This window comes from Taudactylus pleione, unplaced genomic scaffold (assembly GCF_031769625.1).
Source record: "Taudactylus pleione unplaced genomic scaffold, aTauple2 ptg000230l, whole genome shotgun sequence".
NCBI classification, from domain to species: Eukaryota; Metazoa; Chordata; class Amphibia; order Anura; family Myobatrachidae; genus Taudactylus; species Taudactylus pleione.
Genome location: NW_028284632.1, coordinates 8230173 through 8374351, shown reverse-complemented (window position 1 = coordinate 8374351; position 144179 = coordinate 8230173). Strand labels below are relative to the sequence as shown.

Genomic DNA, 144179 nt, shown 5'->3' with positions numbered 1-144179 from the left:
GGTTTTTGAATCTACGTGGATTGTACAAATTCCTTGAGGAAATTAGATTCTTTTTTGTGTTGTATGGCTTTCACAAGCGAGGCTGGCCAGCTAACAAACAGACTCTGGCTCAATGGCTTTGCATGACAATCTCTCAGGCCTAGACACAAGCTGATCTTCCTGTTCCAAACAGGGTTACAGCTCAGTTTTACCCAGTCTGTGGGACACTCGTGGGCAGTTCAATGTGGTGCTTTTGCTGAACAATTGTGCAAGGCGGCCACGTGGTTTTCTATCCACCTTTCTCAGGTGCTACGCCTTTGATACCTTCGCCTCTCAGGATGCTTCCTTTCTGCTCAGGAGCGTCCCCACCCTTAGGGAAACTGCTATGGGACATCCCCATGGTATCCCTGTAGATCCCATATGGACTCTTAAGAAGAAACAAAGAGTTATGGTAGACTTACCTTTGTTAACTCTATTTAATTGGGGTCCATAGGGTCCACAGTGTGCCCACCCTGATGCACCTGCCTTCATTGGGTATTTTTCTCTCTTGATCATTGATTCCTTCTATTCTGGGAGAGTGTTTCTTGAGAGTATTCTTCATTCTCTTGTTTCCTGCTCCTGCTTTGAGCTTGTTTACAAAACTGTATGGCTGGGGGCGGGGTATTTGTGGAGGAGGACTGATGCATCCTGGGAGCTAAATTTTAACTGTTTGGTACCCGGACCTCTCCGACCATAAACACCCCCATGGTATCCCTGTGGATCCTATGGACTTTGAAGAAATAGAGTTAACAAAGGTAAGTCTACCATAACTCTTAATTTGTCCGCAAAGCATCAGTGATGAAAAGCATTTACAAATTCTGTATACCAGTCCAGTTGAAAGAAGTCTGGAAACCAGATCAACTTTTGCTCCAGCTGTAGAATCCAGTCAAGGACATGTTCCACCCAAACGCTCCTGCAAAGATGGGTCAAGGATGCCCTTGTGCAGGGCTATGAGTGGGATGTGTATGGAGTGCCATGAGTAATAATGAAGCACTGTACGAGGGCGGTGGTGACCTCCCTGGGTGTGGAGGGGTCATTCTTAAGCAGGCAATTTATGCAAGGTGGCAGAGTGGTCCTCTTCATGCCTTCACCAGGCATATTCTGAATGTGAGAGCCTCATGCACGGTTTGCTTGGGTACGTCTCATTTGTTATGGCTTTAAAATGAAATAGTCAAATTGTTACCGTTCATTTAATTTCCTTGAACTAATATAATGAAGCTGTGTATTACCAGCTATGTTGTCCGTTTTATGTTTTGTCTGGAAGGAGTTGGTGTCCTATTGTATAACTTCCGGATCTGTGTTTCCTGCCTCTACACAGAAGACACAAGAGTTAAACAATTGGCTATGGCTGTGACTGGGGTTTTGAAAGAAACGGTAAATTGGACTAAATCCTGCTCGCCCTCGCTTGCTCATCTGCAGAATGGCGCTATGTTAGGAGGGGAGGTGCTTCTTTAAGCAGGCATAGTGTGACAGATATATATATATATATATTTATATATTTATTGTTTACTACTTTTACTATTATCCTGTGCTTCAAATAAATGTTATAAATATGGCAGCTCCTCTCAGTGAGTCCCCTGGTGGTGAGACCCAAAATAACAAATTAGTCAATTAATGTATTTATAATTATAAATGTAAGCATCATACAATTAATTGGCAAACAGCTCCGCCCGGCTCCCTCCGTGGATAAAGCAGCTTCTATCTGACTCTCATTTGCTGCTAAAACAAACACATCGCCGGCGATGTGTTTGTTACTGATCGGCGGGCGGGGGGGGTTGTTTACTCAGAAACCCCCCCTGCGTGCGCGTCGGGTGCTCAGTCTGGTCGTGGCGGTCACACGCTACGTGACATCCGCGATCATAGAGCACTCCGGTAGCAGCAGGTCATGGAGGTTGAGCGCCAATCAGCGGCGCTCCTCCTCCATGCAGCTCCTCAGCAGTGCCCGGAACAGCCCAGTAACAATGGAGCCAGGTGCCCCCTTCAGGGCTGGCGCCAGGTGGCAAATTACTCCGGGAGTTCCGCCACTGGTTTGTATGTGACTTGTGCTAGCGCCAATCTCTATTTTGTATACTGTCAGTTTATACCTGTCCCTTTTTTCTACTATACCCTGACATACTATGGTATTGGGGGTTCATTGTACCTCACATCTGCTATTTAAGTGTGACGACTATCACACCGGAGCTGGGTTTGCAGTGACCTGGCTCTTCCGGCGTGGGAGTGGATGTTTGGAGATGACATCATCTCCAAGCGTCACTGAAGCCGGCATGCGGTGCACTCCAGGTCATCGTGCCCCCGGATCGCGCCGTCTGGAGCGCGCTGCATGCTGGCCTATGACGTCATCTCCAAGCGTCCACTTCCACGATGGAAGAGCCAGGTCACTGCAGTCCCGATTCCGGTGTGAATGGCGCCGACTCGGGAATATCCTGGGTCGGCGCCGGCTAAATTCTGGGTCTGCATCAGTTTGGAATCCAGGGCCTGATTCAGACCCGCTCGCTAGGATGCGTTTGCATGCGGCCTGCAGATGTTTGCAATGTGCGCATGCGTACGCATTGCAGTGCGCGAACAAGTCTGTGCGATCGCCCCTTGTGCATAGACGCCTTGCCAGCTTAAGTGACAGGACAAGGTGTTTGTGGGTGGTGACAGGGGTTGGTCGCTGGAAACGGGGGAGTGGTGGTGCGAACACAGGCGTGCCTGAGCGCCTTAACGCTGTTTCAGAGGCGTGCATAATTAACACGCAGCGTCATAGTACACGTCACTTGGCTGATCTTTACACCGAAGCACTCGCAGTGCTTGCAATAAGGTATGGTCTACCACAAGTGCTGCGTATGCATCCGATGACCTGGCATTTAGGTATAAAAGCGGTATTATATGCTTCTATTTATGTTATATGATATGCTTCTATTTACGCTACATGATTTAAATATTATTGTTTAAGGGGGGCTCTTTTTGTAACTTTTTGTACCAGAGCTTATTTATCCCTATTTTTTTTTTTTTTTAGGAAAAACATTAAATTAAAAGTTATATTTTAATATAAACCAATTTTTCACTTACATACAAAAAAAATAAATAAAAATAGTGCCCCTCAAAGGAATCTCTTGCTGATAATTGACGGAGCTAATTATTGTTCATTTTGAGGACTTCTCTGTTTTATCCATTTATACAGTTGCAAAATTAACCATATTTTATTGGTGACATAGCGGTGAATACTTGACTCAAACTGATTCAGGATTAGGAACATCCATTCTGGGAAATTTAGCACATGTTTGTAACATGGACTGTTAGATCTGACTAGTTCATTATCCTAGCACCCAGTTGTGTGCCATCAACAGGATTATTAGGTGGTTTAGTGAACAACTTCAGGATAAAACTCTTTTTTTTAATGGATCAAACAACTTTCATTCTAACCAATATGAACTTAAGCTGTGTTACATTTAAACATTAAGGGGCATATGTATCAAAGCTTGATGTGAGATAAAATTGTGAGAGATATATATCACTAACCAATCAGCTTCTAACTTTTTGCAGGCTGTGTTTAAGAAATGATAGTTTGGAGCTGATTGGTTGGTGATATATATTTCACAATTTTATCTCACATCAAGCTTTGATACATATGCCCCTAAATCGTTACTATGGTTGTGAAAGGAGCTCCGTTCTTATACACTTTTCATTTTGGTCTTTAATAATCTAATGTGTATTCTTATTATATATATTTTATTGTAGAAATAAATATTTTTATTCAATTACAGTTTTTATCATCCCTGCTTAGTGACAGCGCTCCATACTGTTGCAATCTGTTGTTATATTTTATGAGGGTCGGCCCCTCTTTGGCAGCAGCAGTCCTTTTAGAGGGGTGTATTAAATTATAACTTTGGGCCTGATTCAGAGCCGTTCGCTATTTGCGGTCGTTCGTTCAAAAACAAGGGGTGGCTATTCAAATGATCCGTTCGCAAATTGTAGTCTGTTCACGCCTCTAAGTCTGAACGAGCGAGCAAAACATACGCTCGTTTATTTGTTAAAAACGCCCCCTGGCCGCTCGCATCCTACGTCATGTCCGCTATTTATTAGATTAATCGAGTACATCGACCAGCGTATGAACTGCTCGCTATTCTTGTGGTTGGTGTTTGCTACCACAAATTTGCGAGCAGTTCTGGCTATAAAATAACCCAGTGACGTGGTCAATGACGCTGCTGAATTAATTATGCACACCCATAATACGCCCGTTTTGACCTTTAAGCACGCCTGCGTTCGGATCTCCACTCCCCATTTTCAAGCACCTTCCCCTGTTACCACCCACATACGCCTCATTCTGTCACTCAAAATAGCAGGCACTCGCTATATAGCGTACAAACGATTTTTGGCCGCACTGACTGGTTCGCGCATGCGTACTAAAAACCGTACGCATGCGCAGATGTGCAAACATCGCTCGGAACGAGCGTACTGCCGCTAACGAGCGGCTCTGAATGAGGGCCTTTGTTTGAAGTACCCACAAGGATTTTATATCCACTTTTGTATAGCGCCTCCTTGTGTTCTATTACCTGTTTTACATTTTTATACCTGTCCCTGACTACTATGAGATGTTGTTTGCATTATGAACCACACCTAAGTGGACACTTGCTTTCAGCAATATGCTTGGTGTACCTAGGTGTTTCCAGTTTTTGTCCATTAGCTGTATATGTAGCTAAATAAAAGATGGGGGAAAAGCAGCAATAAAAAGCATGTTGTAAAACATTTCTGCTCATTAATATTTCATGGCAGCCTATGGCTTGTGTGTGTATTGTACAAGCAAGACAGCTGCTTTATCTTGCATATAGAATGAAAGCTGGTCCGCTTGCAAATGTTAAAGTGACTTGACCAAAGAATGCTCACAACTGTATTCGGCTAGTTTTCCAAAATTACTGAGCACGAACAAAGATGGTCTTACGAGGTGGAACCATCCGCCTACATCTTGGCTTTGTAGAACTGGAACTGTTAAAATGACAATATTACCAAAGTTTCCCAACTGCATTCAAACTTTCCCTGTGCGAATACTTTAAATTGGTTGAGTAGATGTCCTACAGTCATACTTCATAGGCTGACTAGAGAGGGACACTTATGGTGCCTACACACTTGGCGATTTTTTACACGATTGCCCGATTCTGACAAATCGTGTAAAATGTGCCCAAATCGTGAGTTTCCACTCACGATCACAATGCCGATGCACGTACCCGCTGGTCGTACATCGCATCTTCAGATCTGCCGTGCTGTAGGGCAGATTTGCCAATCTCAGTCACGATGCACTGGAAGTTAGAAGGCATGATAGATCCATACGCGCACGCAGGGGGGGTTTCCGAGTACCTAGAAACCCCCCCTGCCCGCCGCTCCATTGCCGCGCAGCGTCCCTAAACAACATATATATTTTTTTTTTGTAGAGAAATGAGCCGGAGCTCAGGCTGTTCCTGGCTGGGCTGGCTGTAGGGGGAGCTGCAGCGGTAGCACGCAGCTCCTCCCTGGCAGTTCCCATGGGGGCACCAGCATTGTAGGGAGGCTGAGAGCTGCTGCTGAGTGAAAGAAAGTGCCCGTAATCCCGCCGCTCTCTCCCAGAGCCGCACCGCGCAGGTCTGTGTAATGTTCACATGTGGGGGGTGCCGGCAGGGGCAGGGTTTGTCGGTGAGGGGGATCTTTAATAACTGACGCCAGCACTTTATTTAACTGGCTGCATTCAGTGTGTATCTGTGTGTGTAGGCTTTGTCAGTGTGTGAGTCTGTGTCATTGTATGTGTATTTGTTTTGTCAGTGTGTATGCTTTGTCAGTGTGTGTGTCATTGTATGTGTGTATGTTTTGTCAGTGTGTATGCTTTGTCAGTGTGTGTGTCATTGTATGTGTGTATGTTTTGTCAGTGTGTATGCTTTGTCAGTGTGTGTGTCATTGTATGTGTGCAGGCTTTGTCAGTGTGTGTGTCATTGTATGTGTGTATGTTTTGTCAGTGTGTATGCTTTGTCAGTGTGTGTGTGTCATTGTATGTGTGTATGTTTTGTCAGTGTGTATGCTTTGTCAGTGTGTGTGTCATTGTATGTGTGTATGTTTTGTCAGTGTGTATGCTTTGTCAGTGTGTGTGTCATTGTATGTGTGTAGGCTTTGTCAGTGTGGGTGTCATTGTATGTGTGTATGTTTTGTCAGTGTGTATGCTTTGTCAGTGTGTGTGTCATTGTATGTGTGTATGTTTTGTCAGTGTGTATGCTTTGTCAGTGTGTGTGTCATTGTATGTGTGTAGGCTTTGTCAGTGTGTGTGTCATTGCATGTGTGTATGTTTTGTCAGTGTGTATGCTTTGTCAGTGTGTGTGTGTCATTGTATGTGTGTATGTTTTGTCAGTGTGTATGCTTTGTCAGTGTGTGTGTCATTGTATGTGTGTAGGCTTTGTCAGTGTGTGTGTCATTGTATGTGTGTAGGCTTTGTCAGTGTGTGTGTCATTGTATGTGTGTATGTTTTGTCAGTGTGTATGCTTTGTCAGTGTGTGTGTCATTGTATGTGTGTAGGCTTTGTCAGTGTGTGTGTCATTGTATGTGTGTAGGCTTTGTCAGTGTGTGTGTCATTGTATGTGTGTAGGCTTTGTCAGTGTGTGAGTCTGTGTCATTGTATGTGTGTAGGCTTTGTCAGTGTGCGTGTCTGTGTCAATGTATGTGTGTAGGCTTTGTCAGTGTGTGAGTCTGTGTCCCTGTATGTGTGTAGGCTTTGTCAGTGTGTGAGTCTGTGTCATTGTATGTGTGTAGGCTTTGTCAGTGTGTGAGTCTGTGTCATTGTATGTGTGTAGGCTTTGTCAGTGTGCGCGTCTGTGTCATTGTGTATGTTTGTAATGGAGGACTTAGTGCCGCCTTTTTAGTTATTGGAGGGGATGAACAGCTACACATGGTATATTCCATATAATAAAACTACGGGAGGGCACCCCTGAACTTTATTCAATTCAACCTGAGTGCCAGACTATACAACAGTCTATATACAGTATACATAAGAACTAAGCAGACCGCTCAGTCTTGAACATACAAGAAAACACAATCAGATACAGGCAGCGCTCTTCGGGTACTCAATAATCCAATCTTGTTAATCCATTATTGTGCAACGTTTCAGATGCATTGACGAAGATGTAATAAATGCATCTGGAACGTTGCACAGTAATGGATTAACAAGATTGGATTATCGAGTACCCGAGGAGTGCTGCCTGTATGTGGTTAGATTTTTTTGTCATTGGTTTAGTAACCAAGTATTGGAAACCCCCCTTTCAAAATCCTGCGTTTGCCACTGAGATCGTTTGTCACATTGGACAGTATTTTAACACCAAATCGTGCCCACGACTGCCGGGGAGCTGCTGGGGAGAGTTCAAGGGGAAATCGGACACATCGTCGGATCGTGCGCACATCGCCAAGTGTGTAGGCATCTTTTGGAGTGTTTGATTTAACATTGTAGTAACATGTAGTTTCCAAATTTGGACTTGAGAGAGACTTGATCGCCTTTCGTTCCATCTCCATCATACTCTGGATTAATATCCAGCAACAATCCACGATGGCTAAACAGCTTCCTACGTGCAGGTTGTCTCTTCCAATGTGTGTCTATCTCAACCAATTTATCTCCAAATATTTCCATTATGGAATAATACAATTTATGAACTGCCTCTTTACCTTGAACAATGCAAACACTGGATTTAGCGCAGTATTCAGTTCTTGTGGAATATTGCTGCCTTTCTCTAAATGCCAAGATCACTCCATGTTTTCTAACTCCAGCTTTCACCAATATCCAGGCTTCCCTGGAATTGCTATGCAGCAATAAGGTGTCTTCCGAGGTTTTCATATCTCCCACACATCATACATCATTTCCTTACTACAATCAAATTCCAAAAGACCCTCATGAACGGAAGTGGGAAATGAATGGGGCATAGTAATCAATCATTCCAGGTGTCCTTAAAACACATGCAGAAACTGATCTGGCATATATTTAACACCATAAAATATTTGAAATAGCGACAGCTTGTAAACAAAAAGAACTTCCCTCGCTTAGGTGAATCATTAATAAAGTGTGGCTAGAACTAATAAATAATCTGCAGTTTATTACTTCATAATGCACTGAGTAGCTTCATGATTACTAGGCTTCCATGGAGGTCGCACTTTGAGGCCACCCCTACCTCTCAACCTATGCAACTTATTAATATTCTCTTAGCTGGTATGTTTTTTGTATCCTACTCTTATCCACATCTCGCTCTCCCTTTTCTCGCTGGTTTCATAGAAATCAAATTCCTTCTGTCTCAAAAAATATATATAAAGTGTGACAATTAACTACATGGACAGTGGGTGCGTCCGCTGCAGGCCAGGAACCAGTGCCACCACCGAGTCATTGCTGTATTACTTAGGTGGTAATGGTCCATAGTGCATTCATTCGGCTACATGAATATTCGTCCAGCCCACAAAATGGCTGCCTCCAATGTATAAGCAACAGGGATGTTTATGTAAATTACTGTCATTTATTGCTAAAGTCTCTCACTGTAGAAAATTCCCTGTGCGAATACTTTAAATTGGTTGAGTAGATGTCCTACAGTCATACTTCATAGGCTGACTAGAGAGGGACACTTATGGTGCCTACACACTTGGCGATTTTTTACACGATTGCCCGATTCTGACAAATCGTGTAAAATGTGCCCAAATCGTGAGTTTCCACTCACGATCACAATGCCGATGCACGTACCCGCTGGTCGTACATCGCATCTTCAGATCTGCCGTGCTGTAGGGCAGATTTGCCAATCTCAGTCACGATGCACTGGAAGTTAGAAGGCATGATAGATCCATACGCGCACGCAGGGGGGGTTTCCGAGTACCTAGAAACCCCCCCTGCCCGCCGCTCCATTGCCGCGCAGCGTCCCTAAACAACATATATATTTTTTTTTTGTAGAGAAATGAGCCGGAGCTCAGGCTGTTCCTGGCTGGGCTGGCTGTAGGGGGAGCTGCAGCGGTAGCACGCAGCTCCTCCCTGGCAGTTCCCATGGGGGCACCAGCATTGTAGGGAGGCTGAGAGCTGCTGCTGAGTGAAAGAAAGTGCCCGTAATCCCGCCGCTCTCTCCCAGAGCCGCACCGCGCAGGTCTGTGTAATGTTCACATGTGGGGGGTGCCGGCAGGGGCAGGGTTTGTCGGTGAGGGGGATCTTTAATAACTGACGCCAGCACTTTATTTAACTGGCTGCATTCAGTGTGTATCTGTGTGTGTAGGCTTTGTCAGTGTGTGAGTCTGTGTCATTGTATGTGTATTTGTTTTGTCAGTGTGTATGCTTTGTCAGTGTGTGTGTCATTGTATGTGTGTATGTTTTGTCAGTGTGTATGCTTTGTCAGTGTGTGTGTCATTGTATGTGTGTATGTTTTGTCAGTGTGTATGCTTTGTCAGTGTGTGTGTCATTGTATGTGTGCAGGCTTTGTCAGTGTGTGTGTCATTGTATGTGTGTATGTTTTGTCAGTGTGTATGCTTTGTCAGTGTGTGTGTGTCATTGTATGTGTGTATGTTTTGTCAGTGTGTATGCTTTGTCAGTGTGTGTGTCATTGTATGTGTGTATGTTTTGTCAGTGTGTATGCTTTGTCAGTGTGTGTGTCATTGTATGTGTGTAGGCTTTGTCAGTGTGGGTGTCATTGTATGTGTGTATGTTTTGTCAGTGTGTATGCTTTGTCAGTGTGTGTGTCATTGTATGTGTGTATGTTTTGTCAGTGTGTATGCTTTGTCAGTGTGTGTGTCATTGTATGTGTGTAGGCTTTGTCAGTGTGTGTGTCATTGCATGTGTGTATGTTTTGTCAGTGTGTATGCTTTGTCAGTGTGTGTGTGTCATTGTATGTGTGTATGTTTTGTCAGTGTGTATGCTTTGTCAGTGTGTGTGTCATTGTATGTGTGTAGGCTTTGTCAGTGTGTGTGTCATTGTATGTGTGTAGGCTTTGTCAGTGTGTGTGTCATTGTATGTGTGTATGTTTTGTCAGTGTGTATGCTTTGTCAGTGTGTGTGTCATTGTATGTGTGTAGGCTTTGTCAGTGTGTGTGTCATTGTATGTGTGTAGGCTTTGTCAGTGTGTGTGTCATTGTATGTGTGTAGGCTTTGTCAGTGTGTGTGTCATTGTATGTGTGTAGGCTTTGTCAGTATGTGAGTCTGTGTCATTGTATGTGTGTAGGCTTTGTCAGTGTGCGTGTCTGTGTCAATGTATGTGTGTAGGCTTTGTCAGTGTGTGAGTCTGTGTCCCTGTATGTGTGTAGGCTTTGTCAGTGTGTGAGTCTGTGTCATTGTATGTGTGTAGGCTTTGTCAGTGTGTGAGTCTGTGTCATTGTATGTGTGTAGGCTTTGTCAGTGTGCGCGTCTGTGTCATTGTGTATGTTTGTAATGGAGGACTTAGTGCCGCCTTTTTAGTTATTGGAGGGGATGAACAGCTACACATGGTATATTCCATATAATAAAACTACGGGAGGGCACCCCTGAACTTTATTCAATTCAACCTGAGTGCCAGACTATACAACAGTCTATATACAGTATACATAAGAACTAAGCAGACCGCTCAGTCTTGAACATACAAGAAAACACAATCAGATACAGGCAGCGCTCTTCGGGTACTCAATAATCCAATCTTGTTAATCCATTATTGTGCAACGTTTCAGATGCATTGACGAAGATGTAATAAATGCATCTGGAACGTTGCACAGTAATGGATTAACAAGATTGGATTATCGAGTACCCGAGGAGTGCTGCCTGTATGTGGTTAGATTTTTTTGTCATTGGTTTAGTAACCAAGTATTGGAAACCCCCCTTTCAAAATCCTGCGTTTGCCACTGAGATCGTTTGTCACATTGGACAGTATTTTAACACCAAATCGTGCCCACGACTGCCGGGGAGCTGCTGGGGAGAGTTCAAGGGGAAATCGGACACATCGTCGGATCGTGCGCACATCGCCAAGTGTGTAGGCATCTTTTGGAGTGTTTGATTTAACATTGTAGTAACATGTAGTTTCCAAATTTGGACTTGAGAGAGACTTGATCGCCTTTCGTTCCATCTCCATCATACTCTGGATTAATATCCAGCAACAATCCACGATGGCTAAACAGCTTCCTACGTGCAGGTTGTCTCTTCCAATGTGTGTCTATCTCAACCAATTTATCTCCAAATATTTCCATTATGGAATAATACAATTTATGAACTGCCTCTTTACCTTGAACAATGCAAACACTGGATTTAGCGCAGTATTCAGTTCTTGTGGAATATTGCTGCCTTTCTCTAAATGCCAAGATCACTCCATGTTTTCTAACTCCAGCTTTCACCAATATCCAGGCTTCCCTGGAATTGCTATGCAGCAATAAGGTGTCTTCCGAGGTTTTCATATCTCCCACACATCATACATCATTTCCTTACTACAATCAAATTCCAAAAGACCCTCATGAACGGAAGTGGGAAATGAATGGGGCATAGTAATCAATCATTCCAGGTGTCCTTAAAACACATGCAGAAACTGATCTGGCATATATTTAACACCATAAAATATTTGAAATAGCGACAGCTTGTAAACAAAAAGAACTTCCCTCGCTTAGGTGAATCATTAATAAAGTGTGGCTAGAACTAATAAATAATCTGCAGTTTATTACTTCATAATGCACTGAGTAGCTTCATGATTACTAGGCTTCCATGGAGGTCGCACTTTGAGGCCACCCCTACCTCTCAACCTATGCAACTTATTAATATTCTCTTAGCTGGTATGTTTTTTGTATCCTACTCTTATCCACATCTCGCTCTCCCTTTTCTCGCTGGTTTCATAGAAATCAAATTCCTTCTGTCTCAAAAAATATATATAAAGTGTGACAATTAACTACATGGACAGTGGGTGCGTCCGCTGCAGGCCAGGAACCAGTGCCACCACCGAGTCATTGCTGTATTACTTAGGTGGTAATGGTCCATAGTGCATTCATTCGGCTACATGAATATTCGTCCAGCCCACAAAATGGCTGCCTCCAATGTATAAGCAACAGGGATGTTTATGTAAATTACTGTCATTTATTGCTAAAGTCTCTCACTGTAGAAAACTTAGAAAACTCAGCATGCTGAGCTGTCTCAGAAATGCTCTCACCCGTTGTTCATTGATAGAGAAGTCTCCATTTTCAGCCATTATGATTTTTGATAAACTAGCCACATCACATCACTCATGATATAAATTGCACCATTTGAACAACAGCACAATAAAATATTAAGACCACAAAATGGCTGCCATTCCAGCTGTTTTAGGGGTCTATTCATAAAAAAATGCAGTAAAGAGTTGATCTTTTTCTCTATAGATCGTAAAAGTTCTTTGCGACCTATACTTTATTTTAGTAGTAATTTATGTAGACCTACCAGTGATGCCATGCGAAGCGGTATATAGAGCAACAGCGATCCGGTGTTCTCCGTGGACACTTCGTTTTTTTTCGTTATATTTTATTTCTCTTTATAACCTCCGCGCATGCGGTGTAGTCATTTGTATTCTGATGTGTCTTGCTGCTAGACTGTTGTGAGTGCGTAGCAGGGGCTGATGGGAGGCCGGCGGGGGGCGAAACCATAATTCGGGACTTCTAGCAGCCATGGGCGAGTGCTTTTTCTCATCCATCGCATATTAGGGAAATTATTAAGTCGTTCTGAAACGACGAATCATTAATGCAACTGTAATCCTTTTTTTTATTTTATTTTTCTCCTGCTTCATGAATCGCGGTACAAGAATGAAGTTGAGGCAGCGCTGGAGAAACAACATCTTTCTCCATGTGTTACCGTCTCTATGGATAGCCGAAAGCAGAGAAATGCCCTGTTTACTGCTTTTCTCTGCTTTATGAATAGACCCCTTAGGGCCTAAATAAGAGATTTACGGAATTCCGTACATGATATGAGATCTGCGCGTGAGATGTGGATCGAAAGTCATGCATCTCCAAAAAAAAAATAATAATATTTTATATATATATATATATATATATATATTTATATATATGTGGTACCCACAAGTTTGTTCCCAAATAGGGGTCCCCCAATATTTTTTTTATGTATGTACACATAGATATACTGCAGCCCCATTCCATATAGTAGGCAGGTATAGTGAACTTTGACTAACCTTGCTCTCCCTGAACCCAACTGAGCATGTGCAGACAGGAAGGTAAAACGTGCCCCTTGGTCAGCGATCCATTTAGGAGGGAAAATCCTGCCCCATTGATTGGTAGCCTGGGTGTCCAGGCAGAGATCCCTGTAGGCGGCCTGTTGCTGGGTCCCCTCTGTCCACTCATAGATGCCGGACCGACAGGGAGGAGAGTGAGGGGAAGCTTATAAAAATACTTTCCTCAGGGCTGTCAGTGCTGAGTCTGGGGAAGAATTTCTGTAGAAAGAGTCTGGGAGGAATTTCTGTAGAAAGAGTCTGGGGAAGAATTTCTGTAGAAAGAGTCTGGGGAAGAATTTCTGTAGAAAGAGTCTGGGGAAGAATTTCTGTAGAAAGAGTCTGGGAAGAATTTTTGTAGAAAGAGTCTGGGAGGAATTTCTGAAAAAGGATTGTCTGTGAGGTGCTTCTGTGGAGTGTCCCTGGATCTGTACAAATAGGGGTGCAGTAACCCCTCTCATTTACCTAGGATTACAAATACTGCACCTGGTGCTGTCTGTAAGGACTTTCATTGGAGTGCCTTTGGAGCTGTAAAAATAAGGATGCTATAACTTTTATGTTTGCCCTGGATTACAATTACCAGACTTCACATTAGCCCGGAAAGCTACCTTTCCAATCTGCCAGGAGAGGTGCTCTGATGCTGGATGTGAGTCCCTGGAGGAAGCTTGCCTGGGGATTTGCATAGAGCACCCTGCTTTGGAAGAAGCCCCCTCTGAATAAAGGACTGCCTTCCAAAGTGCCTGTTATCAGGAGGAGCCACATTTGTAAATCTGCGCATGCTGGGAGAGAAGAGGAGCTGCCTGGGAAGGAGGTCTCATCACTCCATCGTCACGGATGAAGCCCCAGATGAGGAAAAGGTCCCGCCAGTGACGAAAACCCTGCTGGCACCCGCACGGGCAGAAGAAAAGACAGCCCCAGAGGAATAGTGCTTCAGGACCCCTCCTGCTCTTGTGTGTGTTTGCTGGACAGAGCCCCTGTGGAAAGGGATTCTGTACCAGTTGCGGTGCCTAGCATCCCGGAGTTTCCCTGGACATTGTGAGAGCCACTGCCAGGGGTGAGACTCTGTCCCTCCACAGCTCCTATCTTCCCTCCATTAAGGCCCTGCCCCTCTGTACACCTATCCTATCTGGGTCCCCCGGGTCTATTGCATTATCCTATGCTAACCATGATTAGGCTGGGAGACTAGGTTTTGTGTAAAAGCTGGGACCGGGGGTTAGAATCCCACACAAATGGGTGTAGAAAGGGGTCATCGTATCTTATATTAGGTAAAGTGTGTGTGTAGTGATGAAATAGGGGGGAAGTAAAAGATAGGTCACCCCCTCTTTTCCCCAAATATTGTATTGGTGGTCATTTTCTTTCCTGTGAACCTCTGGCTCATGTCCAGGAGGGGACGTGCCTTATGGGTGTCGGCTCATGTCCGATGCCACTGTGGGTGATGTACAAAGTATTTTATGTCTAGCTTAAAAGTAAATGTAATGCCATGTGATATGTATTTGGCTCTGTTTACTGTTTGTTTCATGTGTTAGCTAAAGGGTTAATAGTGGCCCTCCATGGCCCTTTATCTGTTATAATACTCTGTAAAGCTGTTCACTGCTCGCTGTGTTATTATTGTCAATGCTGATTAATATTTTGCTTGCATGAAATGTTTGAGTATTTACCCGTATTGGTGTTGATGTAAATTGTTTCTTATACACTATTTGGCCCGGTAACCATTTCAAAGACCATTCATGCTGATGTAATGTATATTGCTTGTTTATTTAGCCCTGAGTAACCCCGGCTGGCAATTCTGGTGATAGTAATTTGGGGCATAGGTTATTAGGAAGACTGTTGTCCCTATTTTCTCAAGGCTCAAGGACTGTGCTATTTGTTGTTACAGCTGGTGCACTACAAGAACCTATCCAACCTACATGTGCATAATTCCGCTTGGAGCTAATTATTTTGCATAGACTATTTGTTGTTACAGCTGGTGCACTACAAGAACCTATAAAAACCTACATGTGCATAATTCCGCTTGCAGCAAATTATTTTGCATAGACTATTTGTTGTTACAGCTGGTGCACTACAAGAACCTATCCAACCTGCACGTGCATAACCCTGCTTGCAGCTAATTATTTTGCATAGACTATTTGTTGTTACAGCTGGTGCACTACAAGAACCTATCCAACCTACATGTGCATAATCCTACTTGGAGCTAATTATTTTGCATAGACTATTTGTTGTTACAGCTGGTGCACTACAAGAACCTATCCAACCTACATGTGCATAACCCTGCTTGCAGCTAATTATTTTGCATAGACTATTTGTTGTTACAGCTGGTTCACTGCAAAAACCTATCCAACCTGCACGTGCATAACCCTGCTTGCAGCTAATTATTTTGCATAGACTATTTGTTGTTACAGCTGGTGCACTGCAAGAACCTATCCAACCTGCATGTGCATAACCCTGCTTGCAGCTAATTATTTTGCATAGACTATTTGTTGTTACAGCTGGCGCACTACAAGAACATATCCAACCTGCATGTGTTTTCCCACATTTTTCTCAGCAAAAAGGGAGCATTAACACAGACTGTATTTCACAGCTATAGACTGCCGGAGCACCATTGATTCAAGCTAGACCAGCAGGTTTCATATTTACGTCTCTCATTTGTTTTTTTGGTAAAGTTCTGCAGGAATTGTGGTTCTTGTTGGTTTCCACGTTGCTTGCCAGCTGGGGTCACCAGTAGATGACGGGGAGGTAATAAATAAATACCTTGTCATTGAATAGTGTAATTTCATTCCATCTGTAAATGGTAAATATCTCCTAATAAAATTGCGTTGCACCTTCCCTCCTGTCTGGTCATTGTGTCTGCAAAAGGGGAATACAGGCTAGCCTCTCTGTCACGGTGTGTCCTATCTGAACACGGGGAAATCGGCCACCGAAGCAATCCGAACACACCTTAACCTGGTGCTAGTGGTGCAGCACTGTACAAACTAGTCAGTACATCACAGAAATTTTTGGCGTCGACGAACAGGATACGGAGATTCCACGCAAGCCTACTCTTACAGATACAATGGAAACCAAACAGTCATCTCCAAGCAGCAGTTCCCAGGAGGGGACCAGCCTTACTCCTATCACTATGCCTTACTACTTTGGGGCCCCATGGCTGCCATGTTATTCCGGTGAAGTGGGAGATAAAGGAACAGGGAGTCTGAAAGACTTCAAAGCAAAACTAAGGTCCATGTTCAGATTATACTCGCTGGCTGAAGCACAGAAAGTGGAAGTCCTGATAGGACAATTAAAAGGGTCAGCTTTAAGAGAAGTCACCTCCTGGCCAAATCGTGAAAAGAACAGAGTCGAACAGATATTCGAGAGGCTAACAACAACCTTTGAAAAGAAAACTATGTCAGAGCTGAAGATGCGGTTCTATGCCAGGACACAGCAACATGGAGAATCACTCCGTGATTATGCCCTTAGTCTTCAGGAGGCGTTGAAGGCCATTCAGCAAGTGGATGAAGATATAGTGAGAGACGCTAATAAAACCTTAATTGATCAGTTCACGGAAGGTGTGAGGGGAGAACCCATGAAAATCTAGCTACGATTATTGCAACGGCAAGATCCAGAAGTGACTTTCTTGGACTTCAAAGAAACGGCCATCCTTGTGGTAGGTGAAAATACCGGATCAAGAAATGGGGAGTGGGTCCCAGTAACAGCCTCAGCGACCCAAAGCAGTCAGAAATTTAAAGTGGACCCGTTAGTATCCTTAAGCAAACAAGTAGCCGAACTTGCTAAAGACAGTCCTTAAAAGCCGACCAGCAGGAAGATTCGATCAGATGGAGAGCCGAGAGGAGGCCATACAGAGAAAACTGGAGAAACCCAGGATGAAGGCCCACGGATCAGTTCGACCAACAAGGGCGCCCTATCTGTTGGCGATGTTATCAAAGCGGACACATGGAACGTGAATGCTATGCGGAGGCATTAAACTCCGAAGTCCTGAGGCCAAGGACCAACCCTCAGGAATAACAGAGACAATAGGTCCACTCTTGGTAGAAGGACAATCCAGAACCATGAATCCAAGCAAGAATACCTCCATAGGCGCAAGAAGAATGCTGGGTCAGGTGGTGTGGTTTAACGTACAACGCGGATATGGTTTTATAAACTCACGTTGGATGTGTTTGTGCACTTCACGGGCATTAAGGAGAACAACCCCAGGAACTACCTGCGCAGTGTAGGAGATGGAGAGATGGTGGAGTTCGAAATTGCAATTGGAGAGAAAGGTGCTAAAGCCATAAATGTGACTGGTCCTGGAGGTGTTCCCGTACAAGGCAGCCGATATGCAGTTCGTCACAACAGGCGTCATTCTAATAACAGAGTGCATCACAAACGGCGGTCATACAGAAGAAACCACCATGTTCCAACTCAGTCACAGGAACATCCACCACAAGTCCCCAGTGTGTCCACTCCCATTGAAAATAAGGAAGTTAAGAAGATAGACAAAGGAGTAGGAACAGACAATGTGTGGTCAGGGATAGACGACTTGGTGAACAACCAAGATACAGAACTGTCTGCACATGAGATGGTATTTAACCCAGGAAAAAGGCAGCACCATGAGACAGATCGACTGCTTCCCTGTCAAGAGCCAATGCATGAGAGCCAACTGAGGGTGAACGACAGAGATGCTGGTATGGCCTCATGCAAACAACCAGAGTTGCTGATCACAAATCAAGGAGAAGGTCCAGATCAGGTAGCTGACTCATTTGTGACAGAGAGGTCAAGTGTCCCTGCAGACCCGACCATTAGCAATCCAATGGATGTGCTACTGCTCACAGACTTTCCAGTAACGTGGAAGAACGTCAACACTCCGGGCCCCAAGGAGACAACTCTTGAAACAGTTACAGGAGAAGAGGGACTCAGACGTTCTGAGATAAGCACAAAAGGGGTCTTACCTCTTAGATATAGAGACTGAATCTAGTATTACATGAATATAATTTGTTACGTAAAAAAATGCATTGTTACTTTGCAAAACAAACATCCTTACTGGATGTAATAGTGTGTAAGACACAAATTACTACTGAATATTGTTTGAAATTGTGAAGGTCAATACGTGAGGACACGTATAATTTTAGGGGGGAATTATGTGGTACCCCCAAGTTTGTTCCCAAATAGGGGTCCCGCAATATTTTTATTATGTATGTACACATAGATATACTGCAGCCCCATTCCATATAATAGGCAGGTATAGTGAACTTTGACTGACCTTGCTCTCCCTGAACCTTACTGAGCATGTGCAGACAGGGAGGTAGAAAGTGCCCCTTGGTCAGCGATCCATTTAGGAGGGAAAATTCTGCCCCATTGATTGGTATCCTGGGTGTCCAGGCAGAGATCCCTGTAGGCGGCCTGTTGCCGAGTCCCCTCTGTCCACTCATAGATGCCGGACCGACAGGGAGGAGAGTGAGGGAAAGCTTATAAAAATACCTTCCTCAGGGCTGTCAGTGCTGAGTCTGGGGAGAATTTCTGTAGAAAGAGTCTGGGAGGAATTTCTGTTGAGAGTCTGGGGAAGAATTTCTGTAAAAAGAGTCTGGGAAGATTTCTGTAGAAAGAGTCTGGGAGGAATTTCTGAAAAAGGATTGTCTGTGAGGTGCTTCTGTGGAGTGTCCCTGGATCTGTACAAATAGGGGTGCAGTAACCCCTCTCATTTACCTAGGATTACAAATACTGCACCTGGTGCTGTCTGTAAGGACTTTCATTGGAGTGCCTTTGGAGCTGTAAAAATAGGGATGCTATAACTTTTATGTTTGCCCTGGATTACAATTACCAGACTTCACATTAGCCCAGAAGGCTACCTTTCCAATCTGCCAGGAGAGGTGCTCTGATGCTGGATGTGAGTCCCTGGAAGAAGCTTGCCTGGGGATTTGCATAGAGCAGCATGCTTTGGAATAAGCCCCCTCTGAATAAGGACTGCCTTCCAAAGTGCCTGTTATCAGGAGGAGCCACATTTGTAAATCTGCGCATGCTGGGAGAGAAGAGGAGCTGCCTGGGAAGGAGGTCTCATCGCTCCATCGTCACGGATGAAGCCCCAGCTGAGGAAAAGGTCCCGCCAGTGACGAAAACCCTGCTGGCACCCGCACGGGCAGAAGAAAAGACAGCCCCAGAGGAAGAGTGCTTTAGGACCCCTCCTGCTGCTGTGTGTGTTTGCTGGACAGAGCCCCTGTGGAAAGGGATTTTGCACCTGTTGCTCCTTGTAAAATACCTGCCGGAGGTCTGCAGCTAGAAGCTCCGGTGCGGTGCCTAGCATCCCGGAGTTTCCCTGGACATCGTGAGAGGCTGAACAGCCACTGCCAGGGGTGAGATCATACCAGAACCTCCCTATACTCTGTCCCTCCACAGCTCCTATCTTCCCTCCATTAAGAGCCTGCCCCTCTGCACACCTATCCTATCTGGGTCCCCTGGGTCTATTGCATTATCCTTTACCTTGCGGCTAACCATGATTAGGCTGGGAGACTAGGTTTTGTGTAAAAGCTGGGACCGGGGGTTAGAATCCCACACAACTGGGTGTAGAAAGGGGTCATCGTATCTTAAATTAGGTAAAGTGTGTGTGTAGTGATGAAATAGGGGGGGAAGTAAAGGATAGGTCACCCCCTCTTTTCCCCAAATATTGTATTGGTGGTCATTTTCATTCCTGTGAACCTCTGGCTCATGTCCAGGAGGGGACGTGCCTTATGGGTGTCAGCTCATGTCCGATGCCACTGTGGGTGATGTACAAAGTATTTTATGTCTAGCTTTAAAGTAAATGTAATGCCATGTGATATGTATTTGGCTCTGTTTACTGTTTGATTCGTGTGTTAGCTAAAGGGTTGATAGTGGCCCTCCGTGGCCCTTTATCCGTTATAATACTCTGTAAAGCTGTTCACTGCTCACTGTTATTATTGTCAATGCTGATTAATATTTTGCTTGCATGAAATGTTTGAGTATTTATCTGTATTGGTGTTGATGTAAATTGTTTCTTATACACTATTTGGCCCGGTAACCATTTCAAAGACCATTCATGCTGATGTAATGTATATTGCTTGTTTATTTAGCCCTGTGTAACCCCGGCTGGCAATTCTGGTGATAGTAATTTGGGACATAGGCTATTAGGAAGACTGTTGTCCCTATTTTCTCAAGGCTCAAGGACTGTGCTATTTGTTGTTACAGCTGGTGCACTACAAGAACCTATCCAACCTACATGTGCATAATTCCGCTTGGAGCTAATTATTTTGCATAGACTATTTGTTGTTACAGCTGGTGCACTACAAGAACCTATACAACCTACATGTGCATAATTCCACTTGCAGCAAATTATTTTGCATAGACTATTTGTTGTTACAGCTGGTGCACTACAAGAACCTATCCAACCTGCACGTGCATAACCCTGCTTGTAAATTATTTTGCATAGACTATTTGTTGTTACAGCTGGTGCACTACAAGAACCTATCCAACCTACATGTGCATAATTCCGCTTGGAGCAAATTATTTTGCATAGACTATTTGTTGTTACAGCTGGCGCACTACAAGAACCTATCCAACCTGCATGTGTTTTCCCACATTTTTCTCAGCAAAAAGGGAGCGTTAACACAGACTGTATTTCACAGCTATAGACTGCCGAAGCACCATTGATTCAAGCTAGACCAGCAGGTTTCATATTTCGGTCTCTCATTTGTTTTTTTTGGTAAAGTTCTGCAGGAATTGTGGTTCTTGTTGGTTTCACGTTGCTTGCCAGCTGGGGTCACCGGTAGATGACGGGGAGGTAATAAATAAATATCTTGTCATTGAATAGTGTAATTAATTTCATTCCATCTGTAAATGGTAAATATCTCCTGTCATTTGTTGTTAATTATTAATAAAACAAGAGATATGGTAAGAACTTACCTTTGTTATCTCTGTTTCTACGAAGTCCATAGGGTCCACAGGGTTGACCTTGGGGTATAGCTGGATCTGGATCCACGGCACCACGCAGTTAAAGCTTTGCTGCTCCCAGGATGCACTTGGGTCCGTCCTCCTCTATACCCCGCCCCCGGCCACAGGCACCTCAGTTGGTAAACAGCTAAGGCCGGAGGAGGAGACTAAACAGAGAGAAGGAAGACTGGAACACACAAGAAACCATACTCACAGAAATGGGAGACAGAAAACCGGTGACCAGCCACACAGCCCATTTGAAGCCAGGTGCGGCAGGGCGGGCGCCCTGTGGACCCTATGGACTTCGTAGAAACAGAGATAACAAAGGTAAGTTCTTACCATATCTCGTTTTCTACTTCAGGGTCCATAGGGGGTCCACAGGGTTGACCTTGGGGATGTCCCAAAGCAGTTCAACTAAGGGCGGGGACGCTCCTGTGCTGAAAGGAGTACCCGGCGCCCAAAGGATGCATCCTGAGAGGCAAAGGTGTCAAACGCATAGAACCTCAAAAACGTTTGAATTGAAGACCAAGTGGCCGACTTACACAGCTGAACAGCGGAGGAGCCACGTCTAGCAGCCCAAGAGGGACCCACAGAACGAGTGGAATGAGCCTTAACAGAGGCGGGCACAGGTAAACCCTCCTGTGCATAAGCCTCACAAATAACAGAACGAAGCCAACGGGCTAACGTTTGCTTGTTGGCAGGCCAACCCCTCTTATGAAAACCGAAGAGGACAAACAATGAATCCGACTTCCTAACCGAAGCAGTCCAGTCCACATAGATTCTAAGTGCCCGGACTACATCTAAGGAAGCCTCACCAGCTGAAAGATCAGGTGACTGAAAAGCTGGCACAACAAGTTCCTGATTAATGTGGAACTTTGAGACCACTTTGGGCAAAAACTCAGGACGAGTGCGGAGCACCGCTCTGTCCTGATGAAAAATCAGAAAAGGGGGGCGACAGGAAAGCGCCCCCAACTCTGACACCCTCCTCGCAGAAGCAATTGCTAGGAGAAAAACGGTCTTGAACGTCAGCCACTTGAGGTCCACCACCTCAAGAGGCTCAAAAGGAGGACCCTGCAAGACCCGTAGCACCATCGCCAAGTCCCAAGGAGCCACAGGAGGCACGAAGGGAGGCTGTATCCTGAGAACACCCTGGAAAAAGGTGTGAACATCCGGTAGTGTAGCAATCCGTCGCTGAAACCACACGGACAAAGCAGACACATGAACCTTCAGAGAGGCCAGGCGTAAGCCGAGGTCCAAACCTGATTGAAGGAACTCCAAGATTCTGGAAACCCGGAACACCTGAGGATCATAGTTTCTGGATTCACACCACTGAAAGTAAGTGCGCCACACCCTGTGGTAAATTCGTGCGGAGGCAGGCTTGCGTGCCCTAAGCATGGTACCAATGACCGAACTGGAGAAACCCCTAGACCTCAAGACGGCTGTCTCAAGTGCCACACCGTCAAAGACAGCCGACCCAGATCCGGGTAAAGGCAGGGTCCCGACGCTGAGGAAGAAGGTACGGAGCGTCGATGGAGAGACACCTCAGATCGGAGTACCAAGGACGTCTGGGCCATGCCGGAGCTACCAGCACGAGCGTGCCGCCGTCCTGCTTGAATTTCCGCAGAACCCGAGGAAGTAAGGATATCGGAGGAAACAGATACGCCAGGTGAAACGTCCATTTCACCGACAGCGCGTCTACCAGACTGGCGCCTGCGTCTCTTGTCCTTGACCCGTAAACGGGTAACTTGTGATTGTGACGGGAGGCCATCAAGTCCAGCTCCGGCAGCCCCCACCTGTCCACGAGTAGCTGAAACACCTCTGGGTGAAGCGACCATTCCCCGGGATGCACGTCGTGACGGCTGAGGAAGTCCGCCTCCCAATTGAGGACTCCGGGAATGAAGACTGCCGAGATCGATGGAATGTGACACTCCGCCCAAGCAAGGATGCGAGACACATCCGACATCGCTGCCCGACTTAGAGTTCCTCCTTGGTGGTTGATATACGCCACCGTGGTGGCGTTGTCGGACTGCACCTGAACCGCCCTTCCGTGAAGAGCGGGACCGGACGACTGCAGGGTCGGATAAACCGCCCGCAGTTCCAGAATGTTGATGGGAAGAAGAGCTTCTTCCGCAGACCAACGACCCTGAAGTGACAACGAGCCGGTCACTGCCCCCCAACCCCGAAGACTGGCATCCGTCGTGAGCAGGACCCAGTCCGGGATCCAAAAGGGGCGCCCCTTGACCAGATGAGCTGTCTGAAGCCACCAAGCCAAAGACTGCCGAACCTCCGGGGACAACACCAGCAACTGAGAGCGGATCCGGGGAGGTAACCCGTTCCATTCCGATAGAATCAGCCCCTGCAGGGGCCGGGAATGGAACTGGGCAAATTCCACCATGTCGAATGTTGACACCATGGAGCCCAAAACCCTCATAGCCAAATGGACCGACAGGCGGCAACTGCTCAGGCAACTGTGTATCCTCAGCTGCAGGGAGGAGACCTTCTCCGGGGTCAGGAAGATCCTTTGCTGACGAGAATCCAGCAGGGCTCCCAAATGAACCATCCGCTGAGATGGAAGGGAGGACTTTTTCCAATTTATCAGCCACCCGTGCGCTTGCAGGCAAGCGACCGTCAAGTGGAGATGATGAAGCTGTACCTCCGGGGAACTCGCCAGCAACAGGAGGTCGTCCAGATACGGTAGTAGCCGTACATTCTGGTTCCGAAGATGTGCGACCATGACCGCCATAATCTTCGTGAACACCCTCGGTGCCGTGGAGAGACCAAAGGGTAGCGCTCGGAACTGGTAATGGTGTTGAAGGATAGTGAACCTCAGATACCGCTGGTGCGAAGGTGCTATCGGAACATGGAGGTAGGCGTCCTGGATATCCAGGGACACCATGTAATCCCCCGGTTCCATCGACAGAATGATGGAACGTAACGTTTCCATCCTGAACTTGGGAACTCTGAGGAATTTGTTCAGAGACTTCAAGTTGAGGATAGGGCGATGAGAACCATTGGGTTTCCGCACCAGAAACAGAGAAGAATAGTACCCCGTCCCTCGTTGTAATTGAGGAACGGGGACAATGACCCCTGCTGTCAGCAAGGACTCTATAGCTTCCTGAATCTGTAAAGACTTGGTCGTATCCTGAGAAGGACTCGTGCAGAAAAACTGGTGGGGCGGTCTGTGCCGAAAAGACAGGGCGTACCCCTGGGAGACCACTTCTCGAACCCAGGCATCCGTGGTGGTATTGTGCCAGCACTGGGCAAATAGAAGAAGTCGGCCTCCCACTCTGGGGTCCCCCAGAGGGAGGCCCGTCCCATCAGGCAGAAGGTTTATCTTCCTGCTTGGAAGAAGGGCGCCTGGCACTCCAGGGCTGCTTCTTGGGCTTAGAAGCGGCCTTGGTCGTCGACTGCCTCGGGAAGGACTGACCTTTGGCCTTGCCCTGAACCCGAAAGGACCAAAAAGCAGAGCTCCGTACCTTGGTAGGAGCAGAAGCCGAAGGGAGGAAGGCTGATTTAGACTTAGCCAGAGTGTCCACAATTTTGTCCAAGTCTGGACCAAAAAGCAACTCCCCATTAAAAGGTAAGGCCTCCAGTCCCTTTTTGGAGTCAGCGTCAGCTCTCCAAGACCTCAGCCACAAGGACCGACGCGCTGACACAGCTGCAGCCGACACCCGAGAGGTTAGCAGGCTTGCGTCTAACGATGCTTCCCCAATGTAGGAAGCCGCATCCCTCATTTGACCTATCAATGCTCTCTGGATCTCCGGAGCATCTTCCGGAAAGGTATCCTCTAAAGCATTGGCCCAGCACTCGATGGCCTTAGCCACCCAAGAGATGGCCATGGACGGACGGGCCACCGCCCCCGAGAGAGAGTAGATAGACTTCAAACAAGTCTGCACCTTCCTGTCCGTGGGATATTTCAGGGAGGAGGTCGACGGCAAAGGCAGCGTAGCGCTTTTAATTAAGCGGGTAACGTGGGTATCCACCGCTGGAGGAGTTTCCCACTTCCTGCAATGAGCCTCCGGAAACGGATAGTTTGAAGCCAACCGCTTCTGCGGTTGGAACCTCTTGCTGGGGAACTGCCAGGCCCCTGCCATATGATCCGTCAATTGATCGGACAGGGGAAAAACCGTCGAAGCTACCTTGGCCTTTTTAAAATTTGGGTATTTTGACCTGGGGGCGGGTACATCCTCCTCAATGTGAAGGATGGCCCGCACCGCCCTAACCAATGCCGGCACATTAATGGAAGACTTAGCCTCCATCTCCTGGGCCCCGGCATCCGAGTCAGAGTCTTCATGGATCTCCCCGTCATCCGAAGACACGTCCGTGTCCGTCAACTGAGTCGCCAGTGAAGCCGGAACGGAACGCTTGGACGCCCGTGGGGGCAAATCACTGTGCAACATATTTTGAAAAGCCGATGACGAGGCCGCCAGACTCTGAACAGAGCTGGAGAGGACGTCCACCCAAGGCGGGGGTACTGCCTGAGGATACCCCTGAAAAGGTACCATCGACTGCTGCGGCACCGTGGGGGATTGCACGTATACCGGCAAACCCGCATAAGGACCCACAGTCTGAGACCCGGGAGGAGACTGCACCAGACGAGTCACACCCGGGGAACGGGGGATGGTAGGCTGGGCCAACGCCCTAGAAGGGGCCGCAGTCGGGACCACAAGTCGGTCCGCGATTGACGCCAGCACTTGCGTAAACATCGCCCACGGAGGATCCTGCGCCACCGGGGGATTAGAGGGTCCAGGTACCAACTGGCACCGCCCGCACAGACCGTCCCGAGACAAATCTGCCCCCTCAACCCCTGCCGAACAACGTCGGCAGGAAAACAACACAGGAGCCTCGGAGCGCTCATTCCCCTCATCAGACATGACACAAACTTTTTTGCAATAAAAGTGTCTCACCGAAACGAGGTAAGGCGTATAACACCCACGCACTCCCAGGTATGCAACACAAACAACCCACAATCTGGTACTGAGTAGCACACCACTGTATGTGACGGACCTCACAAATACGTAGATTTATATAAGTGAGGTACCCAGAAAGAACACCCCTCCCCCACGCACCTACGGGCCATAGGAGAAGGAAAGGGATAGGTAAAAGGCTGACAGTAAGTAGAAAATAAGCACAGACAGCAGCACTAGCAAAAGTCACATACCATGCAGAGAAGTTATACTCGCTGCACCTTCCGCTACAATCAACCTCCCAGATTCAGTGTCTGGGAGGGCTATAGCGCTGCGAACACCGTCCTGATCAGGGGAGAGGTACGCAGGGGGACTGGTCCACTGTAAGCCTGCCTGGGAGCTCTGCGATGCTGCCTGAGGAAGATGGCCGCCGGAGAGCTCTGAGGAGGAGTGGCCAGAAGATAACAGCCCAGCGACGCCAGCACACATGAGAGAAGGCGCGCTGGGCTGAGGGGAGGAGCGCTGAAGCAGGGAAGGCTGCCTCCCCTGCTAGTACTAAACCCCCGGGGAAGCCGGTTCCCCGCCGGTACTTACACCCCGGGGGCCAGCGGTCACGCGGGGTATTCCTGAAGAGGGGGAGCCCGCCGCCGCTACTAGCGCCGCCGGTCTGTCCCCAGAGACCGGCGGCATGAAGACTGCATTATCCCCGCGTGCAGCGCTGACAGCGCTGCACGCGGCTTACCTGGCCCCTTCAGTCCGGCAGCAGTCAGTGGGAGCTCCCGGAGCCACGCTAGTACTGACTCCGGGGTCCCGCTGCGATCCCCGGATCAGTACCGGCGTCGCAGCGCCATCAGGGCTGTTGGAGCGGCAGCGTAGACGTCCAGATGGACAGTCTGATGCTGCCGCTCTGAAGACAGTAAAAATAAAATAATAAAATCTTTGTTTTTAAAAACAAAAAATAAAAGCTTAGGGGCTGCTTATGCAGCCCCACTGCGCAGGGTGACCCGACTCCGGCCGGGCACCAACTAAAACTGAGGTGCCTGTGGCCGGGGGCGGGGTATAGAGGAGGACGGACCCAAGTGCATCCTGGGAGCAGCAAAGCTTTAACTGCGTGGTGCCCGTGGATCCAGATCCAGTTATACCCCAAGGTCAACCCTGTGGACCCGCTATGGACCCTGAAGTAGAAATAATAAAATTGCGTTGCACCTTCCCTCCTGTCTGGTCATTGTGTCTGCAAAAGGGGAATACAGGCTTGCCTCTCTGGCAAGCCTGTATTCCCCGAACACACCTGAACCTGGTGCTAGGCTAGTGGTGCAGCACTGTACAAACAAGTCAGCACATTATATATACACATACACACACATTATATATATATATATATATATATATATATATATATATATATATACACATACACACACACATACATACACACATACATTAATATAGCTGAGCTGACTGTTAATCTGTACATAGGCTCTATTAGGGGTTGGGTACAGGATCCTGGCAATCAGAATGCAGACGTCAGAATATCGTCAGCGACATCCCGACAGAATCTGCTAAGTATCCTAACCCTCTCCCTAGTGTCTAACCCCTAACCCTCTCCCTAGTGTCTAACCCCTAACCCTCTCCCTAGTGTCTAACCCCTAACCCTATTACTCACCGTCGGGATGTCAGCCATTTAGCTGACTAAGGGGTCTGTTTACCAAGCAGTGTTAGGAGATAAAGTGAATGGTGATAAGGTACCAGCCAATCAGCTAACTGACATTTTTCAAACACAGCCTGTGACATGCCAGTCAGGAGCTGATTGGCTGGTACCTTAGTAAATAGACCCCACAGACACTGGCTGGCTCCTCTCTCAGTTGCTCCGGCCGCACTGCCCTCACTTGGTCAATAGTTTAGAGATAGGGAGCTGGACTCTTCCCTGTGCCCAACTGCTGCTGTTTACAGCTCTGGCTATAGCTCGGCAGCAGTGGCGTGCGGCATCCACTCAGTTTCACACCACCACTGCTCTCTGCTTAGCAGAGCAGAGCTGCGGCGGCGTTGCCTGAGTGTCCCCAACCTCCCGATCGTCCGTGGGACACAACAACTCGCGGATGGGACAGAGGGACTGTCCCGATGGAATTGGGAGGTATGATATGTATTATCACAATGTATATAAATTAATGACATGTTAACATCAACTTCTCAAAACTCCAGTGTACATATAGAAGTTACAATCATATTTTAACTCACTAATAGATTTCTGAACAATTTATCCTATATATAACATATGTTTAACTCATCTTAGTAATCCCTACCAAGGGTTACACACTTGCAAACCTGTGACGTCGCTTGCAGTGCCCTGGATGCCACAGCCCGGTTGACAGGCTGCAGGCATTCTGGGGTGGAGCCAGGGACCGTTTCCCAAAAAGGAGGTATTTCCCAAAACGGAGGCATGTCGCCTCCATTTTGTGGGAGTCCTGAGGACAGTGACTGCGTCTTCTGATACAGATTTACTGGCCTCAGCAGCAGAAATGAGGCGGCCATTCTTAGAAGCCTTAGGCTCACTCAGATGGCCAATGGTCGCAATGTAGATCCAATGCTGCGAATTTGGACACAGCCCTCTGATCTGTGATGCCACAATAGTAGGCGTCTTTTTACACTAGACGCCTCCTGCGGCATTAGTATAATTTTGCACAGCTGCTGTGTACAAAGACGCAGCGGCTGTTGCAAGAGCGTCCATCTCTGAATCAGGCCCTGAGACTTGAAGCCAAGGGCATGCTGGGATGTGGTTTGCTTTATTATTACATAAATCATTTATAACACCAAGGTTTGCAAATCTGTAAACACATACTGCAAAACACAATCTTATATAAATAATTCTTCTTTATTCCATAAATGGTATATACACATATAAATTCAGATGGCTCCATTCAGGTACATTGCCCAAAACTTCACAAATGTTTCTGGCTTGAAACCAGCAAGTCCAGCAGGTACCTGATATTAGAAAAAACATAAAAACGGTGTTAAGATATATAATTACGTACAAACATAACACATAAAAACAGGAACTGTATTGGCTGTGGTTTATACAAGTGTGAAGGATATATCCACGTTCCGTTCTTTAAAGAATATATACACAAGTTAGACCCATTGTGCCCGCTTCCTAACGGCTACCCCCTGCCTAGCTTTAGTGAATTGAATCTGTTAGTAAATGCAAGATAACATTTTGGACCTGGTCGTAGGCAGCAGGCTATACAGTTCAGGCAACTCCACCCGCACTAACTTACCAAAACCACTTTCCTCTTAATTTTTGCTTTAGGTGCGATTGTATCATACAGTGGTTGGTCTCCATCCATCCAGACAATATTTTTAACACCATCGTTAGATTCTAAGTCCAAAGTATTGAGCTGCAGCACCATGAAATGGAACAGCTGCCCATCAGTCGAAACACTTTGTACCACGATTGGTTGCGGCAAGACTTTTGCATCCTCCTAAAAATGGAATAATTAAAGATAGAAAAAAAAAAAAAAAACACGCACATTTAGCCCCAGAACATGTGTGTAACAATAACAGACTTCGGCATCCAGGGACCCCATCAGCTTATGTGGGTGTTCAAGTCAGAGCAACAGATTTACAATTCCACGTCAGCTGAAGGACCCCAAAAGCTGGTACCAAGGCCGGGATGTACTAAAAGAAAAATGCGGTAAAAACACAGTTTTTGGGGTTCTTACTGCATTTCCATATGTACTAAGCCCCAGCCACCCTTTTTTCGGTGTGGAGGGTAACACCAGAAAACCTGGCGTTACCCTATGGCCTTCTTATCACACCCGACGCTTCGCCGCTGCCCAGCGCTGGCCCCCACTCGCCTTCTCGGCATGGATGCCGTTCCTTGCTTCTGCTGGGTCCTCCGCCTCCTCCTAATCTTCTTCCAGGTGCAGGGAGGAGGAGGAAGAGCCCGATGCACAGGTGACCAGCAGGAAGCTCCCGGGGCTCGGAGGGGGCGGGGTCCCACGGAGACCCCGTCACCCGGCGTCGGCAGCTTCGCAAAGGGCAGCTCTTATCGCAAGAGCTGTCCTTTGCAATACTAATCATATATGTGATTAGTAAGGTTGCGATGACTGGCGGAATGGTCACTGCAACCTTAGTACATCCCGGCACAATACTCAGGACAATAATTGTACACCAGCTGCAAAATGGTAATCTGATATAAAATATGCAGGACGAATGCTGACAGCACAATGAAGAACTTACTCCATAGAGGGTCTTTGCTTTAGCCAAAGCGCTACTGAAGGCCAACATAATCATTTTGGCCCTTAGCTGGTCTGGAAGGAATTTCGCTCTGGTGCTGCAGGGCTCCATGAGATATAAAGTGTGTGGGTGGGAGAATGGGAACTCAGCTTTAAAACCTGTAGAAACAAAACCAAATTATACATTAAAAAAAAAGAAAAAAATTAAAATTTTAAGAATAATCGTACTAATAAGTAACTTTTTTATTTGGATGGCGACATCAAAATTAAATTTTTAGAGATGCTGTGTAATATGAAATCTGAACTTAGCACATTGATACAATTATCACATTTCTGTATTGCCAAGTATGACTTTTTTTTTGGATGCTGTACCTTGTTTTAGCCTATAGAGGTCACTGGTACAACTACTGTCTATAGAAAGCACATGACCAGGTTTTCTCTCTATACAGCAGTGGAAATAATGTCAACCAGCCATAAAGCAAGACAAATAAAATTCACTAACAACATTTACAATGATAATACCGTTTGTAAACTAGAATGACAAGATTCCCCCGATGTGGAAGTTTTCCTTTATATGTGTGACAAAGGCGGTAAGATATTCATTCATTAATAGATACATGAAAAAAAACCACATACCTAGATCGTTCCGTTCCTCATATACATTCACTTCCTGTAAATCAATAGCAGGTGATAATGGATACAAGGACGCCAGGGTGTGCTGTTCTGTAGCCTGAATCTCACTGGCGGAGGCCAGTGGTTCTAACGGGGCTTTGGTACTCATCAGTAAACCGTTCGTTCCTCTCGTGTGATAAAGTGTAGAATCTGCAAAACAAATACAATATCTAGGCCTGTATTTCTGAAGCCCCATGTACCAAGTACCCCAAGTATGCCGACTCAGGGATAACAATAGACACATTTGGGCACCACGCCCCATGTTAGCAAGGCACTTCACAGGCAAAATGTACATTTCCTATTCTGAGGTTGTCCTAGGGACTAAAAGCCTCAACGCACTTTACACTGGACTAAAGCTGAAAGTCTCCGAGATGCAGGCCAATCAATTATGGAAAAGTTGTTTTTAGATTGGATTAAGGACTACGGGCTTGATTCATAGTTGTAAGCGGGTATACAACTACACTAATGCAGCAGTAGGCGTCTTGTGCAAATAGACGCCTCCTGCATGCTTGTGTGATCTGCTGCGTCCGAGGACGCCGCCATCAACCCTCTTGCGAGAACAGTAGTCTGTCTAAGTACTGTAGCCGAGGCCAATATAATCTGCAGCCTTCTGGCCCGCCCCCAAACAGACAGGCTGTGGCTTAGGGGACACTGCAAGCGATCTCGCAAGACCCGTTCTGCACAGGACCCCCACCATCATACTGGTAAGCAAACCATCAGGTTTCCATACAAGTCTGAATTCGGCACTTCATCTCTGGTTGCATCCAGGCTACAAATCCTGTGGTTCTGGATCATTGGTTGGCAAACAAGAAGCAATTTGCATATTATCCAGAATTCCTTGGAAGGATTTAACGCTTTATTCTTTTTTTTGGTTGTGTGGAATACTTGTGTAGACCTTGGGGGGTATATTTACTAAAGTGTAAGTTTTTATAGTAGTGGAGTTGTTGCCCATAGCAACCAATCAGATTCTACCTATTCTAGCACTAGAACCTAGAATAGTGGTGTCAAACTTGAGTCATCCAGCTGCAGTGGAACTACACATTCCAGTATGCACTAGAAGATAATAGATATAATCTGATTGGTTGCTATGGGCAACAACTCCACTTCTAAAACCCGCACTTTAGTAAAACCATCTAGTAAAAAAAATAAAAATAAAATATGAACATTCCATTACTTGAAGGTTTTTATTACTGTGAGATGTAGATTCGGGTTATAGGCGGTAACCCTCCTATCAAGGTGTGTTTGGCCTCTATGGACCGTTCAATGCTCATCATCATGGAAACACTTTCAGTGAAAGTTGATAGGTGCATATTCTTGAGTACATAAAAACTGAGACAGTTGGGGAGGCAATTCTTGCCACCAGGAAAACATAGTGTAAAACAAAAAATGATCTAATACTAATAAAGTAACTATAATGCTCGGCAGTACTGTAATATATTGTGGTGGAGTGTTAAAAGATGGAGCTTACCCTTTCGCCAAAAAGTTGCCAACCGCCAATTCTCTACAAAGCTTCTCTGGGAAAAGGCCGGATACTTAGGGCTCTGTACCCGGCACAAGTGCAGTAATCCATGCAGCAGCTTTGGACTTCCAGGTGAGAGAGAGACAAACATACTTTAAGTGATTTTCAACCTGAGGCACACTACACAAGATTTTCAAATTGCCAAGGCACACTATCCGGAGATACGGCGTGCGTGACCAAAGAAAAAAAAAACAGATTGGCTCCCACATTAAAAGATACACATACAATGGTCTCCACAGGAATAAAAAAAAAAAAAACAACTCACTGCATTGGCCTCCTCAGGACTAAAACACACTACAGTACAAGTGCGCTGAGCTGACTGGCACGGCCACGGCACTCTTGACAACCGCGGCACAGTGGTTGAAAAACGCTGCTTTAATGTAACAATATGCAGAAAAAAAATAAAAAATACTGCAGCAAAGAGCTAATATAACTAATGCTGGGTACACACTGGCAGATATATGGAACAACGTCGTTCACAGACATACCGAGACAGCTGTGCATCACCCAATGTCTGCAGATATATTGGGTTATCGTGCTGTGTCAAACAACCGCCCGTACACTAGAAGCAGGGGATGCGTGGAGAGGGGGGGGGGGGGTGTGCCACACGCCCCCTGGTCATTGGGACCCACGTGCAGACCTATGATGAACAACTATCATCTGCAGATATATCTGTAAGGGGTGTACCCAGCTTAAAGCAACTGCGGTCTGAAGATGTTAGATAATGTCGCACACAAAAGGCATGACACCTTCTATAACAATGTGGACACTGGGGGGTGCTATGCCTGAGTGATCTAAGGCTGATGCAGGTATCTCTATATTGTGGAGAACTATTAAATCTCCAGGATAACACTAAATGGGAAGGGGGGGGGGGGGGGGCCGGTGGTAAGACACACTGGGCCTGACTCAGACCCGGTCGCAAGCGCTGAGCGCTCGCAACCGGGTCGATGGTGGCCCAGATCGCATGCGCACGATGGAGGCGGCTCTGTCATGCGCAAGACCAGGATAGCGATGGGCAATCCGTCGCTCCGGGTCTCGCATCAAAGGGGGTGTGCTGTCGACGTTGAGTGACAGCACGACCCCTTTGGTGGGCGGGCCGGGGAGGGTGGCTGCCTAGACGGAGGCGTTCCCATGAGAACGCCTACCGTCTCTGGTGGCGGCCCCACTGACATTACAAGTGATGTCAGTGGGAGAGCTTTCTGCTCTGTTTGAGCCGAAAGCTCTCTGGGGCTTGCGGCCATGAGACCCTACCACAAGGGTCTCGTCGCAAGCCCGATGGTCGCGATGGTCTTGACCATCGCGACCATCATCCTGGCCGCTCGCATTAGCCGCTCGCTACCCACAGCAATGCGAGCGGCCAGGAGGCCGCTCCATTAAAAAAAAAAAAAAAAAGCCCTGATTCAGACAGAGCGCTCTGTCAGAGCGTCTGGCTCTGAATCAGGGCCACTGGTCCTTTAACTGAACTTTGTCTCTAGGGCCCGGCTACTCCAGTATATTAAAACAGTTCTCATACAATGTGATCTAGATACTCCCCAGTACAAACATAGTGGCCCTGCACACACCATGATTCCCAAAACATTATCTTGAATAATATAGCGCTGAGAGTGACACACACATTATATTCTCAGTCAGCTCCTTCAGATGAATTCACCTTGATGGGGTTCTCGCACTTACCAGTACTCTTCTCTCTCACGCTGTTCTTCAGTGGTGCTCCATAAGCAGGAATTATAAATGACATTCTTCACCAGCTCTTCATGATTTGGCAACGTATAGGTTGGGTCTTCACATATGTTCAGTATCCTCTGTGGTAAGCCCTCGATTAGCTTGGTCTTTGTCAGCCAAAGTGCCTGCTTTACACCTGAACGTAGAGAGGCATAGCTGTACACAGAGGGCACAACAGACCATTCTATATCGGAGCACTTACTGTTACTTGTAATTATACAAGACAAAAGGCTTATGCTGCTCTGCAAGAGATTTCCACCACATCTACGTTACTAACATATGGTAAATGTAAAACACAAATATCTGCAAATATGACACTGCAAGAATCAGACTGTAATGGTGCATACACACGGTCAGATTTGTCAGATCATCGATTTCGTTGAACAATAACGAATGATTTCATCAACGATTTGAACGATTTCTGACTATTTAAAATGAATGAAATCGTCCAAATCTTACTGCAAACAGTCGATGTTAGATATCGTTATCGGACATGCGGACAGGCGCATCGTTGGACGATGCATGCCCAACATGTCAACAATATGAACGATTGAACGATTTTTACAATCGTTAATATCTTTAAGAAAATCCGACCGTGTGTATGCAGCACCTCACAAGAATACAAAAGGAATTGGGAAACTACAACGACCTGTCACTTGAGAGGGGGGTATTTTTTTTTAAATTGAAAATTTTTTTCATTGAAAATGTTTTTCCAATTGAACAATACAATATAACAACATATAAAAAACAAAGAGGGGGCTATTTACAATAAACTATCACTTGGCATGGGGTTGACACAGAACTGTCACTTTGAGAAAGGGGTCTACAATGACAGGTCACTTCAGGGGGACCTACAATGGGGGGGTTACAATGGCCGTTCACTGGGGGGGGTCCTGCAATTGGCCAATCACTTGGAGAGGGGGGGTCATGTCTACAATGAGCAGGCAGTCTCTCTGTATGGGGGGCATAGAATGACCTGTCACTTAAGTGGGGGATGGGGGACTTACAATGACCTGTCACTTAGATCATTGCAGACCCCCATCCTGTCACTTTGGTGTGTACTTAGGGGATTCACATTGACCTCTCACTTGCGAGGAGTTATAATGACCTCTCACTTGCGAGGAGTTATAATGACCTCTCACTTGGCAGGAGAAGGGGGTGGGGGAGGTTACAATAACTTGTCACTTAAGAGTAGGGGGAAGGTTTACAATGACCTGTCAGGGTATCACTTGGGGTGGGGAGGAAACAAGTCTCTGGAGGAGGAGAGTGGGGGAGATTACAATGATCTGTCACTTTTAAAAAGGGGGGGTTACATGACCTGTCACTGTGGGGGGATGGGCTACAATGATGTCCTGTCACTGTGGGGGGAGGGGGTTGAGTGGTTGGGAGGGTAGAATGATGACCTGTCACTGCTTTGTTGTTGGGGGGGGGGAGATAGTTGGTTACAATGACCTGTGACTGTGGTGGTTATCATGACATGTCACAGCAACGGGGGTTGGTAAAATGACCAGTCACTGAGGAGGGGAGCAACAATGACCTGTCCTTGTGGTGGTTATCATGACATGTCACAGCTAGGGGGGGGGGGAGGTGGTGGTACACTGAGAGGTCACGGGGGGGTTTACGGTGACCTGTCAGAGGTTACCACACACCGAGGTAACACTGCACACGTATAATACACCCCTCTCCCCCCTTTCCGGCTACCTCCGTGCAGCCGGCATTTGGGGTTGAAGACGTAGGACAGCTCTTCCTTGTACAGCGGCATCTCCTCTGCAGGCGGCGAGTGGTAATACTGCGGGTTCCAGTCCACCCTAAATTTCGGGAACTGGGGCCGCGCCAGCCAGGGCACATGGTAGCAGCGATCCGCGTACGTGATGCGCTCCAAGCCCGGGATCTCCAGGGGCTCCTTCCTCTCCCGGGGCGGTGCCTGCTGTCTCCTGCAGCGACCGGTGGACACACTGAGACACCGGAGCCCGCTCCTACCGACACATAACACACCGGGTACGGGATGGACGAGCATGGCCGCCGCCATCTTGCCGCGCTGTGGCTGATGGGTAAGTAATATATTATCAACTTCACTCTCCGGCGACCATTGGATGATAATTCCCAGTGTGTGAGTACTTTACAGTTTACACTGTATGCAGCTGGCTGGGAGCACCCACCCGGGCACAGGGTCACTGTACACGGGGTAACTCTGTATTAGTTCTTCCAGTCACAGTGATCAGAGCCTCCAGCATGACCCTATTACAGCCATTTCTGCTCCCTCCACCCTAATTCCCCCTATACTATCATGTCTGATACAGTGAGTGCAGTGATGTCTATGCCCATTGCCCATGGTACATTCCTTTATTTATACTTCAGTGGAACTTACACTTTTTTTTCCCCCTCACAGTCCCCTAATTATGTAATGGAGAGGTTCCCAAACTGCTCTAAGCAGGGGCGTAACTAGAACTTTTTGGGCCCCATAGCAACATTTTTAAGGGGCCCCTCCTAACTTAGGTCTTACACAATAACCACAGTAGTTCCCCTAAAACATTAAATGCCCACTGTAATGGTGCCCCTTATGCAATGCCCACTGTAATGGTGCCCCTTACGCAGTGCCCCCAGTAGTGAGCCCCCTGTAGTTGCCCCCAGTAGTGAGCCCCCTGTAATGCCCCCAGTAGTGAGCCCTGTGTAGCTGCCCCCAGTAGTGAGCCCCCTGTAGTGACCTCCTGTAGCTGCCCCCAGTAGTGACCTCCTGTAGCTGCCCCCAGTAGTGACCCCCTGTAGCTGCCCCCAGTAGTGACCCCCTGTAGCTGCCCCCAGTAGTGACCCCCTGTAGCTGCCCCCAGTAGTGAGCCCCTGTAGCTGCCCCTAGTAGTGAGACCCCTGTAGTGACCCCCTGTAGCTGCCCCCTGTAGCTTCCCCCAGTAGTGAGCCCTCTGTAGTTGCCCCCAGTAGTGAGCCCCCTGTAATGAGCCCCTGTAGCTGCCCCCAGTAGCGACCCCCTGTAGCTGCCCCCAGTAGTGACCCCCTGTAGCTTCCCCCAATAGTGAGCCCCCTGTAGTGAGCCCTCTGTAATGCCAGCAGTAGTGAGATCCCAGTAACTTCCCCCCACGCGCGCGGGCGCACACACAAAACAAACAAAAAAAAACCTTACCTTATCCCCGCTCCTGTGAAGCCGCCGACCGCCCCGTCGCCCGCTCCTCGGCGCTATGAGAGTGACGTCATGACGTCACTCCCATAGTGCACTGCGGGACCCGGAAGACGGAGCTCATTCCTGAGCTCCGTCCCCGGCGTCCGCTCCTCGGCACTATGGGAGTGACGTCATGACGTCACTCCCATAGTGCACTGCGGGACCCGGAAGACGGAGCTCATTCCTGAGCTCCGTCCCCGGCGTCCGCTCCTCGGCACTATGGGAGTGACGTCATGACGTCACTCCCATAGTACATTGCGGGACCCGGAAGACGGAGTGAGCTCCGTCCTCCGGCTGCCGCCGGGGGTTTGAGTGGGAGTCGGGCGTCCGCTGGTAACACAATCTCAGCGGGCGCCCGGCATATGGAAAGTGTAGGGGGTGCGATCGCTGGGCCGCCGGGCCCCTTAAGCCGCCGGGCCCCATAGCAACCGCACCCTCCATAATTACGCCACTGGCTCTAAGGCACCTTAACAGTCCAGGTTTTAAGGATACTTGAGTACATACGGTTTTATCAAATTTACTGAAGTACTAACTATGCCACCTACCCACCGTGTGCCTGATTTGCGCCGTATGCGGCTGCATCTAGGTTTTATACTCACCAAACATAGGCATCTTTGCGTATCTCTGGGCAATTTTGAGTAGGACAGGTCTCGGCCATTTCACTCCATATGTGAAATGGGTATTTCTGGGTGGCAACTAAGTGGGCACAAGGCAGAGAACCATCTCTTGGATATGCAATGAGTTGCATCCTATTCTGATTAGTCTGTATACCAAGAGGAAGCCTATTTCAGACAGGTCTCTTGCACCCAGCATGGGTTAGGTGTAAGAGTCGATACGAAATAGTGTTCTAGCACCCTGTCACAACCCGTGCAGTTCCTCTTTCCTGCTTGGGGTGCTGCTCTCTGCTCTGGTGCTTCTAGCACACTCTGGTCTGTATCTCAGCAGTATGTTGCATCTGCTGAGCTCTCTAGAAGCACCAGAACAGATAGCTACACCCCAGGCAGGTAAGAGGAACTGTACAGGTTGTGACAGGTGCAGTGTGCTAGAATGAACACTACTAAAGATGACGTCTGGGGATGGAAAAGAAGTGGGCGGCATGATGCGTACTCCTGACGACGTGCGTATAGTATCTTTAGTATTCTATTATCAAAATATCCACGTTTTCCAAATCAGGCCAAATGCACAGATGTGTGCAACTCCAAATCAGGCCCAGTATGTTTTTGTTGCATATTGCTGCAGAACAGTAATTCAGACTGCAGAATAAAATTCAGGTTGCAGCATATTGCACTTGTAGCAGTGGCTTAAGTTCATCCCAGACGCCTGGAAGCAAATTATAATTTGGTGCCCCCCCCTAAAAAAATAGGGAAAATAAATATGGTGCATATCTATCTATCTATCTATCTATCTATCTATCTATCTATCTATCTATCTATCTATCTGTACAAAAACACTAATATAGAATATGTGAATTTGTTTCTATTAGGCTTATTTACTAAAGTAAATTTGCAGCATATCCCCCCCTTTTTCGGGTGTATACAGCTATGCGTTAGTCACAGATAAGATAGTGACCTGTATAGTGCAATTAGCATGAGGCTCAAAGTCCTGATGGAGGCCAAAGCCAACTGATATGGGGTGGGGAGCCCTCCTGATACCCCTGATGGAGGAGAAAACCAACTGATGTGAGGGCTTTGAGAAGGGGTGCCATGTATTGGGCGGCCATGACGGTACACTCCAGGTACACATTTACAGCCCAAAGTGGGGTGAATATAATATGGGCAATGGAGGAGGTGCCCCTTCAGTGCTGGCGCCAGGCTGCAGGCACCTCCATTGTCTCCCATAGTTCTTCCCCTGACTTGTAGTGTATAGGTCTGGGTATGTTTGCTATTGTGTTTTTTTTTTTTTCTCTTTCAAAAATTTACTTTGTCTTTTACTATAGAGTTGTGTTTTTTCTTTGAAAAAAGTCCGTCAATCCTGGATAGACATTTTACATTTTGGAACATACTGTTCAAGGGAAAGCACAATGCATTGTATTATTTTGTTGGTCTTTAATTTTGGGGTGTTTTTCGATCTTTGTCTTAATTTACACCTTCGTGGACAATATTTCCTGATTTGTTGAAAATATAAAATGATGCTGTATGGAAGAGGGGAGGTACAGATCGAGGTAACTGGTAGGAATTTTTTTATTGGCCGGGTTGTGTTAAGAATGAAATTACTTCAGTGGGTAATTGCCACAGTAAACTAAGGCCCTGATGGCAGATCACCGATTATTGGGAATCTGCACGTGCACAGGACCCATTCTGCGAGTGTGCAGAATGGGTCCTGCGTAGTCGCAGGCAGACCTTTGATGCCTCTGAATGATTGACAACCAGATGCATTTAAGGGGCGGTGCGGGGTCAGCCACCTTTCACAGAAACAGGTGTCTGCCCCGTTTTCCAGGAGTGGCCAGCCCAGGATCTGCGTTGATCAACGCAGTGTCCTGGGCTCGCAAGCCGGCCAATCTGAGTAATCCGAGGCATACTCAGCTGGCCAGAGGCCCGGCACCGTCCACCATCGCGACTACAGATGGTCACAATGGTGATCCCAGCCTGCGACCTCCGTCGCAGTGCTGGGACTGCAAATGCAGCAGGGAGTGTCATACACCTCCTGCTGCATTTGTATAATAGCAAGGATGGAATTGCAAAGCTGCCTGTGTGCATACATCATATATCTATAGCCTGCGCGCACTACACACTAATATACCTGCCTGCAACTTTGCAGTCGCGATCCTTGCTGGATCAGGCCCTAAGCCCATTACCTGCTGGCGTAAAAAAAATCATTCTTTTACTAGTGGATTTTGATTGTATTTTGAATATAAGTATAGTTTGAGGATTTTTTAAATGTATGGGGTTGTGAGGAAAAATGTTTCTATTTAGTCATACTGTTATGGTTTCTAATTTTACGCATACCACATTAGTGCCCATGTAAAAGGGTTGTGGGTAATCAATGAGCAATTACTCCAATGTGGAAGAGGCTGCCACTCTGCAGTTAAATCCCACTTTTTATTCTAACCTTATAATGGGTACACACACTACAATATATCGTTCATACAGCCAATGAATCATATATCGTTCAGTGCATCGGTTCATGTGCACACATTATATATCTGTGAACGATGTCATCTGGCCAGACATATGGAACGGCCTATTGGTACGTGTGTATGCTTACCAAATCGATTTCTAGGTCGGCTGTGTACCCCTCATTACAGTCCTCCATTCCCATCGTCTAACATCTAAGGCACACGTCCACTAAAAGATATCAAAACGACTGCACGATTACGACATTGTAATCGTGCAGTCGTTTGTCAGTCTGTGATGAGCCTGCACTGAATTATCAGTCGTGCAGTGTAGGCTCATCCATCATCTCCTAACATGCTGAACCTGACGTTATCGTCAGGTTGTCCAGCATGTTTTCCCGATGATAGATGTCTAAACGACCAGCAGGAGCGTGCATCGCTGGTCGTTTTAGACATTTTTCTAAACGATATGCGAACGATTGAACGATATCGTTATCGTTCAATCGCTCAATTTAGTCGTCTAGTGCAGTGGTCTCTGACGTTAATTGAGGTGTGAGCTACTTTAGAAATATGAACCTGAAGAGCTACTAAAATTGTAGAAAAAAAAAATCTTGCTAATAATCGAACAATTGAAGGTAATATAATGAAAATTTAAAAAAAAAGTTTCATAGAAAATAAAAATGCGTTTAATTATAACAGTGATATTGTTGTAGTTTGTAAATAAAATTAAAGCACAGGCACATTTTGCTGTTAATTACTGGCTGCAAGGAGGTACGTGCAGTAGAGGAGCAAAAGATATAGGTAGAGCTGCTGTGTGATTTTGGGCGGGAGGCACTTCCTCCGCCGTAGCGTAGACGATGTGGGTGGAACCTCGGGGAAGCATGTCAGGTGATTGCTGTAGAAGCTGCAGCAAACACCTGACGTGCTTTCCTGTGGCTCCACCAATGGTGTCGATGCCACGGGGGATGTCAGAGGTCACTTCCTCCTAGTCGTCTCGGCAGTACTGCAGCTAGGTGAGCTACCAAAATTAAGCCCGCGGGCTACCGGTATTTCGCGAGCTACAGGTTGGAGACCACTGGTCTAGTGGATGTGTGCCTTTAATCTGTCACTGTGTTTAAGGGGAAATTAAGCACATTTTAGTCCTTAATCCCTCTTCCACAGCAAGTGAACCGATATTTGACTCAGGGTCTCATTCAGACCCGCTCGCGCACGCAGGACGCTCGCAAGCGGGTCGATGGTCCCCAAATGCGCATGCGCACGACGGAGAGAGCTCCGTCGTGCGCAAGACCTGGCGAGCGACGGGGTAGCCGTCGCTCGGGGTCTCGCACCAAAGGGGGCGTGCTGTCGATGGTGAGTGACAGCACGCCCCCTTTGGTGGGCGTGCGGGGGGCGTGGCTGCCAGACGGAGGCGTTCCCATGGGAACGCCTACCATCTGGGTCCGGGAGTGGGAGTGATTTTGGCTCTGATAGAGCCAAAATGACTCCTGGGCTTGCAGCCACGAGACCCTACCGCAGGGTCTCGTCGCAAGCCCGATGGTCGCGATGGTCTTGACCATCGCGACCATTATCATGGACACACGCTATAGCTGTGGGTGGTAACCCACAGCTATGCGAGCGTCCATGAGGCCGTTCCATTTTTAGGTAGGAGGGCCCTGATTCAGAGCGAGCGCTCTGTTCAGAGCGTCCGGCTCTGAATCAGGCCCTCAGTCCAATGAGTTTCTATTTGACAAACTTGCAAGACAAAAAGGGAGTGTATCTGTATGCTCCAAAACTAAGCGCATGTAAGTACTAGTGTGCATTCATGTGCATTTCAATTGCTTCTACACTTTGGGGAGAATTTACCAAGCGGCGGCTTCTGAAAGCCGCTGCTTCCCAGCAGGTTGCAAGTGAGTATTTTAAATGGCACTCAGAGTCAGAGTTAAGCACGCCGGGCTTTACACTGACTGCGGGTGTCGTTTTAAATATAGGCCCGCAACCCGTCAGGAAGCAGCGGCTTACAGAAGCCGCTGCTTTGTAAATTCCCCCCTAGGTATAACTGGATTTCAATGGGGCGCTATCATGTAGTCATGTTAATAGAGGGTGAATCAGCGCAATTGTGGGCTACGCAGAGATCTACTTAAGCAAAAATACACCTGTGGCCTTTTAAAGCCACCACGTCTGCCATGGTTACTGCCACTCTTTTTAAATGGGCCAAAACATTGAATACATAACTAGGCTTCCTTTGTAGAATACTGTACTTATCCCTTCCCGACAGCCTTATGTAACCTTTCCCCTTCACACAGCTTTAACATAAACTTTCCATAATTCCGTCCCTGCAGCCTAACCTTAACCTCTTCTCGTTATTATGATTGCCACAAGCTCAAGCTGCAATACACTATTCAGTGCATATGTACCACCCCTTACAATAATAAAGGGTGCAGGATTTGCCCATCAAAAATTATACTCATACTAAATATTTGGACACTTTTTTTTCTCTATTCCTGGCACAGTACCCATCACTGCGCCTGAAGTATACGTATTAATATTTATTTTATATTCATTAACTGGGAGACTTAATTGTTACAAAAATAAAAGAATATTCAGTCAGACTGACGGACAAAAGACCCTACTGGAATTTTGCTCGGGTTTACATCTGAGCATGGTGAGATGTCACAGGCTGGTTTGACCAGGAGATGATTGTAGCAGTGATTACTAAAATAGTGATTTGGGATTTCTGAAAATCAGAGGAATTTTTCCAGAAACCAGTGGTTCTGATTTGTCTAATGATGCAGGGGCAGAACTATGGGAGACAATGTAGGCGCCCGCTGCCGGGCACCAGCACTGAAGGGGCACCTCTTCCATTGTCCGCAACATATTCATCCCACGTAGGGCTGTAACTATGTACCCGGAGTACACCGTCACGGCCGCCCAATACATGGAACCCATTCCCAGCACCTGAGAAGCCACCATACACTAGTAGAGAGCTCCATGTCAGACCATCAGCTGCTGCTTTCATCTATCTAGGGAACTTTTTTACCTTTTACCCCAAAATATATTTAGATACGCCGATGTTACCCCCTTGATTTGAAAGGAAGGAAATCATATAGTAGTGCCCCCATGTAGTGCCCCCATAGTTATTCCCCTGTAGTAGTGCCCCCATAGAGTGCCCCTGTAGTAGTGTCCCCATATAGTGCCCCTGTAGTTATGCCCCCATATAGTGCCCTTGTAGGTATGCCCCCATATAGTGCCCCTGTAGTAGTGTCCCTGTAGTAGTGTCCCCATATAGTGCCCCTGTAGTATTGTCCCCATATAGTGCCCCTGCAGTAGTGCCCCCATATAATGCCCCTGCAGTAGTGCCTTCATATAATGCCCCTGCAGTAGTGCCTCCATATAATGCCCCTGCAGTAGTTTCTCCATATAATGCCCCTGTAGTAGTGCCCCCATATAGTGCCCTGTAGTTATGCCCCTGTAGTAGTGCCCCCATATAATGCCCCTGTAGTAGTGCCCCTATATAATGCCCCTGTAGTGCCGCTTGTACAACAACAAAAAAACACTTACCTTAATCCCCGCTCCTGCATCTGCCGCCGTCCTGTCCGCCCGGCTGCTCCTCGGAACTATGGGACAGACGTCATGACGTCTCTCCCATAGTACGCATGGAGAGAGCTGGAAGCTGGAGTTCAGAAGAGAACACCAGCCTCCGGCTAACGTGGCGCTGCAGGGAAGGAGCCGGGCGCCCGCTGGTAATAACATCTCACCAGGCGTCCGGCTTAGAGCCTCCCTGCGGCACAGCCGGGCATGCATATGAATCATCCTATATTATAGAATGATTCATATACATGCCCGGCTGTCCATCCATTACCCCCAGGAATTAAATTTTTACCCCATGTGGGGTAATTTACCCCTGTTCCCCGACCACTGATATATAGCCTGTCTGCATGCAAATTGCTACATTACATTGTCAGCGGCTGTGACGGGGGAGGGCACCAAATTATAACTTGCGTCTGGGATGAATTTACGCCACTGTAATGATGGTTTGGTTTTACACAGCCAACGAAATATATAAATCGTTCTCAGTTGAGACCCCATGTTCAGGGTCTGAGCTCGCTCCCTGTTGCGGAGGCCTACAGTTCCACGTCTTGGTAAGGGAGTAGCAACACTCTAGTTTAGGTGATACCACACTCCTTCTTAGACTTCTCAGTGTTCTATAGTGGAAGCTTCACACTAAGTTTTATTCTCCAGAGTATGTGTGACCATGACACTGACTGGCTGTCACTGAGGCCAGTGGAACCCACGCCTGCCCAGTGCTGTGGAAGTGGTTGTTCGCCCTGTGTGTATGATCTCTACGAAGCTGAGTTGGAATTGTGGAAGAAAGCTAAAGAGAGGAGAGATCCGAACCTCCTAACCAAAGTCAAAGTAGAGGTAATAATACTGAGCATGGGTTCATAGAACATAGTAAACATTAGAGAACCTGTGATCATATGTTGTTTACATAGAGACAAATGTATTCTATTGTATATTGTGTAAGGAGTTTTTCTATGTTCCTTTTGCTCGGGATAGAGCGCTGCATAAAAATGTGGGGACTCTCAAAGTCAGTCAGCATCCTGCATTATACCCACTCCTGGGCAGCAGCCTACTGCAGAGCTAATGAGGGTGGGAAGCTGAAGCGAGGCAGATCCTGGGAGTAAGGGTAATGCAGAACACATGATGCCAAATGAATGACCTAGTTGGCACTGGAAGTATCTATAGTAATAATCGGAAATATATATTTCAATTAATAATCATAATAATTAAGAGAACAAGACTTTTAGCTGGTATACGAAGTAAATGCGGTGTAATGACCACTTAAGTATACAAAGTCTTTGTGTGAGGTCACATAATCCGGAATGGGAACAAATCTCTTGATTAGGAGACTCCTCTATAATACCGCTTTTATACCTAAATTCCGGGTCTGAATCGGAGGTTGGAACAGGGACCCGGATCTTCCCCGGCGCCAACCCAGGATATTCCCGCGTCAGCGCCGTTCACACCGGAGCCGATAGACCCGGCTCTTCCGGCGTTGAAGTGGATGCTTGGAAATGAAGCCATCTCCAAGCGCCACTGAAGCTGGCCAACCGGCAGGCATGCGACACGATCCGAGTCATCGTGACCCGGATCGCGCCGTTTACACTGCCGGGTTTCACAGGTTGTTCCCGTGTTAGACCCTGCAAGTTACCTGGGTTGGATTGCCGGGTCACTCGACTCAGGAATCCAACCCTGTTCCCTCTTACACCCAGAAGCAACCCAGGTTAACCCTGCAATAACCCAGGTTTTAGCTCTGGTGTAAAAGGGGTATAAGGGTATTTTTAATCAGGTTTCCTGGCACTTGTTTCCCGTCTGGCCTTCAAGCTCTCACCTGAGCAAAGGGATCATAGGAAAACTCCACTGCAATAGTCAGTATGGAAACAGGTAATTATCCCAGATGTGACAGTTTCTTTTTAAAGTGTACAATTCACCAACAAGCAGCAGAGTCTGTCATCCTGTGGGCTACATCCAATGCTAATGAGAACTCTGGGCCTGATTCAGAGCCGGACACTCTGACCAGATCGCTCGCTCTGAATCGGGGCCCTCCTACCTAAACTTGGAGCGGCCTCCTGGCCGCTCGCATAGCTGTGGGTGACCACCCACAGCTTATGCGAGCGTCCATGATGATGGTCAAGACCATCGCGACCATCGGGCTTGCGACGAGACCCTGCGGTAGGGTCTCGGTGACCGCAAGCCCTGGAGTGATTTTGGCTCTATCAGAGTCAAAATCACTCCCCTGACATCACTAGTGATGTCAGTGGGGCCGGACCCAGACGGTAGGCGTTCCCATGTCACTCACCATCGACAGCACGCCCCCTTTGGTGCAAGACCCGGAGCGACGGCTTCCCCGTCGCTAGCCGGGACTCGCGCATGCGCAAGACGGAGCTCCCTCCGTCGTGTGCATGCGCACTAGGGCACCATCGACCCGCTTGCGAGCGCTCGTGAGCGGGTCAGAATCAGGCCCTCTGTCTATTAATTTGCTAGGAATATTGGCTATTTCATTTCCAATACAGTGCTCACTCATTCCATGTAGCAATAAGTCATTAGCATTGTTGGGATATTCATTAAATAATTAGTTGGAGCTGACAGGGTGATGTAATCTATTTGGCTTTGTCAATAACTATCACACTTGTAAGTTATCCCAGAGTGAACTCCTAAAAAACTGAAAATCATGGACTGTTGGGGGTACATTTACTAAAGTGAGGGTTTTTAGAACTGGAGATGTTGCCCATAGTAACCAATCAGATTCTACCTATTGTCTTCTAGATGGTGCTAGATAAATACACAAGTAGAATCTGATTGCTATGGGCAACATCTCCACTTCTACAAACCTGCACTTTAGTAAATATACCCCTTGGAGTACGTTATGGGCCCGAATCTGAGTCGGAACCAGAGGCAATGTTGGATGAGTGGAGCTATTTTTTTAAGTCGCACTGCGCAGGTGTCCAGATAGCGCGCGCACAGAGTTGAAGTTTGCAAATGAGGCGCACGGGTGATGCACAGTCTCAGAAATGTTTTGATAATGTATTGGTCATTCCTGGGTGGTGACAGGAAGGTGGCTTAGCGGTTACACCCAGACGGTCCATCTTATGGGCATCTCGCTGAAAGCGGCTACGTGCCCAGAAGCTCAACCGCTCACATAGGAGGTTATACTCGTACGGAGAAACTACGCCTGCTGTAGAGTTGGTGCACGTTTCGATGATGTGACCGATGGTGCGTCTAAAAATGCACCAATCTGTATTTCAGAGTCTACAGACGCTGACAGTGGACGTCTCATTCCTGGCACATACGGGCATACACCAGGAAACGCTTTGAAGCATCATTGGCATAGAGTCGCAGATGTACGGCTGGCAGAAGATGCTGACAAATCAGAATCAGCCCCTATATCTGGAATTCTAGAACCCTACTCTGGGCCTGATTCGGACCCACTCGCGAGTGCAGGACGCTCGCCAGCGGGTCGATGGTGCCGAAGTGCGCATGCGCACGACGGAGGGAGCTCCGTCGTGCGCAGGCGCGAGACCCGGCGAGCGACGAGGAATCCGTCGCTCGGGGTCTCGCACCAAAGGGGGCGTGCTGTCGATGGTGAGTGACAGCACGCCCTCTTTGGTGGGCGTGCCGGGGGCGTGGCTGCCAGACGGAGGCGTTTCCATGGTAACGCCTAGCGTCTGAGTCCGGCCCCACTGACATCACTCGTGATGTCAGTGGGAGTGATTTTGGCTCTGATAGAGCCAAAATCACTCCAGGGCTTGCGGCAGCGAGACCCTAACGCAGGGTCTCGTCGCAAGCCCGATGGTCGCGATGGTCTTGACCATCGCGACCATCATCATGGACGCTCGCTATAGCTGTGGGTGGTAACCAACAGCTATGCGAGCGTCCATGAGGCTGCTCCAAGTTGAGGGAGGAGGGCCCTGATTCAGAGCGAGCGCTCTGGCCAGAGCGTTCGGCTCTGAATCAGGCCCTCTGTTCTTATTATTTATTTTAACTGTTTAATTAGGAAACAAAAGAAGACATTATATAATATAAATTGTTCATTGTTGCACTGAATAGCAAATAACACAGTCCTTCAGGATGGGCATCTTATGAGAGTAAGCTTTGATCCTTCCACTTACAGCTAATAATTCTATTGCACAACTTGTGATTTTGTCCCACAGGACCATAACTTGCTGCTGAGTTCAGAAACATTCACTGAGTTTACGCTCTGCTTGGTGGAACAAGAGACAGATGACACCAACCGCTACAGATTTCAGCTCCCATTTGGGGCCGGTTTAGGACTGAAGTTGGGACAGCACCTAGTGCTAAGGTACAAAGTGCCCTTCCCAATAGTATACAAGGAGGCTTATCTCAGTCAGTAAAGGCCACTGACCATCGCTTACTGCTTTAAAACTGCAATTCCACATAGTTTTCTTTTTTTATTATTTAAATAGCAAGTTATGTAATCTGTCCTAATACAAATCATTACCTCTTTTTCAAAATCTCTCTGGAGTGCATGTATGTATGGCTGCCAGTAACACACACAGACTCGCAGCTCCAAGCATGTCATGTGAAGGTAGAGGGGGGAGGAAGGGCCATGTGACTGTGGTTCACATTATAGTCATCACACTGTTCTGAATTATAAATCCTTAATAGCAGCATTATGAAACAAACCAAGGATAATAAATGGTAATTACTAAGATACATCTAATAGCCTGCCATGGATATTTATGTTAAAAATAATCCTCATTTTTACATGCTGCTTTAACCACTTAACTGACGAATTCTTTTTCCAAAAACCACTCCAAAATTGTCAGTTTCTTTTATGATTGAATTAGGTCAAGAACATAATTTTAAACTTATCCATCACTATTTTATTTGAATTTTTTTTTTCTTTTTTAAAACCCAGTATACCATAAAAATAGCAATTTTTATGTTATACTGTATTGATGGCCATTGACAGCTGTACCATTGATGGTTCAACCATCGTTAGAAGCCATCAATTGTTTAGCGATTGGGCAAGATCTGTGTAGACCACAATTGTCGATGTTTCCTAAACATCGATTGATGGCTACCATCGATGGTGCAACATTGATGTCCACCAGCAATGGCATACCACTTGTTTTCAGACAGACCATCGATATGTGCAAACCATCGATGGTTGGTTGACAACCCTAAACAAAGGCTCTGCGATATCTATCGAACATATATATATATATATATATATATATATATATATATATATATATATATATAGCACAGGCTTGGCACTCTTCCACAACAGGTATACTGGTGGTGCCCTCCGCGCAATTAAATCAATACAGAATACAAGAAGCGGCGGCACTCGTCAAAAATATAATCAAAAGAATGGGTCTCAGACCATCAGTAACGATTCGTTACGAATCGTTACTGATGGTCTGAGACCCATTCTTTTCGATTATATTTTTGACGAGTGCTGCCGCTTCTTGTATGCAGTATGTATGTGTGTGTGTATATATATATATATATATATATATATATATATATAATTTTATTATGGCCAGCCCCCTTATAAAAGTGGGCATTATGGGGGAGGAGGAGCAGCTGAGGCTGGAGGGAGTGGCCCGGATACCTAGAACAGCGCCACTGCTGTCTATACACGGCCAGTGATCACTGCCGGAGCTGTAGCGGGAGGGTGTCCCGCTGGCGGCCCGGACCCGTAGCACAGCGGTGGCTACCAGAGCCGCCGCTGCTGCTTCTACTCAGCCAGTGATCACTATGTGATCACTGCTGTGCCGGAGCCACAGTGGGAGGGTGTCCCGCTGGCGGCCCGGCTATTTAGCAGCAGCAGCGGCGGCGGCTACCAGGGCCGCGCTGCTGCTGCTTCTACCACATATACGTTCAAATGTCACCATGGCATTTCTACCCAGATAGACATATTTGTAATCACTAACAAGAACATTAACCAGAGCCATCCATTCTGAGAAACAAGGACCCACGGGTGCCATCCAAGCCCTGGCGATACATACCTTGGCCAATTTTAAGCCAGCTAATACATATTGCCTGGTTGGTTTATCGAGAAGCTCTTTATTTAAGAACCCAGTAGACCCCAAGACACCCCCCATGGAAGCTACAACACTTCCTTCCACCAAAACTTGCTAATAGTATGGCGTGCCCAGATAACATACCAAAACGTTCCCCGGGGGTGCACACATTTAGGACACTGAGAGGTGAGATGTCCCACAAATTTGCTGCGTATTACATTTATTTACCTTGCATGTTTGTTCTTATAGGATTGACATTTGTGTTGTTTTCATAGGGGAACAGTAAATGGATTGGAGATTCAAAGAGCTTACACCCCCATTAGTGCTATAGATGTGACGGGCTACTTTGAAGTTTTAATAAAGGTAAATCTATTTTCATCTTTAGTTAGTGTAGGCAATGGGCCCCGATTAGAGTAGGATGTACATCATTTGATTGTGTAAGATGTGCAGTGCATATCATATTGAAGTGCACCACTGACTTATGTCTCCTTACACTTGTAGAGTCGGGCAGCACAGTGAGTGTGTGCTCACATAATCGTGACACAAGTAGACATGCACAGATGCGCCTTATAGAATCCCTATCTCTTGCAGATGATGCTGGAGAGCTGGTACAACAATACGATGATGAATACTATCAGCGGCACTAGCATAGCCGCATGTGATTGGCTATTGGTGTATTATCCCTCCAGCTAATCCTTATTCTCTGACGCACATTATTATATTGTGTACAAATAGTGTAGTGTGACTTTAGCATTCAGTACTAACAATGTAAAACCACATTCTCTAACATTGTGTCCTGTAAGTATAGGCATTTACTTGTGTTTATGCTGAACACATCTTTGTCAGATTCAGCATGTGCACGTAAATACGTTCTAGTGCCTGTGGTCTGACCTGTCTTGGGAGCACTATTTGCTGCAGTGGAAAATAATCATGTCTTTAAATGCTTTAATGCAGCGTAAAATGAAATAATATTGATTTGCCAGTTATATTGGGAGGAGCGGGTATGGATACAAAAAAAGTGGAGAATCCAGTTTTTTGTTTTTTTATCTTATAAAAAATACTGTCATAGAATTCTTGTGAGAGAAGCTGGAAGTCTGAGAAGTTTTGTAGGCACCAGACTCTGGATAGCCCTGGTTTAGCAGTTTGCAAAACAGTATATGTATCTATGGCTTTATTATTGCAGATTTATGAGCACGGTTTGATGTCGCAAAATATTAAATGCTGGAGACCAGGAGAGTCTATGGCATGGAGGGGACCCTTTGGTGGCTTCTCATACAAACCCAACAAGGTCAGATTTATTACATATTATGTAATATGTATGGGTCCTGGGGACTGTTGCAGACGTACTAATATTATAGGTGTCTATTCTTCACCAATAAGACTTAGGGCCTGATTCAGACCCGGTCGCTATCTGCATACGCTCGCTGGATGCGTATGCAAATTTGTCAAAGTGATGCCACGGGAAGCGAACGCTTGCCAAGGCATAAGCACGCCCACCATGTCTTAGCGAGCGGTCACTTTGTCTGAGCGTACGCCCAATCGCACAGGCAGAGCCGCCCACCAGCAACACGTCATCTCCAGGAAGTGTATTAAAACATTGGTACATCGAGCACCATCGGATGTGAACGCAGTGCTTGCGGTTGCTTTACCCTACCACAAGCATTGCGAGGAAATCAGTGTAAAAAAAAAAGGCAAGTGACATGTACTATGACGCTGCCTGTTAATTATGCACGCCTCTTAAACGGCATTGAAACACTCAGGCACGCCTGCGTTCGCATCTCCAGCCCTCCATTATTAGTGTCCTGCCCCTGTTACAGCCCACAAATGGCCTCTCCTGTCACTCATTACTCTGGGCTGCCTTTGCTGGGCGAGCGAGAGGGTTGCGATCGCAGTGTGTACACGCATGGCAGAACGAAGCATGCGCGTACACAGAACATCGGGCTGTTTGCGAACGCACAGCGCGAGCGAGCGGCTCTGAATCAGGCCCTTAGTTACTTACCACTGTAAATGTGGTTCCTCGCTGCTTTTTTTTTTTTTTAAGGCAATCACCCATAGTTCAGTTTTTAAACTGTCAGTAAAACAGGTCTGTGCCTACATTTGCATACACTATCCCTTAAAATGTCTTAAATGAATCAGTAGAGTGAGGGGACATCATGACTATCACACAATGAAATCATCTCTGGCACAGCTCTGCAGATGACTCACTTTATTGGATATTTTCTCCAAATTTATGGACATTAAAAAAACTCCCTCCCTGTCAAACGTTGCAAGTTTACATCATTTGTTGCATGAGGTTTTAAATATTGATGACTTTCTCTGGAACTAACCTGTGCTGTAATGTTTTGCACCATTAGGAAAACAATGAAGCTGGGTACACACTTAACGATTGTGTAGCAAGCGATGCGGCCCACGATCCCTGCGCTGACGGGCCGACATATCGGACGGTCCAGACACACTGGACGATCCGATGCCCGACCGCCCAGTATGCCGGCCCACGCCGCCTAGCGCTGCATGGGATCGTCAGCCGCATCGCCTGATCTTCCCGCATGTGCAAAAGATCAGTCGATGCGGCTGACGACCCATGGGAGCGCGTACTACACGATGCAGTGCATACACACTACACGATATTGCTAATGATTTGCCCGATTCCGACGCATCGGAGTGACAAATCGGCAGCAATATCGTTCAGTGTGTAGGGGCCTTGAGAGGTAGATGGTAATAAAACGTTTTGTATTGGTGATTTTTGTGACGTTACATGGCTGACAACCCAGCTACAGTAATGTGTATGAGCACTATTTCATATGGCAGTGCACCTTCCTGCATCATTGTGACAGGAGCCTCACATCAATACTTTGTGCTGCCGGGGATCCCTGCTCCTCACATCTCATTAATGCTGCTCACTAACATAATCACATAAATGATTGGATAGGTTACTGCCTCCAACACGATCGTCAAGATGCAGCTCCTGAAATACTCTGCATTGCTGTGTGCATTCAGATTATCCAATTGGCTAACGGTTATTCTGTTCTCACCCACTTCAAAACTGGAGGTGTAAGGGGCAAGTAATAGGTTGATATGGAATACAGTACTGTGGATTAAGCTTCTCTTCTCTCTCTTAGTATGGCGAGCTACTTATGCTGTGCTCAGGAACGGGAATAGCTCCAATGCTGCCCATCCTGACCCATGTGACAGACAATGAAGATGACGAAACCTTCATAACCCTGATCGTTTGCACTCAGACTTTTAAAAATATTTATATGAAGGGTTTTCTAAAGGAACAGGCCAGATACTGGAATGTCAGGACTTTTTATGTCCTCAGTCAGGTGAGTACTCTGTTCGCCAGGAATTTTGGCATACACATCATTTGCCTATAAACTAGGTTACAGACATAGTACAGGTAGTAGTAGTACATACTGAGTATTAAGACAATAAAGTAAATGTAATGATTGAACAAACACAGTAGGAATCAGTGTCCTTACAGACCTGAAATGGGAGAGGTTAGCAAGAGTGTATTGTGAATCATGGTGGTACACTTCTAACAAATTAGGTATGTAAAGCATGTTGTTTGTTCAGGGTATATACAGTATTTGTTTAATGATTATTAAGGGAGCTATTTAAAGGCTTGGAGTGTCTGGGGGCGTGAGGGAGACAGTTCCAGAGAATAGGTGCAGCACAAGAGAAATTCTTGAGACATAACCACTAAAAGTCAACAGAGAGAAATATATATGAGCAGAGTAGAGGTATCCACATGGGAGAGTGCACGAAGATAAGGGAGGACATTGTAGTATAAGAACACTAACAGATTAGCACTTGAGGAGCAGAAGGAAAAGTGAATGTTGAAATGTAAACATATGATGTAAAGCCAGTTGTTATGTGGGACACCACAGAAGGGGTTCCTGACTATAGATAGACAGTAAAAAGGTCGACAATGTCTAGATAGACACCAGATGTTAGACAGTCAATAGGTCGACAGGGACATATTTTTTTGTGTTGACCTTTTGACCCTGTCAACCATTTGTACATGTCGACCTTCTTACATGTCCACCTTTTGTCCCTGTCGACCTGTCATGTCCCACGATATATATGTTTCATATGCTGTTTAGTTATTGCCATATTACTATTGCAAGGCTTTGCATCTTGTTAAATGTGTCCTTCCTGAATCTCTGTAGCTAGGATCTGATATCATTAGCCCTCCTTTCTTCCTGTCTAGCTCAGTGTGTGTCTGCCATTTTAGCTTTCAGTTGCTTCTTGTTGAGTTCTGGCAAATTATCATCTTTTCACCTACTATTTTGTGCATAATTACAAGAATATCAGCTTGAAATAAACCCTCATCTGGATTCTTCATACGTGCCTTACTAGTTGAGTTGACACTGTCTGACAAAGTCTATTGGTGTAAGTACTGGTTCGATACAGATATACACAGTGGAATTATCTCGGGGGCCTTACACTTACAGCCTGGTTATTGAGTCAGAATATGACCTATTGACTGTCTAACATCTGGTGTCTATCTAGGCACTGTCGACCTTTTTTTACTGTCTTTCTTTCTGTTAATCCACTCCCCCACAGAAAAGGGTGCTAACATTGTCTAAACGATATGTGATTACCGCATGGACCAGTCCTGTAGACTACTGGGAGAGGAATGAATGTGAGAGGTGTTTTTAAACTGTAGATGGGATGCAGTCATCATGGAGGAGCTAAAGAGAGAGCTGTAAAACAATGTATAATGAGAAACACATCCTGACCTATATATCGCAGGCAGCGTTTGCCCTGGCTCCATAGCTTAGATCAGGGGTGGAGAACCTTTTTTCTGCTGAGGGCCATTTTGATTTATAAAATATTATTTGTGGGGCCGGTGCAGGCCACGACCCCTCCGTGTGATGTCACATGGGGGCGGGGCCACAATCGCTGGTGATTACAGCAATGCCCAGAGCGGAGCTGTAAGGGCAGCGGTGTGACCGTCTGAAGCTTCCTAAGAATGCTCCAGGCAGCACTGCTGCATAGATTCTGGCTGCAGTGTGCCATTCTAGGCACCCTGCTAGCCAGATGAGGCTAGCAGAATAAAGCTCTGAGGGCCAGACCAAATGATTCCGGGGGCCTTATACGGCCCCCGGGCCTGAGGTTCCCCACCCCTGGTTTACATGGTTAGCAGCTGAATCCCTTACTACAGTTCTCAGACTAGGACTATCAACATGTTACATTTGAAAGAAGCCAGCAAACAAGTTATTTTCTTTCTATTATTGGTTTATGTAATCATGTTTTCATTTTTTTATTATTCCCTTGTTTAGCCAGGTGCACCATTCCCTGCATTGTTTATTTCATGTTCCATCCATACTGCTATTTATGTCCTATTTGTTGTCCAACGTATTTGGGTTCTACAGGAGCAGTCACTAGAAAACCTGCCCTTGAGCTATAGGGAGAACTCAAAGCTTGGAAGAATAGACTCCGCATTCCTGACAATGGCGTTGGAGACGTGCAGGCGGAAACCCTATATACTCCTCTGCGGTTCTGCATCATTCACTGAGGACATGGCAGACATGCTAAGACAGCAGGGGCAGGACCACCCGTCTATCTTTTCCTTTTAACTGACTTTAAAAGACGTAAAGAAAAGTGATATTGTGACTAAGGATTCTATATACTAAGCCTTGGATGGAGATAAAGTGAACAGGGATAAAGCACCAACCAACCAGCTCCTAACTGTCATTTTTCAAACACAGCCTGTGACATGGCATTTAGGAGCTGATTGGCTGGTACTTTATCTCCATTCACTTTATCTCCATTCAAGGCTTAGTAAATAGACCTATATGATCATAGAAGTGGGACTCACATGCCGGTGGTTTGTCTGTGGATAGCGGTTTATGGGACTGTACATATCATTACAGATTTTTTTTGTATAACTCTGCAACACAATCATCGCCCCCATGTCTGAGAGACGCATTTTGTTCATAATTACACATCATTTGGTTGCTCTGTTCCACTGGAATCTATGTCTGATGTTTTATGTCACCTCAGACGCAATATGGTGGCAGCTTCCACATTGTTAATGTTCTGTTTTGTATAACCAATGCACGCAGTACGTGACTTTTTACCAAAGCTTAAGCCCCACGGACTAAGACAATAGGAATACTGAGCTTAAAGGTAACTCATGTCAATAAGGGTCATTTATGAACTGGAGAAAAATGTGAGTGCCGCTCATTTGTTGCCCCTGACGTATTGATCTGTACAAAGGGCCTGATTCAGAGCCGGACGCTCTTACCAGAGCGCTCGCTCTGAATCAGGGCCCTCCTCCATGAAAATAGAGCGTCCTCCTGGACGCTCGTATAGCTGTGGGTGACAACCCACAGCTATAGCGAGCGTCCATGATGATGGTCGCGATTGTCAAGACCATCGCGACCATCGGACTTGTGACGGAGACCCTGCGGTAGGGTCTCGCAGCCGCAAGCCCTGGAGTGATTTTGGCTCTATCAGAGCCAAAATCACTCCCACTGACATCACTAGTGATGTCAGTGGGGCCGGCTTCAGACGGTAGGCGTTCCCATGGGAACGCCTCCGTCTGGCCGCCACGCCCACCAAAGGGGGCGTGCTGTCAATCAACATCGGCAGCACGCCTCCTTTGGTGCGAGACCCGGAGCGACAGCTTGGCTGTCGCAGTCCGGGTCGCTCCCTCCGTCGTGCGCATGCGCAGTGGGGCAACATCGACCCGTTTACGAGCGTCCTTTGCTCGCAAACGGGTCTGAATGACCCCCAAAGCTCGCTACAGGACTTTTGCAGGCTTGCAGAACCAGATGGAAATACACATGCTGCAAAGCTAAGACTGCACATCCTGTCTGCTACATTTCCGATTTACCAGCTCCTTTCCCATATATCACTGCAGTAGAATGAAATTGTGTTATTATGTGTGCCAAATGCACCTATAAATGCACTTTACCATGTAATATATGTTCAGAAGAGACAACAGATATCCTGCTGAATTCAAAGACCTGTAACAAGCAATTCGCTACTTTCCTTATTTTTCTGGTTATCATTACAATAAAAAGGCTTTACATCTTCTATGAAAACTGTAATGCTGGGTACACACTGGCAGATATATTGGCCAATCAATTGATCAGCCAATATATCTTGTGTGTGTCGGTCAGATGTCTGTGAACGTATGTGCAGATATATTGAGTAATCGTGCTGTGTGTACGGGTGGTCCGGGTGGACCGCCTGTACAGTTGCAGCAGAGGCTGCGGGGAGAGGGGAGCGACACGCGCCCCCCAGCCTGTGGCACCCACGGCCAGATGACAGATGATGGTTGTTCAGTGTGTATGAACAACCATCATCTGCAGACATTTGCAGTGTAGTCAGCTTAAATCATTGAACTTATCCAAATTGAAACTAGTTAAAAGAAAAACAAATACTCACACGAGTTAAATATTCCTTTAGTATTGAATATATGTGTAAGTATTACTGTAAATGCCAGCACCCATATGCATACAAACTGTATATACAAACCATACATATCTGGGCTTTGAAACCACTAATTAATTAGTGAAAACTTTAGTGTGTTTTTTATATTTATTTTTATTTTACATTTTTTTTATATGTCAATCGGCTGATTATTAAATAAGTACCAATCTGTCTGACAGTTCTCCTGTTTTTTTCTTTCTACTGGTCAGATATATCTGATCTAATACACAAAGCTGCAATCCTGTAGCTTATTCCCCCACCTCCCGAAATTATCAGTAAGTGAACTGGATAGAACAGTAAGGGGTAAATTTACTAAGATTCGTGTTGCTCCGAGATTGCTATCTCGGGTGAAAATATCACTTTTTTGCAAATCGTGAATTTACTATCATTAAAGTCGGGTGATTTGTTCATCTTTTGGGGTTGAAATCGGGTGAGTTAATGCCGCAAAATCGCCCGTTTGTTTCAATAGAAATGAATTCACCATCAGCTCAAATCGGAAGTACTTTTCATTCATTTCTGCCTAAATCGGGAATTTACCATTATTCGTTTTGCTATATTCGACCGTTTTACAGGCAAATTGGGGAGTCAATTGAAGTTTCAAATGCACCACCTCCTAAGCTGTGAGTTGCCATCCAACATACACAAATCAGTGTGATTTGTGTATGTTTACTAATGTTTAGTGTGTTTTTAGGGTTCATTTATATGAAAAAATTGATGTGGGGTCCCCTCCCAAAAGCCTAACCAGCCCCGGACTGGTCAGCCAGTCCTGGTTCCGACAATTACGGGGAACAAAACGAGTAGGGTTCCCTCGTAAGTGAGAAACCAGCACATGGCTGCAGGGCCAGTGCTGGTTTTAAATATAGGGGGAAAAAAATGCGTAGGGGTCCCCCTATATTTAAAACCAGCACCGGACCCAAACCGACCGGGCTGTAATGCCACAGCCCAGAGAACCCTATTACCGAGTCTACAGGGCCAAAGCATTCTCATCCCAAGCCAGTCAGGCCAAGCCGGGGATCTCAGAGGAGGTGGGGACCCCCGAAACGCCAGGCTTGGTCTGAAGCCCGTGGCTCTTCCCCGCACCCCTTTACAGTGTAAAATAGAAGTAAACTATTGTATTTTACAGTGGATCTACAGGTGCCAGCATGCCTGCCCTTTGGCACTTGTGGAACTACAAGTGCCAGCAGGCAGCCGGCACCCGTACCCGCACTGTAAAATAAATAGTTAAAAAAAGACACAACACACACACCATATATAGTACAAGTGTAATACACACATACCTCAATCACACATACTTACCTGTACCAGCCGGTCGGTCCACTTGTCCAATGTAGAAATCCGTGTGGAATGGCCTGCAAAAAAGATCCTATACTCTTTGATGTTTTCGGTAGTAGAATAACAATTGCAGCTGGCAGGGGACGGGAGTGTGTGGCTACTGTAAGGCCAAAGTATTTTAAGCTGCCAATAATAAAGCAGCTACCGGTAGCGCACCCCTGTTGGTATAAGGAGACACAGGAAAGCACAGACACAAAACATGGAACAGTCACTGTAGACATCTTAAAACAGCCAACTGCTGGCAACCTGACTGCCCTTCACTATTTACCCCAACATAATCTTCTACCAATTCTATAAAGAGCTGTCATGCTGCACAGGTACTGTTGTAATTATAATGATATAGTGATTGAGTGCTGATCGTGGCAGTGCCCCCAGACATTACGCTAATAAAGTCCTATTAAAGATGTTTTTATTGCATAAATAAGAGATAATGATTTTCCCAAACAAGGGTTGCCTACAAACATCAGGAATATTGCCTGTCCTTCACATAAATACTCCAAACTTGAATGACTATCATGGACATACAGCCACAGGCATGGAAATCTGATTGCTAGCTTCCCGCACCTTGTCATGGAATCCTATCGAGCTACAGTCAAATGACAGATTTCACTATACAACAAATAAGAACAATTAATACAAACCTCTTGTACGGTGACACACTGGAGTTTTTTGGCCACACATACATAAAAGACTCGGCAGACAGACCTCTCTGCTTTTGATATTTTACCAATGTTCAAATGCATTTCACAGAAGGCAGATTAATATACTGGTTGAGTCTCCCATATCCAAATATTCCGAAATACAGAATTGTTTTTAGCATGACTGAAATAGTCACACCTTTGCTTTTTGATGGTTCAATGTACACAAACTTTGTTTAAGGCACAAAATTATTAAAAATAAAGTATAAAATTACCTTTAGGCTGTGTGTATAAGGTGTATATGAAACAAATTAATTTCATGTATGTACGCAAACTTTGTTTGAGCCTCAAAATGATTGAATAATTGTATAAAATTATCTGCAGGCTGTGGGCCTGATTCAGCTTGGATCGCAGCTGCTTATACGCACGCAATCGGGCGATTGTTGCGTTCTGTGCATGCATACGCATCGCAGTGCGCGTCCGTGAACCAGTCATTGCGATTGGGACTGCGATCGCAGTGACCACTCAGACCCATTGGACAGTGATTGACAGGAAGTGCCGTTTGTGGGTGGTGACGGGGGGATGGTCGGCAGAACGCAGGCATGCCAGTGCGTCTGAATGCCATTGCATTGGCGTGCATAAATTATCCACTGATACCATACACGGCCTGAGGCCTCATAGCGTGCGCTGAAGTAAGCAAATCCTGAGTGAGGTCTGACCTGCCTTAACTGTGCGTATGGGTGCGGTGGCACTCGATTGTACAGATGTTTTTGCAGTCTTGCTAACCATTACGGATGTGCATGTAAGGTAAAATCTGTGTCCTTATGTAGTGATGCGGCGGCATTGCGATCGCTATAGATTAGTATACTATCGCACTGTGGGCCTGATTCAGGGGCGCTCGCAAAAAGCGAGCGCTCGCTCTGAATCAGGGCGGGCGCAGGTTTTTTTAGTTGCGGCCTCTTGGCCGCTCGCATAGCTGTGGGTTACCACCCACAGCTATTGCGAGCGGCCATGATGATCGCGATGGTCAAGACAATCGGGCTTGCGACGAGACCCTTGTGGTAGGGTCTCGTGGCCGCAAGCCCCAGAGAGCTTCTGGCTCTAATAGAGCCGGAAGCTCTCTCACTGACATCACTGGTGATGTCAGTGGGGCCGCCCACAAACGGCAGGCGTTCGCATGGGAACGCCTCCGTTCGTGAAGCCACTCTCCCGCTACGCCTACAAAACGGGGCGAGCTGTCGATCAACATCGACAGCCGCCCCTTTTGTAGTGAGTCCTGGAGCGAGCGCTTTTTGTGCTCGCTCCAGGGCTTGCGCACGCGCAGTGCACACGCCGCGCGTGCGCACTGGGCCACCATCGACCCGCTTGCGAGCGGGTCTGAAACAGGCCCTGAATTGCAATCCGTTGTGAATCAGGCTGTGTGTATAAGGTGTATATAAAACATAAATGTATTCTGTGTTTAGATTTGGGTCCCATTCCCAAGATATGTCATTATGGTATGTAAATATTCCAAAATATGGAATATTTCGATATCCAAAATACCCCTTGTCCCAAGCATTTTGGATATGGAGGACTCAACCTGTGTGATGTAATAGTGATTTGCATAAAGATTCAGGCATGGTCAGAATAACTACAGCAATGATCTAATTTGCTGCCACTTGTGACCTTTTGACTGTGTAAAATCTAAGCTTGTTTTATTATGTTTATGTGCAAAGTTGATTCCTTTGTTCAATCATTTACCGCTGATTCTTTAAACTTGTCATGTTAAAGACAGGAGTGCTAGAGTTAGCGAATATGTCTTTACTCAAAATAAACTGCATACACTGAAACAACACAGAACATGGTAGAGTTCTGGTAGCTACAGGAGGTGACATTGTCGGAGTGTGAGTCCCAAAGACATTGGCTGGTCATTAGAATGTCCTCCTGGTTCTTACTCCCGATTGCCATATTGCAGATGAGTTTGTATCGGGGCGGAGTGACTCTGCGAACCATTCTCTTGATGTCTTCGCACAAGTTCTTGGTGAGGTCAGCAGATGTACTTGGGTCGTACATGACATTCCTTAGCTTGGCTGTCAGAAATTCTTGGATGAGTTCTTTGGCTTGGGAATACGGAAACCTCTGTGCGGGGTTTGCAGAACCAGCTGGCACCTAAGTAAGACAGCATGAGTAAAACAATATGGTGACCTCTATTCCCTTGTACATATTCATATTTCGGTATTTTCGTCTAACCATATACATTTATAGTGACCAGGCATGGCTCCTCACATTAGATGGAATTAGATATGGCTCTGCACATTAAACGAAACCAATATGGATCTGCACATTAGTTTTGGTACTAGATATGATTGCCTATCTTGGCACCATGTACATATTTGCATATTAAACTTGATGCTATGTATGGCTTTTCACATTACTTTTCGCACCATATTTGACACTGCATATTAGTCTTTGCACCAGGCAAGACTCTGCCCATTAAATCTGGCACCAGATATGGTTCTGTACATTAGTCTCATCACCAGGTATGGCTCTCTATGGAGCCTGTTCTGCTATCTGTTTAGTAACCTAGAACTGAACCAGGAAGCTGAACTTCAGTTCAGTAAACATATATGGTACCATACTACATACTGTACATACCGTACACTAGATATGCCTGATTACAACTATACCATGTCACATAGAGTTAGCTTTGACAAGGTAAACAAGCTTTCCTTAATTACATATTGTAAGTTTGGCTTATAATTACACCTTGCTTTGCCACTATGCTTTCTACATAAGTAGGGTTAGAGTGATGGTTTCATCAGAGTTTGGATAGGCTAAACTAGGCTTACAAAAGTCAGATGTTAGGTGACCATAAGAGCAGCTACGTTAGTGGCTGTGCTGCCTGTCTCCTGCATATGCCTGGCATTGGGAAGGAGGACACAGTTGGATGATATAGTGGATGGTTATGTTAGTGTTACAGTGGCACTGAGGAGGAAGAAGATATAGGGCCTTATGTAATAGCCTACAAGATGCGATTTTAGCAGGTCTACCCGTATTTTTAAAGTGGCATTAATTTAAAAAGCAATACTAGGTTGGTATCGCCTTTTAAATTATTGCCACATTAAAATTACGGACAGATGCGCCCGTGCCTGAATCTCCCAGACTATTACATTTTGCCCGTAGGGTGCGTCTTTAAGCCCCACACGGTCCTACTCATCTGGGCAGAGCAAGGTAATGATGTCAAAAAAAGTACCTTTAATACAAATGAATTAATTCAATCTAGGGTACTGTCACTGTGGGGCGAGAGAGGGTGAGAAACAGGAGCATAACATCATTACTGCAGTTTGGAAATATGGGCCTCATTCAGAGTTGAACGCTAATCTGATGTTCACACAGTTAAGCAATTATCGGTAGTCTGCACATGCGTCCCAGCCGCATTGCGCATGCAACATGAATGAATTGAGATTGCGCTTGCTGGGAGGATTCACTCGCAATTGATTGACAGGAAGAGACCGTTTTGTGGGTGGTTACAGGAAGTTTCGGCCAAAAGACGGGTGTGCCTGGGCCATTTCCTGGGCGTGTACTAGCCAGCGTATGTGACCGCGCACGCAGAGAACAAAGCTCCAGCATCTCAATCACCACGTCCATTCTGAGCGACCATAAACTGTCACTGGAGGAGTCGATGTTTTGTGGATCTGCGTCCAATGCCGCATTTGTGTGCGCAGTTGCGGGCAGCTGCGAGGGCTCCGGTGGGTGTCTCAGTACAAATTCTGCCCGCTGATTAATTAGCATATTTTAGCAATTGCTAAGCAGCAAAATTTGCAAAAGCGTTTGCATTAGCGTATAACTCTGAATGAGACCCTATGTGATGTTTGGAGGGTCTCCTAAAGATAACTTTGATGTTACCTAGTGATCATGTATTCCAGCTTTGTGCCAATATTACACTGCACTTTCACTTCCAAAGAAACCACTTTCCTCAAATACAAACGGAACAAGCCTTTTAAGTACCACAGCCATACTGTGTTTAAGAAAAAGATTTCTACTGTTGACATAATTGTCCTGTGTACTTTGGATGTCCAGAACAAACACACTTTACCAGTGTGGCCACTGAATGCATTATTTGTATACCTGACAAACACGGAGCACTCCCTCTGTATAAATGGCCTGTTGCTGACTGTTATTTGTCATTATGATGCTATGTATGAATAAAGAATGAAACATTCAATGGCAGTCACGAAATAGAGGTTAGACCAGGGGTGTCTTTAGAGAGGAGGGGGCCCGTGTGCATCCCCTGTCATGGGCCCCCTCCTCTCACTCCGGCAGCTGACTGATGCGGCTGGCCGGCCACCGCAGAATCAATAGACTTTGGGCATTAGTGTGCCCGGAGTCTATTGCGCATGCGCAGATCGCCGGGGAAATGGCATGGCTGCCATTTTCTCGGTGATTTCCTCACAGCGCATGAACAAAACCGGAAAAATGGCCACCGCAGCCATTTTCCAGCATTTTAGCAGCGCTGGGAGACCCGACGCTGGACCTTGGAGAGGTAAGTTTTACATCATATTGGTGCAGGGTGTACGGTGCGGGCCCCCCCTGGACCCGGGGGCCCGTGTGCACCACACACCCTGCACTCATTATAGATACGCCCCTGGGTTAGACTACTAACTATGGCCCTCATTCAGAGCCGTATGCTCTGAGCAGAGCGCACGCTCTGAATGAGGGCCGGCCTCCATGAAAATGGAGCGTCCTCCTGGACGCTCGTATAGCTGTGGGTCACCACCCACAGGCTATACGAGCGTGCATTTTGATGGCCGCGATGGTCGTGACCATCGCGACCATCGAAATTGCGAGCCGGAGCCTGCGGTTGAGGTTTTCAACCGCAAGCTCCGGAGTGATTTTGGCTCTATCAGAGCCAAAATCACTCCCACTGACATCACTAGTGATGTCAGTGGGCCGGCTTCTGACGGGAGGCGTTCCCGTGGGAACGCCCCCGTCAGGGAGGCACGCCCCCGGCACACCTACCAAAGGGGGCGTGCTGTCAATCAACATCGACAGCACGCCCCCTTTGATCAGACACAACGAGCGAAGGACTTTCCTTCGCTCGTCGCGTCTGGCGCATGCGCACGACGGAGCTCCCTCCGTCGTGCGCATGCTCAGTCCATAACATCGACCCACTTGCGAGCGGACAGCCGCTCGCGAGTGGGTCTGAATCAGGCCCTATGTTTGCAACAATGGATGTGATCCACAAGCTGTAAATTACTACAGGAAATGTTATACAGATATTAGAAGTTACCACGTACAGTAGATCTGTGATGCATCTGCAAACTGTACTATACCTATACTCTTCCCCCAAGCCAGCAGTATACATACATCAAACGCTTCTGCCTCACTATTTCTTGAAGTGCCCAAAACCCATTGAAGATGAAGACCTTGCAGTGAGGAAAATAATCCAATATCATATATCTGAGAGTGGCAAAAGTATATGTACCTTTAGGCTTAGCAGATATTTTGAAAATACCTGACTAATTTCACCTTCAATCTATGGGGTGACAATCAGATGTGAGTGGACAACCTGTCTTTTCAAAAGAACAATGATCTATCAAAGTCTGATGATCACAACACATGTTTTTCAGGCCACGAACTAAGGAGATTTCTGAGGACCTCAGAAGAAGAGTTGTTGATGCTCATCAGGCTGGGAAAGGTTACAAAACCATCTCTGAAGAGTTTGGATTCCACCAATCAACAGTCAGACAGATAGTGTACAAATGGAGGGACCATTATTACCCTCCCCAGGGGTGGTCGACCAACAAAGATCACGTCAAGAGCAAAGCGTCTGAAAGGGACCCAAGGTAACCTCTAAGCAACTGAAGGCCTTTCTCACATTAGTTTTATAGATATATATATTTATTTTATTCATCAGAGCAATAATATAGTATACATACAACAAAAAATAATGGTAAATAATAAATAGATCAAAGGCCCAGTAAGGGCAGGAATATACAAATAGTATACTATAAATACCTAAAAGTATTTCCTTCACAAAACAGAACCAAGATATGGCATATTTTAGTCAAAGTAGTCTAGACATGGCAGGCACACCCCCCAAAGAATTATCCAACAAAATTAAGCAAGGGAAAAAAGATCCAAAAATAAACGAGTTTATTCATATCCTGTAACAGACAAAGAAATAGGCGGATCGTCCAGTAAAATTCTGGTTTCATACCAAGATATATTTCTGAAACTTAAATAGATTTGGCGTCGTAAATCCAACATAAAGGAGTCTATAAAACCTTCCCACAGCTGAAAAAAAGCAGCTGTCTTATGGTGGCGATGCAACGTGTAGGGCGACTGCCAATCCGTCAGCAGACGGATCGCGCTGTCCCCGCTGACAATCGCGTGGTCCCCGCTGACCGCACGATATGCCGGCTCCCCCCTCCACCATCTGAATGGGATCGTACATCACATTCCAGATCATATGAACCTGCAGGAAGATCTGGGGATACGATTTACGATCCCGCGGGAGCGCGCAGCACAATATCAGGTACGATATCCTGCCCATACACAGCACGATGTAGTACCTATATCGTGCCAATCCGATGTATCGTGGCATGTATGGCCACCCTTAGTCTCCTTATGTAATGTCTCTAGCCAATCCATTTGAAAAGTTTCTCACATTAATGTTCATGAGACCACCTCAGGAGGACACTGAACAACAATGGTGTGCATGGCAGGAATGCAAGGAGAGGGCCGCTGCTCTCCAAAAAGAACATTGCTGCCCGTCTGCAGTTTGCTAAAGATCACCTGGACAAGCCAGAAGAGTATTGGAACAATGTTTTGTGGACAGATTTGCCATCATTGATGGGACAATGAATTCTGAATACCAGAATATTCTAAAGGAAAATGTCAGGACATCTGTCCATGAGCTGCATCTCAACAGTACGTGGGTCATGCAGCAAGACAACGACCCAAAGCATACAAGTCATTCGACCAAAGAATGGTTAAAGAAGAAAAAATAAAAATTTTGGAATGGCCAAGTCAAAGTCCTGACCTTAATGAAATCAAAATATTGTGGAAGGACCTGTAGCGAGCAGTTCATGGGAGGAAACCCACCAACATAATACCTCTTTTCCACCAAAAACCCAGGTCCGACCTGGGTTTTTGGACATGGTTCCAACCCTGGTCAGACCCAGGTCAGACCCATTAATACCCCTTTTACACCAGAGCAAAAACCTGGGTTTTTGCTGGGTCTACCCGGGTCGCAGCTCAGTGTAAAAGGGTCCCTGAAAATAACCCAGGTCAAGTGACCCAGCAATCCAACCCAGGTAGCTACCAGGGTTGGACCCAGGATGGACCCGGGTAATGGTGCAGTGTAAACGGTGCAACCCGGGTTATCTGACTTGGGTCATGCCTAAAATTAGCTGATTGGTGGTTGTGGGGCATTCACCTCCCACTTTTTATGACCTCACAGGTTTAGCAGGGCAGACCTGAGTTCAGTGTGAACAGGGCTGACCTGGGAGTAACCCAGATCAAAGGTGCAGTGTAAATGGGTCTGACCAGGGTTGGAACCATGTCCAAAAACCCAGGTCGGACCTGGGTTTTTGGTGGAAAAGAGGTATTACACTGCACCTTTGATCTGGGTTACTCCCAGGTCAGCCCTGTTCACACTGAACTCAGGTCTGCCCTGCTAAACCTGTGAGGTCATAAAAAGTGGGAGGTGAATGCTCCACAACCACCAATCCGCTCATTTTAGGCATGATCCAGGTCAGATAACCCGGGTTGCACCGTTTACACTGCACCATTACCTGGGTCCATCCTGGGTCCAACCCTGGTAGCTACCTGGGTTGGATTGCAGGGTCACTTGACCCAGGTTATTTTTCAGGGACCCTTTTACACTGAGCTGCAATCCGGGTAGACCCAGCAAAAACCCAGGTTTTTGCTCTGGTGTAAAAGGGGTATAACAGAGTTGAAGCTGTTTTGTATGGAGGAATGGGGTAAAATTCCTCCAAGCCGATGTTCAGAACCGATCAATTACCGGAAACGTTTAGAAGCAGTTATTGCTGCACAAGGAGGTCATACTAGATACGAAAAGCAAAGCTTCACATACTTTTGACACTCATTGATCAATTAAAAAATTAGCACGTCTAATTTTTTTTTCTCTCATTTGTTTGATTTCGTTCTCTTTATCTACTTTTAGGACATGTGTGAAAATCTGTGGTAGTTTTAGGCAAAATTTTAGCAGAAATATAGACAATTCAGTGTTAGAGGCTCGCTCTGCGCTGCCTGTTACTGTACAGCAGATTTAATGAATAGAAAATATATTTAACAATATTATTATTTTTTTTTTATTAATTATTACATTAACAATACTGTGTAAGGTTACAAAAAAATCAACTCCTGTTTCATATTACGCCTTCAGATAATGCTGATAATTACAGAACCCATGAGATGAAAAAAATCAGAGGTAAGACGTATGAAAATGGTCACAATTTAATTAATTTCTATAGTTCCAGGACTGTTCTGCATTATTACAGTGCAGTCAAATAACGCAACCAAAAATGCGAAAATAATCTAATTGCAGAATACATGAAAATGGTATTGTATTGCAAAAAAACATGCTGATACATATGCCCCTATCTGTTGTCTTCATACGACATTGCAGATGCTTGCCTAAGGTTTCATGAAAACTAGGGCAGCTTTTCATGCATGAGTACCTATGCATTTGTAACCAGTGCACCCGGTCTCCGCAGTTGGACATTTCTTACCTGTTCATTGATGATCGTTATCGGCTTGCGATTTGGCGTGCGTGCTCTGGCCTTTCTCCTCAAAACTGCTCGATTCTGAAAGCAATAAGAAGCAATATCAATACTGTAGTGCTGAACAACAATGGATCTAATCCTGGAGAATGCTAATCAGTAATCTTACATTTTCCACTGGCAACAGTTGCTGCCTAAGTGCCTGTTACTGGTTTTCATGTATTTTTAGAAGTATTATTATTACCACTTGTGATTGTGTTGCTGAAGATGTGAGCAATAGCATGTGTGCCTTATTACTGGACAACTACCTAAAGTGAGCAGAGGTTCCCAAACTCGGTCCCCAAGGCACCCTAACGGTCCAGGTTTTAAGGGTATCCATTCTTGGGCACAGATTACTTAATTAGTACCTCAGGGGCCTATTCATCATTGATAAATGGCCTGGTAACCATGTGAAAACACTAATTTTTGCATATTTTAGTTACTGGACCATTCATAATCGGGTCTGGTAGGACCACCTGATATTCAGCAAACTGAAAGTTTTCAGAGTTTGCTCACGAGGACAAGCATCATCTTCAGACGCAATCTAATAGTAAAATGAATTTTTAGCACTCCAAGCTTTAAAAGATGATACAGGACTAATTATCAAACCCGCAGATAAGGGTGGAGCAGTGGTCCTAATGGACAAGAAGCATTATGTAGCAGAGATTATTATCAATTGGAAAATGGTAATACATATAAGAAGCTTAAAAATGACCAGACTTGTAGAATTACTAAAGAGCTTTTGTTATTTACCAGTAAGGCACTTGAGAATGATGTATTGAGTAATACTCCTCAGTCCCAACCATATACACTCTGCCCAAAATACACAAGAACCCCCTACACCCTCCTGGAAGACTCATTATTTTGGGTACAAACAGCATCACTTCGAACCTCTCTGCTGTAATTGATACGTACTTACAGCCGTTGGTAAAGAAGACTAAAGCTTACCTTAGAGACATGAGTGATGTGCTGAATAAATTAAAAGATATGGAGTGGGAAGAGCATTATTTTATGATCAGTGCAGATGTCTCCATTCTATATACCATAATAGAGATGGAAAAAGGTCTGAAAGCTGTGTCCTACTTCCTAGCAGCATCAGATTGATCATTACTGGTAAAATCATTTATTTTAGAAAGTATTCAATTTATTTTAATTAATAATTATTTTTATTTTAATGGATCATTTACTTACAACAGGTTGGGACAGCCATGGGCACCAGGTTTGCCCCCAGTTATGCCAATTTATTTATGGCATTTTCGGAAGAACAGTCTATTTGGCATGACCATCAACTGAGGGCAGATCTGGTGTCCTGGCGACGTTTTATTGATGATGTTTTATTAATTTGGCAAGGGACAGAGGAAGAATTGGTTTTATCCTGTCAATCATTAAATCAGAACAATTTTAATATTAAGTTAAGTTTTTCCATAAGTAAGGAGGAAATTGTAGTTTTAGACCTGAATATTTATGTGAAAAATGGAATACTGCACACTAAAACTCATAGAAAAAAGACAGATTCTAATAGCTACGTAATGAGAGATAGCCAACATCACGAGAACTGGCTGCCCAGCCATTCTGATATGTTTAAAACACAATCGGAGCAGGCAGGCAGGTACTCTGTCTACCTCTTGATGCCACTAAACAACATGTTGTGTTCAGTCTCATGCAGCCACCCATGATAGGCAGAGTCGGCTCTTGGAGTGTTCGAACCAGTGTGGTTTCAGCGGTACAGGCACCGCCAAGGGTGGTCAAATCGGGAGGTTGGGGGCCCCCACCGCTGCAGCTGTGCGGCGGTGCCGGACCCCGAAGTAGCTGAATGGATGCTGCGTGCATGCGCACGCCATCCAATCAGTGCCGGGAGAGGGCTGGTGGAAGCCCAGCTAGTGACGGAGTGCTGGGCTTAGCCCCAGCCTGATGTTATTTGGAGGCGTGGTAATTAGGTCACACCCTGATTTTCTGCATTTATAGGATGCTATTAACAGCCGGCACAGGTTGCTCCTACCCCTGGAGCCGGCCCTGCTGATAGGGGGATGATGGGACCCCTTTATCCGGCACTGGCTCTGCAGAGTGGCAAAATAGAGACCAGTGACCATGCCACAGCTGAGTTACCTTTTTAACATTTGTATTCAGCTATATTTAGGCCATTGGAAGACCAACGCTTCTGCCCCATTTGTTTGTCGGTGAACATGTCATCTTTTAAAGGGGAAGGGGGGAACATTGGAAAGTCGCCATCAAATAAAGAAAAATACTGCCATCACCACAAAGCCATTAATGGTTGTTCCATCGACTATTGATGGCCATCCCTAGCAGAGAGCCATGGCAAACTACTAAATTACAATGAAGACAAACATTATAATTGAGACAGGACTTTTTTTTTTAAATATTTGTTGTGTATTGACAACTGCATTGTGCCTTTGCTCTTGTTTTATATCATACCTGCCAACATTTCCACTTAAAAACAATAGTTTTTTTTTTATCCTCCCAGACGTTACCCATTTTAGGCAAGCCCATTTAAATAGAGATGAGCGTCCAGTTTTGTCTCGGATCATCCCTCCAAGTTCGGATCTCAGAACAAGACAAAACGTCATCTTTGTCCGTGAGAGATGACGTTTTGCCTCGTTCCTAGATCCAAACTTGGAGGACATTCCCAGCCACAACCAAAACAATCATCTCTAATTTTAAGCAAAAATAAGTCCCTTTCCCAGCAATTTAATCTCCTACTGGTTAGCCAAGTTCAAAGCTGTCCCACAGAAACTGGCAATGTGGTGGGTTGGGGGAGGCTTGGCTCTACGTAACAAGGTAAGTGAGTTTCAGGTGTCCCTGCTTAGAGCCTTTGTGGGCTTCTTAAAAATTCTGCTATTGGGAACATGAGTTCATAATTATACCTTTGACCACAAACACACACACACACACACACACACATATATATATATATATATAATTATATACACACACACAACTATTTTATTGTTTATGAAACATATATTGTGTATCTTCTGATAGTTCCAGGTGTGATCTGCCCACTCAATCTCCATATATATATAAATAAATAAACAGTAGGTGGATAGATAAACTTAGTGGTGTGTGGGTTTTTTACCTTCAGTTGCAGTGTGATGCGCTGAGCAGCCAGTAGACCTTTCATGCTGATGGACGGTAAAGGCTTCTTTATTTCTGTAGTTTTAGAAGATCCTTCACTTGGTGGAGGATTCACATTCAAGGTTCCTCTGGGGGCCGGAGGAGCTGCCGGCTTAACGGACATTATGCTGATTAATTACTTTAATAAAACTGGTAGACATTTAAGACAAGTGCAAAAATAACCATAGTGAAAAAGATGCCTTCTCCAATGGCAATCAAACACATTTCTAGCAGGGTTTAGAAAAGGAATCTAATCAATTCTAACTTTATATGTTACCACCTTTAATAAATGTCCAGCAGAGCTAAAAGAGGATACATCCATGTCTGTTAGATTTCTCACCCAGAAGAGTGGTTATTATTTAGAAATTATGTTTTAATTGGCAGAATATATATATATATATATATATATATATACACACACATGTACACACTCGGCCTTATTTAGCAACGAGTTTTATCTTTCACAACGAGTGATGAAACTTATTGCATACGATGAATGGTGCTCCAGCCAATCAGCTCCCAACTGTCATTTTTCAAACAGATGACAGTTGGGAGCTGATTGGCTGGAGCACCATTATCATACACAACAAGTTTCATCACTCGTTGTGATTGATAAAACTCGTTGATAAATGAGGCCCTCTATTAGGTACACACTCCTTACATCTGCTTGTTAATGCAAATATCTAATCAGCCAATCATGTGGAAGCAACTGAAAGCATGCAAAACATGCAGACATGGTCAAGAGGTTCAGTTATTGCTCAGATGAGAAAACAGAATGAACAAGTGTTACCTAAGTGACTTTGACAGTGGATTGATTGTTGGTGGCAGATGGGGTAGTTTGAGTATCTCAAACACTGCTGATCTCATGTTTTTTTATTACATGTAACACTCTAGAGCAGTGATTCCCAACCTTGGTCTTCAAGGCACACTAACAGTCCTGGTTTTAGTGATATCCATGATTGTGCACAGATGGTTAAATCAAAATAACTGAGGCACTAATTAAGTTACTTGTGCTCAAGTATGGCTATCCCTAAAACCTGGACTGTTAGTGTGCCTTGAGGACCGTGGTTGGGAACCCCTGCTCTAGAGTTTAGAGAGAATTGCGTGAAATATACGCTGCTGTTGTTCGGATAGAGCAGTTTCACATCGACCATTATGGATTCATAAGGCTGCCTCATCCCTGGCAGCTGGCTGAAATGCAGGGAGGAGACACTTTAGGTACAGTTTGGGGCTTCCTAAGGGGGTGTGCCTGTGCGCACATCTGTGCATGGTCTTATGGGCACAGTTATACATCTCTAATGGCTACTTCCAGTAGGATAATGCTCCATACACACAAAGCACACATCATCTCAAGCAGGTTCCACAAACATGACAATGAGCCCAATGATCTACAGCAGGGGTTCCCAACCATGGTCCTCAAGGCACACTAACAGTCCCAGGTTTTAAGGATAACCATGCTTAAGCACAGGTGACTTAATTAGTACCTCAGTTATTTTGATTTAACCATCTGTGCTCAACCATGGATATCACTAAAACCAGGACTGTTAGTGTGCTTTGAGGACCGAGGTTGGGAAACACTGATCTAAACAGTCACCAGCTCTCAATCCAGTAGAGCAGTGGTTCTCAAACTCGGTCCTCAGGACACCACACAGATCATGTTTTGCAGGTCAACCAGCAGATGCACAGGTGTAATCATTAATCAATGACACATTTTAAAAGGTCCACAGGTGGAGCTAATTATTACACATGATTCAGTGTGGAGACATGGAAAACATGCACTGTTTGGGGTCCTGAGGACCGAGTTTGAGAACCTGTGCAGTAGAGCACAGGTTCTCAAACTCTGTCCTCAGGACCCCAAACAGTGCATGTTTTCCAGGTCTCCACACTGAATCAAGTGTAATAATTAGCGCCATATGTGGACCTTTTAAAATGTGTCAGTGAATAATAACTACACCTGTGCACCTGCTGGGTAACCTGGAAAACATGAACTGTGTGGGGTCCCAAGGGCCGAGTTTGAGAACTGCTGCAATAGAGGATGTGGTGGAAAAGGAATCATGAATGTGTAGCTGGCAATTCTGCAGCATCTGGGTTATGCAGTTGCCTCAAAATGAAACAAAGGAGGGCCTGTTTCATTACGGATCACAACTGCAATAGCGTACAAGATTGGCTGATGGTGCGTATGCACCGCAGTGTGCGTGTGCTTTAATATTGCGATCGCACTGCAATCACCTACGCAGATAGGAATCCATTGCAGAGTGAGTGACAGGCTGTGAGCGTTTGGGGGTGGTGATGGGGGCGTGGTTGGAGAAACGCAGGCGTGTCTGTCTATTTGAACGTCGTTGCATGGGCGTGCATAAATTAGCCACTGTGTGGCATACGCAGCTTATGTAGTCACTGCGTGAGACAAGGTTAGAAATTTCTGAGTAAGGTCAGACCTGTTGTAATTGTGCGTGAGGGGCCGATGTTATTCGATGTTCCCGATGTATACGCAGGACTGCAAGGTATTACGGATGTGAGATAGCGGCAGTGGGCATCTATGCTGGCTGCGCGATGGTATTGCAATAGCATTCATTAGCATATTTTCGCAGTGGGTCTGTGTGTGTAATCGCAGCTGTGATAACAATAACGATCCGTAATGAATCAGTCCCAGAATCTGTAAAGACATATTTCCAGCACCATGCCAATTCCATGCCATGAATGATTCAGACTGTTCAGGGGGCAATGGGTGGTACTACCTGGTACTAGAACAGTGTACCTAACCTAACTGGTCAAACACATGCACACACATAATATGTTTCTCTGTTGAATAACAATTCCAGATATTTTTACTGAATGCTAAAAACAAAGTTAAGCTGCATACACACGGGACGATTTTCCTGAACGATATGAACGATAACGATATAGTTCAATGATAAATCGTTCATTTTTATGCAGTGAACGATCGACCAACGATGCGTGTTCCCGCATGAACGATAACGATATCTTTCATCGTCCATACATGCAGGCCAACTTGGATGATATCATCAACTTTGCCTGTTCAGAGATGTGGCAGGATGACTTCACTGAAAGATGTCTTTGAAAGATCTTTGAACGATATCTTCCAAGTCGTGGGTGGTACAGATCGTACCGTGTGTATGCAGCTTTATGGTGCGTACACACAGTCCCGACTTTTATGAGCGATTTGAACAATATCGTTCATATCGTTATCGTTCATATCATTCACTTTTTTGCAGTCACCAACCTGACAACGACCAACGATGCGCGTTCTCGCATGAACTATAACGCTATCTATGGTCATTCATGCATACAGGCCAACTTGGACGATTTTGTAAAGATTTGCCATCGTTTGCCCTGCACTACAGAAAGTTGGAGGGAAATCTATCACCGATATCTATGGTTGTTTAAGTTGTTCCGTGTGTATGCAGCATAAGAATACATCTATAATTGTAGGTGTGGTGACTGGATAATACTGTGTTCCTAGTACGTGACATAAAATAGACAGACACAGAAAAGTGATCAGATGCCAAAACCAATTAAGTAATTAAGACCAAACAGCTCAATTGCTTGGAAACCATAAGTGAGTAAAAGCAGCAGTGTCAGTCAGGCTGGATTACAGTGTTACTACACATCACTAAAAGGCTATCCTGTTTTACTTGACTTTGCAGCAGCATGTTCCAGAGTGAGAGCTGTAATCTGGGCCTGATTCAGAGCCGGACGCTCTGAATCAGGGCGTGTTTTTTTTTTTGCGAGGCGGCCTCGTGGACGCTCGCATAGCTGTGGGTCACCACCCACAGCTTATGCAAGCGTCCATGATGATCGTCGCGATGGTCAAGACCATCGGGCTTGCGACGGGACCCTTGCTGTAGGGTCTCGTCTGCCGCAAGCCCTGGAGTAATTTTGGCTCTATCAGAGCCAAAATCACTCCTACTGACATCACTAGTGATGTCAGTGGGGTCGGACCCAGAACGCCTCCGTCTGGGCAGCCACGCCCCCGGCACGCCCACCAAAGGGGGCGTGCTGTCAATCACCATCGACAGCACGCCCCCTTTGGTGCGAGACCCATAACGACGGCTACCCCGTCATTATTCGGGTCTCGCGCATGCGCACGACGGAGGCGCCTCCGTCGTGCGCATGCGCATTTGGGAAACATCGACCCACTTGCGAGTGCTCAGCGCTCGCGAGCGGGTCTGAATGAGACCCTCTGTCAGCAGCACTGCAGGAAGCTTAGGCCCTGATTCAGAGCCGGACGCTCTGACAGAGCGCTCGCTCTGAATCAGGGCCGTCCCTGCTCCTTTTTGGAGCGGCCTCCTGGCCGCTCGCATAACTGTGGGTGACCACCCACAGCTATAGCGAGCAGCCAAAATGATGGTCAAGACCATTGCGACCATCGGGCTTGCGACAAGTCCCTGCGGTAGGGTCTCGCTGCCGCAAGCCCAGGAGTGCTTTTGGCTCTATCAGAGCCAAAAGCACTCCTGGGCTTGCGGCAGCGAGACCCTACCGCATGGTAGGGACCCTGTCGATGGTGATTGACAGCACGCCCCATTTGGTGGGCGTGCAGGGGGCGTGGCTGCCCAGACGGTAGGCGTTCCCATGGGAACGCCTCCGTCTGGGCAGCCACGCCCCCGGCGCGCCCACCAAATGGGGCGTGCTGTCAATCACCATCGACAGCACGCCCCCTTTGGTGCGAGACCCTTAACGACGGCTTGGCCGTCGTTATTCGGGTCTCGCGCATGCGCACGACAGAGTCGCCTCCGTCGTGCGCATGTGCACTTGGGCGCCATCGACACGCTTGCGAGTGCTCAGCGCTTGCGATTGGGTCAGAATCAGGCCCTCAGGCCCTGATTCAGAGCCGGACGCTCTGACAGAGCGCTCGCTCTGAATCAGGGCCGGGCTATTTTTTTTTTAGAACGGCCTCCTGGCCGCTCGCATAGCTGTGGATGACTACTCACAGCTATAGCGAGCGGCCAGGAAGATGGTCGCGATGGTCAAGACCATCGCGACCATCGTGTTTGCGATGAGACCCTTGTGGTAGGGTCTCCTTGACACAAGCCCCAGAGAGATTTCGGCTCTAACAGCCGAAATCTCTCCCACTGACATCACTCATGATGTCAAGTGGGGACGCCCCCAAACGGAGGCATTCACATGGGAACGCCTCCGTTTGGGCAGCCACTTCCCCGGCCCGCCCACCAAAGGGGGCGTGCTGTCACTCAACATCGACAGCACGCCCCCTTTGGGACGAGACCCGGGGCGACGGATTGCCCGTCGCTATCCGGGTCTCGCGCATGCGCACGACGGAGCCGGCTCCGTCGTGCGCATGGAGCCTGGGCCACCATCGACCCGGTTGCGAGTGCTCAGCGCTTGCGACCGGGTCTGAATCAGGCCCTCAGTCTGGTCATGTTTAGGAGCATTTTTATAAATGGTCGTTGTCACCCTTTCACCACCTTTAAATAGAGCCTAGCACTGTGCAGCATTATGATACATCACTGGGATACATCAGAAGGCGGTGTGCTTGTGAAAACAGCATCTAATTGGATGATTGCCTGCCCAATCAGGTGTTATCATCACTTAGGGTGGGTACACACCTGAACGATATCGGCCCGATTTGGGCTATTTAGCCATATCGGAATGACAAATTGGGCATATCGTGCAGTGTGTATGCCCGATTTGCGCATTCCCGCAGTCGCATGCGATATCATGTGATTGGCTGTGCTGCACAGTCAATCACACGATAACGCATGTGAGGCTGTACATATTAATGAAGGACGGAACAGTGGGCCTAATTCAGACCCGCTCGCGAGCGCTGAGCACTCGCAAGCAGGTCGATGTTGGCCCAGTGCGCATGCGCACGACGGACCCGGCTCCGTCGTGCGCATGCGTGAGACCCGGATAGCGACGGGCAAGCCGTCGCTATGGGTCTCGCTACAAAGGGGGCGTGCTGTCGGTGGTGAGTGGCAGCACGCCCCCTTTGGTGAGGGTGCCGGAGGCGTGGCTGGCCAGACGGAGGCGTTCCCATGGGAATGCCTACCGTCTGGGGCCGGCCCACTGACATCACAAGTAATGTCAGTGGGAGTGCTTTCGGCTCTGATAGAGCCAAAATCACTCCAGGGCTTGCGGCAACGAGACCCTATCACAAGGGTCTTGTCGCAAGCCCGATGGTCGCGATGGTCTTGACCATCGCGACCATCTTCCTGGCCGCTCGCTATAGCTGTGGATGGTCAAAAATTCAGAAGGACGGCCCTGATTCAGAGCGAGCGCTCTGTCAGAGCGTCCGGCTCTGAGGACCTTATTCAGAGTCGGTCGCGAGCGATGTTGGTCCACAGGGCATGCGCACGGTGGAGACGGCTCCGTCGTGCGTATGTGCGAGCCCACGCTAACGACGGATCACCCGTCGTTAGCGGGCTTGAAGCAGACGGAGCGAGCTGTCGATGTTGATTGACAGCTCGCTCCGTTTGCTGGGCGGGTAGGGGGCGTGCCCGGCCAAACGGAGGCGTTCCTTTCGGAACGCTTGCCATTTTGTGGGCGTCCCCACTGACATCATCAGTGATGTCAGTGGGGAGCTTCCTGCTCAAACAGAGCAGGAAGCTCCCTGGGGCCTAAGGTTGACGAGACCCTAACCTAGGATCTCGTCGGTAGCCCCGATGGTCGCGATGGTCTTGACCATCGCGACCATCTCCCTTAGTGGTTGTTAGAGCTGTGGGTGTTAACCCACAGCCTAACGACCGACATGGAGGCGGCCATTCAGGATGCAAGCAGCCGCCCTGTTTCTGAGCGACTGCTTGCATCCTACGACCGCCTCTGAATGAGGCCCTGAATCAGGGCCAGTGATCATTCCGTCGTTCATTAAATCTTTTAAGTGTGTACCGGCAATCATGCGATGTCCAGGGTGAAGGCAAATCGCCCTTACACATCTCTCTTTGTCATATTGTTTATTTTTGCTTGGCGCCTCTGGTCATACAGTCATCTGGAACACTCTTCTAGTGCCAATATTAAGGTAACAATAAACCTGGCTGGATGTCCCTTTTAAAAGAACATTGTCCCTTTTTTAATACTAATAAATGTAATATTAACTCATATTTTCTGTCTATTTTAAGGCAGCTTAACTGCAAGATGGAAAAATCCGATCTTTGGGCACAACAAAGTGAAAGTTAGTCAGTGACGATGAATGAAACATAAATGCAGATATTGGCAACACACACATGGAGATAACCACAATGACCTGCCAAGCGGCTTTTCATTGGAAAATTGTAGATTATACACATGGTAATATTTTGGCCTTATTCAGACTTATAAAGAAACTCGAAGGTTTGAGTACAAGTCCGATGGCGCGGGGACTGCGCATGTGCAAGATCGCTCACAGCGCCCCCTAAGCTGCAGATTGATTGACATGTGGGGGCAGGGGTGACGACGCTGACCAAGTAAGCTGAGGCTTACTCAGATGGCCGATGGCTGCGTGTGCAATGGTTGTGACGGTGATGCGATGCGATGCTGCATCCTGGGACGCAGAACTCGGATCTGTGTTGCTGGCAGGAGTTGCCTTTTTTTTTTTACTTCAGATTCCTCCTTTTGTATTAGCATATTATAGCATCTCTGTTGGGTCCAAAGACGCTGCAGTGATGCTTATAGTGTACTAATTTCAATCAGGCCCATTGTGGCAAGTTGTGGTCAACATATGATTATTGATCAGTCTTTGATTGAAATATGCCTTCCCTGGTTACAGACAATGGGTCTCATTCAGACCCGGTCGCAAGCACCGATGTGCTCACAACCGGGTCGATAGTTAGCCCTGCGCACGCGCAGCGGCCGCACTGCGCGTGCGCAAGCCCTGGAGCGAGAGAGAAACTCTCTCGCTCTGGAGCTCTCTACAAAAGGGGCGGCTGTCTATGTTGATTGACAGCTCGCCCCGTTTTGTAGGCGGGCCGGTGGGGTGGTTTCCAAAACAGAGGCGTTCCTTAAAACGCCTACCGTTTTGTGGGCGGCCGCACTGACACCACCCACAGCTATAGCGAGCGTCCATGATGATGGTCGCGATGGTCAAGACCATCGCGACCATCGGGCTTGCGATGGAGACCCTGCGGTAGGGTCTCGCTGCCGCAAGCCCTGGAGTAATTTTGGCTCTATCAGAGCCAAAATCACTCCCACTGACATCACTAGTGATGTCAGTGGGGCCGGCTTCAGACGGTAGGCGTTCCCATGGGAACGCCTCCGTCTGGCCGCCACGCCCCCGGCACACCCACCAAATGGGGCGTGCTGTCAATCAACATCGACAGCACGCCCCCCTTGGTGCGAGACCCGGAGCGACAGCTTGGCTGTCGCAGTCCGGGTCTCGCATATGCGCACGACGGAGCTCCCTCCATCGTGCGCATGCGCAGTGTGGCAACATCGACCCGTTTACGAGCGTCCTTTGCTCGCGAACGGGTCTGAATGAGCCCCTTTGTCTGTGCTTGTCTATGGGGTGACATTTCAGCTCCATACTCATGTGGTTTGCTCTACACTTCTTCCTGTCTAAGTAGAGCAAGTGCTCCCTTACAATGCCTCTCCATGGGGTGTAGTAGGTTCAAATCCCGACGGCGACAGCCCGGGAAGGGTGAAGATCCCGATTGTCCCTAAGGTAAGTATCGCTAACCCAATTCTACCCCTAACCCTCCCTTAGGGGTGCCTAACTCTAACCTCCCCCCCAAGTGCCTAACCCTAAACCCCCCCCCCATAAGTGTCTTTACCTAATCCCTCCTTCCCCGCAGCCTAAACTTAAGTCTCCCGGGGGGGTTCCTAACCCTAACCTACCACCGGGGGGTGCCTAACCCTAACCTCCCCTTGCCCTAGCCTAACCCTAAGCCCCCCACAGGAACCCTAAACCTAACCCACCCCCACCCCTCTGCGGCTGTCCGCGCCCGGCTTACCTTTGTTCGGTATGTCGGGCGTCGATCTTCCGGCGTATGGATAATGACAGGAGTCCAGTTTTCGACGCCTGTCATTAGTACCACGCCGGGATTAGAGAGTCTGGAAGCCGGCGTTCGGCATTTAGACCATCGACTTCCAGACTGCATTCCTTTCCAAGTGCTTACAATGGTATTCAGTGTATTTCTATGGGGTTTTTTTGTGCTGAAGAATTAACCAAATACTATGAATAAAGCCAAATCCTCAATAACTAAATGAAGAAGGAGCTATGTGAAAGGTAGCCGACTCCCTCTTAACAAAACCAATACAACTGCCTATGATCTACGCAGCAGCAATGGCATACGTACCAGTCAATACCCTCATCCAGGGCAACCATGTACTGTTCAATACTTTTTTGCCCTTGATGGGGTATTAGTAACCAGGTCTTAGCCAAGAGTTTGAGACTCAATGCACATGCTGGTTATCACGCCAACATCATATATGGAACTTGCATACATCAGCGTTATAGAAGAACATACTGAGATGTGATCTTACTTCTTTCAGTGTCACAGTGTTATTATCCTTATTTGTTGCCCGAAAGGTGACCCGTGATAATTGTACTGCTCCGAGTCTCTTGCTTTGATTCATGGTGTCCATAACTCCAGGGGGTCTGTATAAAAAAATGATTAACGTTGCAGCTTGCATTTTATTTTTGAATAGCAAACCTTCTCTATGGGCAACAGCATTAAAATAGTACATTGTATGTTCTCAGGCTGGTTTAACTTTACCAACCCTAAACCCTGGGTAGAGGTTGAACTTTTTTTTCCATTTCTTTTCTTTTAATACCCCTTTCAGACATACTGAGATTCCTGAGTTTTTGGCCTGCCACGTCCAAAATTCCCGGGTCACACGTATGTCTGAAAGGCACCTACCCGGGAGTACTTCCCAGGTAGCCGCCCCTGCAATTGACCAGAGTTTTTCCCGTAACATAAGTCCCGGGAAGACAACCCTGCTTTAGTCTGAATGGTGCAACCTGGGATTTTACACCCGGGCTGCACCTAGCAGCTTCTGCTACGGCTGACTACTGCATGATAATGCAGAGAGAGAGAGTATGTGTGCCGGAGTAGAGTGTTTGTCCTGGCACGGGGTGCAGAGATACCAGCGAGCATTGTAGGATGACCCGCACTGTGTAACTATTGCAGGACAATCTGAGGGTGTTTGGGGTGACCCACATTCCTCCTCTGTTGCACAGTTACTAGGTGCTAGCAGTGAGACTGGGCTCATGGCTGGCGCAGAGTGATCGTGCGTTGTCTGGTGCCCGGTGCAGAGTGCCCATGGGCTGTTTGGGGCCTGTGCTCGTAGAGTGCCCGGTGCACTGTGCCCGTGGGCTGCAGCACGGAGTGAATCATGCATGAACACTGAAAAACCCTGCTTATGCCTGAAAGGGGCCAACTCTGGAATTTCCCAGGCCTTAGGTGTAATGTGAAAGGGGGTCTCTGCCAGAAACCCAGGATTTTGTACAGGAGAAATTCTTGGGTCTGAGCAGGGAAATTCCTGGGTCGTATAACAGTGGTATAACAGACCTTCTTTGGCTAGATCAGGACATAGGCCTACAACACTTACCTTACTGAAAAGCACTTGTGATTTATTATATGGCTGGGATACTATGATTATATGATTATTGTGTTACCCTCTCCCCAGCTATCCTTGCATGCATTATCTAAATTGATCCTGGACCTTTCCTACTCTCTTTGGTTGGATTTGAGGCTCTCCACCTGTCTGGACCTCCTAGAGAATACCAGCCTCAAATCATTCACTCAGCTCCAATCTCAATGTAGAATTCCTACATGTAACTTTTATAAATCTTTACGTATCCAACATTGGCTTCAGTCTCTACAACTAGCTCCCTTCACCCTGACTGCACCTACATCCTCTGTAATGCCCAAATTGTCCTCCCCGTCTTTAGATAGCAACTTCTCATCATGGTTTAGGTATCTTTTAGCTCCTGGTAAGGTTTACAAATTATCGGTTCAAACTAAAGGGGAGGAGGATTTGCATATTTCCTTATCAGATGTAGAGTGGGAGAAGATATGTGTAATGTGTTCCAAATGTCAAAGTGAGCCAACCACTCAGAAATTCTTGTTAAGCTTATGCAAAGAATAAATCTCACTCCGACACGTTTACATAAATTCTGGCCTAATGTCTCTCCGTTATGCTGGAGAAACTGTGGTGAAGTCGGTACTCTTCTCCACATCTTTTGTGCTTGCCCAAAACTCCAACCACTCTGGGTAGAAGCTTTTAGTCTCATTTCTCAGGTTACAGGGATCTCGCTCCCATTACAACCTGAAGCGGCTTTACTTCGCCATTATCCCACCTCTCTCCAATCCCACTGTAGATAGGTAACAGGTCACATTTTTAATTCTACCAGATCAGCCATTGTCTAATATTGGAAGAATCCTAATTCCCCAGCTATTTAGAAGATTGTTACTTATGTCCAAAAGAGTTAAGACATGGAAAATCTGGGATTTAAATATTCTACTCCTACTTTTCCTTTTGGTTAAGTAGAGATTGTGGTTTGAATATACGGCCCAATTCAGACCCGCTTGGTAGATGCTTTCGCACGCAGCAAAAGTATGCAAATCCGGGATCGCTTGGCAAGGCATTAGTACGCCCACTATGTCTTGGTGTGCGATCGCGCTGTGTATGCAGATGCCCACCAGCCTGCCTTAAGACGCCCATTTTTGCACGTCAACTCCAGGATGTGTATGCAACCATCGGTAACATTGAGTACCATCGGAAGCGAATGCAGCACTTGTGGTTGACCATACCCTACCGCAAGCACTGCAAGTGCTTCAGTGTGTAAAACAACCATGTGACGTGTACTATGAAGCTGCGTCTTAATAAGCACGCCTCTAAAATGAAATTAAGACGCTCAGGCACACCTGCATTCGCACCACCACTCCCCCGTTTCCATCGACCATCCCCTGTCACCACCCACAAACAGCTTCTCCTGTCACTCATTGTAGCAAGGTGGCTATGCGCAGCGAGCAAACACTTCCCGATCGCTTGGACTGGTTCGTGCACTGCGATGCGTACATACATTGCAAACATCGACAGGCTGCGTGCGAACGCATCCTAGCGAGCGGGTCTGAATCGGGTCCATTATTCCTCATAAAGGCCCTCATCGAGCCCCCATGTGAGCAATGTATCCATATAATGTTATGTGGGTTTTAGTTCTCCTGGGGATGTATAGTTGGATAGCATTTAGTCACCTTTGTTCTCCTTTTCGCTAAACTATATATGTTTGATTTTGTATGAACCATAGAATGTTTTAATATTTTTATTGTCTCTGCATAATTTCACCCTCCTTGCCCTACCCTTATTTTTATTTCTCAGACTGTTATTGATATGGTTATTATTACCAATTTTTTTTTGTTTATGTTGTTCTATTATTTGTGTTATGCTATTTATATTGGCTGTGAATTGTATTATTGTCTATTAGGGTTATATTTTCAAAATTTGTAAGAAAAATGTTCAAGTTAAAAAAAATTAAATAGTATATTGTACCACAGTCCCTTTATCACTATCAGGAAAGTTATCTCTTTTCTGAGATAAATCAGTAAAAAATTTATTAATATTTTAAAATATTTTCTTATTGATTTGTTTAAACTTAAGACATAGTATAAGATGGGTGGGGTGAGAAGGACGACAGTTACTCCTAACCGCCAAAATATTAAGGTACTAACAGGATTTAAGATACCAATCAGTGTTCTTCCCAGAAATTTTTTCCAGCCGGGTGGCATCAAGAAGTAGTCGGGTGGGGGCCTTAATAGCAATAACAAAATGTTTTAGACCCTGACCTTATAATGATTTAAACTTGAAATAACGTTGTATATATTAATTTTCCTCTTCTTATTAGAGGCCCAGTCGTCTGATTATGAAAAAGCTGCAAAGTCTGTAGGATCTGGTCCTTTTATACAGCTCCCAGATATTGTCCCCAATTGCAGGCTACCAAAGTGCCGGGTGGTAGGCTGTTTCTTGCCGGGTGGTGCACCCGCAAAAAACAGCCTGGGGAGAACACTGCCAATGATAGGGAATATAAATATTAGCAAATAGCAACACACAGAATACTTTATGCATTAACACTGCTCTAACACAGGGGCTCAACACTTTTTCAAATGTGTGTGGACAGCCATGCTATATAAGAGCAGCAGGGTTATATGAGTACGAGTATTAGTAATTTCTATGAATAAAATTATATTCTGATCATGTACAGTTGTCAGGTCATAATGGGAGATGAAGTGTGCTATGTATGTATTATGTATAGAGTATAATGTAATTGTATTTCAATCATGTGGTGGTCAGGTCATGTTGGGGGTGTAATGGGCTATATGTGTATAGAGTGTAATCTTATTATTATTATGTCCGGTGGTCAGGTCATGTTGAAGAGGTAGTGTCTTATATCTGTATAGGGTGTAATAGAATTGTATTACAATCATGTGGTGGTCAGGTCATGTTGGGGGTGTAATGGGCTATATGTGTATAGAGTGTAGTCTTATTATTATTATTATGTCTGGTGGTCAGGTCATGTTGAGGAGGTAGTGTCTTATATCTGTATAGGGTGTAATAAAATTGTATTACAATCATGTCCGGTGGTCAGGTCATGTTGGGTAATGTAGTGTCCTATGTCTGTATAAAGTCTTACAGAAATTTTTTACAAATGTCACATTCACTCATCGATTTTGTGCCATCTCGCCTCGAGATGCTTGGCAGGACATAGAAGGGCTCTGGCCCGAGGGATGGTGCGGGTTACTTATATCGGACCTCTGTCTTTTGCCTTTTTACCCAGAATAGCGATTGAGTTGGACACAGAAACCACAGGACATGCCAGTATCAGCATCCAGGGTACTCTTGCATTGTACTTTTGGCGTGTTTAGAGGATAGCTGTATGTGGGCACATCTGTATGATCATGCCCAGTGGTCAGTTCATGGTTGGGAGGTGTAATTTCCTGCAACTGTATAATGTGGCATAGGATCATATTATCAGAGCCGTAATTAGACTTTTTTGTGCCCTGTGCCAGAAATAGCATTGGTGCCCCCCTCATTTTTCAAAGGGACATGATGCACCCAACAAAGGAGAATGGCTTCATGGGGAAGGGCCAGGGAAGAGATAGGGGAGGCCAGGAGATGCTGGGGATGAAATAAGAGGAAGCTACAAGTGAGAATGATAATAAACAGAAATTTGACAGGCCCACACAGTGCCCCCTGACCAGTGGTGCCCTGTGCGATAGCACCGGCCGCACTACCCTAGCTACGGCCCTGCATATTATCATTATATCCAGTGGTAAGTTCATCATTGGAAGGTGTAATTTCCTGTGTTTGTAGGGGTTGGGTGCGGGATCCCAGCGGTCGGGATGCCAGAGGTCAAATTACCGACAGCGGCATGTAGCACGTCCCCCGGCGAGATGCAGACCGCAGCACCGAGACTCCAGCGTCAAAACCATCCGTCCGAGCCAGGACGTGACAAGACTCGCCCCTGCAAGTTACACCCCGGGCCGCAAAGTCACCCTACCGGTATGTAAGATCTTACATCCACAACCGTGCAGGATGCTGCATTAACTAGAACTTTCACGGCCTATCCTGACATTACCAACACTCAGACTGCTCATAAGACTGTTGACCAAAGGTCCAGCAGGGAAGACATGCTGGTTAAGAATTGCATGGCAAGGAGCCCCCTGAAAGGGTCTACCTACCTTCCCCTCCCCCCCGAGCCAGTCACGCCATCCCCACTGTACCCACCGATACCCCGGAACTCCACACCTTCCAATACCCACCACACCCTCCCCACCCCCCCCCCCACCCCCCCACAGCACTGTGTTTACTCAATAAACGGTTTGGCCCCCTACTCTGGTGTCTGTCCCTTACTTACTCAACACCATCCAGCACACATATCACAACACCTTGCCCTACACCCAAAGAGAGCACACCTGACCCCCTTCTTCAATGTGATAATGTATGTCTGTACAGCCTGTAAAAGGATTGGATTACAATCAAGTCCAGTAGTCAGGTTATGTTAGGTAATGCAGAGTCCTATGTCTGTATAGTGTGTATTAGAAGAATTGTATTACATTTGTGCCGAGTGGTCGGGTTATGGTGTGTTATGTGGTGTCTTATGTCTGTGTAGCATGTACTAGAATTGTATTACATTTTTGTCCAGTGGTCAGGTAATATTAGGTAATGTAGAGTCCTATGTCTGTATAGTGTGTATTAGAATTGTATTACATTTGTGTCCAGGGGTCAGGTTATGTTGGGTAATGTAGTATCATATGTCTGTATAGTGTGTAATAGATTTGTATTACAATTGTGTCCAGTGGTCAGGTAATGCAGAGTCCTATGTCTGTGTCAGTCTGTAATGTGTCATGCTTCTACAGAGTAGGTAAGTGTCCCTGAATTTTGTATTAAACTGTTTTCAATCATAATAGTCTATAATGAATCAGTATTTGGCAATATCATAGGGCACCACAATGACAGAGCAATACATAGTAACAATGTAAATAAAGCATCAGTGATCAACAACAATACATGAGTACAAAGCAATGTACTACTGTATAGTCTATAACAGTACAGTGTACAGTAGCACAGGCATTGTGTAAGGTGTGTCATCACAATGCCATATAAAAAGGCACACCGCATGTCCGTAACGCATGAGCTGGCATTTCTAGGACAGTCTCCCCAGCTGCTACATTCCCATCATGAAAGATCTGAAATAGTTTTGGGTGCCTGTTATCACAGACCTCATGCAAAGGAGACCCCTATATAATTATGTACAATATATATAAGAATACACATTTTATAGATAGAGGTCAACTGCACCCTGCATATGAATATGGGTGTGTTACATTATGTCGACCTTAAGAGTGTCGACAGCATACTGTCAACGTTCATAATGACGACACTGACATAATGTCGACATGCGATAACAGCATAATGTCAACATTCAGGATGTTGACATGATCAGTATATCCACATTGAACACGTCAACATTCACAATGTTGAGACGGACATAATGTCGACAGTCAAAATGTCGACAATGGAGTTTTAAGATAACGTTAAACCTAATTGCATCCTTACTCTAAGCCTAACTCTAACGTTAACCCTAATTACAGCCTAACCATAAAAACATGGCATTCTGGATGTCGACATGTGCACACTGTGTCAACATTTTTTTAATGTCAACATTCTATTTCACATATCTTTGAATATATATTATTTAATATGCTGTCCCTGACACCTTGCTTTGAATAGTAACCAGTTGCTCAGTACATGTCATGTTGTGTATAAGTATTAGATAAGGTGCATACACACACAACAATTTTTTTAATGATTATCGTTAAACGATATCGTTTAACGATAATCGTTTGTAAAAATCGTTCACTTTCTGAGTCAAGCGATGAACGATTATCGTTCATGCGCGTTCACGTTTGTAGTTTGTAGTTCAGTCAGACTTGTCAACTGAACGATTTTCAGTAAGTTAATATGCAAAAATCGTTTGTAGTTCTAAAAAATCGTTCATTACATTTAGTAAATGAACAACTTTAGTAAATGATTTTAGTTAATTTTTTCAAGGGAAAAAATCGTTTTCTAAAATCGTTCATTAACTAAATCGTTGTGTGTGTATGCAGCTATAGAGATATTTGGCATTAAGAAGAGTTATTTTATGATCATGACATGTAACGTTGCATAGTTGCAGCTTGCTGAGAAGCGCTGTATGTAGAGTTGGTGATACCCTAGCAATATGAGTGAATACATCCTACATGAATAAATGTGCCCATATATACTCCCATCCCTCCGTCTGCCACTTCTACAGCCATTATTTTTCTTACAAAAAATAGATGAAAAATCCAAGTATAAAAAATGGAAACAAAGTAACAAAATCAACTGATAACCACTTCCGCCCCCTGAACGGTGTAGCCCCAGACATGTGTCTAGTCTGCCTGTTTGGGTTATGTAGCCTGGGTCCTGTGTATGCATAGTGTTCCGCACACAACACATACTGTATATGCATCTGCTCAACAGCAAAGTACCCATGGAAATTAGTAAATATTTTGTGTTAAGCATTTCTTACCACGCTGCGGATTGTGTTATCCTTCCACTTGTTGCCCTCGATAGAGCTCTTACACCATGAGATCTTCAGTCTCTGGAGCTGCCTCCTGTTGAAGCTGTGCAGAGCGGACTCCTCCTGTACAAGTGTATAACTCTCCCTGCAGTGTTTACACGCAGGTTTCCAACGCTCTGACTATCAATTACACTATATTTTGTTGACTTTGTTCTGCTGCAGGTTCTGCTAACATAACAACAGAACAGGCGTCTTATGAACATAGATAAAGAACATGATTAATGGGATTCTGTAAGTGAGGGCCAACAGCTATTGGAGCATGAAGGGGTAACTGATATTCTGGGACCATTCCAGGCAGTTCTTAACTTATAACGTGAATTAGGAAGTTTTTCTCCCTATGAATGTTCCATTATCCTTTTCCTGAGTGCTGGATGTAATTTCTGCAATCATCTCTTAATTTTTATACAAATACATTATATTCATATCTCCCAAATGCACTTAGGACATGAAACCCACAGATCTGTATTGCTTCCTCGCCCCTGTATAATATCGATGCTGCACGCAGTTAGATGATGTTTTAAGTCTGCGCTTGCGTCTGAGTTGCATAGCGCCTGTGTCCCAATGGTTGGAGCATGGAGACGCAGAATGATTTTGGACGCAGGGAGAGTCTATTTTAGTGCACCGAGACTGATTTGCACAACTGCAGCTTGTGGACGTCTCAGTATTAATGGAATCGGCCGCTGCATTAGCAAAGACACAGACGCGGCCAATGCGACCGGATCCACCTCTGAATCAGGCCCAATGCGTTTATGGTAAGCCGTCCTGCACATATCTTTCAGGGCAGGAATCATGCAAATACCAAGAGATACATTTACTAAGCATCTGTTTGGGGTTTAGCAAACCGATGTGAATCCTTGATCAATACAGACTTTAGAACACAACTGAACATTGTTTCACCATCAATTTTCTTTTGTCAATAGTAGAAGTATATAAACACCAGATTTTCTAAGCGGCGTGTTTAGAACATGCCGCAAAACCAATGGTAATCTCAACTACATCATAGACTTGCCTCTGGTAGGCGAGTATGTATTAAGCACTGCATAGAACAATCGGATCTGTGTAGGTTTTGATGTTAAAACTGTATAAAAAACTAACCGTCTTTAGTCTATTTGCCATATATCCTAACCTCACACCAGCTAGGATTTACTCATGATAGATACTCTGTCAAAGGGGTTCGCACCGCCTAGGCTCAGGGCCGGATTAAGGGGGGGGCATAGTGGGCGAGTACCCCTGGGGCCCCCTCTCTCAAGGGGCCCCCCGGCCGGAGCTGTTTTTTTTTTTTTTTCCATTTTAAAAATGGCCGCAGACTCCTGCCTATTGGTTAAGGAGTCTGTCAGTCATTTCAGTAAGGAGGATGAGTCAGTGGGGAGGGTTAGAGCTGGGTCAGGAAGTCACATGAGTCAGCCCAGCTGTGCACCTCGGAGGAAGCAGAGACTCAGGGAGGAGAGAGAGACTTGCTGCTGCTGCTGCTGATGGGGACAGACAGAGATCCCCTAGTCTCAGCAGCTGTCATGGGAAAATTAGTACCTGCAGAACACACTGTGCTGTGTGCAGCCCCCTACAGTATGTGCTGCTGCTATTTCTCTGACTGAGGAGTGTGGCTGGACAGAGCTGCAACTACCTGTGTGGGATGAAGGGATGCCGGGCGCCGCGAGCGGACAACTGTGGGGGGGAAGGGTTAGGTTTAGGGCACCCGGCAGGGGGATTTAGGATTAGGCACCCCCCCGGGGGAGGGTTAGGGTTAGGGAGGGTTAGGGTTAGGCTCGGGGGATGGAGGGTTAGGGTTAGGTACCCCTGGGGGGAGGTTAGGGTTAGGCACCCCCCCGGGGGACTTAGGTTTAGGCAGCGGGGAAGGGGGGGCAGGTTTAGGCACTTAGAGGGGGGATTAGGGTTAGGCACAGGGGGGGAGGTTAGGGTTAGGGGGTTAGGTTAGGTTAGTTTGTACTTACCTAGGGACGATCGGGATTTCCAGTGCTGTCGGGCTGCCGCTGCCGGGATCTCTCCATCTGTCGGGCTGCCGCTGCCGGGAATTAAACTGCCGGCCATGCGTCAGCCGATGTTTCATACCGAATGCGTTTCCCGCCATTGAACTGTATTGCCTCAGCTTAGCAAAGACTGTTATTCTAGACCTATAGTGGTTTTAACTATTCAAATCATCATACTATTACAGTTGATAAGTGTGAATGCACTGGTTTGTCTGGCTCTCATGTAGCTGGCCATGTATGTTATAGCTGTCTCTTAGCAAAAGTCCTGTAAACCCTTATAGCCCAAATAAATGGCTCTATTTTCGAAGAACGCTGTTTCAGCCTCTGTGTCTGCAAATGGGGGTTTGTGTATACTTGCCTCTGTCACGGTGTGTTCTTGCCACAGGTGAGAAGAAGCTGCAGCCATGCAAGAAAACCGCACTATAGAACCTGGTTACCACACCCCTCTGAGTTCATTTAATGCCACATACTGTAGGAGACAGCTGACATTCAGACAGACATCAATTTAAGGTTCCCTAATCTGCAGCTGGTTCCTGACCGGTCCCTGATCTGCCAGTTACTGTGTGACAGCCGCTTATCAGCACCTCCAGCTGCTCCTCACTCCTTCATACTTCTGCAGAGGGCAACTTAACCCCAATTTACACATCACATCCTAGGATGCATTTTATCAAGATACACTACAGCCTACTCACTCTGCGCGCTCTACCTGCTGTGCCCATTCCTGTCCCATTAACTCCTACTGGACCTGATTCAGAGGTACACACTAACTGCATGCAATGGGAATGTTCACGTAAATTAATTATTATTTGCTACTGTGCATGGACAAAATATTCTGAAAACCCCTACGACTAATGTGTTATCCAGAACAGTCGCACAGAATCCCCCCGATGGACCAAATTGTTTTTTCAGAGACTAAAGGTGCATACACACACAACGATTTTTTTAACAATTATCGTTAAACGATATCGTTTAACGATAATCGTTTGAAAAAATCGTTCACTTTCTGAGTAAAACGATGAACAATTATTGTTCATGCGCGTTCACGTTTGTAGTTCAGTCAGACTTGTCAACTCAACGATTTTCATTAAGTTAATATGCAAAAATCGTTTGTAGTTCATAAAAATCGTTCATTACATTTAAATGAACGTAGTAAATGAACAACTTTAGTAAACGATTTTAGTTCATTTTTTCAAGGTAGAAAATCGTTTACTTAAATCGTTCATTAACTAAATCGTTGTGTGTGTATGCAGCTTAAGGCACATAATTCCCAACCTCGATCCTCAAGGCACACTAACAGTCCTGGTTTTAGTGATATCCATGCTAAAGCACAAATGGTTTAATCAAATAACTGAGGTACTAATTAAGTTGCCTGTGCTCAAGTATGGCTATCCTTAAAACCTGGACTTTTAGTGTGCCTTGAGGACCATGGTTGGGAACCCCTGGACTAAGGTGTAAATTTATTAAAGTGACACTTTTTAGAAGTGAGTTTTAGAAGAGATGTTGCCCATAGCAACCAATCAGATTCTAGCTATTATCTTCTAGAAGGTGCTAGTTAAATAGTAGAATCTAATTGGTTGCTATGGGCAACATCACTTCTAAAACTCACTTCTAAAAACTCTAATTTTAGTAAATTTACCCCTAAGGCAGCCTTGTCTCCATATCTGCACTAGCTGTGGGCCACCCACTATAATCGGAGCTACCAGGCCACTGCCTGTTTAGCTGTCAGCGATTACACGTCAGGTGACTTTTATACCACCTGGCGTGAAAGCGCTGACAGCTGAACCGGCAGGGTCCGAGCCGCGCGCCACAATTACAGTCCTCAAAGAGGGAGCATTGAAGAGGAAGAATCACAGCTGGCACCTAGGAGGAGATCCGCAGCTAGCAGCAGAGCCCACGTGTGTGTGTGTAAGTATGGTATGTGTATGTATGCTCTGTGTGTGTGTAAGTATGCTGTGTGTATGCTACAGTATATGTATGTATGTATGCTACAGTACCTGCAATGTTTAAAACATCCGTCCCATCTATACAGCCCCCCCCAAAATACCTGACCCAGGACTTTAAATCCATTTTCCTTATTTGTTGTATGCAAGTGATTGTATTGTTTGTTTTTTCGTTCTTTGTCTACCACCCTACTAACATTTGAATAATTCAACTAAATATACAGTAAATACATTTGATACATTGTAGATGCCAATTTTAGATGGTACAAGTTGTTTTTATAACTGTTTTCTTTCAAATTACAGATGGTAGTTTTTCTTTCAAATTATTCAAGATGTTTTTTCTTTCTTTCAAATTATTCAAGATGTTTTTTCTTTCTTTCAAATTATTCAAGATGGTGTTTTTCTTTCTTTCAGATTTTTAAAGATGGCGTTTTTTTTTCTTTTAAATTTACACCTAAAGTGACAGAATATAAAATAAGACAACTTAGAGTCTTCATCACATTTCTTTAACTCAGACAATAATGAGAAAATTAAAACCTTGGACATCTTTGAAATTTAATTTCAAATTATGCTTCAGAATTATACATTTCTCAAACTTTTTCTATAAAATGAAATGTTAATGTATAACAGCAGATGAGAAGATGGGAGGAATGACACATGGGAGAGTGCAAAAACGTGGACAATGTCATGCCAATGTGGCTCAAACTGACAAATCGTCCAATATATCGTCTATTGTGTACTCAGCTTGACTAACCTACATCCTCAGGGCACACTAACAGTTCAGGTATAGGATAGTCATGCCTTTGAGCACAGGTGGCTTAATTAGTACCTCAGTTATTGATTTAACCATCTGTGCTTATGCATGGATATCCTTAAAACCTGGACTGTTAGTGTACCATGAGGATCGAGTTTGGGAAGCACTGCTTTAACTACAACAATAACAATATGTTATATAGGGTGGGTGGGTGATGGATAGAAGACCATTTTGCCACCTCACAAATGTGAAAATTTGCAATGCCCCTGACTATAGCTGTAATTTTCCCAAAGATTTGTGCATGCATAGTAGAGAAATCACCAGGAATATGGCAGGGATGCCATGCTCATGGGGACCTGTCCATGCATAGTAGCCTTTAGCATAGTGCCAGAGACTACTCCACTGGCAAGAAGGGGCAGTGAGGCGCACAGAGACTGCACACAGGCCCCGTCTCTTATAATCTGGGGTAAGCAGGCATGCTGATAACCACGCCAGGCCGGGGTAAAGTGGGCATGGCCTAATCATGGGAGGCATGACCATGCTCCCTTGGGAGGAAAAAGACAAAACATTTTTTGCAGCGCCCTAAGGGGGGCTCTGTGAGCCCCTTAGCTCACTGTATAGTCAATGGGGGGCACTACCAGTGTGATCGCTCCCCCATATACATAGGAGACTGCTGTGGTTGCTACTTAGCAGCCAAGAGCAGTCTCCCAGTGCAGCCCAGCACCCAGCAGCGTGTGATGGGCTGCTGTGATGTAAGAGTCCGGACCCCCGCCAGGCCCTTCCAGCAAGCTCGGGCCCGGGTAATTAGTACTTGCTCCCCCCCTTCTCTGCTCCCCTGGGAATAAGTCCCATTTTGTATTTACTACACGTATACAGGATGTCTGTCATTGAAATGTACAGTATGTATTTGAATATTTTTAATTAAAGAAATATATACTATCTAATTTCAAAAGTAAGTAATTGAGGAGTGTTCTAAGTACTTTCTTATTTTACTGATACACTTTGGGGACACTCATGGCCAACCTGCCAGCATTCTCCCAATTATATGAATTTCATATATTTCATAATTAGTATATGCTAAGCTGCATATATATATAGTGCCCCCCCACACACATACTTTTGCTCTTTCTCTCCCTACTGACTCTACAAATCGGTACTTTGCAAGAATGAACCCTATTACATTTCCCTCAATACTGTAATATATAATGGATTATAAAGTATAATTAATTACTTACTTTGCCGACCAGCAGCAGCATAAGGACCGTAGCCACCTTAAAAATTTGTTTGGCTTCTTTCTGCAAAAAAACCCCAACAACATATGTTAGTGCATGGGGCAGGGTTTTGGTTCTACACAGATGATATTAAAGTATTTTCCTATAGAACAGCAGCATTTTCCTTTGTGTGTAAGTTACTGTGTATGTGTTTCACATATAAATAGTTGATGAAGTTAATAAAGGGGACCCAGATGTGCTTGGCAGAAACTACTGTTCTGCCTGGTTTATAATAGAGAACCTTGAAGAGGAACGTTGTTGTGATCAGAGAAATACAGCAGTGTAGCCTATGGGGAGGTGAGGGATGTACATAGGAGGCATGTGCAAAGGCTTGTGGGGCATGTGTGGAGGACTAAGTGGAATGTGGGGAGGTCTGAGTGGCATGTGGGGCATGTGTGGAGGACTAAGTGGAATGTGGGGAGGTCTGAGTGGCATGTGGGGGATATGTAGAGGGCTAAGTGGAATGTGGGGAGGTCTGAGTTACATGTGGGGGATATGTATAGGACTAAGTGGAATGTGGGAAGGTCTGAGTGGCATGTGGGGGATATGTAGAGGACTAAGTGGAATGTGGGGAGGTCTGAGTGGCATGTGGGGGATATGTATAGGACTAAGTGGAATGTGGGAAGGTCTGATTGGCAAGTGGGGGATATGTAAAGGGCTAAGTGGAATGTGTGGAGGTCTGAGTGGCATGTGGGAGATATGTAGAGGGCTAAGTAGAATGTGGGGAGGTCTGAGTGGCATGTGGGGGATATGTAGAGGACTAATTGGAATGTGGGGTGATCTGAGTGGTATGTGGGGGATATGTAGAGGACTAAGTGGAATGTGGGGAGGTCTGAGTTACATGTGGGGGATATGTAGAGGACTAAGTGGAATGTGGGGGATATGTAGAGGACTAAGTGGAATGTGGGGAGGTCTGAGTGGCATGTTGGGTCTATGTAGAGGACTAAGTGGAATGTGGGGGATATGTAGAGGACTAAGTGGAATGTGGGAAGGTCTGAGTTACATGTGGGGGATATGTAGAGGACTAAGTGGAATGTGGGGGATGTGTAGAGGACTAAGTGGAATGTGGGGAGGTCTGAGTGGCATGTGGGGGATATGTAGAGGACTAAGTGGAATGTGGGGAGGTCTGAGTTATATGTGGGGGATATGTAGAGGACTAAGTGGAATGTGGGGAGGTCTGAGTGGCATGTGGGGGATATGTAGAGGATTAAGTGGAATGTGGGGAGGTCTGAGTGGCATGTGGGGGATATGTAGAGGACTAAGTGGAATGTGGGGAGGTCTGAGTGCTAAGTCAGTGATATGTGGTAGAATTTTGCACCACCAATCACAACCTAATGTTTTCAGCCTCCCCTCTGGCCCCAGGACTATCTTTAATTTAAACACAGATATGAAGAACTGGTTTCCTCTCCCTTTCCCAGTTTCTACAGGAGTGAATAATGCTACTGGGTGATATTATCTACAGGAGTGATCAATGGCTACAGGAGTGCATGGATAATGCCACAGGGGGATAGCTTTGTCCAAATATATCCACCCTTAATTCATATAAGGTGGCTGCAGTCTGTTTGGGATTGTGAATGGTGTCATATGAAGAATTCTGCAGAAGGTATAAAAAGACAGGAGCCTAATAGTGTGGTGTAAATACAATTCAGTGAATTTAATAAAGTGGCAAAGAGAAAATGTAAATGAAGCTCATCTGTTACAGAGGGACTGTGGGGACCTTTCTTGGATGACAAGAAATATGAAGACGAGCAAACAACAAACAGTGTAGTGTTGTACATTAAGCGTTTCAGTCTCTGCATAGACTTCATCAGGGGAGATGAGGCCTATAATACACACAGGTAAGCATTAATTTATTATCCTTATAATACTAAATCTAACATGTATTACTGCATCTATTCATCACATACGGTACAACAATATTTGTTGTTTCCTCTTTTCTGCCAATTTATTGGAGACCATGAAAGGTCCCTACAGGAGATCCAGGACCTACAGTTTACTCCATAATTATAATTGGTGTGTGTGTATTATGGTGTCTCTGTGTAGACTAAAACACATTATTTATCTTTCTATCTATTGAGAGATTTGGGGTGACCTGCAAGGGAATTGGATATTTGTACAGACTGTTAGATAGGTGATTGGATGGAGGTATAGTGATTACTGTGACTAGAGACCTACATTACAAGTTGTTGTTCCACAATACAGCACTTTACAATGATATACTTAGATTGGTTAGATTGGCCCTTATCCTCTACATTCAAAGTGCTATTACACAAAGAGGAAAAAAACAATGTGAGATTCAAAATCACATTATACTTACAATATAGCTGTATAATGTAGTTATTTTCTGTTACTTTGTGAAGCTCAATTTTACTTGCAACATGCTTTAGTTCCAGAATTATTGTTTGGTAATTATTATTATTTTATATTTAAATAGTGCAAACATATTATATCGAACTTTACATAAAATATTAACAGTCCCTGCTCCTGTGGTACTTATTGGATAAACCATTTATCACACAAACTAGGGTCACTGTTGTCCAAAGCAAAGTAACTTAGGAGTCTATTCATCATTACATAATTATCACTTGTGATAATTATGGGTTAAGCTCACTGCAAGTTTAAAACACTGTTTGGAGGCATCGTCATGCCTCACTGCCCAAAGTATCACTTCCAAAAAACTGCTCTTTTTGCGGAGTCAGCTTTCGAAAAAAAAGTGATACTTTCCCCCCTGCCACATGAGGGTAATGGTACATACACACGGTCAGATTTTTCTTCAGATCTGAACGATAACGATTTAAAAAATCGTTCAATCGTTCATATCTGAAGGAAAATCTGACATATCTGTCTGATCTGTAAGATTAATGATTTGAACGATGCGTGTTCCCGATGGACAGATAACAATATCTGACATCTGATGTGTTTGCAGTCAGACTTGGACGATTCCATTCATTTTAATGCAGTCAAAAATTGTTCAATCGTTCAAATCGTTCAAATCTTTGGTAAAATCATTCAAATCGTTCATCTGACAGATCTGACAAATCTGACCGTGTGTATGCTCCATTAGGAGTTCCTTAGTAGGAACAGAGATTTGTTTTCAGCACTGCCTGGCCGAATGGCCGTAATAAAGCATGATATCATTACAGAGCCAGGGGTTAAGGTCCACATAAAGTCATATAGAATTCCCATAGCAGAGCATGAGGCTGTCTCTAAAGAGGTTAAGAATATGCTAGAGCTTGGTGTCATTGAGGAGTCTAATGATGAGTGGTCCAGTCCCATAGTTCTGATTCCGAAGCCTGATGGCAGACTATGCTTCTGCAATGATTTCCGTAAATTAAATGCAGTTTCCAAATTGGATGCATATCCCATGTCTCGTGTGGATGAGTTGATAGGGAGGCTGGGAACAGCCAGATATTTTACCACACTGGGCCTGACAAAGGGTTATTGGCAGATACAATTAACTGGTGAAAGAATAAACAGCTTTTCTGTTTCAAAAGGCCTATTCGAGTATAGGATGTGGCCTTTTGGGTTGCAGCAACCTTTCAACGTGCAATGGATAGAAATTTAAAACCCCACAGACAATATGCAACGACCTATCTGGTTGATGTGGTAATCCAGAGTACAGACTGGGACTTTCACTTAGTCTAAATACAGGCAGTGCTGGTCTCAAGTAGGAAGGCCGGCCTAATAGCCAACTTTAAGAAATGTTGCTTAGCAATGTAAGAGGTTCAATACTTCGGGTTTACCATAGGGAGAGGCCTGATTTAAGCCCCAGTTAAACAACATTAAAGCTATACAAAACTGGTACCATCCCATAAACAAAAAAAGTTAGAGCATTTTTAGGGATAACTGGGTATTACAGATGGTTTATCCCAAATGTTGCCACCACAGTAGTGCCACTAACAGGTCTCACAAAAGGGAAACAGTCTAACATGGTGAAATGGGGCCCTGAGGCTGAAAAAGCGTTTCAGGCATTGAAAAAATGGCTTTGTGTACACAACCGGTGCTGATAACACCAGACTTTTCTAAAGAGTTTGTGGTTCAAATCGATGCCGCAGAGGTAGGGGTAGGAGCAGTGTTGTCCCAGAGTAGGGATGGGGAGGAGCACCCAATTGTTTATCTAAGCAGAAAACTCAATGACCATGAAAAAAGGTACACTATTGTTGAAAAAGAGGCATTGTCCATTAAGTGGGCATTAGACACCTTGAGGTATTACCTCTTAGGCAGACTGTTTAAACTCAGAACAGATCATGGCCCATTAAAATAAGTGTCTGTAAAGAAAGGCCAAATGCCAGGGTAACAAGGTAGTTTTTAGCACTACATGAATTTAAATTCACTGTGGAACATTGGTCCCGGTCCCAACTAGCTAATGCAGATGCATTGTCTCGCGTCTTTTGTTTAGGAGCTGCAAGTGTTCTGCCCCCTAGGTCGAAATGGAAGGGGGATGTGTGACAAGGTCACTGGTATAGTGCTGGAAGGTCGCTATATTTCTCCTAGATTCCTAACCTATGTGTTCTAAAAACTCCAGGAAAATGTCTGTGTTGTTAACAATCTTTGGGGGCTTTTTGACAAAGCTGGTAAAGGGTTTCTCGCGTTTATGAATGGACAGAGAGAAAGAGCGGGCTCCATTCATTAGGCAGAGTTCGGGTTTTTGGCCTCACAGGAGGCTAATTGTGGATTTCAGCTGTGTATGTTTTTAACGCTATCAGGCTGATCATTGTAGAGACTCGCTACCATGGGAAATTAGTGTCTATGGTGTCTCTCTGAGGGAAAACATGCTGCTGAAACCAAGTGAACTATGCTTGGTAAAACTCCTTGTATTTTTATTAGTGAGCTAGGACCATTATGTGTTTAGCTAGTGCTGGATGGCAAGGTGTTATTTTTGTTAATTTGTTTTTGCCTTATAATAAAACTGGCTGAGGTCAGTTGCACCAGACCAATGGACTTTGTGTGATCTCTCAGGTGCTGCACATTGCCATCTACCCCATGGGATGGTACCGATTTCCCGGCCCTGTTACAATATATATATTGTGTGTGTAATATATATATATATCACTATGAATACTGGTATATCTTAATGTTTATTAAATCGGTCATCCACTAATAGTGCTATTCTCTCAAATATATATAGCTGCTGTTATTACAGCTGCTGTTATTAAATGCCTTATTGGTCTTTTCTTCATAGTACATGTATAGATAGCACTCTGTGTAGATAGACAGATAGATAATGTGTTTTTATCTGTTGGGAGATTTTGGGGTGACAAGCAGGGGATGGGATATTTGTACAGCCTTTTTGATAGAAGGTTGGATGGAGGTGTAATGATTACTGTGACTAGAGTCCTACAGTACAAGATATTATTTAACAATATAATACTTTACAATGATATACATACTTTTTCTCTTCTTCCTCTGTCATATTCTCCTCTTCTTCCGGTATCTCCTCCTCTTCCTCATCCACCATCTCTTCCTCCGTCACCTCTTCCTTCTCCACCATCTCTTCCTCCACCACCATCCCTTCCTCCTCTACCATCTCCTCCTCTTCCTCCTCTGCCATCTCTTCCTCCTCTGCCATCTCTTCCACCTCTACCATCTCTTCCTCCTCCGTCACCTCTTCCTCCACCGCCATCCCTTCCTCCTCTACCATCTCCTCTTCCTTCTCCACCATCTCTTCCTCCTCTGCCATCTCTTCCTCCTCCGCCATCTTTTCCTCCTCCACCATCTCCTCCTCTTCCTCCTCCAACATCTCTTCCTCCTCCACCATCTCTTCCTTCTCCACCATCTCCTCTTCTTCCTCCTCCACCATCTCTTCCTCCTCCACCATCTCCGCCTCTTCCTCCTCCACCATCCCTTCCTCCTCTGCCATCTTCTCCTCTTCCTCCTCCGCCATCTCTTCCTCTTCCTCCTCTGCCATCCCTTCCTCCTCCGCCATCTCCTCCTCTTCCTCCTCCACCATCTCTTCCACCTCCGACATCTCTTCCTTCTCCGCCATCTCCTCCTGTTCCACCTCCACCATCTCTTCCTCCTCTGCTATCTCTTCCTCCTCCACCATTCCTTCCTTCTCCACCATCTCCTCCTCTTCTTTCTCCGCCATCTCTTCCTCCTCCATCATCTCCTCCTCTTCCTCCTCCGCCTCCTCTTCCTCCTCCGCCATCTCCTCCTCTTCCTCTTCCGCCTTCTCCTCCTCTTCCTCCTCCACCATCTCTTCCTCCTCTGCCATTTCCTCCTCTTCCTCCTCCACCATCTCTTCCTCCTCCATCATCTCCTCCTCCTCCTCTGCCATCACTTCCTCCTCCACCATCTCCTCCTCTTCCACCGCGATCCCTTCCTCCTCCACCATCTCCTCCTCTTCCTCCTCCACCATCTCTTCCTCCTCCACCATCTCCTCCTCTTCCTCCTCCACCATCTCTTCCTCCTCTGCCATCCCTTCCTCCTTCGCCATCTCCTCCTCTTCCTCCTCCACCATCTCTTCCACCTCCGACATCTCTTCCTTCTCTGCCATCTCCTCCTGTTCCTCCTCCACCATCTCTTCCTCTGCCATCTCTTCCTCCTCCACCATCTCCTCCTCTTCCTTCTCTACCATCTCTTCCTCCTCCATCATCTCCTCCTCTTCCTCCTCCGCCATCTCTTCCTCCTCCGCCATCTTCTCCTCTTCCTCTTCTGCCATCTCCTCCTCTTCCTCCTCCACCATCTCTTCCTTCTCCGCCATTTCCTCCTTCTCCTCCTCCTCCTCCTCCGCCATCACTTCCTCCTCCACCATCTCCTCCTCTTCCTCCGCCATCCCTTCCTCCTCCACCATCTCCTCCTCTTCCTCCTCCGCCATCTCTTCCTCCTCCGCCATCACCTCCTCTTCATCTCCATTACTGTTACACACAGAGTAAAAAAAAAAAAAATCTAAATTACATTTTACCTACAATATCTCTTTGTAATATAGTTATATTCTGTTACTTTGAGGTGTTTTGCTGGCAATGCATGGATTGTAAAAGGTTTTAAAATGTAAGACATTCAGGTTGGTTGTAATGTATTTCAGTTGGCTGAATTATTGCTTGTTAATTTTTATTAATCTATATTTAAATAGTGCTAATATATTGCACCTTATATAGAATATTAGCTCATGGACATCACTTCGTCTAAAATCTATATCAAACAAACTAGGGTCACTGTGGTCCAGAACCTACCACTATATATTTTGAACTTTAGTAGGAAAGAAGAGACCCTGTAGGTGTCCCACAGGAAGACCATTAGATCATACAAACTCCACACAGATAGTGGATGTGCCCTGGTTGGAATCAAACCCACGGCCCCAGCAATGTGATGCAGCAATGTTAATTATAATGCCGGGAATCCAGGCTGTCAGGAGTGAGTGGGGCAATGTGACATAAGTCTGTGATAATTGTGGGGACTATTTATGCAAATAAACAGTAATAAAATTATAGGCTAGAGTCCTGGGTGCTAGGACAGGGGGATGAGAGACACAAATGAGAAAATGAACACTATACTTCTTGTCAGATGTTATTACCTTCTAAGTAATGGAGTATTTCTCAACACAGAAAAGATGCAGGAAAAACACAGAAAATAGTGTAATCCTGTAAGTGGTAAGACACTTCTTTTAAAATGTAGCAACTGAGATATAGATGATTAGAACACAAGTATTTTGTTATACAAATATGTAATTAGCTCCAATTGAGAAACTGGTGAACCAAAAAATAAAATATACTTAGTTTTTAAACAGGCTGGACTGTCGGTGCTTATGCCAGCTATCTACAAACTGGTTTCCAGTAAGGACTACACCAGATAGACAAAGTCCCGATTTAAACTGTGTGATAACCAACGCTGGACATTCAGTTCCTACAGTATCTGGCACGGGGCCTATTTGGCCATATCTGTTTGTCTCTTTTAGTACTATATACTATTGTCTATACACGTATGCACATGTTTTTTTGCTTTATAGCTACATTGCATACTATATTCTGTATATTCCTATTGGTCCATAGGGGTTGTGTATGATAATCCAGCTGTCGGGATGCCACTAGTCAGAATAGCAACAGCAGCATCCTGACAGGCAGATTCCCGACACCCATTGGAGTGAATAGTAAGTATTTTTCTAACCCCTACTCTAACCCTAAACCACCCTTCTCTGAGCCTAACCCTAACCCCCCCCCCCAGTGCCTAAACCTAACCTCCCCCTCCCCGGTGCCTAACCCTAACCCTCCCCCTAGTGCCTAACCTTAACCCCGCTATGTAACCCTTCCCTCCCCGTGCACCCCAATACTTATCTTCGGGATGCTGACGGTCGAGATACTGGTGTCCTGACCTGTCGGGATTTCAGTGCAGGCATTAGGACCATCGGCATCCTGCACGCCGGGAAACCGACTACATCCCGGCCCATAGTATGGAGCCTATTTAAAACTGTATATTTTATTTTTTGGTTCACCAGTTTCTAAAGTTGGAATCAATTACGTATTTGTATAATAAAATACTCTTTTTTTGAATGATCTATATCACAGTAACTATATTTTAAATCAAGTGTTACCACTTACAGGATTACACTGTTTTCTGTTTCCACCTTTTCTATGCTGAGAAACGCTCCATTACTTAGAAAAAATAATGATATCTAAAGAGATGCATACTGTTTATTTTCCCATTGTGTCTCTCCTCCCCCTGTCCTAGTGCCCAGGGCTCTATACTATCATTTTCTTACTGTATATCTATTTATTAGAGGATCCAGGGATACCCCCAGTATTATTGCCCCAGGCTGCTGTGCAGGATTTTCCATACTTATTCTCTATCACTTCTAATGATACAAATAGTCAGACTCCACCACCAACCGATGCTGCCTGCACCTCTTCTCTGGGGTTCTCCCGGAGGAGACATTATAAGTGTTGGTATGAGCACAGGACATGCAGTGACTGGGGGTTGCCATGACCTGATCTGGACTAATGGTCATTACTTGGTATTGGGGTTATTGGTTTTGACCTTAGACATGGACAAGAATTGATGTGGAAGGGCATGAATTGTCACTGTGCTATACTGTAAGACAGCAGCCATCCCATATGACCATAGGATAGCTCATCACAGGGGTGGGCTGCTCTCTGCAGGAGGTTCTGCTCACTGACATACATTCCCTGATTATTTTGAACTTTAGCTGGGTACACACTAGATTATATGCCCGATCTGGCGGATAGCACGGCCTCTGCCATCATTCACTCACTCCTGGTGTCAGCAAATGTGTATGCAGTTGCCAATGCCGGGGCCCCTGCCGGGTCCCGTTGCTGCTGATGTCATAAACACTAGACATCGTCTAGCGTCTAGTGTGTACCCAGCATTAGTATCCTGCGGGATGTAGTTAAATAACCGGCGGCCGTGATGCCGCAAGTCAAAAGCTCGACGGCTAATGCCCAACAGGGGATTTAAGATAGGTGTCGAAATGGCGATGCCTATCATAATCCCGGTGCCAGAACACGGAAGGACGCCAGATCGAACAAGGTAAGTTAGGGTTGTCCTTAGTGTTAGCCATGGGTGGGAGGATTAGCTTTAAGCACCCCTGGGAGAACTTAGGGATAGGCAGGGTTAGGTTAGGGGAGGGGGGTTAGGCACCACTGGGGGGAGGTTAGAGTTCGGCACCACCGAGGGTTAGGTTTAGGGTGCAGGAAGGGAAGTTAGGATTAGGCACCCCTCGGGGGATTTAGGGTTAGGCACCACCCAAAGAGTTTTAGGGTTAGGCACTTCTGAGGGTTAGGAGGGGACAGGGGAGGGTAATAGTACTTATTGGTCCCAGTCGGGATCTTCATCCTGTCCATATCCTGGTGCTATCAGCAGGGGTATTTCTAGAGAGAAGGGGGCCCGTGTGCAGTCTCCGACATGGGCCCCCTCCTCTCTGCCCAGCAGCCGGCAGCTCACTGAGCTGTGCGTGGCCAGTGCCGGAGTTATAGACTCTGAGCACTAGAGTGCACCCAGAGTCTATAGACTATGCACAGGGCGGCCATGGGCACGGCGGCCATTTTCCCTGTACTGCGCATACGCAAACGATGGGAAAATGGCTGCTGCGGCCATTTTCTAGTCGTTTTTTCAGTGCCGGACCCACGTGCTGACATGGAACTCCGGAGAGGTAAGTAACCTTATGGGTGCAGGGTGTGTGGTGCGGGGCCCCCCTGGACCCAGGGGCCCATGTGCCCCGCACACCCTGCACCCATTATAGATACGCGCCTGGCTGTCAGATATTGGACAGCGGTCCCTCACAACCAGGACCTTTCCAGACTACAGGGATATATGATTTTTGTTTTGTGTTGTATTTATGTCTGCTTATTATGCCATTCTATTGGTAGTCACAATGGGGGTGGTTATAGATGTTATGAGGATAATTAGCTGTCGGTACTTGTAGCCCTTTACTAGATTGTTACCCTGTGTGGCTTTGAAAATAGTGTTAGGAGACTGAAATGTTGAATTATTAAGCCTGTTTCATTTCCAGCATAAATGGAGCGTTCTGGTCTTGTTTTATGAGCTACATTGCAGTAACATAACATGATATATAGTTGGCACCCCTAAATTGCTAGGGGATGAAGAGAAGGGGATGTTCAGCCATATACCTCAAAATATACTTATATAAGTGTGTACGGTGCTGCCAAGAGTAGCATTGGGCCCGGGTTATAGGCAGGGGCACCGAGAGGGGGGGGGAGCGGGTACTGATTACCGGGGCCCGGGCTTCCTGAGGGGCCCGGCGCCGCTCCCCCTCCCTCCCAGCAGCCCAGCACACAGCAGTCTCCTATGCCTGAGGGGGGGAGCGATCACACTGATCGCGCGCCCCCCTGGCTTTGAGCAGGGGTGAGGGGGAACAGAGCGCCCCACTCCCCAGCGCACAGTGACACTTCGCGGCGCTGCATATCTTTTTTGTTTTTTTGGGAAGGGGGCGTGGCCACGCCGCCTGCGATTAGGCCACGCCCCCTATTACCCGGGCCCGCCACGGCTGTCAGCGGGCCTGGTTATAGGGGGAGAAGGTATTTCGATAGATAAGGGAACAGCTACACCCCTCATACAGTATATAATACAGAGTGACTTAAGGTCTGACTATAAACTCCTAGATTCATGGGATGCTGTTTAGGCTCTGTTTGTTTGTATTACAATTGTATTACTTTCATTTAGCGTGGGGTGAGGTTATTGGTGGTGGGGTGCTGCACTGACTATTTACCCCGTATCATTCTACATGCAGAGACACCCGCAGGCACACTCAGAATATAGGCTGCATATCATTTTACTCAGCAGAAGCTGCTTGTTCATCCTATTTACATCACTGTGTGAATAAGACGCATTTGAAGGGACAAAGGTCCTCATTCAGAGGCGGCCGCTTGGGAGTGATCGGTTGCACCCAAAGTGATCGAGAATATGCAAAGTGAGTGCTCAATTGCAACGCACATCGTAAGCGTGGAAACACCCACAACAATGAAAGCACACCTCCTATCTCTACGGGCTAATTAAGAGTCGGTCGCAGGTGGCAACCTACGTCAGCACGATTAACACCTGTTACATTGTTAATTGCCTACAAACATCGGTAGAGGCAGAAACCATCGCCTGCACTCGCAATGCTTAAGGTAGACCCTGGGCTACCTTTAGCACTGCGAGCAGTAGCATCGTTCTCGCAATGAGATGATGTGTGTGATGACTCGCTCAGTAATATATGCACGCCCTTAAAATGCCCTTTTTAAGGTCAACCACGCCTGCGTTCTCGCCACCACACCCCCGTTCACAAGCACCTTCCCCTGTAACCACCCACAAATGGCATGAAATGTCAATCACAGCTACGACCTCGTAGTGACTAGCGAGCAAGAGGATTGCAGTCGGAAAGACAGGCTTGCGCACACGCACTGCCATGTGTGCGCATGCGCAGTTGAAAAAAACATCGCTTGCTACGTCCAATCGCTTCGTGCGACCGCCTCTGAGTGAGGGCCAAAGTCTCACTAAAAGATGCTCTGCGCTACCGAGTCATACGGTGCTCATGCGTTATGTGTAACACGACTTATAGTGCACAGAGGATAAATGTACATGGATACATCTGTATGTATAATGCTAGGAAATATATATATTCATGGTGCATAAGTGAATAGAGCTACAGAATCATATGTGACTGATCTGTTACAAAAGTAAAGAAGTAAACATGAATGTAGGTACTTACTAATATTGGACTGTCTGATCACTGTTAGAAACATAAAAAGTTAAACATAAAATGTAAAGGGTTTTCCACATTCAGTTTGCATTAGGTAACTTACATAACTTTCTACATCTATTACTACATACATTGTTTTATTCTTCTGCCTTTATTATGTACTTTTGAGTCATATCTACTAAATATATAAAAGAAGTTTGTTTCTTTGTTTGTTGGTGAATATCTTCCACAGCTCTGAAGGGGGGTGGTATGGCATGCCGATGGATGAAATCCTGGCTTACCAAATACCGACAGTTAAAGACAGAAGAGTTAAAATGCCGAACGGGGCTCGTAAGTACCCTAACCTTCTCCTCTCCCCATCCTAACCCTAACCCTCCCTTAGTAGTTCCTAACCCTAAGACCCCTGGGGTGGGGCCTAACCCTAAGACCCCTGGGGTGGTGCCTAACCCCAAGACTCTCAGAGTGGCGCCTAATCCTAAGCCTCCGGGGATGGCGCCTAACCCTAAGACCCCCTGGGGTGGTGCTTTAACCTAACCCCCCTCCCTCCATGGCTAAGTGCTAGCGTCCGGCGCTAAACTGCGATCGGGATAACAGCTAGTCGGGCTTTCAGCATCTGCATTCTGTTAGGCGTCGGAATTTAGACGTTAGTATCTAGACGTCTTTCGGTCTTTAGTCGTCGGTATTATGTCCGGTGGTATGGTGACTACATCTCCTCTAAAGGTAAAGTTGCCAAATCTTACATATTTATTTAGTATCACAAAAGTATTCTATTAGACCACATAGCGACAACGCGTCAAAGCAACAGATCTTATATATAAAATGAATTGCTCTGTGTGTCTGTCTGTCCGGTCATGCTTTCAGACACCCCTGCACCGATTAGGATGAAACTAATGAGAGGTGGAGTTGGATCCTGGCCTGGTTTTTAGGGGGGATAGGGTCTCGGTCGGACCTCCTGTGGGTGTATGCTCATGGCGGAGTGTGCCATGCAGAACTTTGACCCACCGAGCCTCTTCTGTGCCTTCCACTGGATGGATTTGGGCGACTTCACATAAAACGTAATACTTCAGCTACTAAATTAATTTCATTTAAATTGATATAGAACAAGGACTGTCAAGTTTATGTGGCGTACATAGGTGGGTATGTTCCCTCACCCTAGTGTTGGCAGCCCCAGGACAGTCTCTTGTTAAACATATGAAAAATTAATTTCCTCTCCAATCCCCAATGGCTACAGTAGTGAGTGGATAATATTACAGTGAGCTATACAGCATTATATATATATATAGGATCTATAACATAATTACACTATTTCAGCTAATTGTTATTGTTAGATACTGAAAATAATCATACTGTAATAATATGAAATATATGCTATAAAACTATCTGTTACATGTCATATACTGTTATGTTTGTGTATCTTTATAGGTGTATTTATGTATGCTTGTTACACGATTTTATTGGTAGTCACAATGGAAGTGGTTTAGGTGTTGAGGATAATTAGCTATGGGTATTTGTAATCCTACAAGGGGTTATTACCCTGTATCATTGAAAATAGTATCAGGTGACTGAAACATTCATTAAACTTATTTAATTTCTATCATGATTGGAGCATGCAGGTCTTTTTTATAAGCTACATTGACATTACCTAACTGTATCTGTATTTGGCACCCCCAAATTTCTAAAAGAAGATGGTGAGCATCCATCTACATATGAATATACAAATATAGGTGTGTGGAGAGCCCCCCGGGTTATGGGGGTAGGGTGCATATCACCAGGTGAGGGCTCATCTATACCCTTCTCTCAGTATGTACTCATGACCCATATCCACCACATTCTGGGAGCCCAAAAGGTCCTTGGCACCTGTATGTTGGCGATTATAGTGTGGGCATGGTTCTACAATGATCGCATCGTTTGGCCCCACCTCCTCTTCTTAATGCATGATTCATGGCAATTTGCTAAGAGGAGATGAATAGTGAGGACCCTAAAGGCCCCACTCCCATCAGGTGCCACCCTGCATCTTTGCCCTGAGCTACTCCTGGAGATGGGATTGTAAGAGTTGGTAAGTATGAGTTCAGGGCATGCAGTGACTGGGGGTAGCCATGAACTAATCTGGACTGAGGGTCATTACTTGATCTTAGGGCTATGTGGCGGGATGCTGACTCTGAAAGATTTTAGGTCCCTGCAGAGGCTTCAATGGGTGTGGTGACACCCTGTGGGACACTCACATGCGTGTCCAAAGGGGGCCCTTGGTGGGGGCTTGCCCAGCTTTCTGGGAGCTGCTATGATGGCTCAAGAATAAAAAATTAGGAAAATTATTTTTTAATAATGAACCAAGAGTGAATTTTTTTTGTTAACACTTAGTAAAGCCCCATCTCACAGTCGCACCCCCAGCCCCGTCTCACAGCCGCTGCCCAGCCCCGTCTCACAGCCGCTGCCCAGCCCCATCTCACAGCTGCTGCCCAGCCCCATCTCACAGCCGCTGCCCAGCCCCAACTCACAGCCGTTGTCCAGCCCCAACTCACAGCCACTGCCCAGCCCCATCTCACAGCTGTTGCCCAGCCCCATATCACAGCTGTTGCCCAGCCCCATATCACAGCCGCTGCCCAGCCCCATCTCACAGCTGTTGCCCAGCCCTGTATCACAGCCGCTGCCCAGCCCCGTCTCATAGCCACTGCCCAGCTCCATCTCACAGCCACTGCCCAACACTGTGACTGACACACAGCCAGGAGCAGCCCCTGTATCACTGCCAACTAGTGGCTCCCAAGCACCTGCGGCCCACCTGACAGTGACTCCAGTGCAGGTACAGCAGTCAGTGCAGCTGCTTCTCTCCCCTCACTTCTTTGTTGCTAGTGCCACCATTAAGCCACAGCGGGGGCTGCAGGGAAAGTAGTTACGCCACTGGCCTGTATCTGTATCATTCTGTAAGGAGACTTTGGGTCTGATTCAGAGATATGCACAATGCTGATTTTTATACCGATCCAGTGATAGTTTTCCATTGAGCATGAATGTAAGCCACACTGCACATGTGCATCGATTGTTTTGCAATTACACCCGCACAGAGGATCCATTCGCAAAGTGAGTGACAGGTAGTTGGCATTTGGGGGAGGTAATGGGGGGTGGCTCAGCAAACGCAGGCATCTGAACGTTTAAATGCTGTTTCATGGGCGTGCATAAATTAGTCATAGTCCCTGCTTTGCAGCATGAGAGCACACAGCGTGTCAAGAGAGTAACTTGGTTAGACTTGCTGCATGGCTGTCCGATCTACATCGATGTTACCGATGTTTATGCTGTTGTACATCGTCAGATGGATATCAGAAGCTAGCAGTGGGCGTGCCTTTGCTCGGCTTTGCTTTGTAAAGTCATTAGCATATTTTAGCAGCAGCGATCCGTGAGATAATGCAGTTGCGATTACATTAGCGCACATCTCTGAATCAGATTCTATATTTGTAATGCTGGCAAATATGTATATACATTGTGCATAAGTGAATAGAGCTATAGGATTATATTTGACTAATCTGTTAGAAACATAAATAAGTAAAAAATAATATAGGTACTTACTCAGAACTGAAGAGTCCATTAAAGGTTTTAGTACTGTTATAAAATGAAAGTTAAACAGTAAAAGTTACAATGGTTTTCCACCTCAGTCTGCGTTAGATTACTTGCATTACATTTATGCATCTGTTATTACAAACCTTGTTTTGTTTGTTTTTTTGCATTTATACTGTAGTTTTGAGCCATATCGTTATATTATCCGGCAGTGCTGTGTATTTTTGATGCTCTGTGATACAAGGCAAAGCTGTGATTTGAATACAACTGTATCCAATGCACAGAGCACAGCAGAGCAGTATTGTATTCTACAGCAACAAAATAAAACAACACTGCCTGGCTATACAGTATAAACACGTCAGTAATGTAATATCCTGTGAGGCACCTGTAAGATTTTATCAATTTAGGGGGAACACATCAGGGGGTATATTTATGAAGTGGTATAATTTGTAGGCTGCAGCTTCTTGGCTGACTTACAGACCATGGGCCTGATTCAGAGCCGCTTGCTAGATGTGATCGCTCGCACGATGTGTATGCAAATTGCGTAGGCAGCGCTTCCGCACAACAATGCATTAGCACACCCAGTATTTTTTTAAAAGTGCTCACATAGTGTATGCAGACGCCCACCAGCCTGTTTTAAGACACCCACTTGTGCACGTCATGTCCAGGAAGTGCATGCAACCACCGATACATCGGATGCTGTCGCATCGCTTGAGGTTGACCATACCCAGCCGCAAGCACTGCGAGCACTGCAGTGTAAAAATAAGCCAGGTGACGTGTACTATGATGCTGTCCTATAATTATGCACACCTCTAAAATGCTGTGGAGATGCTCAGGCACGTCTGCGTTTGCACCTCCACTCCCCCGTTTTTAATGTTACCACCTACATATGGCTTTCCCTGTCACTCACTCTGCTGGGCTGTCTATGCGCAGTGAGCGAATGTATTGTGAACTTTCGCTAAGGTATGCGAATGTGCACTGCGATGTATACACAGGCGCACAATGCATACACATTGCATACCATATATATATATATATATATAAATATATATATATATATATATATATATGTATATATATATAGTCCAAATAGGTCCACACTCTCGTCTTCAATAATAAATTGCTGGGGTGACAGACCCGTATGGGATCACAATAATCCTCTTCATGCAAAAGTAGAAAAAAAGGGGGGGGGGTAGCACTCACCAGTCTTCTTAAAAACATTTCTTTATTACATCTCAGTAAAAATTTTACAGCATATCAAAATCCAACGTTTCGGTCCTGTGCATGGACCTTGACAAAGGTCCATGCACAGGACCGAAACGTCGGATTTTGATATGCTGTAAAATTTTTACTGAGATGTAATAAAGAAATGTTTTTAAGAAGACTGGTGAGTGCTACCCCCCCCTTTTTTTCTACTTATGTATATATATATATATATATATATATATATACTACAACGCCCCACTATCTATTTATGAATAATACAACAGAACGGGCTCTGGGCCTGACTCAGCTTGGATGGCAGTTGCTAATACGCATGCAACTGGCTGATTTTTGCATTCTGCACCTGTGGACGCATCACATTGTACGTGCACGAACCGGCCACTGCAATGGGGACTGTAATCTGCATGGATACGCAGACCCATTGCATAGTGATTGACATGAAGTGCCATTTGTGGGTGGTATCGGGGGTGGTCAGCTGAACGCAGGCGTGCCAGTGCGTTTCAACACCGTTGCAGGGGCGTGCATAAATTATCCCCTGTGATCCCATATACGCAGTGTGAGGTCTCATAGCGTGAGTGGCTGTTAGCAATTCCTGAGTAAGGTCACGGCTCATGCAAGTGTGCACATGGGTCCGATGGTACTCGATTGTAGCGATGGTTTCACTATTCTGCTAAGTATTACGGATGTGTGTATGGTACAGTGGGCGTCCTTATGTGGTGATGAGATTGCATTGTAATCGCAGTGGTTTGCCTTGCTATCACAGTTGAACTACGTGCGTACGCAGAATTGCGATCCAGGCTAAATCATGCCTCTGTTGTTCATTTTCTTTTCTTTCTTACAAACGCTTACATGCCCCCACATGTGGCCACGTCCGCAATCCAGTACAGGTGAAGGGGGTGCCGCAACATATTCTTGCTCTGGGCACCATGGCTCCTAGCTACACCTCTGGTTGGGGCATACAATGAGCCTGCAACTTCTATAGGGCGGCTTATTATATGTACAGTATAATGCTAGGAAGTCTCTCTCTCTCTCTATCTAGTAGTAGATAAGTAATCAGAGCTATAGGATCATATGTGACTGATCTGTTATACAAATAAATGAGTAATAAAGCATGTAGGTACTTACTGGTATCGGATGTACCTCATGTAATCATCCATTTCAAGGCTGTTAGAAAAATAAACAGTTAAACATTGAAAATTAAAGGAGTTTTCACCTTCATAATGTGTTAGATTACTTGCTTTTCTTTCTGCATATATTACTATAGGTACATACATTCATTGCTTTATTTTTCTGCATTTATTCTGTCGTTTTTAGCCATATCATTATATTATCCGGCAGAGCTGTGTAGTTTTGCTGCTATACACGGCAAAGCTGTGATTGGGATACAAATGTATCCAATGCACAGAGCACAACAGAGCAGTATTGAGCAATGAAATAAAACGCTGAGGGGGGAATTCAAATGTTTAGCCGGCAGCTTTTTTTCTAAGACGCCCAATGGAGCAATTCAATTGTTGCTCTGTCAGGGCGCGATAGCCGCCGCCGCCGGTATTTCTGCTCGCTCCCTCAGGAGGGTGCAAGCTGAAATGTGCGAGAAATCCCCTGGTGAGGGCGTGCTAACCGCAGTTAGTGCGCCCTAACCAGAACGGGTTTAGCTATTTTATGTCGCTAAACCCGGGACGAAGAGGGCGATAATTAATGAGCGCCCAGAACAATTGAATTGCAACACTGGGTGCTCATTACTTATCACGCCTTAAAAAAACAAATGAATCACCCCCTGAGTATACAGAATAAACCAGAGGTTCCCAGCCATGGTCCTTAAGGCACATTAACAATCCAGGTTTTAAGGATAGCCATAATTGAGCACAAGTATCTTAATTAGTCCCTAAGTTATTTTGCTTTAACCATCTGTGCTCAAGCATGGCTGTAACTAAAACCTGAACTGTTAGGGGCATATTTACTAAAGTGAGAGGTTTTAGAAGTGGCGTTGTTGCCCATAGCAACCAATCTAAAAGATAATAGCTAGAATCTGGTTTGTTGCTATGGGACACATCTCCACTTGTAAAATCTCTCACTTTAGTAAATATACCCCTTAGTGTGTCTTGGGGACGGAGGTTGGGAAATACTGGTATAAACACATGTCGGTAAATGTAATGGGCACCTATAAGATTTTATCGATTTAGGTAGAAAACACCAGGGGGTATATTTATGAAGTGGTGGATTTTGCAAGCTGCAGCTTTTTGCCTCAAATTGAATATGGCCCTTAGTCTGTATTCTCTTACACACTGCTGTAGGGTCACTAGGTAACCTACCACCATGGGGCCCATTTATTAAGTGATTTGGACGCATTACTAGCACCCCATGATCGCATTGCAAGATGCGATCTTAGTGCCGGCATGTATTAAAGAGCCCCTGCAGGGACAGTAGCTCAGAAAGGGGCCGATCCCTACAAGATGGTCAGAGTACAGAGACCATCTCTTCACTCCTGTGCTGGGCTCAGACCATGCACGTGATGTGTAGTCCATAGGTTACAGAAGCACAGCGCCATCTTTAGTTGGCGTTAGCTGCTGGGGCCAAGCTCTGGAATACACTTGGTAAATCTGACAGCATCGCATCCCCCATAGAAACCTAGAGACCGACACAGGAGAGGGACCTCAGAGATATCTGCTGTGGTCCCTCCATAATACATTGCAGGGATACTAATTATTTGGGGATATCCCCTGAAAGTGGGTGTTTTTCAGGGAGTATGCCACAAATAGTTCATGATAAATGGGTCCCTATACCTTTTCAATGTGGGGAGAAAACAAAAGACCCCAGAGGAGTCCCAAGGGAGAACAGTGAGATCATACAAACTCCACATATATTGTGTACAGGTTTGAATCCTACCCAAAGACCCAGCAATGTGACACAGCAATGCTGACTACTGTGCCACCCTCTACAAGCAGTCATAAGACTTCATATACTACAGCACAGACCTACAATCACTGACTGTTAGAATAAAGTCATTAGAATTAAATCAAATTTCCATTTGTCTTAAAGATATGAAACCAAATGAAAGTGAAAAACACTATTAAGAAAAGTGGAGAGTTGTATAAATAGTAACTGATGGGCATTATCTTCCCCACCATTGTCTTTACAATGACAAAATGGCTCCCTCCCAACATGACAAATTTGGACACATTAGGGAATGCCAGAGCCGTAACTAGACTTTTTGGTGCCCTGTGCCAGAAAGAGCATAGTCGCCCCCCTCATTTTTCAAAGGGACATAATGCACCCAAAAAAGGGCCATGGCTTCATGCAGAAGGACCAGGGAAGAGATAGGGGAGGCCAGGAGATGCTGGGGATGAAATAAGAGGAAGCTACAAGCAAGAATGATAATAAACAGAAATTTGACAGGCCCAAACAGCGCCCCCTGACCGGTGGTGCCCTGTGCGATGGCACCGGCCGCACTACCCTAGCTACGGCCCTGGGGAATGCCCCCAATCCGTGCAGACATCACCCTAATCTACCTATGATGCTCCCTTTTACATAAGGCCATGGCCTTGTTTGACCACTGAAATTCAGACACAGTTGGGGGATTAGTTCTTGTCTGGCCTGGGCCATGGGGAGACCAAATATACAAATCTGGCTGTGAGAGATCCCACAGTTTATAATAAGGCCCAAAATGTGGGAACATTGTCACTGAGCTTACAGAGTTTATTCAAGTAAAATAATCACATAATATATCAGAAAAATCAGCTAGTATATATGTGCCTTATATTAATGTGGTTTTATCAGACATGGATTATACAAGTGTTACAATAATATAATTACCACATCTCTGGCTCAGCAAACATTGTGTAGTTTTCTTGAGACATTTCTACAAGTAGAAAATATAAAATGTTATGAAATACACACGTTCACATGACATATTACATATAACCTATACAGGCGCCCTGCATTTTGTGCTATGGCTGGACACGGCTACTTTGGTTTGTATGGACTGGGAGATGTGATGTCATAATTTTCTTTTGCACTTGTATTGTATTGTTCAAAGAAGGCTGGGGCTGGCAGCTGACTGGACCCTGCAGTGGTTGTTGGAGTCCTGGACCTGAGGAGTTTGCTAACCATGGCAGGCACCATACCAGGAGCAAAGTAAGTCCTGAGAGTCTAAAAATAAAAATGTGGGTGTGGAGTCTGGTCGATGAGTAGGAAATTGCGTCTGCTAAGGGTTGCATCCTCACCCAGGCACCCCCCTAGTCCTAACGCCTCAAAAAAAAAGGTTAGCAGAGGCAGCATAGCGCCCAATACTTAAAAAACTGAGTCCCTCATGGGTCCTGGCTCCAGGCCTAGTAGTCATTTATTATCAGTGTGTGTAGGCAGCACCAGCACCACACTCCAAAGAGCCTCTCTCTGTAGACTGCTGAATTTACTGTGTTTAAATACAGCCGTGGCCAAAAGTTTTTAGAAGGACACAAGTATTGTTTTTTTACAAAGTTTGCTGCTTCAGTGTTTTTAGACTGTTTTGTCAGATGTTACTATGGTATACTTAAGTAAAATTACAAGCATTTCATAAGTGTCAATATTTCAATGTTTTGTTCCCCGAGCCACTTAGTTATCACTTTTGCCTTATGGCAAGGTGCTCCATCATGCTGCATTGTTCCTCACCAAACTGTTCTTGGATGGTTGGGAGAAGTTGCCATAAGGCAAAAGTGATAACTAAGTGGCTCTGGGAACAAAACATGGAAATTTTGGGTCCATGGCCGGGAAACTCCCCATACCTTAATCCCATTGAGAACAGAGGTGGGTGAACAAACAAAAACACACAAATACTGACAAACTCCAAGCATTGATTAGGCAAGAATGGGCGGCCATCAGTCAGTATGTGGCCCAGAATTTGATTGACAGCATGCCAGGACGAATTGCAGAGGTCTTGTAAAAGAAGGGTCAACACTGCAAATATTGACTCTTTGCATAAACTTAATGTAATTGTCAATAAAAGCCTTTGACACTTATGAAATGCTTGAAATTTTACCTCAGTATACCATAGTGACATCTGACTAAAAGGTCTAAAGACACTGAAGTAGCAAACTGTGAAAACCAATACTTGTGTCATTCTCAAAACTTTTGGCCATGGCTGTACATAATATAAATATTTGCTAAGTAAAAAAATGGGGCACCCTCTCACACCACCCCCCACACACTGAATCACGTCATCACGGCCCCCACGTTACAATAACGGTAATCTCTGCATTGTGTAGCAGGGGTGGGGTCACACCCCCGCTCTGCCACCAATAGCAGGAGATGACAGCCAGAATGTTGTCAAGTATTGGTCAGTGACAGTTATTGTTATTATCTACCCCCCAGTTGGTTTATGTGGGGGGTGGGGACAGGTATAAAGAGGTGATACTGTAATCACAGCCATGAACTCCAGTTTTATTATTTCAAGTCAATCCTGATGCTGAGACCTGACCAGGCACTATCCCATTTTTAATTGTTTTAAAAAGTCACCTGACAAAAAATAATAATACAATTATTTTGTGTGAACATGTGTATGTATGTATATATGTGTACATAGAGTACTAATGTACAATATGTTATACAGTTACTGCAGCCTATGCAGCTTGTGGCTCTTTACCTGTCATAATAATAGATGTCCCAGAATATGATGTGATCCAAAGGAACTTCTTCTAGTTATTGTCCTATGATTTGGGTTACAGCTAATGACTGGAAGATGTCATTTTATATATGGTACATATGTAGGTGTTTATATAGCTATGTATTTTTAATGGTGGTATTATTATCATTCCTCGTTTATTCTGAAAATGATAAAAACAGGGACCGTACAAGCGCTCTGGGAGGTGAAGGCCACATCCTCAGCTCCTCAGACTGGAGTGTGAAGCTGCGCTGTGACATCATAGCTGAGCGCAACACTTACAATGTAACTGACCTTGTGAATCGGGTTCCCGAGGTATTGAGCGGGCCTGGGTACTTGGGGGGAAATGGATGCCAGAGGTGATACCTCTAAGCCCCATCATGGGGTATTTCTATGGTGCGTGCCACTGACAGAGCGGCCATTGTTGCAGCTTTGTGGGAGGTGGTATTATTGCCACTCCTGGTCCCCTAGATATGCCTGGGCCCAGGTATTTTGTACTGCCTCTCAGTGCCCCTGATTGTTATCTAGCAGATGATAGCTTAACAGGAAGCTGCCAGCTGTTTCCTCTGGTCTCAGCTGCTGGCACCCAATGAGGGGGTACCATGGAGGCATTAGAAACATTGTATGAGAGAGATTATATTGCCTAGGTATCCTCATGGAGGCACTCAAAGCAAAATGTGTTATGGCTGGTGAGAGCTGGCTGTAGCTGACATATGGATAGTCACAACAATGACTGACTCTGGCTTTCCAGGGGCCCTACTTATTTTGTCAGTCCCAAGCCCCACAATTTCTGATGGCAGGCTTAGGAAAACTCAGGGGTTGTTTCCATCTGCCTGGAAACCCCCCTCCCCAGCCCACACCATGACAACAGTAGAAATAGTAATATAATAGAATGTTACTAGTGCTGCATGTTCTTCTCAGTATCACAAATGAAATAATTAGCACCACCTGTGGATCTTTTAACATGTATCACCCAGTAATAAATAACCTGTGCACCAACTAGGAGATCTGGAAAGCATTCACTGTTAGGGATGCATGGCTATAGAGCCCAATATGTACATATATGTCCAGGGCAGTGCTAGGTTATTCTGCTGCTCCCCCAGACTCCCAAACTTGCTCTAATGCTCTGGAATGGTGCCCACATCTAAAATAAAAACATTCAGCTCAGGCAGGATGGCCATACTGCCACATTTAATGGCTTACTGTGATTGCTGGTCCTGTGTATGCTGGAATTATTACACACAATACACTATGTATGACACATATAATGGGTTACTGTGATCACTGGTCCTGTATATGCTGGAATTATGACACACAATACACTTTGTATGATGCATACTGAAGCTGGTTAAGTGCTATTTCTACCCTACTTATGGACTGGCCACACACACTCTAAAATCGAGCATTTGGAAACCCCCCTCTAGAAATTCTGCATTTGCCACTGACAGCCCTGAGTAAGAAGATTAATTTGTGAGAAGACTATTCCTTTCTAAAATGCTCATGGTGTTACCAGGTCTGATACAGACCCAGCATGACAAATTACCCACCAAAATGTAATAATCTAGATATAGAGTAGGGGTGTGCACCGGCCACTTTTCGTGTTTTGTGTTTTGGTTTTGGATCTGGATCTTTCTTCGTGTTTTGGATCTGGATTGGTTTTGCCAAAACCACACTTCCGTGTTTTGGGTTCTGGGTTTTGTGTTTTGGATCTGTATTTTTTTTACAAAAAGCATAAAAACAGCTAAAATCACAGAATTTGTTGGTTTCTCTGCTCCTATGCTATTATTAACCTCAATAACCTTAATTTCCACTCATTTCCAGTCTATTCTGAACACCTCACACCTCACAATAGTGTTTTTATGTCCAAAAGGTTGCACCGAGGTAGCTGGATGACTATGCTAAGCGACACGAGTGGGCGGCACAAACACGTGACCCATCTAGGAGTGACACTGCAGTGGCAGACAGGATGGCAGTTAGAAAAACTAGGCCCCAAACTGTACATAATGCAAAGAAAAAAAAGAAGTGCAAGATGGAATTGTCCTTGGGCCCTCCCACCCACCCTTATGTTGTATAAACAGGACATGCACACTTTAACAAATCAATCATTTCAGCGCCAGGGTCTGCCACACAACTGTGGCTGAAATGATTGGTTCGTTTGGGCCCCCACAAAACAAGCTGGCAATTAATGTGTCCCTGCACAAACTGGCTCTACGGAGGCAAGATGTCATCCTCATCCTCCTCATCCACCGATTCCTCACCCTCTTCAGTGTGTACATCCTCATCCTCACAAAGTATTAACTCGTCCCCACTTGAATCCACCACCACAGGTCCCTCTGTACCTTCTGGAGGCTGGTCTCCCTGGAAGAGCTGATAATTCATTTTGATGAACATCATCTTCTCCACATTCTGTGGAAGCAACCTCCTACGCCTTTCGCTGACAAGGTTCCCGGCTGCACTAAACACTCTTTCGGAGTACACACTGGAGGGGGGGCAACTCAGGTAAAATAGAGCCAGCTTGTACAGGGGCCTCCAAATTGCCTCTTTTTCCTGCCAGTACAGGTATGGACTGTCTGACATGCCTACTTGGATGCTGTCACCGATGTAATCCTCCACCATTCTGTCAATGGTGACAGTATCATATGCAGTGACAGTAGACATGTCAGAAATTGTTGCCAGGTCCTTCAGTCCGGACCAGATGTCCAAACTTGGTCCTGCCTGCCCTGCATCACCGCCAGCGGGTTGCTTAGGATACCTACGTTTTTTCCTGGCAGCCCCAGTTGCGGGAGAAAATGAAGAAGGAGCCGTTGACGTGTCACGTTCCGCTTCAGCTGACAGTGTGTTCACCAGCAGGTCTTTGCACCTCTGCAGGCTTGTGTCGGCCGGAAAGAGAGACACCACATAGGCTTTAAACCTAGGATCAAGCACGGTGGCCAAAATGTAGTGGTCTGATTTCAACAGATTGACCACCCTGGAATCCTGGCAAAGCGAATGAAGGGCTTCATCCACAAGTCCCACATGCCGAGCGGAATCGATCCGTCTTAGCTCCTCCTTCACTTTCTCCAGCTGCTTCTGCAAAAGCCTGATGAGGGGAATGACCTGACTCAAGCTGGCTGTGTCTGAACTGACTTCACGTGTGGCAAGTTCGAAGGGCTGGAGAACCTTGCACAACACGGAAATCATTCTCCACTGCGCTTGAGTCAGGTGCATACCCCCTCCTTTGCCTATGTCATAGGTGGATGTATAGGCTTGTATGGCCTTTTGCTGCTCCTCCATCCTCTGAAGCATATAGAGGGTTGAGTTCCACCGCGTCACAACCTCTTGCTTCAGGTGATGGCGGGGCAGGTTCAAGAGTGTTTGCTGGCGCTCCAGTCTTCGGCACGCAGTCGCTGAATGGCGAAAGTGGCCAGAAATTTTTCGGGCCACCCAAAGCGTCTCCTGCACGCCCCTGTCGCTTTTCAGAAAATTCTGCACCACCAAGTTTATTGTGTGAGCAAAACATGGGACGTGCTGGAATTTGCCCAGATGTAATGCCCGCACAATATTGGTGGCGTTGTCAGATATCACAAATCCCCAGGAGAGTCTAAGTGGGGTAAGCCACTGGGCGATGATTTCCCTCAGTTTCTCTAAGAGGTTGTCGGCGGTGTGCCTCTTACTGAAACCGGTGATACACAGCGTAGCCTGCCTTGTAACGAGCTGGCGTTTCTGAGATGCTGCTACTGGTGACGCTGCTGCTTTTGCTGCGTAAGGTGATACATCTACCCAGTGGGCTGTCACAGTCATATAGTCCTTAGTCTGCCCTGTTCCACTTGTCCACATGTCCGTGGTTAAGTGGACATTGTGTACAACGGCATTTTTCAGGACACTGAGGACACTTTTTCTGACGTTTCTGTACAGTCTCGGTATCGCCTGCCTAGTGAAGTGGAATCTAGACGGGATTTGGAACCGGGGACACACTACCTCCATCAATTGTCTAAATCCCACTGCACTAATGGCGGATACCGGACGCACGTCTAACACCAACATAGCAGTCAAGGCCTCAGTTATACGTTTTGCTTCAGGATGACTGCTGTCGTACTTCATCCTCCTCGCTAAGGACTGTTGGAGGGTCAATTGTTTAGTAAAAGTAGTGGTGTTCCTACTTCCTCTCTGGGATGATGAACGACTCCCAGCAGCAGCAACAGCAGCAGCGGCAGCAGTAGGCGTAGCAATGCAGGATCCTCCAGAGGAATCCCGGATAGGAGAGTCAGTCATGCCAGTGACATGGCCTTCAGGACTACTTCCGATCCTGACTAAGGAGGAAATTGACGAGGAGGGAGTTGACGGTGTGGTTTGCAGGCGCTTGGATACAACAGGACAACGGGATTTAGGTGTCCCTGGACTGCTTACGGTCTTAGCCAAAGTTTCTGAACTTGACAGTAACTTTTTATGAACGCGCTGCAGGTGCCGTATAAGGGAGGATGTTCCTAGGTGGTTGACGTCCCTACCCCTACTTATTTCACCTTTACATATGGTACATATGGCAAGACAGTTGTTGTCCGGATTTGGATAGAAATATTGCCAGACCAAAGAGGTGGAATGTTTGGTCTTCTGCCCAGGCATGACCGTGATGGGCTTTTTCATCCCACGGACAACAACTGTCTCCCCCGGAGCCTGATTTAAACAAACCACATCACCATCAGAATCCTCCTCGCCAACTTCCTCCTCAGCGCCAGCTACACCAGTATCCTCATCCTGTTGTACTTCAACAGTGACATCTTCAATTTGCATATCAGCAAGTGGACTGTGGGTGCTCCTTTCAGCACTTGCAGGGGGCGTGCAAATGGTGGAAAGAGCCACCTCTTCCCGTCCAGTGCTGGGAAGGTCAGGCATCACAACCACCACCACACTTGGACTCTCCTTGGGGATTTGTGATATCTTCTTAGAAAGCACAGTTCTTCGCTGTGCTTTTGCCAGCTTAACTCTTTTGATTTTTTTAGTGGGAGGAGGGCTTCCATCGTCATGTGAAGCTGAACCACTAGTCATGAACATACTAGGGATCGACCTTAGCCGTTCCTTGCCACTCCGTGTCGTAAATGGCATATTGGCAAGTTTACGTTTCTCTTCAGCTGATTTAAATGTCTTTTTCAAGGTCATTTTCCTGAACTTTGCCATTTGGGATTGTATGTGCCCTCTACTATGACATTGGGCATCGGCCTTGGCAGACGACGTTGATGGCATGTTATCGTCTATGTCATGACTAGTGGCAGCAGCTTCAGCACTAGGAGGAAGTGGTTCTTGATCTTTCTCTATTTTATTTTTATCGGAGAAAGTTTGGTCCTCCATTTATGTTATATCGATTTGATATATACGTGCGGCTAAACACAGAAAATAATTTTTTTTTTGGTTTGGACTGGAGTGTACTTTCGGGGGTTACAGCACCCTTAACGGTCAAGCCAGCCGGCCCTTTACTTATGACACAGGCGCACGCTTGGCACTACTTTGTTGATGCACGTGCGGCTACTGCGCACACAATTCACAAACACAGAAAATAATTTTTTTTTGGTTTGGACTGGAGTGTACTTTCGGGGGTTACAGCACCCTTTAACGGTCAAGCCAGCCGGCCCTTTACTTATGACACAGGCGCACACTTGGCACTACTTTGTTGATGCACGTGCGGCTACTGCGCACACAATTCACAAACACAGAAAATAATTTTTTTTCGGTTTGGACAGGAGTGTACTTTGGGGGTTACAGCACCCTTTAACGGTCAAGCCAGCCGGCCCTTTACTTATGACACAGGCGCACGCTTGGCACTACTTTGTTGATGCACGTGCGGCTACTGCGCACACAATTCACAAACACAGAAAATAATTTTTTTTTTGGTTTGGACTGGAGTGTACTTTCGGGGGCTACAGCACCCTTTAACGGTCAAGCCAGCCGGCCCTTTACTTATGACACAGGCGCACGCTTGGCACTACTTTGTTGATGCACGTGCGGCGCTACTGCGCACAATTCACAAACACAGAAAATAAATCTTTTTTTGGTTTGGACTGGAGTGTACTTTGGGGGTTACAGCACCCTTTAACGGTCAAGCCAGCCGGCCCTTTACTTATGACACAGGCGCACGCTTGGCACTACTTTGTTGATGCACGTGCGGCTACTGCGCACACAATTCACAAACACAGAAAATAAATTTTTTTTTGGTTTGGACTGGAGTGTACTTTGGGGGTTACAGCACCCTTTAACGGTCAAGCCAGCCGGCCCTTTACTTATGACACACGCGCACGCTTGGCACTACTTTGTTGATGCACGTGCGGCTACTGCGCACACAATTCACAAACACAGAAAATAATTTTTTTTTGGTTTGGACTGGAGTGTACTTTGGGGGTTACAGCACCCTTTAACGGTCAAGCCAGCCGGCCCTTTTACTTATGACACAGGCGCACGCTTGGCACTACTTTGTTGATGCACGTGCGGCTACTGCGCACACAATTCACAAACACAGAAAATAATTTTTTTTTGGTTTGGACTGGAGTGTACTTTCGGGGGTTACAGCACCCTTAACGGTCAAGCCAGCCGGCCCTTTACTTATGACACAGGCGCACGCTTGGCACTACTTTGTTGATGCACGTGCGGCTACTGCGCACACAATTCACAAACACAGAAAATAATTTTTTTTTGGTTTGGACTGGAGTGTACTTTCGGGGGTTACAGCACCCTTAACGGTCAAGCCAGCCGGCCCTTTACTTATGACACAGGCGCACGCTTGGCACTACTTTGTTGATGCACGTGCGGCTACTGCGCACACAATTCACAAACACAGAAAATAATTTTTTTTGGTTTGGACTGGAGTGTACTTTCGGGGGTTACAGCACCCTTTAACGGTCAAGCCAGCCGACCCTTTACTTATGACACAGGCGCACGCTTGGCACTACTTTGTTGATGCCCGTGCGGCTACTGCACACACAATTCACAAACACAGAAAATATATTATTTTTTTAGCACTTGGGGGGAGCACCCCTGATGGACAGAGCACCCCCTGGACAACACTACAGCACCTCTTTAGGACTGGGACACTGCACAGGACTTTGGAGTGGACACAGCCCCTATGGAGAACTGACTGCACAACACAGTCCAGCCAGCCCCTATGGACTTTGAAGTAGTGGACACAGCCCCTATTAACAACAGCAGCACAGCACAACACAGCCAGCCCCTATGGACTTTGAAGTAGTGGACAACAGCAGCACTACACTACACTACACTACACAGCCCTAACTCCCACCCTCCCTCTTCACTGTCCACAGCCGAGTGAGAAAATGGCGCCGACGTGGGTACCTTATATAGGATCCAAAACCCGCGAGACTCGGAAGGCGGGATGATGACGTTTTGCCTCGATTTCAGATCCGAGTCAGGCGGGAAAAGTCGAGCCTGATTCGGATCGGACTCGGATCGGGGGGGCTCGGGGGGGTTCGGATTTCAGAAATCCGAACCCGCTCACCCCTAATATAGAGATATAGAGATGTACCCTAGATCCAGTAAATGTATTATATCTGGATTTCCAAAATATGCTGGTGTATTACAATAACTTGCTAACAATCTCCTTTAATATAAATGGGATATTTATAAAAAGAACATAAATATAGCATAAAATATGACTTATCTAAACATTATTATTTTCCCAGTCACAAATGAGAATATATCATTGGCCCCCTTTACTAACAAGTTTTATCACCAAAATGAGCGTTAAACTTTACTGTGTATGATAAATGGTTCTCCAGCCAATCAGCTCCCAACTGTCATTTTTCTAACAGTTGACAGTTGGGAGCTGATTGACTGGAGCATCATTTATCATACACAGTGACATGTATTACTCATTTTGGTGATAAGACTCGTTATGTAATTGAGGCCCATTATTTACAATCACTTAATCTCATAATATTTACATATAAACCTGTGAAATGGTTATTTTTATATAAAATATGAGCACAAAAATCTTTTGGCAGAGAAATGGAGATAACAGAACATTTTCCATACTACTTCCTCCAGCAAGTCATCATTTCAAGATTGTCCTACCTGGGATAATTAATGATCCAGCCAATTGCTTAATTTACCTATAGTTTTGCTGATATTAAAGAATTTTAAAAGGGAAATGGGATAATGTATTTAGGAAGAGAAAGTAGATACAGTATAGGTCCAATTTGAGGATTAAATTTGGAGTTAACAGAAAAAAAATAATGAACATTATTAGAGCCACAAATACAACCTACCTCAGGAAAGCAACTCGTATTGAGAAGTGAGGTTACCAAGGTAGCAGCCGTGTATATCACGTGTGTGATGTCATAATGTGTATGCTAACTGACTGTGACATCACCAACTGCCTTTACCTGCTGCAGGGGCTCAAGAGACATTCATATAATGTTGTGGTTATTTTTAGTTGGAAGATGGAGAAAATGGAGTGGGCAAAAGTTAAAGGACTTATGGGGAGATGTATCCAAATTTTGGAGAGAGATAAAGAAGAGAGAGATAAAGTACCAACCAATCAGCTTCTAACTGCCATTTTACAGGCTGTGTTTGAAAAATGACAGCTAGGATCTGATTGGTTAGTACTTTATCTCTCTCCAAGGTTTGATACATATGCACCTTAAACATTAAAGTTCAATTTGAAGATCACTATTTTTCATAATCTATTGACTTTTAAATCACCAGTTTTCCAAATCAACAAAATTAAGTTGCCAGACATCCCAAAATGACAGAAATCACCAATTTCTCTGGTGAATCTATGAAATCTGTGAAATATTAATATAGTTAATCTTGTAAATTAGTAATACTATTTCACTGGACTCAGAGAAGTCAAATTTACTTAGAGTATTTAGCATGTTCAAGCACAGCAATAAATGAAACCATCTATTAGTATGTTATTTCCTCAGATGTACTTATATCCCTCTTAGAAATCAAAGAGCACATTAAAATTAATAAAAAAGGTGCCCAAGTAGCTTATCAGAACTAGCCAGATGGACTACTTACAGAGTAACACAACATTTGGAGTTAAGTGAACACTGTATGACCTCAGTGGCACACACTGGTGCGATGTAACAAGGGGTTATGGGTTGGCAGTAGATATTGGAGACATAAGCTCCGGTCTCCCTCTTTACTATTGAAAGAGTAGTCACCATAGGGTCTTTTTTTGAGGACTACAAAAAAGCCCAATTTATCAAGCTCACAATAGTTTAGCTTTTTGAAGCTTGGCCCTGTGAGATAATTTTACTTTTAGCACATTGTAGTTTATGGGCTACTGGAACTTTCTGCATTTTTATTCATAGAAGGATACTATCGGAGCTGATGTCCCAGCGTCCTCAATTACATGGAAACATCCCGCTTTATTCAGTCCATCCCCCCCTGATGAACTGTAATTGGATGCTTTTAATCACATAATTTTGATTCCTACTATTTCCTATACACCTGTGAAATGTCATTATACCGAAAGGGTGCGCGGCCTAATGGCGAAATGTACCCAGCCATGTCCCCATCAAGAGCTGCTTCATCTTTCCTTGGATAGTGTGATATATATATATACATGTGTGTGTGCGTGGTATGCATTCAGAAAGCCGGCGGACGCAATGCCGACCGCCGGCTTCCAGACTACTTAATCCTGACGAGGGTTAAATGACAGGCATCTAAACGCCTGTCATTTTACCGATGCCGGGAGACCAGCGCCCGGCATCCCGATCGAAGAGATGCCGGGCGCGGATAGATACGGGGGGGGAGGGTTAGGTTTAGGGATCCCGGGGGGGACTTAGGGTTAGGCACCCCCCTGGGAGGTTAGGGTCAGGCTAGAGGAAGGGGGGGTTAGGGTTAGGCACCCCCACGGGGGACTTAGGTTTAGGCTATGGGAAAGGGGGGGTTAGGTTTAGGCACTTAGAGGGGAGATTAGGGTTAGGCACAGGGGGGGAGGTTAGGGTTAGGCACCCTAAAGGAGGGTTAGGGGGTAAAATTAGGTTAGTTTATACTTACCTTTAGGACGATCAGGATTTCCCCCTCTGTCGGGCTGCCGCTGCTGGGATTTGTACCACCGGACATGCGGCCGGTGGTAAATCATACCGAATGCGTGTGTGTGCTATTTATATTTATGTGTGTTATATATCTATATCTAAACCTTCCCTTGCAAATCCTGTATTTACCCCTGGACCTGTGTTTTTGTATGATCACCTGATGGCACCAGCAATGACAAGTATTTCTTTCTTAAACTACATAGATATTCAGAAACTTTTTATTAAGTAGTTTATTCACTTATCATCACTTTCGTTCTGCTTAATTATGAAAGCTTTTTAGTTTATGGATTTATAAGAAACTTATTTTATTAAATACTGTTTAGCTATTACAATGGTAAATCTTGTGACTTTAATTATGTGTGTGTAATAAAAAATATAATCCTACCAATGCTAAATAACAGCAAATTGAATATAGAGAATTGTGTATGAAAAGAATACAATAAATAAAATAAATATTATAGACCACAGCAGCCATTGAGGAGACTGATATTTCATACACAAAGACACTAAGCAGCCCTTAGAATATACTATTACAGGATAAATGAACTGATATCACTACATTTGATTACATGAAGCTCATAAAATATAAAAAATATACATATATTTTAACAATTTATTGCACAATAAAAAACATTCAGACATAATATAATAGAAACATATCATAGCTAATGCTTTCTTAAAAAGATACTTCTCAAATGTTAACAATAGTTATTTTATTTAAAGCTATATCAAATAGTGTTTGTATTGGTGACTTACTGTATATAATCCATGTATGTAGAAACAAGAGCAAAAAGTGCATGCTATATCTATTCCCTGTATATAGTTCATAGCATACAAGAGACAGACTGGGGAAATAATATATAACAATATATCATATTATATAACAATAAATCTGTAGTAGTAAAATGTTGCAGTCACAGAGAATTAGAGTGAATCTCAAATAGAGATTTCTAAAGTTCCCTTTCCATGGACAGCATTCCGGGGTTCCCAACTTAGGATGGCCCTAAAGTTCACTCAGTGCTGTAACTAGGGATGTGTGAGCAGTGCTGGGGCCCTGGAGGCAGCACAATCTCTGCTTCACGGCACCTACATTTGACTTGCAGGGTGCTTGGAATGGCCTCTGTGCAGCCATTAGTACTTCTGCAGTGCTGCCCAATGCATCCAAGGGGACCTCCGGCATGCAGCCTGTAATCAGAGCTCTACTTTCCATAGCCGGCTTCTCCACCCCATAAGCATGACGTCATTATGTCCTGGGTTTAGGGGGCGTGGTAAAGGCACAGAGAACACTGCCATCCTGTTACAGTGCTGCTTCCACTTCTGTCTTCTTCAGCTGTCTGCACCCAACTTCTGATGGCTACTGTGCTTTTATCTAGCAGGTGTTACTGGTATAGTTCCCAATGATAGAAATGTAAGGCATTGTAACGTGGTCTGTGTGCAAATCATCACTGGACTCTGGTTAACACCCACAGCTCTAATGACCGCTCGGGTGATGGTCACGATGGTCATTGACCATCGTGACCATCGGGGCTTACGACGGGACCCTAGGGTAGGGTCTCACTTGTCGTAAGCCCCGGAGAGCTTCTGGCTCTGTCTGAGCCGGAAGCTCTCCACTGACATCACTAGTGATGTCAGTGGGGCCTCCCCCAAATGCCTCCATTTGGGCTGCCACCCCCCCGGCCCGCCTACCAAACGGGGCGAGCTGTCAGTCAACATCGACAGCTCGCCCCCTTTGAATCGAGACCCGCTACGACCGGCGCTGTCGGTCGTAGCGGGTCTCATGCATGCGCGCGACGGCGCCGGCGCTGTTGTGCGCATGCTCTGTGGGGGGGCCATCGACCCGGTCCGAGCGCATCGGCGCTAACGACCGGGTCTGAATGACCCCCTACCATAATCCTGAAATTCTGGATTAGACCTGGAAATCCTCCCAGACCTGGTGATAAAGAAAGGGGCTAGTGCTATGTCCTGTACCTGAATAGGCTCAATATTGGATTTATTGTCCGTGGTGATGGGTGTTCTGACACCCTCAGTAGGTGTCAGGGGAAGTGCTCATACAAAACACTGTCAGATTGCACCACATAGCTGTTGGGCCTATGGGAAGATCCCTGCACAGTCCTCACTCCTGACTGATGAGATGTTTTATCATCAGTGGCTTTGAGCCACAACCTGGAGTTCTGCAGAGCATCTCACACATTGTTCTCAATGTCTAAGGGCCTGATTCAGGTAATGTGCGGATTTATACAGCCACACACAAGCGGCTGTGCAAATCCGACCATCTCACATGCAAATGCAGAAGGAGGTGTCCGACGTCGCAGGCTGGGATCACGGTCGCAATGATTGCTCCTTTGGTCAGGCTGCAGGAGCTGAAGCTTCCCCGCAGCCTGGTCGGTTCCTGGTTATACAAGAGCAGAAAATGTATCACAGTGTCACTGATTTCAGATACATATGCACAATAAAGAACACACCGGCCACCACATAAATAAAAAGTCTTACACTTCAACTAAAGCTCCTATTCTTTTATCCACTGTTCTGGTGTGTATTCTCTCCAACATGGATATTCCAGCATAATATTCAAAAGATCTCACAGTGTTTCTTTAGCCATTTTGATAGGATGTTTGACACTTAAAATTAAATAAACACAAAGAAATCACCACAATAGTGTAATCTCAAAAGGAAAAATTTTGATAATTTATTTCAACATTACACTCATATTTCATAATATAAAAACAGACATATAACTGCTTAATCGTGGTTATCCCTTTAAGGATCCTTGCTGGACTGTCCTACTTCATCTGTCCCCACCGATGGTAATAGAGAGCGTGGTCTTGGTGCCGGCCACTGTACTGTACATAGAAGATAGGTGTAAAGCGTCCTTCCAGCAGTGTTACCATAGGGAATCTTTGTCACACACCTAATGCATTTCTGTGCACACAGGACCTTCCTCAGAGGCATAGTGACACAAGCGCTCACCAGAAGTGACGTCCTCTTTTGAGATTACACTATTGTGGCGATTTCTTTGAGTTTATTTTTAAGTGTCAAACATCAAATGGCTAATGATACATTGTGAGATCTTTTGAATATTATGCTGGAATATCCATGTTGGAGTGAATACACACCAGAAACAGCGGATAAAGAATAGGAGCTTTATTTGAAGTGTAAGACTTTTATTTATGTGGTGACTGGTGGATTTTTTATTGGGTATATGCTGCTCAGATCAGCGCCAATGTGATACATTTTCTGCACTTGCACTTTCTTAAAGAACGGTGAAGGTCCTTTGTATTTACGGGCTGCTAATATTGAGGGTGACTACGCAATTATATAGAGCTATTACTTGTTTTATTTGGTTACGCAAGAGGCCAGGAATCTGCATCCGTCAGTGCAGACCATGAACTGGTCCTTCTCGCTTCCGGGAACGGCGCCCAAACATGCCCCCGATCCGCCCCCCCCCCCAGACCTGCAGCATATCAATCATTCTGCGGCATGGGTGGGTCTGTGAGCGAGATCGCAGGACCCATTCTGCACATGCACAGAACAGGTCCAGCGCAGACCCTTCAACATCGGAGATGTGCATTCTTCCTCGGATGACCGTACATCCATGAATCAGGCCCTAAGTATGAATTTGGTGATGGGAATGATGGTGCGGTGCACCTGGATAGAAGCCATTGAGTAGAACGTCTCTATAACATGTGTCTAACAGGTGCTTGGCAGAACATAAAGCCCTTTCTGCTAGTTTGTTGGACTATAGATAGCACGCAGTCCTTGCTATCCATAGTGACATGTGAGATGTCACATTCACTGGTGAAAGTCTGGAACTCACAACTCATGAACTGCATCTCATTGGCAGTAAGTACAGTAGCCTGCGTGGTACATCTGCAGTCATGATGATTAGACAAAGCATAACAGAAGATCTTGTATGTCCTGACACATAGCATTTGCTGGTCTGCAACTCGTCTTTTGTTAAGAAGTAATTTAGTTATGTGTCCTTATAATTGGGGTTCCTCCCATAGTTGGAACCACAGGGCAGCTGTACATATGCTCAGGGCCGGATTAACAATGGAGCGGGTGGAGCTACAGCTCCAGGCCCCAAACTAAAATAGGCCCGCCACCCGTCACCCGCAGGACCTGCTGTGTGCTGCTGAAAACAGGAAAAATATTGTTCCTGTCTGCCACGGCAACCTGACACCCCGTCCACTTGAACCCCCACCCTACCCTCACCTCCGAGTCGACACGCCTGCCCAGGGTTCAAATACCTTACTTACCGGGCTTTATACTCTAAACAATGGCAGCGCAGTAGAAGGCGTCATAAACCCTGCATGAGCTGCACAGTTTCTCTTTGTGCTTTCTCTGCGCGTTGTGATGTCACACAGTGCCGCCACTCCACAGTGTCCAACAGCCGGAAAGGAAAACCTCAGCTCCGTTAAGGCCGCCCTCGAGATTGTGACAGGGCTGTTACTGCTGACGGGGATGACCTGCTGGCTGCTGCTAATCCTTCAGCCTGAATCTCCGAGCTGTTCCTGATAAAAAGGTATGATCCTTCTGATCAAAGATTGTTTAATACATGTTTGTATATATATATATATATATATATATATGCATATTCACGTTTGTGCATATATATATATTTATATAATATATGTGTGTATGTATGTATATATATATATATATATATATATATACACGCACACACACATCTGTGGTGTGTATGTATGTATGTGTAACTATATATATATATATATACAGTATATATAATATATAGATCTCATTTGTGAGCCATAGTTTACCCTGTAATTAGGGCCACGTCTCACCCTCCAATAGTCAGCATTTGCATAGGCTATAAGAAGCAGAGGAGGTGGTTTGCGCTTCTCAGCCTCTTCAGCATCACATGTGCAGATAGATCAGCCATGGCTTCACTAGCGCAAGGAGCAGGCGAAGATATTTCCACCTCTAGGTACAGGCAGCATATGACAGCCTGGACCTTAGCATTTCTAGTACTCTGCAATAGTCATGTAAAGGCTGGATATATATATCTATATATATAGTTTATACTTATATATGTTAATAACTGACCACAACCCCTCCTTAATGTAAGCCAAAGCCTCCCCCAAAAATGTTTTGTGTGTATAGCATATACTATATATATTAGAAAAGCCATAAACCAACACTCCAAATGCCTTGATGACAGTAATTTGCGCCCGGTACCCTCCTCATTACCTTTCCTTGCAGGGAGAGGAGAAAACATATAGAAGAAATAGGCGGCACTCCCGCTGTCTTAAGAAATAAAACCGTACACTCGCACAGTAATTTCTATCACATCATCTATCAGATAGAAATGACTCTGCAAGTGATGGATTTATTTCCTAAGGCACCGAGAGGGCCGCCTGTTTCTGCTTTATATTTTCATTATATACACACATTTATGCGCAAGAGTGGGTTAATACATATCTATCTATCTATCTATCTATCTATCTATCTATCTATCTATCTATCTATCTATCTATCTATCTATACACACAAACACTAGTATGTGCCGGGTAAATTCAGTCCAGAACTCCCTTCCACCCTGTCCCACCTCCCTACTGTTTCCATTCGCTCAACCCTTTAGTCATCCCACTCCTGATCTAACATCTTCTCAGTATAGCTATTAATAAGGAAAGGTCTTGTTTTTTAATATATAGAAATATTTCACATTCATGACATCACTAAGTGACGTATAACCTCTTTACTAGATGGGTTTTACATTTAAATAACCATTCTCTTTATTAATGTGTAGATTCTCACATTACACTATTGATGAAAGTGAAGAGGGGAGGGAGACTGAGGTTTTTCAAGGGGGTCGCTAGTCACAATTTTGACACAGGCCACACCCCTTGTACAGACCACCCCCCCACAAATTCGAACACATCCCCCACATGACTAGTCGCACTTCCACAGTGCTAGTCACATCACCTGTGGTGGCACACAATAGGCCAGACCTGGCCAACCTGTGGCTCTCCAGCTGTGAAACTACAAGTCCCAGCATGCCATGCCAGAGTTTTAGCATTCCCTAATAGCAAAACTGTGGCAAGGCATGCTGGGACTTGTAGTTTCACAACAGCTGGAGAGCCACAGGTTGACCAGGCCTGCAATAGGCCCTTCATAAATTTCAGCTCCAGGCTAGGGGTGAGCGGGTTCGGATTTCTGAAATCCGAACCCCCCCCGAGCCCCCCTGATCCGAGGCCGATCCGAGTCAGGCTCAACTTTTCCCGCCTGACTCGGATCTGAAATCGAGGCAAAACGTCATCATCCCGCCTTCCGGGTCTCGCGGGTTTTGAATTCTATATAAAGTACCCGCATCGGTGCCATTTTCTCACTCGGCTGTGGACAGTGAAGAGGGAGGGTGGGAGTTAGGGCTGTGCTGCGCTGTGTAGTGTAGTGCTGTGCTGCGCTGTGCTGCTGTTGTCCATAGGGGCTGTGTCCACTCCTCCAAAGTTCATAGGGGCTGGCTGTGTTGTGCTGTGCTGCTGTTGTCCATAGGGGCTGTGTCCACTCCTCCAAAGTCCATAGGGGCTGGCTGGGCTGTGTTGTGCAGTCAGTTGTCCATAGGGGCTGTGTCCACTCCTGTGCAGTGTCCCAGTCCTAAAGGGGTGCTGTAGTGTTGTCCACGGGGTGCTCTGTCCATCAGGGGTGCTCCCCCCAAGTGCAAAAAAAATTAAAAAAATTCTGTGTTTGTGAATTGTGTGCGCAGTAGCCGCACGTGTGTCATAAGTAAAGGGCCGGCTGGCTCATCCGTTAAAGGGTGCTGTAACCCCCAAAGTGCACTCCAAATAATATATTTTTTTTTTCTGTGTTTGTGAATTGTGTGCGCAGTAGCCACACGTGCATCAACAAAGTAGCACCAAGCGTGCGCCTGTGTCATAAGTAAAGGGCCAGCTGGCATGTCTGTTAAAGGGTGCTGTAACCCCCCAAAGTGCACTCCAAATAATATATTTTTTTTCTTTTTGTGAATTGTGTGCGCAGTAGCCGCACATGCATCAACAAAGTAGCGCCAAGCGTGCGCCTGTGTCATAAGTAAAGGGCCGGCTGGCTTGACCGTTAAAGGGTGCTGTAACCCCCAAAGTGCACTCCACATAATATATATATTATTTTCTGTGTTTGTGAATTGTGTGCACTGTGGGCACACGGTTATCAACAAAGTAGCGCCAAGCGTGCGCCTGTGTCATACGTAAAGGGTCGGCTGGCTTGACCGTTAAAGGGTGCTGTAACCCCCAAAGTGCACTACAAAGAAAATAGAAAATAATTTTCTGTGTTTGTGAATTGTGTGCACTGTGGCTGCACGTGCATCAACAAAGGAGCAGCGCCAAGCTTGCGCCTGTGTCCCATAAGTAAAGGGCAGGCTGGCTTGTCCGTTAAAGGGTGCTGTAACCCCCAAAGTGCACTCCAAACAAAATAAAAAAATATTTTCTGTGTTTGTGAATTGTGTGCACTGTGGCCGCACATGCATCAACAAAGTAGCGCCAAGCGTGCGTCTGTCTGTCATAAGTAAAGGGCCGGCTGGCTCGTCTGTTAAAGGGTGGTGTAACCCCCAAAGTGCACGCCAAACAAAATAAAAAAATATTTTCTGTGTTTGTGAATTGTGTGCACTGTGGCTGCACGTGCATCAACAAAGAAGCAGCGCCAAGCGTGCGCCTGTGTCCCATAAGTCTGTTAAAGGGTGGTGTAACCCCCAAAGTGCACTCCACAAAAAATAAACAATTCTTTTTTTTCTGTGTTCGTGTGCGAAATGTATGCGCAGTAGCCGCACGTGCATCAACACAGCAGCAGCGCCAAGCGTGCGCCTGTGTCATAAGTCAAGGGCTGGTTTGGACATCTGATCCGGACTGAAGGACGTGCCAACAATTTCTGACATGTCTACTGTCACTGCATATGATACTGTCACCACTGACAGAATGGTGGAGGAATTATGGCCCTCATTCAGACCCACTCGCAAGCGGCTGTCCGCTCGCAAGTGGGTCGATGGTGTGCACTGCGCATGCGCACGACGGAGGGAGCTCCGACGTGCGCATGCGCGAGACGCGACGAACGAAGGACTTTACTTCGCTCGTTGTGTCTGATCAAAGGGGGCGTGCTGTCGATGTTGATTGACAGCACGCCCCCTTTGGTGGGCGTGCCGGGGGCGTGCCTGCCAGACGGAGGCATTCCCAAGGGAACGCCTACCGTCTGAAGCCGGCCCCACTGACATCACTAGTGATGTCAGTGGGAGTGATTTTGGCTCTGATAGAGCCAAAATCACTCCAGGGCTTGTGGTCGAAAAACCCGACCACAGGCTTCTGGTCGCACTGGCGATGGTCGCGATGGTCAAGACCATCGCGACCATCATCCTGCACGCTCGTATGTGCTGTGGGTGGTGACCCACAGCTATACGAGCGTCCAGGAGGACGCTCCATTTTTATGGAGGACGGCCCTCATTCAGAGCGAGCGCTCTGCTCAGAGCGTCCGGCTCTGAATGAGGGCCTATTTTCTGTGTTTGTGAATTGTGTGCACTGTGGCTGCAAGTGCATCTACAAAGGAGCAGCGCCAAGCGTGCGTCTGTGTCATAAGTAAAGGGCCGGCTGGCTTGTCCGTTAAAGGGTGCTGTAAACCCCAAAGTGCGCTCCACAAAAAATAAAAAATTCTTATTTTTTTTTCTGTTTTTGTGAATTGTGTGGGCTGTAGCTGCACCTGCATCCTCAAAGCAGCAGCGACAAGCGTGTGTTTGTCTGTTAAAGAGTGGTGTAACCCCCAAAGTACGCTCCAACAAAAATAAAATAATCTTCTTTTTTTCTGTTTGTGTGTGAAATGTATGCGCAGTAGCCGCACCTGCATCCTCAAAGCAGCAGCGACAAGCGTGCGTCTGTCTGTTAAAGGGTGGTGTAACCCTCAAAGTGCGCTCCACAAAAAATAAAAAAATATTTTTTTTCTGTCTTTGTGAATTGTGTGGGCTGTAGCCGCACCTGCGTCCTCAAAGCAGCAGCGACAAGTGTGCGTCTGTCTGTTAAACGGTGGTGTAACCCTCAAAGTGCGCTCCACAAAAAAGAAAAAATTCTTTTTTATTCTGTCTTTGTGAGTTGTGTGGGCTGTAACTGCAGCTGCACCCTCAAAGCAGCAGCGACAAGCGTGCGTCAGTCTGTTAAAGGGTGGTGTAACCCTCAAAGTGTGCTCCACAAAAAATAAAAATTTCTTCTTTTTTTTTCTGTCTTTGTGAATTGTGTGGGCTGTAGCCGCACCTGTATCCTCAAAGCAGCAGCGACAAGCGTGCGTCTGTCTGTTAAAGGATTACATCGGTGACAGCATCCAAGTAGGCATGTCAGACAGTCCGTACCTGTACTGGCAGGAAAAATAGGCAATTTGGAGGCCCCTGTACAAACTGGCTCTATTTTACCTGAGTTGCCCCCCCCCTCCAGTGTGTACTCCGAAAGAGTGTTTAATGCAGCCGGGAACCTTGTCAGTGAAAGGCGTAGAAGGTTGCGTAGGAGGACAAAATGTGGAGAAGATGATGTTCATAAAAATTAATTATCAACTCTTCCAGGGAGACCAGCCACCAGAACGTACAGGGGGACCTGTGGTGGTGATTCCAGCGGGGACGAATTAATACTCTGTGAGGATGAGTATGTACACAACACTGAAGAGGGTGAGGAATCAGTGAATGAGGAGGATGAGGACGAAATCTTGCCTCCGTAGAGCCAGTTTGTGCAGGGACAGATTAATTGCCAGCTTGTTTTGTGGGGGCCCAAACGAACCAATCATTTCAGCCACAGTCGTGTGGCAGATCCTGGTGCTGAAATGATTGGTTGTTAAAGTGTACATGTCTTGTTTATACAACATAAGGGTGGGTGGGAGGGCCCAAGGACAATTCCATCTTGCACCTCTTTTTTTTCTTTGCATTATGTACTGTTTGGGGCCTAGTTTTTCAAACTGCCATCCTGTCTGCCACTGCAGTGTCACTCTTAGATGGGCCACGTGTTTGTGCCGCCCACTCGTGTTGCTTAGCATAGTCATCCAGCTACCTCAGTGAACCTTTTGGACATAAAAACACTATTGTGAGGTGTGAGGTGTTTAGAATAGACTGGAAATGAGTGGAAATTAAGGTTATTGAGGTTAATAATAGCATAGGAGCAGAAAAACCCACAAATTCTGTGATTTTAGTTGTTTTTATGCTTTTTTAAAAAAAAAATACAAATACAGATCCAAAACACAAAACCCAGAACCCAAAACACGGAAGGGTGGTTTTGGCAAAACCAATCCAGATCCAAAACACGAAGAAAGATCCAGATCTAAAACCAAAACACAAAACACGAAAAGTGGCCGGTGCACACCCCTACTCCAGGCCCATGTGGACCTTAATCTGGCACTGCATATGCTCCGATCTCCTATCCTTAGTCCCATAGCAGTAAGGACTCAACTGGAGACCAAGGTTCACATGTGGGATTTGCTGACTCCTCATTTCCTGGTAACGCCATCCGTGTATTCATTCTGAATGCAAATATAACATACACATAAACATGCACATAAAGAGTCTCATTTACAGTGTAATGCACTTTACACCAGAGTTGCCTACCTATGAAGATCTCTTCCCATGAGAAGCCCGGGGAAGAGAAGCAGGAGGGAAGCAATGGGGGCGGAGCCTAATGAATCACGTCATTAAGCCCCGCCCCCTCGCGGTAAAATTGCCGCGATTGGCTATAATTTGCATAGGGGGCGTGGCCAAATTCATGTAGAATCACGCTTTAAGCCCCCGCCCCCTGCACGGAGACCCGCGATCGGCGCTGGTATTCTCCTCATTCTGCCCACTTCACTAGGAAGTGGGCAGAATGCTGGAGAAATGCCTACCCTTCCGGGGGTGTGGGGGGTTACCCGTAAAATCGGGAGCCTCCCGCGAAAACCGGGAGGGTAGGCATGTATGCTTTACACTCTGAACATATACTGCTGTATAAGTCCAAAAGGAAACTTGCATGTACTCTACTTATGCTTGCCCACCCTTGCTCCACCTGCTCAGGCATATGAGGGTGTAACAAATCTAGATACTGTACAGAAGCATCTGGCACAAATCCAGAGTCCATAAATGCATGTTCTAGAAATCCGATTATTCCAGATATATTTAAATAAAGAAAAATTTTATCTCAATCTTTGGTTGCTGTAAGATGTGGTTAAAGACTAAGGGGTCTATTTACTAAGCAGTGTTAGGAGACAGAGTGAAAAGTGATAAGAAAGTGATAAGGTGCCAGCCAATCAGCTCCCAACTGTGATCTCACAAGCTGTATTTGAAAAATGACAGTTGGGAGCTGATTGGCTGGCACCTTATCACTTTCTTATCACTTTTCACTCTGTCTCCTAACACTGCTTAGTAAATAGACCCCTTAAGGTACCCATCCACCTAAAGATATGAAAACGACTGCACGATTAAGACATTGTAATCGTGCAGTCGTTTGTCAGTCTGTGATGAGCCTACACTGAATGAGCAGTCGTTCAGTACAGGCTCATCAATTATCTGCAAACATGCTGAACCTGACGATATCATCAGGTTGTCCAGCATGTTTGCCCGATGATAGATGTCTAAACGACCAGCGGGAACGCGCATCGCTGGATGTTTTAGACTTTTTTGCAAGTGATTTGCAAATGATTTATGAACGATTGAATGATAACGAAATCATTATCGTTCAATTGCTCACATAGATCGTCTAGTGGATGGGCACCTTAGCAAAGAGAAAATTGCATGTTTAAACTGTCAGTGATATCAACACAATCAGGTTTGCTGCATATTCTGAGACTAAGCATTCTACACCCAATGGCAGCGAGCAGGGGAGTATTAAGAGAGGAGGGGACCTGTGTGCAGTCTCTATCCCAGGCCCCCTCCTCTCTATCCAGCAGCCGGCAGTGCACTGAACGCAGCAAACTCTGGGCACTAGAGTAGACTGTAGTGCTATGCTACAGTTGCTACAGTCTACTGCGCATGTGACGGTCACCGGGCAAATGGTGCAACAGCCATTTTTCTGGTCATTTCCTTACTATGCCTGTGCAAACCCCTGGGAAAATTGGCATGGCGGCTATGTTCCAGACAATTTGTACAACGATGGTATCGCCAGCGCAGGACTCAGGAGAGGTAAGTATTTAATAAATGGCTACAGGGTGTGTGGTGTGGGCCACACACACCCGGCACCCATTATAGGTACGCCCCTGGTGCTAAGGCTTAAAACAGGCCTGGGCTCTTGTGGGGGCATGGCCACGGGAGGGTGCATGACTACACCCCCATATTATAGTAGAATGCACACAAGGTCAAGGTCAATAGTAGACCTCACTTCCAGTATTCCAGCACAGATAGTAACGATATATACAGGCTATAGCTCTGATAACACCTAAATGTGATTTGTTACAGTGTAACCATGCTATGTCTTGTGGTGCGTATCTACTTGCCGATTTCTATGAGCGATTGAACAATAACGATATTGTTATCATTCAGTCGTGCATGAATCAGGCACATTAATGTCAAAAACAACCAGCAATGCGCAAATCCGCTGGTCGTTTTTTACATCTATCATTGCCCGAACATGCTGGTCAATCTGCCGATAACGACAGATTGCTCATGTTCAGGGATGATTGATGTGCCTACACAAAGTCTGCTAGTGGATGTGCCCCTTTACTGCTATAATAAGGATACATTTGTACCCCAGTCATGTTCACATGACAGTGTAAATAAATAAGTTATATAAATATAATTCTATGTTCATGAGATATGCTGGTGACCAGGGCCGGATTAAGGGGGGGCATAGGGGGCGAGTACCCCTGGGCACCCCTCTCTCAAGGGGCCCCCCGGCCGGCGCTGGTTTTTTTTATTCATTTTAAAAATGGCCACAGACTCCTGCCTATTGGCTCAGGAGTCTGTCAGTCATTTCAGTGAGGAGGATGAGTCAGTGGGGAGGGTTAGAGCTGGGTCAGGAAGTCACGTGAGCCCAGCTGTGCACCACGGAGGAAGTAGAGACTCAGAGCTATATTCAATTAGAGGCAAAGTTTTCGCCTGTCCGACTGTTCGCTTCTTTCGCCTGTTTCAGAGGCGAATTTATTCCGTGCTCGTCCCCGCTTTTCGCCTAATTCAATTGCAAAACAGGCGAAAACGGAAATAGGCGAATGCGGAACAGGCGAAAAGTACTGAAAGAATTGGGGAAATCAGTCTGTACCCCAGAAAAAGATACACTAACATAGGGAATCAATATAGATGTGTACTAATAGCCCTAATAAGACTATTTTGGGTACTTAAGTTGTGTAAATTGCTTGCTATTAGCGTCTTTGTAAAAGTGATGAAGAATGGCATAATGCTGTATTTTTTGGTGAAAATAAGTAAACCAGTCAAATTTGGGGTGCTTGAAAAGGGTGCTAGCATGTTTTTATGTCTCTAAAGTGAACTTTTAAAAAACGTGAAAAATCCACCTGCTGCATGCACCTGCAATCTCAAAAACACCTGACCCATTCTTGGGGACCCCAAGAAGTCTATTTCACTACTTTTATGTTTATCCCCCCACTTTTTACATTTTCACCCCAAAAATGACATGTCTTTTTTGGGGTGTTCTTAGGTTTTTGTTTCTGTTTTTTTTTGCAGATTTGTCCTTTGGTGGGCTGTCCCAAGGGGTCTGAGTTGTTTCCCCAAGTTTGCACCCCAAAATAAAGATTTTGCATTTCTTTTCACCAGCTATTGATTGGAGAATCATTTTTGGAGAATTGTTTCCGCTTAGGCGAAATTGTCCTGGAATTGAATTTGGCAAATTTATTTTTAGGCAAATTTTTCACAAAAAAACAGGCGAATATGGCTTTTCGCCTCTTATACCTCTTTTTCCACCAAAAACCCAGGTCCGACCTGGGTTTTTGGACATGGTTCCAACCCTGGTCAGACCCAGGTCAGACCCATTTACACTGCACCTTTGATCTGGGTTACTCCCAGGTCAGCCCTGTTCACACTGAACTCAGGTCTGCCCTGCTAAACCTGTAAGGTCATAAAAAGTGGGAGGTGAATGCTCCACGACCACCAATCCGCTCATTTTAGGCATAATCCAGGTCAGATAACCCGGGTTGCACCGTTTATACTGCACCATTACCTGGGTCCGTCCTGGGTCCAACCCTGGTAGCTACCTGGGTTGGATTGCAGGGTCACTTGACCCAGGTTATTTTTCAGGGACCCTTTTACACTGAGCTGCGACCCGGGTAGACCCAGCAAAAACCCAGGTTTTTGCTCTGGTGTAAAAGGGGTATAATTGAATTCCCCTCTCAGGGAGGAGAGAGAGACTTGCTGCTGCTGCTGCTGCTGCTGATGGGGACAGACAGAGATCCCCTAGTCTCAGCAGCTGTCATGAGAAAATTAGTATCTGCAGAACACACTTTGCTGTGTGCAGCTCTCTATGTGCTGCTGCTATTTCTCTGACTGAGGAGTGCGGCTGGACAGAGGGTCTCATTCAGACCCGCTCGCGAGCGCTGTACGCTCGCAAGCGGGTTAATGGTGCCCAAGTGCGCATGCGCGAGACCCGAATAACGACGGGGAAGCCGTCGCTCCAGGTCTCGCACCAAAGGGGGCGTGCTGTCGATGGTGAGTGACAGCACGCCCCCTTTGGTGGGCGTGCCGGGGGCGTGGCTGGCCAGACGGAGGCGTTCCCATGGGAACGCCTACCGTCTGGGTCCGGCCCCACTGACATCACTAGTGATGTCAGTGGGAGTGATTTTGGCTCTGATAGAGCCAAAGTCACTCCAGGGCTTGCGGCAGCGAGACCCTACAGCAAGGGTCTCATCGCAAGCCCGATGGTCTCGATGGTCTTGACCATCGCAACCATCATCATGGACGCTCGCATAAGCTGTGGGTGGTAACAGCTCTGTGGTAACCCACAGCTATGCGAGTGTCCAAAAGGCAGCTCCAAATTTAACTAGGACGGCCCTGATTCAGAGCGAGCGCTCTGGTCAGAGCGTCCGGCTCTGATTCAGGCCCAGAGCTGCAACTACCTGTGTGGCCCAGGCTGGGGACCCTATGAGAAAGTAGCCAGTTCCTCCTAGTATTCCTTGTCACATCTCACATCCGCACCACTTGGATGCCTGGTTAGACACTGTGGCACTCACATAGGTAAATACTTGTACAATTTCATTTACATTTTTAATATTTACTTTTATCTTTAGTCTGAACTAATTGCAGTTATAATTTCATTTAGTCATCCCAGTAACTTTGCTCCTAGGTCCTGATTCACTACCAATCGCAGCTGCGATTACGCATGCAATTCGGCGACAGTTACGTACTGCGTGTGCATCACAGACACCTCACTGTGATCGGGATTGCGATCGAAGTGACAACGCAGACCCATTGCAGAATGATTGACAGGAAGCAACATTTGGGGGCGGTGACGGGGGAGTGGTCGGCGAAACGCAGGCGTGTCCGTGCATTTGAATGCTGTTGCAATCTGGACGTGCATAAATTATTCACTGCAATGCCATACGCAGCTTGGCCTTTCACTGCGTGTGATGAGGTTAGCAATTCCTGAGTAAGGTCAGAGCTTGTGCAAGTGTGCGTGAGGCTGCGATTGTACTCCACGTTACCGATGTTTTCATAGTCTTGTTAAGTATTCCGGATGTGGGTGAGGTAAAGGGGGCGTCCTTATGTTATACTGCGACGGCATAGCGTTTGCAACGGCATAGCGTTTGCAGTCATTAGCATATCTTCACAGTCAGACTGCATGCGTAATGGCTATTGCAATCGCTGTTGCGATCCGTTACTGAATCAGGCCCCTAGTGTGGTGATTGCATTCTGCACTGGTGGGTGTCAGCATTGTGCAGAACATCAGATTTTCCTTTTATTAAGGTTACTATAAATAGAAAGTTTATTTTTATAGGATGAAATTAAAAGGCATTTTTGTCTGCTTAGTTTTTTTTTATATTCCTGAAATTACCTTAAAATAGTAAAGGTGGACTCAGAGGCGTTCTTCTTGCGGTTAGTTCCGAAAGACCTCAGCAATTGTCCATACAAAACTTATATACGTATTATTATCTGCAGATATGTTCCATTAATCAACTCTTTCCCTGACAGTGGAAGTGATATATGCGTTTTATGTGATTATCTATGTGAGTGCAACTAAATAAAATTCTGTTATAGTTTTAATCAACAGTATTGCACTATGGGCCTGATTCAGACCCACTCGCGAGTGCTGAGCGCTCGCAAGCGGGTCGATGTTGCCCAAGTGCGCATGCGCACGACGGAGGCGGCTCCGTCGTGCGCATGCGCGAGACCCGAATAACGACGGCCAAGCCGTCGTTAAGGGTCTCGCACCAAAGGGGGCGTGCTGTCGATGGTGATTGACAGCACGCCCCCTTTGGTGGGCGTGCCGGGGGCGTGGCTGCCCAGACTGAGGCGTTCTTCTCATGTTTACTCTGAAGAGTAATAGGGCCCATACACCTAAACGATTCACATAAGATCCGATTCATCATACGATTTCCCTTCAATCAACACAAGTCAAGTTGTTCCGTTTTGATGCTATTTTTACACACGTTTTTCATGCGATCAATCGTAAGATCATTGCGTCACTATACAACTGGGGGTATAAAAACTGCCTGCCTCTTCAGCTCTGTGCACTCCTGTTTGCTCTGTGATTAGTGAGGCTTGGTTTTTACCCTGCTGAACGCTCCACATTGCTAGCTACTGTGCATTGCTTTGTATTGCCGGCTTTACAAAGTACTTCTTGCTCTATTTACAGTGGTCGGTCTGTTTTCTGCATTTTTGTGGTGATGGATCCCTGCCGTTATAGAGCACTGCTGTCCTATGCTGTGGTCAAGTTGAGTGAGGAGAGGGCCCAGCATAGGAGGAGGATCAGGTCCTGCTGGACCAAGGATTGGCTGCTGGAGAGGGAGAGTCGATCCTACATGCTCATGCTGATGGAGATGAGGGAGAACAAGCCGGGCGACTACCGCTACTTCCTGAGGATGGATGACCCCACCTTTCAGGAATTGCTGCGTCTGGTGACCCCCTATATCCGGAAGCAGGACACCAAATTTCGGTTGGCCATCACAGCCGAGGAGAGGCTCATGGCTACGCTGAGGTACCTGGCTACGGGCCGCTCCCTTGAGGACCTAAAGTTTGGGACCCGTATCTCGGCTCAAGCTTTGGGATGCATTATCCCAGAGACATGCAAGGCTATTGACAAGGTGCTGCAGTTCCGTTACTGTAAGGTAAGTTAAAACACACAGACCGCCATTTAAAAAAAAAAAATAACAGAAATTTTTTATTAATACTTTCTGTATTTTTTTAATTGAGACTTAAATTGGCATAATAACAATCTCTTATGTGAAATGTATAAATATAAATATCTATATATGTTAGTATAAACATGGGTAAAATGTTAAAACTATCAGCAATTTACCCGAACCCTGGTAAGTATGTTG

The 144179-nt window shown here is 45.8% G+C and overlaps 3 protein-coding genes across 4 annotated transcripts; 1 reads left to right on the top strand and 2 right to left on the bottom strand.

Moving 5' to 3' along the window:
* Positions 1-28824: 28824 nt before the first annotated feature.
* MRPL37 (mitochondrial ribosomal protein L37) lies at positions 28825-37396 on the bottom strand. The gene is made up of 8 exons (XM_088479320.1): positions 37256-37396; positions 35821-36163; positions 34072-34255; positions 32347-32462; positions 30843-31028; positions 30211-30365; positions 29247-29450; positions 28825-28953 (listed from the first exon to the last, which is right to left on the bottom strand). The coding sequence occupies exons 2-8, from the start codon at positions 36146-36148 to the stop codon at positions 28876-28878; spliced, it is 1251 nt and encodes a 416-aa protein (XP_088335446.1). The 5' UTR covers positions 36149-36163; positions 37256-37396; the 3' UTR covers positions 28825-28875.
* On the top strand, positions 35945-55518 carry CYB5RL (cytochrome b5 reductase like). 2 transcript variants are annotated; one of them, XM_088479321.1, is made up of 7 exons: positions 35945-36170; positions 44562-44741; positions 48035-48183; positions 50152-50239; positions 51060-51164; positions 52996-53199; positions 55255-55518. In XM_088479321.1, the coding sequence occupies exons 2-7, from the start codon at positions 44565-44567 to the stop codon at positions 55456-55458; spliced, it is 927 nt and encodes a 308-aa protein (XP_088335447.1). In that variant the 5' UTR covers positions 35945-36170; positions 44562-44564; the 3' UTR covers positions 55459-55518. The 2 variants fall into 2 exon arrangements, with proteins under 2 accessions (XP_088335447.1, XP_088335448.1); XM_088479322.1 differs by lacking the exon at positions 35945-36170 and adding an exon at positions 36209-36229.
* A 3560-nt stretch (positions 55519-59078) lies between these two features.
* LOC148516964 (dynein light chain Tctex-type 4-like) lies at positions 59079-88351 on the bottom strand. The gene is made up of 5 exons (XM_088479360.1): positions 88192-88351; positions 80622-80736; positions 71155-71304; positions 68031-68105; positions 59079-61440 (listed from the first exon to the last, which is right to left on the bottom strand). The coding sequence occupies exons 2-5, from the start codon at positions 80721-80723 to the stop codon at positions 61093-61095; spliced, it is 675 nt and encodes a 224-aa protein (XP_088335486.1). The 5' UTR covers positions 80724-80736; positions 88192-88351; the 3' UTR covers positions 59079-61092.
* Positions 88352-144179: the final 55828 nt, after the last annotated feature.

Bases quoted from the DNA above. Each gene is read 5' to 3' on its own strand.
- LOC148516964 (XM_088479360.1), bottom strand. From the start codon at position 80,723: ATGGACACCATGAATCAAAGCAAGAGACTCGGAGCAGTACAATTATCA. The intron at 71,305-80,621 runs GTAAGATCACAT...ATGTCCGTTAAG, and splicing joins ACACTGTGACACTGAAAGAA to CCGGCAGCTCCTCCGGCCCC. The intron at 68,106-71,154 runs GTAAAAAACCCA...TATTGCTTTCAG, and splicing joins GCATCACACTGCAACTGAAG to AATCGAGCAGTTTTGAGGAG.
- CYB5RL (XM_088479321.1), top strand. From the start codon at position 44,565: ATGTGTGACCATGACACTGACTGGCTGTCACTGAGGCCAGTGGAACCC. The intron at 50,240-51,059 runs GTAAATCTATTT...TTATTATTGCAG, and splicing joins ACTTTGAAGTTTTAATAAAG to ATTTATGAGCACGGTTTGAT. The intron at 51,165-52,995 runs GTCAGATTTATT...TCTCTCTCTTAG, and splicing joins TCTCATACAAACCCAACAAG to TATGGCGAGCTACTTATGCT.
- MRPL37 (XM_088479320.1), bottom strand. From the start codon at position 36,148: ATGGCGGCGGCCATGCTCGTCCATCCCGTACCCGGTGTGTTATGTGTC. The intron at 34,256-35,820 runs GTAGCCGGAAAG...CTCTACGTTCAG, and splicing joins CAAATGCCGGCTGCACGGAG to GTGTAAAGCAGGCACTTTGG. The intron at 30,366-30,842 runs GTATGTGGTTTT...TTGTTTCTACAG, and splicing joins TGAGGAACGGAACGATCTAG to GTTTTAAAGCTGAGTTCCCA.